The sequence below is a fragment of the Bubalus kerabau genome, chromosome 16 (assembly GCF_029407905.1).
Source record: "Bubalus kerabau isolate K-KA32 ecotype Philippines breed swamp buffalo chromosome 16, PCC_UOA_SB_1v2, whole genome shotgun sequence".
Lineage (NCBI taxonomy): Eukaryota > Metazoa > Chordata > Mammalia > Artiodactyla > Bovidae > Bubalus > Bubalus kerabau.
Genome location: NC_073639.1, coordinates 39,251,415 through 39,373,363, shown reverse-complemented (window position 1 = coordinate 39,373,363; position 121,949 = coordinate 39,251,415). Strand labels below are relative to the sequence as shown.

General features: G+C 36.8%; 2 protein-coding genes, 1 non-coding gene and 1 pseudogene across 8 annotated transcripts; 3 read left to right on the top strand and 1 right to left on the bottom strand.

The window, feature by feature from the left end:
• Nucleotides 1–399: 399 nt before the first annotated feature.
• On the top strand, nt 400–78,542 carry ADAD1 (adenosine deaminase domain containing 1). Of its 5 annotated transcripts, XM_055549883.1 has the most exons (13): nt 400–536; nt 922–1,101; nt 1,845–2,033; nt 4,399–4,566; nt 8,692–8,760; nt 12,569–12,694; nt 28,432–28,555; nt 30,197–30,367; nt 31,320–31,549; nt 34,884–35,121; nt 39,915–40,047; nt 51,322–51,427; nt 78,405–78,542. In XM_055549883.1, the coding sequence occupies exons 2-13, from the start codon at nt 930–932 to the stop codon at nt 78,410–78,412; spliced, it is 1,734 nt and encodes a 577-aa protein (XP_055405858.1). In that variant the 5' UTR covers nt 400–536; nt 922–929; the 3' UTR covers nt 78,413–78,542. The 5 variants fall into 5 exon arrangements, with proteins under 5 accessions (XP_055405858.1, XP_055405857.1, XP_055405856.1 ...); XM_055549882.1 differs by lacking the exon at nt 78,405–78,542 and having other exon boundaries at nt 51,322–51,731; XM_055549881.1 differs by lacking the exons at nt 51,322–51,427; nt 78,405–78,542 and adding an exon at nt 40,728–40,916.
• On the top strand, nt 44,595–44,666 carry TRNAW-CCA (transfer RNA tryptophan (anticodon CCA)). The gene has a single exon. It is a non-coding gene; the product is annotated as a tRNA-Trp (tRNA).
• Nucleotides 47,342–47,455, top strand: LOC129630473 (uncharacterized; annotated as a pseudogene).
• IL2 (interleukin 2) lies at nt 78,019–82,538 on the bottom strand. 2 transcript variants are annotated; one of them, XM_055549887.1, is made up of 5 exons: nt 82,382–82,528; nt 82,233–82,289; nt 81,163–81,165; nt 79,360–79,506; nt 78,033–78,143 (listed from the first exon to the last, which is right to left on the bottom strand). In XM_055549887.1, exons 1-5 carry the CDS (start codon nt 82,526–82,528, stop codon nt 78,033–78,035), a joined length of 465 nt encoding a protein of 154 aa, XP_055405862.1. The 2 variants fall into 2 exon arrangements, with proteins under 2 accessions (XP_055405861.1, XP_055405862.1); XM_055549886.1 differs by lacking the exon at nt 81,163–81,165 and having other exon boundaries at nt 78,019–78,143; nt 82,227–82,289; nt 82,382–82,538.
• Nucleotides 82,539–121,949: the final 39,411 nt, after the last annotated feature.

Sequence of the window (121,949 nt, the reverse complement as noted above, 5' to 3'; positions counted from 1 at the left end):
GTCGGGATGGAAGGAGTACCAGGCAGGTGTGCGTGGAGCGCATCAGGCAGGAGAGTGAAGGGGCTGAACTGTGTGATCTTATCTGCCTTTCCCAGCAGACAAGGAGGCCATGGGCCCAGCTACCTACACACGGAAAACCTGTAGTACCTCAACGAGGCCTTGAACATGCGCAATGCGCGACGCCCAACATCATTGCGTCACTTGGCATCGCAAATCTTGGAGCTCGGCAGGCACGCGCTGGCTCAGGCGCGGGGGCGGAAGCGTGGGCCGAAAGGACGGTTGGTGATTGGATGAGGCCTGCGTGGGGCGTCCACCCGGTCCTGCGGTGACTCCACGAGGCGGCTTTTGAAAGACGCCCTTCTGGCCGCGTGGCTCTCGAGCCAAGCCGTCTGAAGTGAGAGGTTGAGGCCGGGAGAAAGAAGCAACGGCGTCGTCGGCGGCCGGCCGGCGAGCCCCCGGCCTGCGACCTGGCCTGCGGCTCGGTCAGAGTAGCCCGCCAGCGGAGTCCGGCCAGCCGGGCAAGAAGGACAATACTGGTGGGTGGGAGTTAGGCTGGGGCTCAGGAGTCCGCCAACCGGGTGGCCACTGGAGGGGTCTCAAATTTTTGTTTTCTTTTCCTTTTTTTTTTTTCCTGACCCCTGAGAAAGGCTTTTCACCAAAAACCACGTCGTCCCTCCTTTCCTCCTTGTAGAAGTGCTTTGGGGAGGGGTTTGGGAGACAGATCTGTCACCATAAAACTGGTCACAAAGCAGTCATGACATGGGAGCGCTTGTCATGGGACTGTGTGTCTGTGTGTGTGTGTGTGTGTAAAGGCCATGTATGGGAATGTATGGGAATGTGGTTGTTTTTATTTCAGAGTAAGTATTTTTAGTTTACATAGTACTTTTTAAATTTTCTGCTATTTTTCTTAACGATTTGTAGGTGAGAAAATGTCTGGAAACAATGACTGGTTTCAGAGTTCTCGGGTCCCTAGCTTTGCCCAGATGCTGAAAAAGAACTTGCCAGTTCAGCCATCAGCCCAGACGGTAACTACACCCACAGGATATTCCTCGGAAAGTTACAGCCTGTCAAACATGGCATCCAAGGTTACGCAAGTGACGGGTACAAACTCTTTTACATTTGTAATAATGCCTAAGTTCTATAAGATTCTGGGATGTCCAGTCAGTTTTGATGAGCTTCCAGTTTCACTGTTTCCAGAATATATATCCATTTACCTGTGGCCATGTCCCAACTGAAACTTGGATTTGACTCCCAGCCCAGTAGAAATGCTTCCCCTGGCTGTTCACTTAATTGTTCTTTACCACTTGAGCACAAGACCACTTCCAATGTGTCTTGCCTTTTTGAATTGAGTCTGTGTTTATGCCTTTCAGGAAAGAACTGGATTTATAAGGGGTTATATTCCACATATCACTTACTGTAGTGTTAAGTGTAAAGCCAGGACACACACAGTAAAAATTCAGTTTAATTCAACTTAAAAGGTAAAAATAGTGAATCGAAAGCAGACTCTAGGTTCTGGTACCAAATCTAACTACATTCTAGGCCTCAGTGACCTCATGTGTAAAAATGACTTAGCCTCTGAAGACCTTGACGTCACTGAAATCCTATGATTCTTTGATATCACTTTATACTTTGACAACAGCACTTTGCACAATAGCCTTAGTACTTCAGAAGGTATATACATAACAGGTTAAACTTTTTTAGTAGTAGAAACATTTTTGATGAAAAACACATGTGACTGTGTGCGTAGACTTGTCTTCCATTTTAGGGAAGGGTTTAGTGCTTTTGCTTGTCTTACTACTCTATTTAATTTAACCAAATTGACAAGCATAAACATTTATTTTTAGGTAATTTTCCAGAACCATTGCTTTCCAAAGGTCTTTCATCTATTTCAAATCCTGTCCTTCCACCGAAAAAAATACCTAAAGAATTTATAATGAAATACAAACGTGGAGAGATAAATCCTGTATCAGCCTTGCACCAGTTTGCACAAATGCAGCGGGTTCAGCTTGACCTGAAGGAAACAGTGACAACAGGCAAGTAAAAAGTTGTATCTGGTTGTTACAATACTAGAAAATATTTTCCTATTAAAAGGAGAGTATATATGTGGCACTAAATTAAATTATTTCCTTTATTCACCTAATGTTGGGGTTGGATAATTACTAGTATGTTTTGACAGGATACTTCATAAATGTTTATATTCAAAGTTTAGCATTTTGAAACTCTAAATTTACTCATACAAAAATTTTACAATCGCTGAATTTTAATTTTTTGTGTATGGCTAGTTAAACGGAAATCTCATCAGCCTTGTAGATTATTTTCAAGTGTAACTAGGTACTCCTTATAGCATAAACATGCTTTTGTAGGGATGTTAAATATTTGGACTGATTATTTTTATGAGTATTCTGTGATGATGATGCCTGACAAGAATTACAGTCAAATTTGGCTTCTGAAATATAAAAGTTAGAAGGGAAAATAGCACTTAGGTGACTGATTCTCTCTGTGAAGACTTGCCCGTGACTTAATTTCTCCATTCTCTCTTAAACTGCCCCCTGCTCTTAAGAGGCATTGATAGGCTAAAAGCATGTGAAGCAAAGGAGCACAATCTTTAAAAATCTTCATATGTGTGCATATGTGTGTGTACACACACACACATTATCAAGTAGTTTCCTTTCTTTAATTTTCTATTACTGATACTGTTACCAATAGGGATCTTAGAGCTACTATATGTAGTAGATTGTCATAGTGAAGCCAAATTTCTAGTCATTGATTTGGGTGAAACAGCAGTACATTAACAGGTGACAAAAAAAAGGTAGAGTTTTCCTAGTCCTGTCACTGTAGGTTGGATAACTGGATGTGTTCAATACTGTAGACTGAATTTTTCTGTAATTAGTTAGCTTTCTGCCATTCTGTTGGTCAACTCTTAATTGAACTAAGCAAAACTCAAAAACACAACCCAGTGATTGTTCATAGTGTTCATTTCATGTGCATAGTACTGTCGAATTACCTAATTCTGTAGATTTGATAGAAAAAACACAGTATCAGTATTTTTAAACCAGCTAGGTAGTGTGGATTTAGATGAAGGTAAAGTTTGAGAACCTGGGGCAGAAACAAGATGAAGCTTAAAGTCTCATCTCTCTGATACAGGATACTTAGTAACAAATTTGATGCATAGTATCTCAAACATAAGAATCATCTGGGCCACTTGTTAAAAATATGAGTCGCAGGTTTACTCAATTTGGATTGGAACTCAGGTGATCATGAAGGAAGAAATTTGGGAAACTGAGATCATAGATGTTGGGAGGAAAGCAGTTTATCCTGATACAGTCTGGAGTTGCTTATAAAATCTTGTTGTACATTTTAAAAACCTAGCAGTTATTGGAGTATGTGAGAAAATAATAATAAAGAGGCTTATGTGGAGTGACAGTGTACCTCGCCATTTGTAACCAAAGTAAAGACTTAAGTTTCTTAAAGGCCTCCTGTACTTCCCTGGTGGCTCAGACTGTAAAGAATCTGCCTGCAAGGCAGGAGACCCGGTTTGATCCCTGGGTTGGGAAGATTGCCTGGAGAAGGGCATGGCAACCCACTCCAGTATCCTTGTCTAGAGATTTTCATGGACAGAGGAGCCTTGCTTGGTGCAGACCATGGGGTCACAAAGAGTCAGATATGACTGAGCAACTAACACTATTAGGAAGGCTATAGTCTGAATACCAAAAAGTAAAATTAGAGGATTCCATTTTATTTTTCATCAGGAAAATATGAAAACTAGGTAAATGTAATTGTGTAAAGATACTTTTTCTGGGAATTTTGGATGATTGAACAGTTTCGTTCTTTAGAATATCTTTTTTATTATTGTTTGTTTTGGTTTCCCATGTAAATCCCCACTATGCACCCTAAAGCTGTGATGGATTTGGATTGTTTCTGTGACTCTGATAGAAACATAGGATTTCTTCAAAGGAATTCCTTCTGTTCTGGAGCTTATAAGAGTATCAGGGCACTCAGAGGACAGGAAAAATTCAACTTCATCGGTACTGAGGTTTGAAAGGAGACGTGTTGCCAGATGCTCCACATTTTCCCTTTCATTGATCATTAGATAGACATTTGAATGCCTACCACTGCCAGGCATTATACAAGACACTGTCACTCTGTGTGTGACATGTGCTCTAAAGTTGGCCCTATTGTTGATGCTGAATCTGAAGCCACACTAGCTGCTTGAAGTTTTCCTCAGAACAAGTTTAGGGGTCCACTCAGCTATACTTAAAACCTGTATTGGCCCTACAGAAAAACTGTCAAGCTGAGATTGTTTTATGAAGTTGTACTGGAATGTTTTCCTATTTAACAGACATCTTTTGTAAGATCATTCTGTGAAGTATTACAACTTATTCTGAGTTACTTTTCAAGGTAATGTTATGGGACCATATTTTGCTTTCTGTGCTGTGGTGGATGGTATTCAATACAAGACTGGACTGGGACAAAACAAAAAGGAGTCTAGATCCAATGCAGCAAAATTAGCTCTTGATGAGCTTCTACAGCTGAATGAACCTGAACCAAGAATTTCAGAAACATCAGGTAAATATTTTTTATTATAAAGTAGTGTTGTAAAATGCTTCATTTTCCAGAAAGAGTCATCTGAAAGATTTACAGTAATGAAGTTACTTGCCAACTGCACGATAGAGGTAGCAGAATTTGAATTATTTCCTTCTTTTGCTGATCGCTGAGTTATTTGATAGTAGTTAAAATACTCTTGTATATTTTAGCACGAAAGATATAAACATGTTGCTGAACTGTCTAGTAACTTTGTTATGGGTTTGAGTACTGAAACTTAGTTTTTTCTTTAATTTATTGGATTCTTGTTATGCTCCTAAACTATACATTTAACATGGACAGGTTTTTATGCAATTTTTGTGACATTTGCTTGTGTTAAATTTGATAATGGTAGGATTGCTTGAGAAAATAAGGGCCTAAGGCAGTGGCACCCCACTCCAGTAGTCTTGCCTGGAAAATCCCATGGACAGGGGAACCTGGTAGGCTCCAGTCCATTGGGTCGCTAAGAGTCGGACGGGACTGAGCGACTTCACTTTCACTTCTCACTTTCATGCATTGGAGAAGGAAATGGCAACCCACTCCAGTGTTCTTGCCTGGAGAATCCCAGGGACAGGGGAGCCTGGTGGGCTGCCGTCTATGGGGTCGCACAGAGTCGGACACGACTGAAGCGACTTAGCAGCAGCAGCAAGGTAACATAGCAAGTGGGTTGAGAGTGTAAACTCCAGAAATAGATTGCTCCATATTGAGTATTGTCCCTGGACAGATAAGTTGTTTGCCTTCTAAGCCTTAGTTTCGTCATTTGAAAAATGGAGACAAAGATAGATACCTCCTATATCTGTCATTTTAGAATTCAATAAATAATGCATGCAGAGCCTTTAACCAGTGCTTGGTGAAGAGTAACATAATCAATTAACAGAGGTTATTAATCAATTTGAGGAATATATGTGTTAGCATAGTAAACAGTAACAGTTTTTTTCAGTATTCATTCATTTTGATTTTTTTTAATTTATTCATTTTGGTTTTGATTTCATTTAGATTACATTTTGTTTTCCCTATAAATGAGGCAACTTCAATAAAGAAAAACATTTAAATTTGATTTAAACAGTGACAGTTGACTATTTTTAAATTCAAATTATCACTTTGTTTTATGACTGGACTTTTTTTTTGTTTATAACTTGTTAATTGTAATATTTCTTTTGTAACACTTCCCTTAAGGTCATTTTGTTCTTTAAGTACAATCTGTATTTCATATGTTTTAATTTTTCTGTTTAAGTAAAACCATTATTTAATAATTAAAAGTGATCTATTTTGCCACGTCTCAAATTTGATGTGTATATTTCATTATTTTAAAAATAGTTTGTCATAGTTTGGATTAAATAACTACTCAGGAAGTATTTTGTTAATTTTCATATTTCTGCTCCCTATATTTCAGATTTATTAATTTTTTTAGGACTAGATGCGATTTTGCAGTCTTACATATATTGGCAGTTTATTAATGGAAAAATCTCTATATATAATTTTTTATAAGCTATCAACCCACTTAGGTATGTGCCCAGAAATATTTTCCCTATTTCTTTCCAACCATTGCATACATTCAAATCACTAAATCTGTGGTTTGAAGATCTGCTATGTTTCAGACAGTTTTCCCAGGAGCCACCTGCCAATACACAAGATGCAGGAAATGTGGATTCTATCCCTGGATCAGGAGGATTCCCTGAAGGAGGAAATGGTGACCCACTCCAGTGTTCTTGCCTGGAAAATTCCATGGGCAAAGGAGCCTGGTGGGCTACAGCCCATATGGGGGTGCAAAGAGGACATGACTGAGCACGCACACATGCATGAGTGTTCCAGGGGCTGTGATAAACACTGGGAATCTAGACTCAAATAAGACCCATCTTATACCCTCAAAGAATTAAAATACTTTGTTGAAATCAAGTTAAAACATATCTACAGAATTTCCCAATTTCTAATTTAATTACTAGAAAAGGATATTTACAATTGGTTTCTCATGAAAAATGCATTTCCTTAAAAGTTTTCAAAACGTTTATCTAGGGCTAGCAAATCTTTTGCCCTTTGGCTACAATTTTTAGTTTCTAAACATTTATATTTTCCTTTTTTGTGAACATTAAAGTAGCATTTTCCCATCTCCAGTGATAGCATTTTAATATTGAACATTGTTTTCTCAAAGAATGACAGAAATGCATTAATTATGACTAAACTTTCTTTCAGTTCAGTTCAGTCACTCAGTCATGTCCCAGTCTTTATGACCCCTGAACCACAGCACACCAGGCCTCCCTGTCCATCACCAGCTCCTGGAGTCTACCCAAACCCATGTCCATTGAGTTTTGAAAAAGTTTTGAAAAATTTTGAAAAATTTTTTTTGTTTGTTTCCTGTGCCTTTGACATCATGTCCAAGAAATCATTGCCAGATCCGGTGTCATGAAGCTTTTCCCATGTTTTCTTATAAGAATTTTATAGTTTTAGCTCTGATGTTTGAGTCTTTGATCCATATTGTGTTAATTTTTGTATAATAGTGTTATTTAAGGGATCTGACTTCATTTATTTGCATGTGAATATCTAGTTTTTCCAGCATCATTTTTAGAAAAGACTGTTCTTTCCCCTCATTAGACTTATTAGAAAAGACCCTGATGCTGGGAAAGATTGAAGGCAGGAGGAGGAGGAGATGACAGAGGATGAGATGGTTGGATGGCATCACCAGCTTGATGGACCTGAGTTTGAACAAGCTCTGGGAGTTGGTGATGAACAGGGAAGCCTGGCAGCTGCAGTCCATGGGGTCACAGAGTCAGAAACAACCGAGCAACTGAACTGAGCTGTCATTTCCCCTATTGAATGGTAGTGGTGCTCTTGTTGAGGATTATTTGAAGGCCTTTTAAAAAATTTATTTTTGCACTCTCTATTCTATTTCATTGGTCTATATGACATTACCACAGTTTTGATTACTGTCACTTTAGTATTAAGTTTTGAAATCAGGAAGTGTGAGTCCTTCAACTTTGTTCTTCTTTTTCAAGATTATTTTCCCTGTTTGTTTATGGTGTTTCAAAATGTAGACCAACTTGTACAGTCACATTTTCTTATTTATTGAAAGCATTTGTGCTTGATAAACAAGATTAATATCTTTAGTTTTCATTTCACCCACTGAACAGATGGGAAAAAATCCATCTTCCTCTGAGTTTTTAGAGTTCTGCTTATCTAAAGTTAAGAGTGTATATATCTAACTATAGTCAACATTTACTTAACTAATGTGAACCCCAAGATGACATTGTCAATCTTTCTTTGTTAATTTCTGTGTTTTCAACCAGTTTTTCATTTTACTCAAAGTGAGGTCCAGAGTAGCAGTTCTGTTTACTGCCTTTGTCTTTATGAATGATTCTTGAGAGATGCTAACTACTTTAGTTGAACCTTTGCTCCTGGACTTTTTTCATTTAAACTTTACTGATCTTTTTTGTCCCTTTGATTTAGTGTCCTGCTTTTTTCTTGTTTTTCCTGGATTCCCTAATTTGGAACCAAATTAGAAAGCTATTGCAAAGAATTGGGTAAAAAACTTAGAAAACTTTTTTTTCATGTCAATTACTTTTATTGTGCTACTGGCACAAAAGAATGAAATTGTTTCTGAATTATGTTTAGGTCTTTAAATTACTCATTTAACAAGTTCATTTAAATAAATAACTTAGAAAACTTTGAATGAAGTATTCCCCTACAAAATACTCTGGTAAAATAACATGATAATTTTTACTTACTAAATTAGATTTTTGATAGACTATTAAATACAAATATCTTACAAATCTTTTACCTGGTATTACTGTAAATATAAAATTGTTCATAAGCATTTAAACTAGGGTTTAATTTTAACCGATTTTCAGAATGTTGAATCTGTTACAAAGCAAGCTATATAGTAGCATAAGAATAGGGAACCAGAAATGTATAATTTGGTGTTTGTATAATTGATTTCAGTATAATAAACACATTTAGAAAGGCTGAGCTAATGGATAATTGATGGCCTAGAGTTGGCAGAAGTATATAGAAAAAACAATCATTCTTGGATTGTTGTTTTATTACAGAATAGTATTATACCTGTCCTTTTGAACATTTAAGTTTCATTTTTACCTTATGATTTTGTTTTATTTACAGGTCCTCCTCCTATCCCTGCAGAACCTATTGTTTCACCTGAACCAGTATATGTTTCAAAAGTACATTATGGTAGGAAAGCCCTTTATGATAATTTTTAAAAGAAGATTAACCCAATTAAAAATTATAACAGCATACAATTAAAATATGCAGAGGTATGAAAATGTGCATTAGTAATTTATTATTCAAACCTGTCACACTTCTACAAAGATGAGTATTTCCTTCCATACTCTGCTAAAAATTAGACAAATAATAAAATTGGAGAGGAACAATTGAAGAAGTGGCTTTTTTCCTATGAAGAGATGACTTATCAACATCATGTAACTGCTTTTTTGAAAATTCTGTGCTTTGGTGGGCTGGTCATTAATGAAATCCAGTGGCTTTCTGGTACTTGATGGTTGGGATAGTCATTTCAATCTGTTCACTTTCTTTTAATGGTAGTTGTTACTCAAGCTCAAGAAAACTGTAACTGCAATTAAAGTTACTAATTGTGTGACCTAGAACCACTTACTTCTCTCTGTACACCTTAATTTCTCTACCTGTAAAATGGCTACAATAATAACTGCCTCATAGGGTTATTGTGAGGTTTAAATTAATTTATGCATGTACAAAATCTTGATCAGTGCCTGGCCCACAGTAGGTGCTCACTAAATAGTAACTGCTATTATTTTATTGTAGTATTTATTCTATTCAACACTATATGGTGATTGTTGTATACTTTTCCCATTAGATTGTTAATCTCCTGAAAGGCAGGAAATTATCCTTAATTTCTACATTGCCTACATAGTAGTAACACTTCAGACTTTAAAATTTAGAGTATTTGCAGAACTAAAATGAAGAAGGGCATTTCTTTCTTTGTCCTTTCCAGGTCTGAGGATTAGGATTTGAAAACACTTTTCAGGCTTGGTTTTCCATGGTCTTTCTGAGACAGAAAAAGGCTCTGTACATTTGTGTGCTTGTTTCAAGTAAAAGGACTAGACCAGGGGAAATAGGCACATTCAAAAGGCAAAATCAACCAATAGTTAAATATATTCAGTCAAATATTGTCACTTGATCTAATGATCATAGGAATTGATGAACAGAAGGACAGTGAGTGATCATTTCAACAGGAATGATCTCTTAATATTGAAAGGGGCTCTAGTCTTTTCACCTTCAATGGACATTTTTAATGAATAGTAGAAAGAATCTTAGGTTGATGATGGGCAGATAATACAGATTACTGGTACCCTGAGTATGTGGTTAACAATGTGTTTACAAAAATACATGAGTAGAGTCAGGTTTGGTAGGCTCAGGTAAGGAGTTAAAAAATTAAAAATTAACAGTTCTCTGTTAGGAAAGGGAGGGACAAATATCATTCTTCAGGCTTATGTGTAAACACAGGAGTTGAATATTATCACTTTGAAGAACAGATTTGAGATACATAAATATCTCCTGAACAGCTCCTTTTGGGCCAGTTTTGGAAGGTATCATTTTTTCACAGCCTGTCTACTTTGCCATATTTTTACTGGACTATATCTTCACTTAATATAACCATATTTTGGTTCTGAAGATAGATTCAGGTTCCTTATGATACTAAGGATCACTTGAAATTAGCAGCTGGAAATCAAGGAAATGGTGTTAACATCATATATGTAATGCTTTATCTCATCCTTCATGTCCAGTGATTTGTGAGAACATTTTATTTCCTCAGCAAGCAGCACACATGTATAGGAAAAATGGTATTGCTCCTTATTCATATGCATGCTAATAAGAGATCCATTCAGTAGCAAAGATTTGTTTATATTCACAGGATTCATTATTTCCTTCAACAGCCAGTTAAGATCAAGAGCTTTATCAGCATGTTGTTAACTTCTAAATGTTCTTCATAATATTTAGGTGCAACCTTTTTTATATGCAGCGAAACATTGTCCTGCCATACACATAATTCTTACTCTGTCAGTATTAATTGCAGTGTATTTTTCTGTTCTGTGTCATTGCACAAAATAATTGCTAACTATATAGTCAAAGTGAAAGTCACTGAGTCTTGTCCGACTCTTTGCGACCCCATGAACTATGCAGTCTGTGGAATTCTCCAGGCCAGAATACTGGAGTGGGTAGCCTTTCCCTTCTCCAGGGTTTCTTCCCCACACAGGGATCAAACCCAGGTCTCTTGCATTGCAGGCAGATTCTGTACCAGCTGAGCCACAAGGGAAGCCCAACCATATAGGATGTGATGAAGCAAATTACATTCATTCTTTGGAACCATTAAGAAGGAGGGTAGCATTAATGTCTACCTTTGAATGATGCCCAAGACCAGTTGCAGAGTGGATTTTAGCATGCCCAGTTTTTATTTTTTAAAGTAGTATATGTTTTTATTTGTTTATATTTTTGTTCATCAAAGTATCCATCCTGATAATAGTGGTTGCATTTGGAGAGGAAGACTTCTGAATGTACACCTTTTATATTGCTGTTGGAGTGAAAAAAAGGTTTCATTTTAAAATATCATTAAATGAGTATGCTTCTCCTGTATCATAAGATTTTGGTGATAAGCAGAGCCAAGTTGCTGAATACTTCTCATTCATATTTTTACTATACACTATACATTTTTACCAACACCAAAAACTAATTTTTATGCCACACAATGGTTTTGCAAATTTAAATGAAATATATGCTAGCAGGCAATTGTAATAATTTACACCTTCACACATTGTGGTTAGATAAAAGAATATAACCAGTAGTTCATTCTTCTTTCCCTCAGAATTTCATTTTATGATTTTATTTATGAAGTTCTTTAACTCTTTTTGATGTGACTTTACCTGTTTTTGCTAAGAAAGCATTGACAATATTAACAAACAAAAATTCAAGTTTGACAAATATAAATAAAAACTTGTAAATGGCCTGAGATTAGTTGTATTAACTAAGGCTAATAATGTTAAAATTTTTTATCATTTGTTTGCCTTTTTAATATATTTATTAAGCAGGTAAGAAAAGAATTTCTATGAAAGTAGATTTCTATGTTTCACATATGTGCAATGCATGAGAGCAAAATTGTGTCATTACTTTTTTCCTCTGAAGATATCATGGACTGCAGACCATTTGATAAGACTACTTAGCAGCCATCATGGAACATCAGGAACTTTCAGTGGCTTAGTAAACAAGTAAACTTTGAGAAATACTCTATTAGGTGATTCTGCAACCTCTCATTCTCTAGAATAATGATTCTTCCCTGGGGATACACAAGCATATATACACAAAGCAATAGGTGGCCAAGGTCCTATCTCAGAACCTCAAAACTTTCATATTTTTTAAAAAGTCCATGGGTAAGTTTTGATATATATTCTTGGTTATAACTATTCTGTAGTAATCCTAATTACTTTAAGCTACCTTTATCTCCTTTCAAAGTCTGGGTTTTTTCTCTTTTTTTGTAGGAACATGGAACAATAGCAAGAGTTTAAGTATTTAGTGCTTTTTAGTGGTTCTCAGTGGGGCAAATACTAAGGAGTATATTTTGATTATCACAGTGATTAGGGAAGACTATTGGTTTTCACTGAGATCGTGCTCGTCAGGCAATGTGGGACAGTCCCTTATAACAGAGAATTGTCTTGTGTCCTGTATGACTTTTCAATATTTTATCAAATACAAATCAGTAATCTTATAATTTGTAATACTTGCGCTTCTTTTTTTAAACAAAAATCTATCCAACAGCTCAATAACTTCCAACAGCTCAATAACTTCTATACTTTTAGAATGGAATGCTTTAAAATCTCAGTCATGACATAAATTATAAATTTGCTTACATACCTCTGAAAATTAACTCATTTAGTTGAAAGGTTATTCTGGCCTCTGGAATAAAGCACAGTATTCTTCAAATTCATGTTGCATTTGATTTTTTTTTTTCTAGAAGGGAGACATATTCAGTTTGCAAAGATTTCACAGATTGTTAAAGAAACATTTAGTCAACTAATTTCTAGTCAATCAGACTATCTGAAATGTAGCAACTCATTAGCTGCTTTTATAATTGAAAGAGGTAAGTGTGAGTATTTGCTATGTGTTTATAGAAAAACTATTAAGTAACTTAATGATACTGCAGTAGTATTTAATTAACTTTCTTTGCCCGTATTGATAGTGGTGCTGCATTAATTTGAAATAGCCTTTTCTAGTAGGTGTGGGTTGTTAAAATATACGGAACAGGAACCAATAGAGAACTGCAGAATGGTAAAATACTTAACATTTTAATCAGTAACTATGTTGGAATCACTACCGACTTGAAATCTAACCTCATTATAACAAACATTGAGGACTCTATAAAAATGAACATTTTCTTCACTATCAAGTAATAAAAGATTAAAAAATGAAAAATCATGAATCTCTGGTTTTTCCTGTAATTATTATAATGTGATTTCAATTACATTTTATCTTTTATCCTTTAATGTTCTATATTGATATTAAAAGCATTTGAATTTTATATTCATCTCTGAATAAGACACTGTAGATGATAAAAAAAAAATTTCATATTTGGTTCCTATTCTTAAGGATTTTTTTTAACCTAGATAGGAAGAGAAGATATATATGATTATTCAAGGGTCAACTTAGTTTGAAATCATGGAGCATACCTCCATGCTTTTTTTTTTCTCTCTAGAGATTGCTTTGGTTATTTGGGTGTTTTTATGTTTCCATACAGATTTTACAGTTTGTTCCTGTTCTGTGAAAAATGCTCTTGGTATTTTAATAGGGATTGCACTAAACCTGCAGATTGCCTTGGACAGTAGTATGGTCATTTAAAAAAAATGATTTATTTATTTTAATTGGAGGCTAAAGTAATTACTTTACAATATTGTGGTGTTTTTTGCCATACACTGACATGAATCAGCTCTGGGTGTACATGTGTCACCACGTCCTGAACCCCCCTCCCACTTCCCTCCGCATCCCATCCCTCTGGGTTGTACCAGTGCACCGGCTTAGAGTGCCCTGCTTCATGCATCAAACTTGGTTTGGTCGTCTGTTTCACATATGGTAATATACATGTTTCAGTGCTGTTCTCTCAAGTCATCCCACCCTCACCTTCTCACATAGAGCCCAAAGTTTGTCCTTTACATCTGTGTCTCTTTTGCTGTCTTGCATATAGGGTCGTCATTACCATCTTAATTTCTTCCAGTCTTTGAGCATGGTGTATCTTTCCATTTGTTTGTTGTCATCTTCAGTTCCTTGTCAGTATGATACAGTTTTCTAAGTACAAGTCTTTCCCAAAACTCCTTGGTTAGATTTATTCCTATGTATTTTATTCATTCTGATATAATTTTAAGTGGTATTGCTTTCTTAATTTGTCTTTTTTGATAGTTCATTATTAGTATATAGAAATGCAGAAATTTTCTGTATATTAGTTTCATATCATATAACTTTACTGAATTCATGTATTAGTTGTAATAGTTTTTTGGTGGAGTCTTTAAGAATTTCTGTATATAGTATATCATGGGTGGCAGTTTTACTTCTTTCCATTCAAATTGTATTTCTTTTATTTATTTTTTAATCTGATTACCATGGCTTGGACTTCCAATACTATGTTGAATAAAAGTAGTGAGGGTGAATATCTTTGTCTTAATCCTCTTAAGAGGACATTGCTTTCAGCTTTTCACCATTGAGTATGATGTTGGCTGTGATTTGTCGTATATGGCCTTTATTATGTTGAGGTATGTTCTATCTCTACCCACTTTGTTGAGAGTTTTTTGTTTTTAATCATAAAAGCATGTTAAATTTTGCTGAAAGCTTTTTCTTCATCTATTGAGATAATGTACTTTTTAGTTTTCAGTTGTTTATATGGTGTGTCACATTGATTGATTTGTGGATATTAAACCATCCTAGCATGCCTTGAATAAATCTCACTTGATTATGGTATATGATCTTTCTGTTAATGTATTGTTGAATTTGGTTTGCTAATAATTTGCTGAAGATTTTTTTGCATATGTGTTCTTCAAGCATATTGATCTGTAATTTTTTTTTTTGTGGTATCTTTCTATGGTTTTGGTATCAGCATAATGCTGGCCTTGTAAAGTGAGTTTGAAAGTGACCTTTCCTCTTTAATTTTTTGGAATAGTTTAAGAAGGATGGGTATTAACTCTTCTCTAAATGTTTGGTAGAAGTCACCTGTGAAGCCATCTAGTTCTGGACTTTTGTTTGTTGGGAGTTTTTATATTACTGATTCAATTTCATTACTGGTGATTAATCTGTTCATATTTTCTGTTTCTGCCTGGTGGGTCTTTGGAGATTGTATGTTTCTAGGTATTTATTACTGCTTGTCCATTTTATTGGCAAATTATGGTTCATAGTAATCTCTCATATTTCTTTATATTTCTGTGGCATCAGTTGTAATTTAACCTTTTTCATTTCTGATTTTATTTATGTGGCTTGTCTTTTTTTTTTATGTATCTGGCTAAAGGTTATAAATTTTGTTTCTTTTCAAAGAACCAACTGTTTTTTCCATTGATCTTTTTTGTTTTCTTCAGTCTCTATTTTATTCATTTCCATTGTTATCTTTATGATTTTTACTAACCTTTGTTGTTCCGTCGCTCAGTCATGTCTGACTCTCTGCAGCCCCATGGACTGCAATATGCCAGGCTTCCCTGTTCTTCACAATCTCCTGGAATTTGCTCAAAATTCTAACTTTAGTTTTTGTTTCTTCTTATATTCTAGTTCCTTTAGATATAAGGTTGGATGACTTGTTTGAAAATTTTCTTCTTTCCTGAAGTAGACTTATTTATTTTATTTTGGCTGTGCTGCATCTTCATTGCTGCACTGGCTTTTTCTCTAGTTGCTGTGAGAAGGGGCTACTCTCTAGTTTGACCGTGTGGTCTCAGTAGTTGCAGTGCACCAGCTTAATTGCTCCCTGGCATGTGAGACCTTCCCAGTCAGTCAGTCAGTCAGTTCAGTCACTCAGTCGTGTCCAACTCTTTGCCAGACCAGGGGTCAAACCCTTGTTCTCTGCATTGGCAGGCAGATTCTTAACCACCGGACCACCTGGGAAGTCCCTAGACTTGTTTTAATTTCAGTCTTAGATCTGCTTTTGCTACATCCCATAGATTTTGGGTCATTGTATTTGCATTTTCATTTGTGTCTAGATATTTTTTTTAATTTCCTCTTTGATTTCTTCAGTGATCCATTGATTGTTTAGTACCGTGTTGTTTAAAATACATGTGTTTGTGTTTATGTTTCTTTTCTTGTAATTGATTTCCACATTCATAGCATTGTGGTCAGAAAAGATGCTTTATATTAATATGATTTCAGTCTTCTTAAATTTATTGAGACTTATTTTGTGTCATAGCATGTGATCTGTCCTGGAGACTGTTTCACATACACTTGAAAAGAATGTATATTCTGCTATTTTGATGAAATGTTCCATATATGTTCAATTCTGTCTGGTCTGGTGTGTCATCTAAGACCAGTGTTTTCAAATTAATTTTATGTCTGGATGGTCTGGCTATTGATGTGAATGGGGTGTAGCCCCCTACTATTGTATTATTGTCAATTTCTCCCATTATGTTTATTAATACATTCTTTATGTATCTGGATTCTCCTATGTTGAATGCTTTACATTTACACTCGCTATGTGTTCTTTTCAGATTGACCCTTTATCATTGTATAGTGCTCTTTTTTATCTTTTTACTGTCTTTTTCTTCCATTTGCATGAAAAATCTTTGTCCCTTTCACTTTCAACCTGTATGTTTTTGTAGATCTGAAGTGAGTCTCTTGCAGGCAGTAATGTGTATCTTGTTTTCTATTCATTCAGCTACTTCATGTCTTTTTTATTGGAGCTTTTAGTCCATTTACATTTGAAGTAATTACTGACAGGTTAATACTTATTGACATTTTGTTACTTGTTTTCAGCTTATTTTTATAGTTCTCTTTTGTTCCTTTTTTCTTTTGCTGTCTTTTGTGATTTGATGACCATCTGTAGTAGTTGAGTTTGGATTCCTTTCTCTTTTTTGTGTGCATCTCTATTATAGATTTTTGGTTTATGCCTACCATGAGGTTCATATATTAATATAACTATATACATGAGTGATTATTTTACGTTGATGATCTCAAACTGAGAAGGACAGGGTTATAGAAAGTCCACATAAATAGGAGGTAAAAAGAAAAATGAATGGTATCTTCTGAACATAGGGTTTCAAATCTCAAATGGGGTACAGCAAAAAGTTATTCTGTTGCCTTTATTCATAAAAGGCAAAAATTTAGACAAAGTATAATGTAAAACATCTGCCTTTTAAATTGAGATATTACTGAAGTATTTTTAAAACTTTGCTTCTTAGGAGACTCTCAAACTTTTTTTTAAACTTTTTATTTTGCACTGTAGTATAGCCAATTGACAATGTTGTGATAGTTTCAGGTGAACAGTGAAGGGACTCAGCCGTGCATGTACATGTATCCATTCTCCCCCAAACCCCCTCCCGTCCAGGCTGCCATATAAAATTGAGCAGAGTTTCATGTCCTATACAATAGGTCCTTGTTGGTTGTCCATTTTAAATATAACGTGTGTACCTGACCATCCCCACCTCCCTAACTGTCCCTTCCCTTCAGCAACCATAGTTTGCTTTCTAAGTCTGTGAGCCTCTCTCTGTTTTGTAAGTAAGTTCATTTGTGGAAGACTCTCAAACTCTTATTTGAAGGTGTGGAATTATTGATATTTTTCCATATTTTTGGTCAATGTTTTTGCTAACTTTAAAATGATAAAATAGAATTTTTCATTGAATTATAGGCCTAATTCACTCACTTAACCTAATCTCTTTTTATATTAATACCTGGCATTTATTGGGTTGGCCAAAAAGTGCCTTTCGTTTTTAAGTAAGAGACAGATTTTTTATTTTCACCAAGAATGTTGATGATGTTGTTTAGTCACTAAGCAATGTCTGACTCTTTGTGACCCCATGGACCGTAGCACACCAAGCTCCTCTGTTCTCTACTATTTCATGGAGTTTGCCCAGATTCATGTCAGTTGAGTTGGTGATGCTCTCTAACCATATCAAACTCTGCCACCCCCTTCTCCACCTGTTCTCAGTTTTTCCCAGGTCCAGGGTCTTTTGCAGTGAGTCAACTCTTAGCATCAGGTGACCAGTGTATTAGAGCTTCAGGAACAGTCCTTCCAATGAATATCCAGGGTTGATTTCCTTTAGGATTGACTGGTTTGATCTCCTTGCAGTCTAAGGGACTCTGAAGACTCTTTTCCAGCATCACAATTCAAAAGGATCAATTCTTTGGAGCTCAGCCTTCTTTATGGTCCAGCTCTCACATCCATACATGACTACTGGGAAAACCGTAGTTTTGGCTATACATACCTTTGTCAGCAATGTGATGTTTCTGCTTTGTAATATACTGTCTAGGTTTGTCATAGCTTTCCTTCCAAGGAGCAGGTGTCTTTTAATTTTATGGCTGCAGTCACCATCAACAGTAATTTTGGAGCCCAAGAAAATAAAATCTGTCACTGTTCCCACTTTTTATCCCATCTATTTGCCATGAAATGATGGGACCAGATGCTATGATCTTGGTTTTTTGAATGTTAAGTTTTAAGCCAGGTTTTTCACTCTCCTCTTTTACTTTCATCAAGAGGCTCTTTAGTTGCTCTTCACTTTCTGCCATTACACTGGTAACATCTGCATATCTGAGGTTATTGATATTTGTACCAGAAGTCTTGATTCCAGCTTGCAAATCATCTAGCCTGGCAATCCACATAATGTACTCTGAATATAAGTTAAATAAACAGGGTGACAATATACAGCCTTGTCGTACTCCTTTCCCAACTTTGAACCACTCCATTGGTTCCATGGAACAAACCAGTCTGTTTTCCATGTCCAGTTATAACTGTTGCTTCCTGACCCACATACAGGTTTTTTTAGGAGACAGGTGTAAGGTGATTTGGTATTCCATGGACATCAGACCCTGCCTGGGCTACAGTCCATGAGATAGCAAAAAGTCAGATGTAACTGAGAGACTAACACACAAGGTGGTCTGGTATTTACAGCTATTTAAGAATTTTTCAGTTTGTTGTGATCAACAGTCAAAGGCTTTAGCATAGTCAATGAAGCAGAAGTAGATGATTTTCTGGAACTTGCTTGCTTTCTCCATGATCCAATGAATTTTAGCAGTTTGATCTCTGGCTCTGCTGCCTCTTTGAAACCTGGCTCATGCATCTGGAAGTTCTCAGTTTACACACTGCTAAAGCCTCGCTTGAAGGATTTTGAGCAATAACCTTGCTAGCATGTGAAGTAACCACAGTAGTATGGTAGTTTGAACATTCTTTGGCATTGACCTTCTTTAGTATTAGAATGAAAACTGACCTTTTCCAGTCCTGTGGCCACTGCTGAGTTTTCCAAATTTGCTGACAGTAATTACTGAGTGCAGCACTTTAACAGCATCATCTTTTAGGATTTGAAATAGCTCAGTTGGAATTCTGTCACCTCCATAGCTTTGTAATAATGCTTCCTATGGCCCACTTGACTTCACAATCCAGGATATCTGAATCTAGGTAAGTGACCACATCATCATGGTTATCTGGATCATTAAGACCTTTTTTGTATAGTAGTTCTATATTCTTGCCACCTCTTCTTAATCTATTTTAGGTCCTTACCATTTCTGTCATTTATTATGCCAATTCTTACATGAAATGTTCCCTTGCTATCTGCAGTTTTCTTGAAGAGATCTCTATAGTCTTTCCCATTCTATTGTTTTCCTGTTTCTTTGCATTGTTTATGTAAGAAGGCCTTCTCTCTCCTTACTATTCTCTGAAACTCTGCATTCAGTTGAGTTTGTCTTTCCCTTTCTCCCTTGACTTTGATTTGTCCTCTTTCCTCAGCTGTTTATAAAGTCTCCTCAGACAACCACTTTGCCTTCTTGCATTTCTTTATATTGAGGATGGTTTTGGCGACTGTCTACTGTACAGTGTTGTGAACCTTCATTCTGTAGCTCTTTAGGCATTCTATCTACCAGATCTGATCTCTTGAATCTATTCATCACCTCTACTGTATAATCATAAGGGATTTTATTTAGGTTGTACCTAAATGGCCTAGAGGTTTTCCCTAGTTTCTTCAGTGTAAGCTTAAATTTTGCATTAAGATGCTTATGATCTAAGCCTCAGTCAGCTCTTGTTTTTACTGACTGTATAGAGCTTCTCCATCTTTGGCTACAAAGAATATAATCAATCTGATTTTGGTATTGACCATCTGGTGATGTCCATGTGTAGAGTCATCTCTTGTGTTGTTGTTAGAGGGTGTTTGCTATGACCAGTACATTCTCTGTCTCAGAGAAGGCAATGGCACCCCACTCCAGGACTTTTGCCTAGAAAATCCCATGGACGGAGGACCCTGGTAGGCTGCAGCCCATGGGGTTGCTAGAGTTGGACACAACTAAGCAACTTCACTTTGACTTTTCACTTTCATGCATTGGAGAAGGAAATGGCAACCCACTCCAGTGTTCTTGCCTGGAGAATCCCAGGGACGGGGGAGCCTGGTGGGCTGCCGTCTATGTGGTCGCACAGAGTCGGACACGACTGAAGTGACTTAGCAGTAGCATCAGTAGCAGTACATTCTCTTGACATAATTCATCAGCCTTTGCCCTGCTTCATTTTGTTCTCCAAGGCCAAACTTGCCTGTTACTCCAGGTATTTCTTGACTTCCTAATTTGCACTCCAGTCCCCTATCATGACATCTTTTATGGATATTGGTTCTAGAAGGTGTTGTAGGTCTTCATAGAACTGGTCAGCTTCAACTTCTTTGGCATCAGTGGTCAGGGCATAGACTTGGATTACTGGATGTTGAATGGTTTGCCTTGGAAACAAACAGAGATCATTCTGTCGTTTTTGAGCTCACACCCAAGTAATGCATTTCAGACTCTTTTGTTGACTGTGAGGACTGCTCTGTGTCTTCTAAGGGATTCTCTCCCATAGTAGTAGATATAATGGTCATATGAATTAAGTTCTCCCATTCCCGTCCATTTTAGTTCACTGATTCTTAAGATGTCAGTGTTCAATCTTGCCGTCTCCTACCTGACCATGTCCAATTTTCCTCGATTCATGGACATAACATTCCAGATTCCTATACAATGTTGTTCTTGACAGCTTCAGACTTTACTTTGACCACCAGACACACAGCTGATCTGCTTTGGCCCACCTGCTTCATTCTTACTAGTTGTTCAGTCCCTCAGTCATGTTCAACATTTTGCGACCCAAAGAACTGCAGCATGCCAGGCTTCCATGTCCCTTCACCATCTCCCAGACCTTGTTCAAACTCATGTTCATTGAGTCAGTGATGCCATCCAACCATCTTGTCCTCTGTCATCCCCTTCTCCTGCCTTCAGTCTTTCCCAGCATCAGGGTATTTTCCAGTGAGTCAGCTCTTCACAACAGGTGGCCAAAGTACTGGAGCTTCAGCATCAGTCCTTCCAGTTCAGGGTTGATTTCCTTTAGGGTTGACTGGTTTGATCTCCTTGCAGTCCAAGGGACTCTCAAGACTTCTCAAACATCACAGTTCAAAAGCATCAATTCTTTGACTCTCAGCCTTCTTTATGGTCCAACTCTCACATCCATACATGACTACTGGAAAAACCATAGCTTTGACTATACATTCCTTTGTCAGCAAAGTAATGTCTATGCTTTTTAATACACTGTCCAGGCTTTTGATAGCTTTGATCCAAGGAGTGAGCATCTTTTAATTTCATGGCTTCAGTCACCGCAGTGATTTTGGAGCCAAAGAAGATAAAAGTTTGTCACTGTTTTCATTGTTTCTCCATCTGTTTGCCATAGGTGATGAAACTTGATGCCATGATATTAATTTTTTGAATGTTGAGTTTTTTTGTTTTTTTTTTGTAGTGATAAAATTTTATTATTTACTGTATATAAATTATATTTCTGAACTCCCATATTCATTTCTCTGAAGTAATAGGGTAAACCAAGTCAGAGGTTCCTGGCTGCATAGCAGAATCACTTGGGAAGCTTTTAAAAGCACTGATATTCAGAAAAAAAGTACTAATATTTGGTTTACATGCCCAAAAATTGTCATTTTAATTTCCTCGGTTTGGGGCTTAAGCACTGTCATTTTCTTCAGAAACTTTTTAACTATTTCTTTTTTTTTTTTAATTTATTTTATTTTTAAACTTTACATAATTGTATTAGTTTTGCCAAATAACAAAATGAATCCGCCACAGGTATACATGTGTTCCCCATCCTGAACCCTCCTCCCTCCTCCCTCCCCATTCCATCCCTCTGGGTTGTCCCAGTGCACCAGCCCCAAGCATCCAGTATCGTGCATTGAACCTGGACTGGCAACTCATTTCATACATGATACTTTACATGTTTCAATGCCATTCTCCCAAATCTTCCCACCCTCTCCCTCTCTCACAGAGTCCATAAGACTGTTCTATACATCAGTGTCTCTTTTGCTGTCTCGTACACAGGGTTATTGTTACCATCTTTCTAAATTCCATATATATGCGTTAGTATACTGTATTGGTGTTTTTCTTTCTGGCTTACTTCACTCTGTATAATAGGCTCCAGTTTCATCCACCTCATTAGAACTGATTCAAATGTATTCTTTTTAATGGCTGAGTAATACTCCATTGTGTATATGTACCACCGCTTTCTTATCCATTCATCTCCTGATGGACATCTAGGTTGCTTCCATGTCCTGGCTATTATAAACAGTGCTGCGATGAACATTGGGGTACACGTGTCTCTTTCCCTTCTGGTTTCCTCAGTATGTATGCCCAGCAGTGGGATTGCTGGATCATAAGGCAGTTCTATTCCCAGTTTTTTAAAGAATTCCACACTGTTCTCCATAGTGGCTGTACTAGTTTGCATTCCCACCAACAGTGTAAGAGGGTTCCCTTTTCTCCACACCCTCTCCAGCATTTATTGCTTGTAGACTTTTGGATCGCAGCCATTCTGACTGGTGTGAAATGGTACCTCATAGTGGTTTTGATTTGCATTTCTCTGATAATGAGTGATGTTGAGCATCTTTTCATGTGTTTGTTAGCCATCTGGATGTCTTCTTTGGAGAAATGTCTATTTAGTTCTTTGGCCCATTTTTTGATTGGGTCATTTATTTTTCTGGAGTTGAGCTGTAGGAGTTGCTTGTATATTCTCGAGATTAGTTGTTTGTCAGTTGCTTCATTTGCTATTATCTTCTCCCATTCTGAAGGCTGTCTTTTCACCTTGCTAATAGTTTCCTTTGATGTGCAGAAGCTTTTAAGGTTAATTAGGTCCCATTTGTTTATTTTTGCTTTTATTTCCAATATTCTGGGAGGTGGGTCATAGAGGATCCTGCTGTGATGTATGTCAGACAGTGTTTTGCCTATGTTCTCCTCTAGGAGTTTTATAGTTTCTGGTCTTACGTTTAGATCTTTAATCCATTTTGAGTTTATTTTTGTGTATGGTGTTAGAAAGTGTTCTAGTTTCATTCTTTTACAAGTGGTTGACCAGATTTCCCAGCACCACTTGTTAAAGAGATTGTCTTTAATCCATTGTATATTCTTGCCTCCTTTGTCAAAGATAAGGTGTCCATATGTGCGTGGATTTATCTCTGGGCTTTCTATTTTGTTCCATTGATCTATATTTCTGTCTTTGTGCCAGTACCATACTGTCTTGATAACTGTGGCTTTGTAGTAGAGCCTGAAGTCAGGTAGGTTGATTCCTCCAGTTCCATTCTTCTTTCTCAAGATCAATTTGGCTATTCGAGGTTTTTTGTATTTCCATACAAATTGTGAAATTATTTGTTCTAGCTCTGTGAAGAATGCTGTTGGAAGCTTGATAGGGATTGCATTGAATCTATAAATTGCTTTGGGTAGTATACTCATTTTCACTATATTGATTCTTCCAATCCATGAGCGTGGTATATTTCTCCATCTGTTAGTGTCCTCTTTGATTTCTTTCACCAGTGTTTTATAGTTTTCTATATATAGGTCTTTAGTTTCTTTAGGTAGATATATTCCTAAGTATTTTATTCTTTCCGTTGCAATGGTGAATGGAATTGTTTCCTTAATTTCTCTTTCTGTTTTCTCATTATTAGTGTATAGGAATGCAAGGGATTTCTGGGTGTTGATTTTTTTTTTTTAATATACCTCAATTTATCTTTTTTTTTTTAATTTTATTTTATTTTTAAACTTTACATAACTGTATTAGATTTGCCAAATATCAAAATGAATCCGCCACAGGTATACATGTCTGGGTGTTGATTTTATATCCTGCAACTTTACTATAGTCATTGATTAGTTCTAGTAATTTTCTGGTGGAGTCTTTAGGGTTTTCTATGTAGAGGATCATGTCATCTGCAAACAGTGAGAGCTTTACTTCTTCTTTTCCAATTTGGAGTCCTTTTATTTCTTTTTCTGCTCTGATTGCTGTGGCCAAAACTTCCAAAACTATGTTGAATAGTAATGGTGAAAGTGGGCACCCTTGTCTTGTTCCTGACTTGAGAGGAAATGCTTTCAATTTTTCACCATTGAGGATAATGTTTGCTGTGGGTTTGTCATATATAGCTTTGATTATGTTGAGGTATGTTCCTTCTATTCCTTCTTTCTGGAGAGTTTTTATCATAAATGGATGTTGAATTTTGTCAAAGGCTTTCTCTGCATCTATTGAGATAATCATATGGTTTTTATTTTTCAATTTGTTAATGTGGTGTATTACATTGATTGATTTGCGGATATTGAAGAATCCTTGCATCCCTGGGATAAAGCCCACTTGGTCATGGTGTATGATCTTTTTAATGTGTTGTTGGATTCTGATTGCTAGAATTTTGTTAAGGATTTTTGCATCTATGTTCATCAGTGATATTGGCCTGTAGTTTTCTTTTTTTGTGGGATCTTTGTCAGGTTTTGGTATTAGGGTGATGGTGGCCTCATAGAATGAGTTTGGAAGTTTACCATCCTCTGCGATTTTCTGGAAGAGTTTGAGCAGGATAGGTGTTAGCTCTTCTCTAAATTTTTGGTAGAATTCAGCTGTGAAGCCGTCTGGACCTGGGCTTTTGTTTGCTGGAAGATTTTTGATTACAGTTTCAATTTCCGTGCTTGTGATGGGTCTGTTAAGATTTTCTATTTCTTCCTGATCGAGTTTTGGAAAGTTGTACTTTTCTAAGAATTTGTCCATTTCTTCCACGTTGTCCATTTTATTGGCATATAATTGTTGATAGTAGTCTCTTATGATCCTTTGTATTTCTGTGTTGTCTGTTGTGATCTCTCCATTTTCATTTCTAATTTTATTGATTTGAGTTTTCTCCCTTTGTTTCTTGATGAGTCTGGCTAATGGTTTGTCAATTTTATTTATCCTTTCAAAAAAACAGCTTTTGGTTTTGTTGATTTTTGCTATGATCTCTTTTGTTTCTTTTGCATTTATTTCTGCTCTAAGTTTTAAGATTTCTTTCCTTCTACTAACCCTGGGGTTCTTCATTTCCTCCTTTTCTAGTTGCTTTAGTTGTAGAGTTAGGTTATTTATTTGACTTTTTTCTTGTTTCTTGAGGTGTGCCTGTATTGCTATGAACTTTCCCCTTAGGACTGCTTTTACCGTGTCCCACAGGTTTTGGGTTGTTGTGTTTTCATTTTCATTCGTTTCTATACAAATTTTGATTTCTTTTTTGATTTCTTCTGTGATTTGTTGGTTATTCAGCAGCGTGTTGTTCAGCCTCCATATGTTGGAATTTTTAATAGTTTTTCTCCTGTAATTGAGATCTAATCTTACTGCATTGTGGTCAGAAAAGATGCTTGGAATGATTTCTATTTTTTTGAATTTACCAAGGCTAGCTTTATGGCCCAGGATGTGATCTATCCTGGAGAAGGTTCCATGTGCAAAAAAAAAAAGGTGAAATTCATTGTTTGGGGATGAAATGTCATATAGATATCAATTAGGTCTAACTGGTCTATTGTATCATTTAAAGTTTGTGTTTCCTTGTTAATTTTCTGTTTAGTTGATCTATCCATAGGTGTGAGTGGGGTATTAAAGTCTCCTACTATTATTGTGTTATTGTTAATTTCTCCTTTCATACTTGTTAGCATTTGTCTTACATACTGCGGTGCTCCTGTGTTGGGTGCATATATATTTATAATTGTTATATCTTCTTCTTGGATTGATCCTTTGATCATTATGTAGTGACCATCTTTGTCTCTTTTCACAGCCTTTGTTTTAAAGTCTATTTTATCTGATATGAGTATTGCTACTCCTGCTTTCTTTTGGTCCCTATTTGCATGGAAAATCTTTTTCCAGCCCTTCACTTTCAATCTGTATGTGTCCCCTGTTTTGAGGTGGGTCTCTTGTAGACAACATATGTAGGGGTCTTGTTTTTGTATCCATTCAGCCAGTCTTTGTCTTTTGGTTGGGGCATTCAACCCATTTACGTTTACGGTAATTACTGATAAGTATGATCCTGTTGCCATTTACTTTATTGTTTTGGGTTCGAATTTATACACCGTTTTTGTGTTTCCTGTCTAGAGAATATCCTTTAGTATTTGTTGGAGAGCTGGTTTGGTGGTGCAGAATTCTCTCAGCTTTTGCTAGTCTGAAAAGCTTTTGATTTCTCCATCATACTTGAATGAGATCCTGGCTGGGTACAATAATCTGGGCTGTAGGTTATTTTCTTTCATCATTTTAAGTATGTCTTGCCATTCCCCCCTGGCTTGGAGAGTTTCTATGGAAAGATCAGCTGTTATCCTTATGGGTATTCCCTTGTGTGTTATTTGTTGTTTTTCCCTTGCTGCTTTTAATATTTGTTCTTTGTGTTTGATCTTTGTTAATTTGATTAATATGTGTCTTGGGTGTTTCGCCTTGGGTTTATCCTGTTTGGGACTCTCTGTGTTTCTTGGACTTGGGTGATTATTTCCTTCCCTGAATGTTGAGTTTTAACCCAGCTTTTTTTCTCTTCTCTTTCACCTTCATCAAGGAGCTCTTTAGCTCCTCTTCACTTTCTGCCATAAAGACGGTGTCATCTGCGTATCTGAGGTTATTAATATTTTTCCCCGCAGTCTTGATTCCAGCTTGTGCTTCATCTAGCCTGGAATTTCACATGATGTACTCTGCATAGAAGTTAAGTAAGCAGGGTGACAACATACAACCTAGACACACTCCTTTCCCAATTTGGAACCACTCTGTTGTTCCATGTACTGTTCTACCTGTTGCTTCTTGACCTGCATACAGGTTTCTCAGGATTGCCCTTCACTCTTGCCCAGTAGCATATTTGACACCTTCCAACCTGTGGTGGGGGGCTCATTTTCCAGTGTCATATCTTTTTATCTTTCCATACTATCAATGGGGTTCTCCTGACAAGAATACAAGAGTGAATTGCCATTTCTTTTTCCAATGGATCCTGTTTTTTCAGAACTCTTCACTATGACCCATCCGTTTTTGGTGGCCCTGCATGGCATGGCTCATAGCTTCAGAGTTACACAAGCCCCTTTGCCACAATAAGGCTGTAATCCATGAAGGGCACTGAGAACTTTATTGAGGAACCTATTCATCATTTTGCTATACTACCTTCAGCCATTTTTCAGGCAATTTTATAATTCCATCTTCCCAAAGCTTTTTTTTCTTTTTGAGCAAAGAACTATTCCAGGTGCTGTATACAGTCTTCCAAGGAATTGAAATTTTTTCCATTAAGAGAATTGAAGTTGCAGTATCTCATAAATACAGTGGGTGAATCAAAACTTCCCAGCCAAGCTGTTACAGTTTTTTCCTGGTTGTCAAATAAACATGTGATCTAGCATCATCCTGATGGAAGATAATGCATTTTTCTGTTTACTAATTCTGGATGCTTTTCATCAAGTGATACTTTCAGTTGGTCTAGTTGGGAGCAGTAGTGTTGGAATTGTTTGGTTTTCTGGAAGGAACTCAGAATAGAGGAGTCCCATCATGTTCATAAAATCACCTTCTTTCAGTGAAGACTGGCCTTTGGTGGGGTTGGTCATGGTTCACTTCACTTGCCGCATGATTTCTTCTGTTCTACATTATTGTACGGTGTCTACTTTTCATTGCCCATCACAATTTGTTTTAAAAATGGAATGTTTTCATTATGTTTAAGTAGAGAATCACATGTGGAAATACTGTCAGGAAGATTTTCTTCTCTTAATTTATGCTGACCCAAACATCAGAATGATGACCATAACCAAGCTGGTGCAAATGATTTTCAACACTAGATCTCGATATTTTGAATATGTTGGCTATTTCCCATGTGACATAATGTTGATTTTTCTCAGTTAATGTCTGATTTGATCACTATCATCTTCAACTGGTCTACTTGACCATGGAGAATTGTCCAGCAAAAAATCTTCAGCATGAAACTTTGCAAACCACTTTTGACTTCCTCGATCAGCCACAGCACCTTCTCCATATATGGGAGAAATAATTTTTTACATTTCAGTTGTGTTTTTATCTTTCTTGAAACAATAAAACATAATATGCCAAAAATGTTGGTGTTTTTCTTCCATCTTCAGTATTAAAGTGGCTACACAAAGATTTACCAATTTGGATAAATTTTTTTAAATGCATGCTGATAGGATAGGTGTCACAATACAATCCTAACAGTTGTGTCAAATGAAATTAAAGGCAACTAAGTACTGCTAGTGCCACCTTACAGGAAAAAAAAAAAAAAAAACGAACAAACTTTTTGGCCAATCCAGTAAATAGATGCTTAAATAACAGTTTGTTGAATATAAATATAAAAAGATGGTAAAGTAGAGGTGGAGGTTGAACATAGAGAAGGAGGAGGTCAAAATAATCTGCTTCTGTTAACCTTTTCTTTTCAGCTGGACAGCACGAAGTTGTAGCTATAGGCACAGGTGAATACAATTACAGTCAGTGCATTAAGCCAAATGGAAGAGTGTTGCATGATACTCATGCTGTTGTTACAGCAAGGAGATCTCTCCTTAGGTAAGGTAACAAATACATTTAATGCCATCAAATATTAATGCTCTTATATTAATATTAGCCTAAAGTAATCACATAGGCATGTTATTATTTACAAGTGGAGTTTTACTCATCACTAAGCCAAGGATACGGTATTGTCTTACTTACCTAAGCCGTCTTATATTTTCATGTTACTTTTAGAAATATTAACTGCACTGTTTAGTCTGTGAATTTTAGTGTCTTCTATTATCACGACCTTATGAACTAAATTTTAAAAGCCATGCAACCTGTTTTTAAAGATAAAATATGTCTTCATTACTGATTAATGTAATCTGAGAGTATAGCATTAGATCTGGACCAAGTAGGCTTAGTAATACTTCACCCCTGAATTAGCCATACTTATCCAAAGGCAGAAATCAATGAGTTTCCACTCATGAAGTCTGTACAAAGTCTACCATATGGTAGAATATCAGTAAAGTATTTTTTTAGACCGGCAGATCTCAGAGAGAAGGGGGGCTGAGATAAGCATGCCTAGTTTCTTTTTTCAAATTTATCATTAACTGCTCCTTATAAAAGGAAGGAGTATCTGATAATGGAGAAAGAAACCAGGAATTTTACTCTTTGGAGTTTCTTTTCTGTGAAACCACAAAAAGTGGGAAATAAGCATTATTTCCTGTAGTATTCAGCTTTTGTTCTCTTACGTCACTGAATTTACTTTTCAGAAAACCTTTCTTAATGGAATTTTTCAAACACAGGTGAGACTCAGAAAATTAATACCTTCATTCAGTTATCAGCATTCTGATACAAGTATCCAATGTTCATATCCAATTATTAGTGTATCCTGCTATATTAGGATTTTGTTCTTATTTAATTATGCATTCTCACTTTTTGTTGGTGGTGATTTCTTTAAAATGTAAAAAACATTTAGGCATACTGTCCTTTCTGAAAATCTTAAGTATGTATCTCTAATAATAAGAAAAAGAATCCTATAGTCTTAAAAGGAAAGCTATTGGGAAGTCCAAGAAAGTAATACAGCTCACTGAAAACTACCTCTTTTGTGTTTATTTCTAGCCATCCTTGGCACTGTCAGATATACTGATGATTAATTTTTATTACATATTTCTGATGATAGGATTAAAATTATTTTTTTTTTTTGAGTAAGCAAAATAGTATTTGTCCCCTTGAGTTGTCTTTCAGGGAATCTGTTTCACTTCTAAATTCAGTTTATGGGCTTCATTATGTTATTCCTATACTCTTAAATTTTTGTCTTCAGAACCACTACGTAACAGGAACCATAATTGTTTGTCTATGTGTTTGGGGAAGATAAAATAGAAATAATGCAGAAAATTGATACTCCTAGGAGGCTGGGAGCAGAGATGTCTTGAGAAAAAGGAGGAATCAATAGAGAAATGGGTCTTTTGCAAGAAATGATAGTTGAGTACTTTTGAGTGGAGTGGTAGTCGAGGAATGATGCTTTAAGGCAGGTCACAGGGTAAACTGGGCTGTAGCTGAAGACTTCTCAAGGGACTTACATCTTCATTAAGTAAGACTAAGATTATTTTATAATAAAACTTGATTTATAGGAACATTGCTCATGACATGAATATAATGTTTAAGATACTTCATTTTTAAACATTCTTACTCAATAAAGCTCTTTTATTTTAGATACTTTTATAGACAACTTCTACTCTACTATAGCAAAAATCCTGCTATGATGGAAAAATCAATATTTTGTACAGAACCAGCTTCTGATCTACTCACCCTCAAGCAGAATATCAACATTTACCTCTATATGAACCAGTTGCCTAAAGGATCAGCCCAGATTAAGTCACAATTGTAAGTATATAGAAGCTGTTAAAAGCAACTAGGATGACCATTTATACATTCTGAATCCATATATCAAAAGAACAAGTAAATTCAAATCCATCCATATTTTCCTTCCAGCCTTCAGAGGTTATTTGTAGGCTGCAAGAGACCACAAATTCATTCTCCCTCCCCTGCACTGTCTTACCTATTACTATTACTTAAATAGTCCACATACTTCACTACTTTCTTTTACATGCTGTTGAAAATCTACTCCTTTCTGGTTGTAAGACTTTTTATAAACTTTAGGAAGTATGGATTATATACTCTTCACATACTAACACAGGAGTTAAGGAATGCAGTCTATTCTATAGTCAGAACTTTATTGTCTTGATGAATGGGTAGCATCAGTAGCATGATATTTGAACAACACAGACACAAAAAGAAAGTAAAATTTACTTTAAGTCTGACCATCTAGAAATAATCATGGTTTATAGTTTGTTTAAAAGCCTTCCAGTAACACCTTTGAAAACAAGGGTGAGTGTTCCTGTAGAGAAACCTCAAGAAAAATAATTTTAGATTTTTACTGTTTTTTTATATTTTATTGGAAGTCAATCTTAAATATAAATTGTCGGTTTTCTTTTTTCATTCTCTAGTTTTGTCATTATTAAAAAATTTTCATTTGGAGAAAGGAAATAACTCAAAAATTATGATGGGGCAATAATCAGATTTTTATTTGATTTTAAGGGACATAAAAATGGCAATAATATGAAATTTATCCTTGTGGGAGCTCTAAATAGGGTTAATTTCCACTTGGTTTTAATCTTGTGGAACAAAGTCATCCCATCCTGGCTTGCTTTGGGTTTGCCTCTATTTCTGTTACTGAAATTAAGTGTAACTGGCAAGTTACAATTCTTAGGTATATGCAGATTTTACTTTGTTGGCTTTGATTTTTAAAGGAAGAAACTTTCTTTTCTTTCTCTAGGCGTCTTAATCCACGTTCTATATCTGCATTTGAAGCCAATGAAGAACTAAGTCTCCATGTGGCTGTTGAAGGCAAAATTTATCTGACTGTCTACTGTCCTGCAGATGTTGTTAATAGAATAAGCAGTATGTCCTCAAGTGACAAGTTGACAAGATGGGAAGTGCTTGGTGTACAGGGAGCATTGCTCAGTCACTTTATACAGCCAGTTTATATCAATAGTATTCTTGTTGGTGAGTGAGATTTCAGTACCTCTTGGCCTCTTTCACTAAGTAATTACACTTTATTTATCAGTGTAAAATCAAATTTTGCATGCATGAAGCTTTACTTAAGGTAAAATTCAGATCCATTATTGTTGAGGTTTTCATTTCATGGTAACTTGTAATCACACTTAGTATAATATGACTTTTATGATCTTGTGAGAAGTCTAAGAATATTTTAAGTTAGGCAATTATATGTATTCTGGCTTGAACATATGCTTTTGTTTGCACAATATCCAATGTTTCTCTTTCTTTTAGAAGAAGGTGCTTTTTTGAACTTCTCAGGTAAGCTTATATTTAGTTATTCCTGAAATAAAAAATATTAAATGCCCATTTTGGTTCTTTGCTACTTTTATACTTTTAAAAATATATTTGGTTATGAATTGGATTCTTCTGGTTTGTGAAGTAAGTAGGAAGTAAACAGAATACAAAATAAATGACATGAACTGATAATTAACTTCTTCCTTTGGTATTTATATTTGAATGGGTTTTCAGGTATTATCTCCTCAACAGACATTTTGGACACTCAGTTTTGTAGTTTTCGCAAAGCCCTGAGAGTTACAAAGCTTTAATTACCCTTGGGAAACAATTTAAATTCCATTACTTGACTCTTCTTTGTTTACTGTTAATTTTTGGTAATGATTGTTCACATAAAAACTTTAGCTCATAATTTGTTTCTTGTTTCCTTTCTAAAGATGGTTTATGTTTATACTTTTTTAAAATTTTACACCAATGAGATAATACAGTTCACACTTTTCTGCATCCTACTCTTTACATTTAATAATGTATCTTGGAAATTTTTCCCTATGAAGACTTTTTTCATTATTATTCATAACTCTCTTATGGTATTTCTTTGTATAAACATACTATAATTTATTTAACCAGTTGTGGATTGATAGAACTTTAGATTGTTTCTAATCTTTTGCAGCTACCAAATGCTACAGTGAACCTTGACCTTTTCATGTTTGTCATTGACACAAAAGTAAAATATATGTAAATGTAAAATGAATTCCTAGAAGTAGAATTGCAGGTCAGAAATACATGAATTTCCAGTTTTGAAAATTATTGCCAAGTTACTCTCCAAATTATATTCTCACTAGCAATATATGAGAGTACCTCTTTGAAGTTACTTCTTTTTTTTCCAAATATATATTCTTATAGATGATTTATTTCTTAAATTTAAATTGGATACCAGAATTATTCTGTTTTCTTTAGCCAAAAAATTCTCTCAGACACTTCAATTTTTTCTCAATCTTCTTAAGAAAGGCTATTTTCTTGATAAATGTCTACAGAATGTCTAATAAATGTCTATACATTCTCTAGAGTCACAACTTTGAAATGCAAGGCTTTGACTCTTGTGAAGAAAGATATTTTACAGTCTGTCATTTGTATAACATAACTTCAAAATATTTTAGTCTCTTAAAAGGATGGACTCAAATAGATTATTTTGAAATTATGTAGTATTTAGTGGTTTGGACTGGGGCTTAACAATTAGATCTCATAATTTGACTACCATCTTGTACATGAGAATGGGAACACCAGGAAGCAATAAAAATACTATAATACTTTGTAAAATTTCTCCTGATCTCTCTTCTTTGCGTCTTTATGGGACATATCTAGAGTTAATTAACTGGTGTTCTGTCTGAGAAAGCCGAAACAGATTTTAATGTTTGTTTAAAATGCAGATTTCTCAGCCTCTTAAGATCTCTACTCTCTCTCTGGGGGATAGCCCCAGGAATATACATTTTAAAAGGGCACCACCAGTGATTCTGATATAGATGATATGAATGGCTCATTGAGAAATACTTGCTGTATTTAAAAGTGTGATATGTACAGTTAAATGAATCTTAAGAGTTATTGAACTTAAGCTTCTCATTATTATATAAATTCTTTTTATGCCATTTCTGATTATCTAACTCTAGTTTAAAAGGATCCAGTAATGTGGGATTTAATGACAATCTGTTCCATTAATTGGGTGCTCCAATTGATTTTAAAAATTACTCTTTAGGATTGAAATTTGCTTCCCTTTCACTTTGAACTAAATGACAATACAGATTAAATCTCGATTATTTGATGATAATGACCTTGTCCCTTTTTCTCTTGTCTTATGAAATCTTTTGCAGTTCTTTATTTTGATTCTTAAAAATGTAAGTTTTTTTTATCAATAATAGATCCGTTACAGGTGGAAAGAGAATTATATTTGAAGACTTCATTTTACTTTCAAAAAGTTTTCAGAGACTAATTTCATACTTTAGATGTTTTCAGATACTCATTTTGTCTGTGGTAATATTCTTTCCTTTTTTAAGAAAAAAATCTTAAGCTTGCTTTTTTAAAAGGCACTATTATTTTAATAGAAAATAAAAAGACCATATATATGTGTTAGTTAGTTTACTGTAACCCTGTATGAGAGACAGCAAAAGAGACACAGATATATAGAACAGTCTTTTGGACTCTGTGGGGGGGGGGGGGATGATTTGGGAGAATGGCATTGAAACATGTATAATATCATATAAGAAACAAATCGCCAGTCCAGGTTCGATGCAGGATACAGGATGCTTGGGGCTGGTGCACTCTGGGATGATCCAGAGGGATGATACGGGGAGGGAGGTGGGAGGGGGGTTCAGGACGGGGAGCACGTGTACACCTGTGGCAGATTCATGTTGATGTATAGCAAAACCAGTACAATATTGTAAAGTCAAAAAAAAAAAAAAGACAAGATGCTTTTTCCTTTATGTATTTTCCTACCTAGCCATCACTTGTGTTACATATGATTTGTTTTCTCCAGATGTTCTGTAATATGTAGGTGATAGTGTCAAAATGTAATGCCTTAGACTAAATACAGTGTTTCAGATATGGTATGAGCACTGTATAGTTCTGTAATAATGCTGTATTCTTTGATTTAGACACTGTTTTTATTAATGCAGCTTCAGTTTCTATGGGCATACCTCAAAGATAGTGTGGGTTCAGTTCCAGACCACCACAATAAAATGAATATCACAATAAAGTGAGTCACACGAATATTTTGGTTTCCCAGTTTATATAAAAGTTGTGTTTAAACTATACTGTAGTCTGTTAAGTATACCGTAATTAAAAAACTGCTTTATTGCTAAAAAAAAAAAAAAAGGCTAAACGTCATCTGACAACATGGGTTGCCAGACTTTTGATATGTATCTCTGAAGTGCAGTAAAGCAAAGTGTAATAAAGTGAGGTATGCCTGCATTACATACTTCAGCATCTGTTTCTGTTGACTTATATTTGTTTTGTTTGAGTATGTATTGTTTTTTTTGTTTTTTTTTTTGCTTTCTAGGTGATGGGAATTGCAGTGATACTAGAGGCTTAGAAATTGCTATAAAGCAACGTGTTGATGATGCGCTCACTTCCAAACTTCCAATGTTTTACTTGGTCAACAGACCTCATATTAGTTTAGTACCTTCTGCATATCCATTTCAAACAAACTTGGAATATAAATTCCTGAGTCTGAATTGGGCACAAGGGGACATTTCTTTGGAGATTGTGGATGGCCTAAGTGGAAAGATCACGGAAAGGTTAGCATTACTAATTTCTTCAAATATCACATATTACTTAAGTGAAAGAATGTATTTTAGTACAATTTATAAAAACTATTTTAACATTTTTGAATACAGTTTTTTGAATTCTGAATAATGATTAAAATAGTTATTGGGTGTGACAATTGATGCTTTTGAACCGTGGTGTTGGAGAAGACTCTTGAGAGTCCCTTGGACTGCAAGGAGATCCAACCAGTCCATTCTAAAGGAGATCAGCCCTGGGATTTCTTTGGAAGGAATGATGCTAAAGCTGAAACTCCAGTACTTTGGCCACCTCATGCGAAGAGTTGACTCATTGGAAAAGACTCTGATGCTGGGAGGGATTGGGGGCAAGAGGAGAAGGGGACAACAGAGGATGAGATGGCTAGATGGCATCACTGACTCGATGGACGTGAGTCTGAGTGAACTCTGGGAGTTGATAATGGACAGGGAGGCCTGGTGTACTGCAATTCATGGGGTCGCAAAGAGTCGGACACGACTGAGCGACTGATCTGATCTGATCTGATGTTGCAGCTGCTGCTGCTAAGTGGCTTCAGTCATGTCAGACTCTGTGCGACCCCATAGACGACAGCCCACCAGTCTCCCCCGTCCCTGGGATTCTCCAGGCAAGAACACTGGAGTGGGTTACCATTTCCTTCTCCAGTGCATGAAAGTGAAAAGTGAAAGTGAAGCCGCTCAGTTGTGTCTGACTCTGTGCGACCCCATGGACTGTAGCCCACCAGGCTCCTCCATCCATGGGATTTTTTCCATGCAAGAGTACTGGAGTGGGGTGCCATTGCCTTCTCCATGTTGCAGACATTATACTAATTTTAAAGCTTTTTTTTCCTAATGAGAAGACAGGCCTAGAGAGGTTATGTAACTTATTGAAGTTACTTAGTAAGTGGTGGAACCAGCATTTGAAGTCAGTTTCCAGAACTTTTATTTCTCTAGTGATCATTATCATTAGAATTATGTAATGTATTTGTTTTAAAAATTGGCTTTTCCCACTGAATCTGAATATCTGAATTTAGGGCTCAGAAATCTGTATTTTTGACAACTTTCCCAAATATTATTTATGTACACTTGAGTGTGAGAACTATTGTACAGTCCTATACTGATTTCTTGGAAAAACCCTGTTTTCCTGGTTTTTGGTTTTTGTTTTTTCTTTTTACAGATAAAGAGACTGAGATTCAAGCTAGGTTAAATATCTTTCTTAAAATCACCCAGCTATTAAGTTAAACAGCTAGGATTCTGATCTGGGTATTTTATTTCTAAAGCCTTTGTTCTTCTCCATAATACATTATGCCTTTTACATATACCTTTGTAATATCCCTAACATTGATTATCAAGTAAAACTAAAATCCTTCTTTTATGTGAACATACATTTATAATGGACTAATGAATAATGTTAAAAGTTTAAGTGCCTAAATTTGCTTTCTTTGTGAGAAACGGATTTAAATTAAGATCCCATACAAATGTTTCTTCAGTCAAGTATGAACTATTGACTATTTTAACTAGTATAAATTATACTGTTTATGCTTTGAATCAGCATAAAGAAGTGTATCTCTGTTAATAACATACAAACAAAGCAGATCTTCTATGAAAGACACTGAAAACAGTTTACTGAAAACATACTTTTAAAACAAAATTGAAATTAATGTAAAATGAGCTTAACTCATTTTTTATAGCCAAATGCTTGCTAGGTGATTGCAAACACAGAGAAAACAGATATGATCTAGTTATTCAACCCCAAAGTATTACATAAGGCAAAAAGCACTTTAGCAATATAATCCACAAGGAAGAACAGTTCTGAGTAATTGTGCAACAAATAACATGACGTGTCAACATTCATAAAGTAGAAATTACAATAAGATGATAAATAGAAATATACTATTATTTAGTGGAGGCAATAATTCACCTCTTTCAGTTAGTGGTAGATTGAATAGACAGAATAATAAGAATATATCAGTCAATATTATAGATTTGATTAATCTATAATTAATCTATTAATCTTTAAAATTCTACACCATAAAAATATAAAATATACATGCTTTTCAGGAACCTGCAGAACATTAACAAAAATTGACCATACGTTAGGCCACAAAGAATGTCTCAAATTCTGAAAAGTATAAGTGATGTAGACAGTATTCTCTGATTGTGATGCAATAAAAGTGTAAATCACATAAAGTCAGAATACTTAGAAACTCCTTTCATTGGGCAAAAGAAGTTCTCTAACTTTTGACTCAGAGAGGGAATATAAAATGAAACCATAACATATTTAGAAAACAGGATGTTTAATACATTGCATTTCAGAACTTTAAGTTATATAGCTAAAGCAAAGCTGAATGGAAAAGCCAGTTATTTGGATGTTTATATCAACAAATAAAATAGAGTGAAAATTTTTATAATACTAGAAATGTAAAATAGAGAACAGATGAAGTTAAAAATGATCATAAAAACTGATTCTGTGGGAGGGAAAAAAGCACTGTCTAATCTCATATAAAATAATGATGAAGGAGTTATCACAGAGAAAATTTAAAGAAATTATAGGAAACTTCACTGATCACCATGCAAATATATTTGAAAATATGGGTGAAATGCATACATTTCGAGGAAAAGTTATTTCTAAAATTGGTACACAAGAGGAGAAAATCTTACATTATTTTCTTGAGAAAGCTACCAAGAAGATGCCCTACCTCTTTTTCAAAGAAAGCAACATTCTGAGGTGGTTCAGAGGAATGTTATAAACCTTTAAATAGCAGAAACTTCCAATGCTATCTGAAAAGATGGAAAAGATTCAAATGCTTTTCTGAGGCATCATTGATCGTGTATGCATGCTCAGTCATATCTGACTCTTTGTGACCCCATGAAATGTAACCCACCAGGCTCCTATCCATGGTGTTTTTCAGGCAAGAATACTGGACTGGGTTGCCATTTCCTTCTCTAGGGGATCTTATTGACCCAGGGATTGAACCCACATCTCCTGCATCTCTCGCATTGTCAGGCAGATTCTTTACTGCTGAGCCACCTGGGAAGCCCTATATCATTGGTGCTTAAGCTTGATGGAAGATTTCACGCCCACCCCCAAAAGTTATAGACCAAACTCACTTTTATATCCAAGCAAAATTGCTAAATAAAATATTAGGAAACAGAACCTTAAAATAATATATTTTATGCAGTACTAAGTGGAAATTTTTCTAGAACTGTAAAGAAAATAACATAATAAAAATACCAAATTAGAAACTCTTATTAATAAATTTGTTATATTAATTGATGTAGGGGAAAACACCATATTTCATCTTTATAAATTCCAAGAAGACATACAGTATAGCTCTACAACTATTCTTGATAAAAGATACCCAATAAGAAAGTAATAGAGATTTTTGTTAAGAATAAAATGTATCTCTTATTTGTCCAAAAGTGTCATCATGATTCATGATGAAATCTCAGAGTCATTTCTACTAGCATCCAAAATAGGACATTATTGTTTACTGTTATTGTTGTTATTTAAGATGTTGTTTAATGCATTTAACAAAAGAAAGGAGAGACACATAATATTGGAAAGGAGGAGGTAAAATGACTGTTTCCATTTGATATCATTTTATACCTGAAAAATCCAAGAGAATCATCTGAAAAAACACCACAAAAAAACGTATCATGGTGGAAAATTAATATATAGAGATTAGTACATTTTGTTAACAAGAGTGTGTGTTAACTATTGCTGCATATACTATTGTTTTAGAGGCTTAAAACACCAACCACTTTTTACTGCTCCCAAGTCCTTAGGTCAGCTGAGCTAGATTTGGTCAAGCTCTCCCATGTGTGTGGGGTCAGCTGTAGGTCAACTGTAAGGCAGCTTAGCTGATCTTAGAGGGACAGCTGGGCTCTCATCTTCTAGTGGATCAATCTCAGCAGGTTCATATGGTAGAGGAAGGAGTGCCAAGGCATAGAAACAAACTGCTTGCAGCCCAGGCTTGCAACTGGCACAGAGTATTTTATTGACCAAAACAAGTTACAAGGCCAGTCCAAATTCAAGGGGAGGAAGAATAAGCTGTAGTTGTTGATGGAAGAATCTGAAAAATTATATTGTAAAGAGCATACAAACAAGAATAAAGGATTTTGGCAGTTTTTGCAGTCTATCACAAAAACAACTAATGAGAATATATAATGAAGGGAAAGAGTTACAGAAGCAATAAAGCTATAATATGTGAACCTATTTTTATTAGAAACATAGAAAAATATATATTTACATGTGTACACATATGCACATATATATATATGAAGGGTGATGGAGTACATATATTTTACTTTTTTAAGGAGTCAAATTGTACATTAAAATGTATAATTTCATGAGTTTACATATACACACACACATATATATTTGTGTATGTATATATACACACCTGTGTAACCATTACCCCAGTCAAAATTCAGGATGCTTTCTTCATCTCAAAAAAGATTTCTATTCCCTCATTTAGTCAATCCCTGGTAGAACCACTATCTTAATTTGTATCACTATAGATTAATTTTGCCTCAAACAGTAGAAATGTTCCAAATATCCATCTTTTGCTTTAATTCTTAATGTAATATTCTGATAACATACACTAATTTTATAAAAGAAATTAGCTTCAGAAAACAGTTAATATTCAGAATAATTTTATATAGAAAATTTCACTATCTTCTCTGTGCATAATTGAGATAAATATACATTTTGTATTGATTTTAATCCCTGTAAGTGCTAACATAAATCATTAAATAATGATTAATGATTGTTTCATTCTTTTCTACTTTAGTTCCCCATTTAAAAGTGGTGTGTCAATGGCAAGTCGGCTTTGTAAGGCTGCAATGTTAAGTCGATTTAACCTGCTTGCCAAAGAAGCTAAAAAAGAAGATATACTTGAAGCTAGTACATATCATGCAGCTAAGGTAAGTCTTTAAAAGAGTGAAATTGATCATTGAAATAAAAATTTTAAGAAAATAGTACTGTGGTAATTTGATGATGATACATAGCAAAATAATGGTTAAATAATTCTGATATTGCCATGTAGTGGTAAAATTAGATTTTAAATGGATATGTTGGAAATTGGATATGTGAATAAGTTTTACCACTTTTAGTAGCTTCCTCAGTATGGTATGTACCAACCTTGCAATATTGCTAAAAACCTGCTGGTTATACCCAGAAAAACAAAAAGGTAATAAAATCTCTTTTGTGTATGATATTAACTATTTTAACTATAGTATTTAAGTATTCTAAAATAATGAATTACTATATTCATATAAATTACTTTGCTTATCTTCCTAAGTTGTGAAACACCTTTGAGTTTGTGATTTGGGGTTAAGTGATATATAGAGACCCTTTTATATCTTTAAAAATACACTTTTTTAGTATTACAAACATAATGCATATTTGAGTAGAGATCTTGGAAATCTTTCTTAAATGCAGATGGGAAATATAGCTTGTAATCCTACCTACTATTCCAGTATGATACTCCTAATCTTATAAGCATGTTATTTCATTTTCTTGTCATCTATTTATATTTTTTGTGTATGTGTGCATGTGTACACTAAGTCACTTCGGTTGTGTCTGACTTTTTGTGACCTCATAGACTATAACCCAACAGGCTCTGCTGTTCATGGGATTTCCCAGGCAAGAATACTGGAGTGGGTTGCCATTTCCTTCTCCAGGCAATCTTCCCAACCCAGGGATTGAAGTCACATCTTCTGCTTGGCAGGCAGATTCTTTACCTCTGAGCCACCTGGGAAGCTATGCTCATACTTGATGTGCTTTTTAGTTAACTCTTTTTATTCAGTATACTATGAACCGAGCCATGTCATAATATGAAATATCCATGTTTTCAAGTTATGAAATACATATTGTTTTTGATAATTTCCTTTTCAGTAACAATATAGTATTGTATGAAAGTCTTAATTTCATCAATATCTTAATTTAATCAATATCTTAATTTCATCAGTATCTTAATGCTCAAACTGTATAATGCTCAAACCTGTAAAGCAATGAATATTAATGGTAGTTAGTTTGTATATACACACATTTTTAAGTATAAAAGCTTACCCTAGACAATTTCTGACTTTGGCTGCATAAAAAGGTTTCAAGTCATCTCTGTAAAAAAAACAGAGATTATCTCTGTGATAAAATTGGACAAATCAGTCAAGATAAAAACCCTTTTCACAACTCTGGAAATTGACTAAAGGCAGAAAACACATTGGAAATTGTATATTCTTGTAAAACTTAGAACTCTGGGAACTAACAGCCGGAATTTGTGAAACCTTTGCCCAAAGGTGTTCCTGTTCTCTCTCCTCTCTCTCTGCTAGTTTGAATGGCAAGAACTATAGTTTTATGAGATTGAAAATGCCACCAAAAGTAGTAGATTTTCTGGACTTGATTTTGGGCAAGAGGGTGAGCATTCGTCACTTTTTCAAGTAAATGTGCCAAACCTGGTAGGGAGAAAAATGGCAAAAATCAATAACTGATTCAAGGTTGCAGTCCTAGTTGGAGCAAGTGGTATACAAAAGAGTAACTTAACAGGTAGATATTGGAAATGAAAGAGCCATGGAAGAGTTGAAAGAAATTCTCTATATATCCTTGGTTGACCAAGAAATTACACTCAGGTGCAAGTGAGACTCAAGAGAACCCAGAAAAGAGTTAAAAGTGTGAAATAGAACTGCCTGCAACATTAAATACACTGTACCACCCATCCCTCCCCAAATTACTTGATCAGAAGAAGGTAGACGTCTTATAAGTTTAAGGTGTTGAGTGTAATGCCTGCTGAAATCATTTGCTTATCACTAAGCTTTGCAGTTTATCACAATAGAACTGGACATGGAACAACAGACTGGTTCCAAAGAGGAAAAGGAGTACGTCAAGGCTGTATATTGTCACCCTGTTTATTTAACTTAAATGCAGAGTACATCATGAGAAACGCTGGGCTGGAGGAAGCACAAGCTGGAATCAAGATTGCTGAGAGAAATATCAATAACCTTAGATATGCAGATGACACCACCCTTATGGCAAAAAGTGAAGAACTAAAGAGCCTCTTGATGAAAGTGAAAGAGGAGAGAGAAAAAGTTTGCTTAAAGCTCAACCTTCAGAAAACTAAGATCATGGCATCTGGTCCCATCACTTCATGGGAAATAGATGGGGAAACAGTGGAAACAATGTCTGACTTTTTTTTTTCTGGGCTCCAAATCACTGCAGATGGTGATTGCAGCCATGAAATTAAAAGATGCTTACTCCTTGGAAGAAAAGTTATGATCAACCTAGATAGCATATTAAAAAGCAGAGACATTACTTTGCCAACAAAGGTCCATCTAGTCAAGGCTATGGTTTTTCCAGTGGTTATGTATAGATGTGAGAGTTGGATTATAAAGAAAGCTGAGCGCCGAAGAATTGATGCTTTTGAACTGCGTTGTTGGAGAAGACTCTTGAGAGTCCCTTGGACTGCAAGGAGAGCCAACCAGTCCATCCTAAAGGAGATCAGTCCTGGGTGTTCATTGGAAGGACTGATGCTGAAGCTGAAACACCAATACTTTGGTCACCTGATGCGAAGAGCTGACTCATTTGAAAAGACCCTGATGCTGGGAAAGATTGAGGGCAGGAGGAGAAGGGGACGACAGAGGGTGAGATGGTTGGATGGCATCACTGACTCGATGGACATGGCTTTGGATGGGCTCTGGGAGTTGGTGATGGACAGGGAGGCCTGGCGTGCTGTGATTCATGGGGTCGCAAAGAGTCGGACACGACTGGGCGACTGAACTGAACTGAAGCTTTGCAGATACATGGTAACTACTAGGAAACCAGGCTAAAACAGAAACTGGAAAGAGACAGTACACACCATAGGTGAAAACAGAGCTTACGATTTCAACATGCAAAAAACAAAAACAAAACCTTGTAGAAAAATAGAATCCAGAGTTTCTATATTATCCAAAAAGTCTCTTTCACCCAAAAATTTTGAGATATGTAAAAACAGGAAAGTAAAATAAAATCTATACTTAGGAAGAGTAACATTCAAAAGAAACTGGTTCTGAGAGGATTCCAATTTTGAACACAGCAAAGTCTTCAAAGCAACTGTTATAAATATGTTAAAGTTATTAAAGAAAAGTGTAACAATGTTTCAGTAAACAGGTAATTTCAGCAGAGAAATAGAAGCTCAAAAAACAGAAAAGGCAAAAATCAAAAAACTCAAAACTCCTAAAAAAAACCCAGATGAATATTCCAGGACTGAAACAATAAATAACAAGTGAAATGAATAATTCTCTAGATGGACTCAACAGTACATGTGAGATTGCAGAAAAATATCAATGGGCTTTGAAGATAGATCAAAATAATTTTAAAGGACAGATGAAGCCAATAAAAGACAATTTTACAGAGCTTCAGAGATTTGTGGAACAATATTAAGTCTACCAACTTATGTTTACTAGAAATTCTAGAGAAAAAGTGAAAAGGATCAACAAAATATTTGAAGAAATTACTGAAAAAATTCCCATATTTGATGAAAAACATTAGCAGGCCCAAGATGCTCAAAAAAATCCCAAGAAAGAAAAAAAAAAAAGATTCACATCTACATACATCACAGGCAAGCTGACTAAGATCAGGACAAAGAGAAAATCTTGAGTTTTTGTGTATTACCAGGATTATGTCAGTATCAATCTGAAGTAAACTATGGTAAGAAAAAGAAGCATATTGTAATTCCTAAAGTAGTCATGAAAACAATAACTTGAAAGCTATTGCTAAAATATCAGCAGAGGAATTAAAATACTGTCCTAAAAAATGCATTTTTAAAAAGACTAGAAGGCAGTAAAGCAGCAAAGAAATAAAAGACCCAGGACTTGGAAAATAAGTAGTGAAATGGCAGACATAAATCCACTTATCAATAATTATTAAAACATTAAATTTGAATATTCTAAAATCTCAAAAATGACAGAATAATCTCAGTTTCTTTCTAAGGCAAACCACTCGCTATCACAGTAATCCAAGTCTATGCCCCAACCACTAATGCCGAAGAAGCTGAATGTTTCTATGAACGCCTACAAGACCTTCTAGAACTAACACCAAGAAAAGATGTCCTTTTCATCATAGGGGATGAAAATGCAAAAGTAGGAACTCAGGAGATACCTGGAGTGACAGACATGTTTGGCCTTGGAGTACAAAATGAAGCAGGGCAAACACTAACAGTTTTGCCAAGAGAATGCACTGGTCATAGAAAACACCCTCTTATAATAACACAAGAGATGACTACCCATGTGGTCAATACTGAAATCAGATTGATTATATTCTTTGGAGCCAAAGATGGAGAAGCTCCATACAGTCAGCAAAAACAGGACCTAGAACTGACTGTGGCTCAGATTGTGAGCTCCTTATTGCAAAATTCAGACTCAAATTGAAAAAAGTAGGGAAAACCACTCAGTTATTAGGTATGACCTAAATCAAATACCTTTTGATTATACAACAGGCTTCCCTGGTGGCTCAGAGGTTAAAGCATCTGCCTCCAGTGCGGGAGACCCAGGTTCGATCCCTGGGTAGGGAAGATCCCCTGTAGAAGGAAATGGCACCCCACTCCAGTATTCCTGCCTGGAGAATCCCAAGGTTGGTGGAGCCTGGTAGGCTACAGTCCACAGGGTCGCAAAGAGTCAGACACGACTGAGTGACTTCACTTTCACTTATGATTATACAGTGGAAGTGATGATTAAATCTGATAGAGTGCCTAAAGAACTATGGATGGATGTTTGTAACATTGTACAGGAGGCAGTGACCAAAACCATCCCAAAGGAAAAGAACTGCAAGAAAGCAAAGTTATCTGAGGAGGCTTAACAAACAGCTGAGGAAAGAAGACAAGCAAAAGGCAAGGGAGAAAGGGAACGATATACCCAGCTGAGTGCAGAGTTCCAGAGAATAGCAGAGAGAGATAAGAAAGGCTTCTTCAGTGAACAATGCAAAAAAAAAAAATAGAGGAAAACAATAGAATTTGAAAGACTAGAGATCTCTTCAAGAAAATTTTCGAGATACTAAGGGAACATTTTGTGCAAGGATGGACACAATAAAGGACAGAAACAGGAAAGACCTAACAGAAGCAGAAGAGATTAAGAAGAGGTGGGAAAAATACACAGAAGAACTATACGAAAAAGGTCTTAATGACCCAGAAAACCATGATAGTGTGGTCATTCTCCGAGGGCCAGACATTCTAGAGTGTGAATTCAGGGGGGTCTTAGAAAGCATTATGATGAACAAAGCTAGTGGAGGTGATGGAATTCCAGCTGAACTATTTGAAATCGTAAAATATGATGATGTTAAAGAAAAAGTAAAAGAATTCCAGAAAAACACCACTTCTGCCTCATTGATTACATTGATTACACTAAAGCCTTTGACCGGGTGGATCACAACAAACTGTGGAAAATTCTTAAAGAGATGACAATACCAGACCATCTTACCTGCCTCCTGAGAAACCTGTATGCAGGTCAAGAAACAACAGTTAGGACTGGACATGGAACAATGGGTTGGTTCAAAATTGGGAAAGGAATAGGTCAAGGCTGTATATTGCCACCCTGCTTATTTAACTGATATGCAGAATACATCATGAGAAATGCAGGGCTGGATGACTCACCACCTGGAATTAAGATTGCTGAGATATAACTGCATATCAACAACCTCAGATATGCAGATGATACCAGTCTAATGGCAGAAAGTGAAAAGGAACTAAAGAGCCTCCTGATGTGGATGAAATAGAGTAAAAAAGCTAGCTTAAAACTCAGCATTCAAAAAGCTAAGATCATGGCATTCGGTCCCATCACTTCATGGCAAATAGATGGGGAAACAGTGGAAACAGTGACAGGCTTTATTTTCTTGGGCTCCAAAATCACTGCAGATGGTGACTGCAGCCATGAAATTAAAAGACACTTGCTCCTTAGAAGAAAGGACAAACCTATACAGCATTATTACAAAGCAGAGACATCACTTTGCCGACAAAGTTATATATAGTCAAAGCTGTGGTTTTTCCAGTAGTCATGTATGGATGTGAGAGCTGGATCATAAATAAGGCTGAGCACTGAAGAATTGATGCTTTTAAACTGTGGTATTAGAAACTCTTGAGAGTCTCTTGGATTGCAAGGAAATCAAACCAGTCAGTCCTGAAGGAAATCAACCCTGAATATTCATTAGAAAGACTGATGCTGAGGCTGAAGCTACAATCCCTTGGCCATCTGATGTGAAGAGCTGACTCATTGGAAAAGACCCTGATGCTGGGAAAGATGGAGGGCAGGAGGAGAAGGGGGTGCCAGAGGATGAGATTGTTGGATGGCATCACGGACTCGATGGACGTGAATTTGAGCAAGCTCCATGAGATATTGAAGGACAGGGAAGTCTGGCAATGCTGCAGTTCATGGGGTTGTAAAGAACTGAATACAATTTAGGCACTGAACAACAACAAAATGCCCTAGAAAAGACAGAGATTGTCATATTGGGCAAAATGCAAAATCCAGGTATATGGTCTCTGCAAGAGACACATTTAAAAAATACAAGTAGATTGAAAATATAGGATGAAAAAAAAGACATACCATGCAAACAATAGCAATAAATTAGCTGGAGTCTGTATATTAATGTCAAACACACATCAAGTTAAGAAATAATATGAGAAACAAAGAGTAACATTTTAGTGGTAATACACTACTGTTGTTCCAGATGTTGTTAGTATACAACAGGTAAGTATTGCTATGTGGGTATAACAGTGGAACCTCAAAATGTATAAGCAAAACCTGTAGCATTTAAAGGTTAAAAGGACAGTTCTACAGTTATAGTTGGAGGTTTTAATTAATATTCTTATCTTAGTAATTGATAGTACAACTAGAGAGAAAATCAGTAAGAATATAGAAGGCTTGGAATACTGCAGTCCAACCAAACCAAACACTATTTTCTGCACAACAGCAGAATATACCTTCTTTTCAAATACACATGGAGCATTCTCCACTACAGACCATGTAGGCCGTAAAGCAAGTCCCAATAAGTTTAAAAGTGTTGAAATCATAAAACGTATGCTGTAACTACTGTACAGTTAAATTAGAAATCAACAAGGATAAAAATTAAAATTTAGAGAATATAAGAAGTATTTAGAAATACATAGCCTTAAGTGCTTATATTAGGAAGAGAACCATAAAAATCAGTTATTTAAGCTTCCACCTAAAGAAGTTAGAAGAAGAGTGTATTTTAAGAGTGCTTGCTTTGGCAGCACATATACTAAAATTGAAACGATACAGAGAAGACTAACAACATACATGGCCCCTGTGCAAGGATGACATGCAAATTCATGAAGTGTTAAGTATTTTAAAAAGAGATGAAATAATAATAGGATAGGTTGGAAATTAGGTAAAACAGAAAAGGAAAACATACAGAAAAATCAGTGAACTCAAAAGTTGGTTCATTGAGAAAAATCAGCACAGTTGATAATCCTTTAGACTGAGAAATAAGAGCACAAATGATCAAAATCTTGAAGGAAAGAAGGGTCATCACTGAAGAGCCCAAAGAGCTAAAAAAAAATTATAAGGAAATATTACAAACAACTTTTGTCAACAAATTAGACAAGTTAAATGAAATGAGCACATTCCTAGAAAGACAAATTACAAAACTTAACTAAGAGAACATATAAATTGAACTAATATAAAGAGATTAAATTATTAATTAAAATTCTTTAAAGAAAAGTGAAAGTGCAGTTATGAATTCACTTGTGAATTTTATCAAATGTAAAAGCAAAAATTAACATAAATCATACAAAAAATATTAAAGAAGCAGCGAGTGCTTCCCAACTCATTTTATAAGGCAGTATTAAAAACCCTGATACCAGAAGTGGGCAGAAACATTATAAGAAGTGAAAACTATAAATCAGAATCTCTTAGGAACATAAATGTAAAAATTCTTTATAAGATATTGACAAACCAAATCCAGCAACATACAGAAAGGATTATATACAAAGGAGGTTTATTCCAGGAATGCAAGGGTGATTTAACACCAGAAAATCATTTGATATATTACGTGAATATTTTTAAGTTCAAAACCTGTTTGTTTATCTCAATAGACGTACATAATGCATTTGACAAAATTTAACACCTATTCACAGTAGAAACACTGAATAAATAAGAAATAGAACTTCCTCTACTAGATAAAGGGCATCAGTGAAAATCTGCAGTTTACATGACAGTGCTGAAGGCTGAATACTCTTTCCCTTTGCTCTCACCACTTCTAGTCAACATTGATCTGTAGGTTCTAGCCAATGCAGTAAGGCAAGAGAAAGAAAGAAAAGGCATCCAAACTGGAAAGGAAGTAGAAAAACTGTCCTTATTCCTAAATAATCTTGTATATAAAATATCCTATGGAATCGACCAAAAACAAACAGCTATATCATGTGTGAATTTAACACGCAGTATAAGAACAACATGGAAGAATAAATTGTATATCTATATGTTAAGAATGAACATTCTAAAATTAGACTGGAAAAAATAGTTTTATCCGTAACAGTGTGTAAAAAAATTAGGAATAAATTTAACAAAAGAACTTTAAGACCTGTACATGAAAAATAATGAAACATTGCTGAGAGAAACTTGTAAAGACCTAAATAAATGGAGAAATGTACCATTTCATAGATTGGAAAACTCTATTTTTAGAATGTCAGTTCTCTCCTAAATAATCTGTTGATTCAAGGCAAGCTCTTATCAAAATCTCAGTAAGCTTTTGTATAGAAGTTGACAAGCTGATTATAGAATTTATATATAAACCCAAAGGACATAGAACCAAAAAATTTTTTAAAAAGGAAGCAAAATCATAGAGTTACCCTACCTAGTTTCCACAATTTAACATAAAGCCACAGTAATCAAGAAAATGTATTGATTTAGAAATAGACATAAAGATCAATAAACAGAGTAAGAGACCAGAGATAAACCCACACACTTACAATCAATTGATTTTGTGCAAAAGTGTCAAGGGAATTTAGTGGGAGAGAGGACAGTCTTTTCAACAAATGGTAATAGAACGGTTGAGTATTTGAGAACAAATTAACCTAGACTTATATCAGTTATACAAAAACCTCAAAATGGATCATAGAACTAAGAGAGCTAAAAACTATACAACTTGCAAAGAAAATGTGGGAAAATATTTTATTTTCTTGGGCTCTAAAATTACTCCAAAATGACTGCAACCATGAACTTAAAAGTCACTTGCTCCATGGAAGGCAAGCTATGACAAACCTAGACAGTGTGTTAAAAAGCAGAGATGTCACTTTGCCAACAGAGGTCCATATAGTCAAAGGTATGGTTTATACATGTATAAACAATGTACAAACTACATGTACATGTAGTAGTCATGTACAGCTAGGAGAGTTGGACCATAAAGAAGGGTAGGCATCGAAGAATTAATGCTTTTGAATTGTGGTGCTGGAGAAGACTTTTGAAAGTCCCTTGGAGAGCAAGATCAAAACAGTCAATCCTAAAGGAAATCAACCCTGAATATTCATTAGATGGGCTGATGCTGAAGCTCCAAAACTTTGGCCACCTGATGTGAAGAACCAACTCATTGGAAAAGACTCTGATGCTGGGAAAGATTCACAGCAAAAGGAGAAGGGAGCAGCAGAGGATGAAATGGTTAGATGGCATCACTGACTCAATGGACATAAGTTTGGACAAACTTTGGAAGGTAGTAAAGGACAGAGGAGCCTGGCGTGCTGCTGTCCATGGGGTTGCAAAGAGTCGGACACAACTTAGCAACTGAACAACAACAACAACAAAATTTGTCTTCCTGCGTTAGGCAAATTTTTCTTAGATATGGCATCAAACATATAATCCATAAAAGAAAAAATGGATGGAGTCCAGAATTTAAAACTTGCATTTCAAAAGTCATCATTAAGAAAATGAAAACGTAAGCCACAGAATGGAACAAAATACTTAAAATCATACATTTGACAAAGGTCTTGGATCTAGAATAAAGAACTCTTACAAATCATCAAGTGGACAAACCACTCAACTTTTCCAAGTGGTAAAGAATATATGTGAATGGCTAATACACATATAAAGGTGTTCATCCTGATTAGTCATTAGAGAAATGCAAAACCAAACCACAGTGAGATACCACTTCACACCTACTAAAATCCAAAAGTCTGGCTGTACTGCATGTTGTTGCGGAGAAACTAGAAACCTCTTTCACTGCTGATGGGAATGTAAAAGGTTTTAAAATACTTTGGAAAACAGTTTGGCAGTTTGTTTTGTATACTTTGCATGTGATCCAGCACTCCCACTGATATTTATAGGAGAAGCAAAAACTTATATCCACCAAAGACTGGTACATAAATGTTTACAGCATCATTATTTATAGTAGCCAAGCCCTGGAAACAACACAAATGTTCATCAGCTGGTGACTGCATAAGCAATGTGATATATCAATTTGATGGAATACCAATCAGCAATAAAGAACAAACTGATACATCAGACAACAGGAATGAATCCGAAAATGGTATGATAATTTAAAGAAACCTGACACAGAAGAGTACATGCTATGTTAATCACTTTCTATGAAATTTCTACGAAAAGCAAAATTCTGGAGACAGAAAGTAGATTCATGATTGCCTGAGACTGGGGCTTAGAAGTACAGATTGACTGTATATGAGCACAGTGGAACTTTTTACATGTAATGAAATTATTTTAAAACTGGACTGTGATGGTTGCACACCTATATCAATTTCATAAAAATACATCAAACTGAACACTTACCAATGGGTGAATTTACCAGTGGGTGAATTTATGGTATACAAATTTTACCTAAATAAAGCTGGTTTTTCTTTTTTAAAGTTTATCAGTATGTTTATTTAAAAAGTAAAAGGAAATAAGCCAAAATATTCTAGTTATCTATAGTTTGGGAATTATAAGCGAGTTTTTTTTACTTCTTTGTATATTCTTTTTCAAGTTTTCTGTAATGAGTATCATTACTCTTTTAATTGCAAATATTAAAAAAGAAGGAAAATTATCTCTTAGGAGTGTTGAGAAGGAGAATTTTTAGTTTCAGAAACAATACTGAAGAAAATGGAAATTCAGAAAGATTTTTCATAATGTTTATAATGTCAAACTAAAGAAAGATGATTAAGGCTAATTAATTTCTTTTCATAAGCCAAATTCTGCCTATATTCTGTAATTTACTATTTTTTCTTTCTGTAGCGTATGTCTGGATCCTATCAAGAAGCTAAAACTTTGTTGAAATCCTACTTACAGCAACATGGCTATGGCTCCTGGATTGTGAAATCTCCCTGTATAGAGCAATTTAGTATGTGAATTAAGCAATCCATTGTCATATTAAAAATCTTTTTTGTGTGTGCTTTGACTACTAAATATTGGTGGTTTTCAGCTTTCAAAATCAGTCTTGCTATAGCAGTGTTCAGAGATTGCTAAAAATTGGTAAATATTTATGTCAATTTACGTTGAAACATTTGAACTTTTTTTTAATAATTACCTGCTTCATTATGTAGCTATTTTGTATTTTTTATAGACATTACAAAGCCATTACCATTTTGTAATTTAAAAGAAAATTTCTTTTAATTTTTGTACTTTAAAGTCACTTGTTCAGCAAAGATATTCACTGTGTCCTGGTGTCTCACTCAAAAATTTTTTTAATTAAAAATTGGAATCCAAGAATACAAATAATAATTCTTACTCATTTGTTGATTAAAGCAACAGACACTTGAATGTCTAATATTTGCCAATAATCATAGTAAAAAATAGTAATTAAAACATCATTTCTCATGTCAGAGAAATTTATGAAATCAAATTGAACATAAAAATTCAGAGAAATGTTAACCATGTTAGGGAGTACTTTGATAAATTATTCTGATTAGTAAAGGATTATTATAAATGTTTTAAGATTACCTATTTTCAGGTCTTCTGTAAGATCCATTCAAATGTTATTCTTTATAATTTAGATTAGTAAGAATTTCTAATAATAGGTCAATAAAATATTGTTTAGCTTTATATTTGTATTTGTTTATATAGCTAGATTAAAAGAGAAAGTTTAGTTACTCTTGGTTAGGATATATATCTTTAGTGAAATTGAGTTTGTTTTCTTAAAATCTCTTCCTTAGATTAAATCACAGATGGATTAAACATTGACTCTCAAGACTTTGTTCCCCTTAGCTTGGATCTTTATCAAACTACTAGGTCTCACTCCAACTCTAGCCAAGATGAACTATTATAATTTCTGATAAGATTAATGTAGGGCTTCTTGTTGTTTTTTAGTTTTGGGGTTTGTTTTTTGTCTATTCTAAAAGTATAATAGAGCTTAGTTGATGAACATTGAAGTCATCCTGGATGGAAAGACATACATGTCTTTCAGTAGACTGGATTCTGTATTTATTAATAGATTGAATCACGTGAAATTGCCATTTCAGGGGAGAGGGTAGGTAAAAAACGATCAAATATGAGCAATTTCATGTCAGCATACATATACTATTATTAATAATAAGTTTAATTTCCATCAAATAGATGATATTTAGTGTTTTTTTCTGAATTGATATTTCCTTATTAAGTCTTCTCAGTTTCTTGTCTTGGTTGATTCCTTCCACAGCTAATTTACAGCCTTAATTTCTATTACTTTAACCTCTCTTTGATAGTAAATTTCCTGTGAATATACAGTATGTTTCATCTTTTCTTGGCTCTTCACATCTGTGGATATTTTGCTTTTGTCTAAATTAGGAAAAGCACAAAATGGGTAACATTTGCCTAAATAGTGAAAGATCATGTTAGACAATTTATTTCCTCAAGAAAAATGTTTAATTTTAAGGGTTAGGTAAAACATATACCCAGCTATTTTACAGACAGGATCCAGTAAGGACTACTGATTTCTTCAACAAGTTGTCACTGAGTGTCTCTGTACATTATGTCTACTTAATTTATATATGGTATTTTGAAGTGGAGAAAGATTGTATCTCAAGAGGGATAAGCTAGATAAAGAATAAAGGAGATGACGTTTAGTAGAAGGCAGTCATTTAGCAGAAAGGGTAGGATACAGATGTGAAACCCAACATTGGCTATTATGACTCTGACAGTTGTAGATTATTTAATCTTTTGTAGCTCAGGTTTTTTTCTTTGCAAGGATGAAATTGGTTCTAGTGGTTGTTATTCTTTGTTCAGGGATGGAAGCTTGACAGGGCTTCAGGGTTCATCAAAAGTGGAAATGCTTATTGTTTTTTCTCTGTAATATGTATTGGGTTGTACAAAATGTTTTGTTTGAAGAAAAGCAAGCTTCTTTTCTAACATAAATCATAAGTAACATTTAGTTTATAAGCATTCTGAGCACAGTATTTAATTTATAAGCACAATAAAATATTTGTGGCAGATATTTGTCAAAGATTTATATTGAAAAGTTGATAATTATGAAATACATTTATGCAGCAGGATCAGGGTTAAGCTATTCTTCAATACAGAAAGAAAATTTTCTGTAAAATTCATTTGTTTTAAATGTTCAGTTGGGAAAAGTAAAGCTAGACTTCTAAACCTCTACTTCTAAAGTTGCTCAAAACCCATTAAACTAATTGCATCTAAGTTAAGGTCCTCTTTTTAGCTCTAAGGTTCTGTTATCTGAGGCAAACATTGAAGGATGGGTAAAATTTAGAAGGCTGAAATTAAAGAGAGTGCATTCCACTTGGAAATGATAAAGCGAAGATTAGAAGGATAATGTTAACAGTGTTTGAGTCTAGAATTTAGAACACAGGATGGAAGATGTTGAGAGATGAATCTAGAAGATGTTCTCAGTTTGGTAGGCAGAGGGAGTTCATGAAAGATTTCTTATAGGGAAGTGACCTACACTGAAACACAATTTCACAATGTCTTCTTTGCTTATTATGGAAATTTTCAGAGATACAAAAATAGAAAGTAGCACCCATCACACCAGCTTATTAAAGCATGGCAATCTCATTCCATATATACCTCCCAAAGATAGATTATATTAGAATAGATATCAGACATTCATCTGTAAATACTTTGATATGTATCTGTAAACTATGAACACTTTTTAATACAAAATTCAATTAGTATACCTTAAAAATTAATAGTAATTCTCCATCTCATAAATGTTGTATATATTTTTGGAATCAGAATCAAAATTACCTCCATGTATTGGAATTTAAATTTTTGTTAAATATCTACTAATCTACAGATTTCTTCTCATTATTTTTTTCTTTTAACTTAGTTCTTGAAAAAACTGGGTCCTTTGCAGAGTTTCTCACAATCTTATTTTTGCTGCTTTTATCTCCTTGGTATCGTTTAACATTTGTCTGTCCTCTGTATTTCCAGAAAACAGTAAATTCAGGTTTAATTTTTTAGCAAAAATACTTCACAGGCAGTATTGTGTGCTTTCTGTTAGAAAGCTTTCTGGGTTGTCTATCTTTTGTGATGTAGCCATCATTGATGAGTCTTGTCTAAATCCATTATTAGGGATTGCGGATTATACTCAAATTGTCTCATTACCTGGAATGCTTTGACTTTAAAAATGTCCACTTCTCAGTTATTTAATTACTGAGGTATAGTTGGTACAGAAAAGAATGGATTATTTCTCTTTCTTTATGTTTTTTGAATAGTTCTCTGTCATCCTTTAAAGTTGACCAAACAGTGCTTTTTAGTATCATTATGAATTTAAACATGTCTCCTAGTCTATCCACAGTGTTGTAAATAGCATTTTCATTCTTTTTTTATTGCTGAGTAGCATTTGATTTTTTACTGCTGAGCAGTACTCAGATTGCCTGGCACCCCACTCCAGTACTCTTGCCTGGAAAATCCCATGGATGGAGGGGCCTGGTAGGCTGCAGTCCATGGGGTCGCTAAGAGTCAGATACGACTGAGCGACTTCACTTTCACTTTTCACTTTCATGCATTGGAGAAGGAAATGGCAACCCACTCCAGTGTTCTTGCCTGGAGAATCCCAGAGACGGGGGAGCCTGGTGAGCTGCTGTCTATGGGGTCACACAGAGTTGGACACGACTGAAGTGACTTAGCAGCAGCAGCAAATTGCCAACATCTGTTGGAGCTTAGAAAAAAGCAAGAGAATTCCAGAAAAACACCCACTCTTGCTTTATTGACTATGCTAAAGCCTTTGACTGTGTGGGTCACAACAAACTGGAAAATTCTTAAACAGATGGGAATACCAGACTACCTTATCTGCCTCCTGGGAAACCTGTATGCAGGTCAAGAAGCAACAGTTAGAACTGGACATGGAATAATGGACTGGTTCCTAAATGGGAAAGGAGTACAATAAGGCTGTATATTGTCACCCTTCTTAATTAACTTATATACAGAATACATCATGAGAAATGCTGGACTGGATGAAACAAGTTGGACTCAAGATTGCCAGGAGAATCAAGATTGCTGGGAGAAATATCAATAACCTCAGATATGTAGATGACACTACCTTTATGGCAGAAAGCAAAGAGAAACTGAAGAGCTTCTTGATGAAAGTGAAAGAGAATGAAAAAGCTGGCTTAAAACTCAACATTCAAAAAACGAAGATCATGGCATCCAGTCCATCACTTCATGGCAAATAGATCAGGAAACAATGGAAACAGTGGCAGACTTGATGTTCTTGGGCTCCAGAATCACTGCAGATGGTGACTACAGCCATGATATTAAAGGACACTTGCTCCTTGGAAGAAGAGCTATGACAAACAGCATATTAAAAAGCAGAGACATTGTTGCTGACAAAGGTCCATCTAGTCAAAGCTATGGTTTTTCCAGTAGTCATGCATGGATGTGAGAGTTGGACCATAAAGAAAACAGCACCGAAGAGTCAATCCTTTTGAACTGTGGTGCTGAAGAAAACTCTTCCACAGTCCCTTAGACTGCAAGGAGATCAAACCAGCCAATCCTAAAGGAAATCAGTCATGAATATTCATTGGAAGGACTGGTGCTGAAGCTGAAACTCCAGTACTTTGGCCACCTGATGCAAAGAACTGACTCCTTAGAAAAGACCCTGATGGCTGGGAAGGACTGAAGGAAGGAGAAGGGGACAACAGAGGATGAGATGGTTGGAGAGCATCACCAATTCAATGAACATGAGTTTGAGCAAACTCCAGGAGTTGCTGATGGACAGGGAAGCCTGGCGTGCTGCAGTCCATAGGGTCACAAAGAATCAGACACGATTGTGTGACTAAACTGAACTGATTCTTTTGGGGCTTCTCTGGTGGCTCATATGGTAAAGAATCTGCCTGCATTGCAGGAGACTGGGTTCGATTCCTGGGTCAGGAAGATCTCCTGGAAATAGGAATGGCTACCCACTCCAGTATTGTTGCCTGGAGAATTTCATGGATGGAGAAGCCTAGTGATGGGGGTTACAAAGAGTATTCTACTTGTGCATGTGTATACACATCACATCTTTTTTATCCATTCATCTGTCGATTGACATTTAGGTTGGTTCCATATCTTGACAATTATATATAATGCTGCTATGAATACTGGGGTACATGCCTCCATACTCTTTTCCCAGTGGCTGCACCAGTTTGCATTCCTACCAATGGTATATGGGAGTTCCCTTTTCTCCACATCCTAACCACTGTTTGTTATTTGTGTGCTTTTTAAAAAATATTTATTTATTTGGCTACACTGGGTCTCCATTGCTCTGTGAGGGCTTTCTCCAGTTGTGACAAGCAAGGCCTACTCTTTGCTGTAGTGCACGGGCTTCTCCTTATGATGGCTTCTCTTGTTGTGGAACATGAGCCCTAGGGTGCATGGGCTTCAGTGTCTATCCCACAGCATGTGGGATAGTCCCAGATGGAACCTGTGTCCCCTGCACTGGCAGGTGGATTCTTAACCACTGGACCACCAGGGAAAGTCTCTATTTGTGTGGTTTTTGGCGATAGCCATTTTGACAGGTGTGGAGTGATAGCACATTGTGGTTTTGATTTGCATTTCTCAAATGGCTAGCAATGTTGAGCAACTTTTCATATGCCTATTGGCCATCTGTATATCTTCTTTGGAGAAATACCTATTCAGGTCTTCTGCCCATTTTTTGATCAGGTTGTTGTTTTGATGTTGAGTTGTAAAGAGTTTATTTATTTTGCATATTAACCTCTGTGGGTCATACTATTTGCAAATATTTTCCCCCATTCATCAATGTCTTATAGTTTGCCACATACAGGTCTTTGTCCTCCTTAGGTAGGTTTATTCCTTGGTATTTTACTCTTTTTGATATGATAAGTGGTATTTTTTCCTTAGCTTCTGTTTCTTGTTTGTGTGTAGAAATATAACCAATTTCTGTATATTAATTTTGTATCCTGCAACTTGATCAAATTCATTGATGAGCTCTAGTTGTTTTCTAATGGCGTCTTTAGGATTTTTGATGTACTATATAGTATCATGTTATCTGCAGACAGTGACAGTTTTACTTCTGCCTTTCTAATTTGGGTAATTTTTATTTCTTTTCTGATTATTGTGGCTAGGATTTCTGATACTATATTGAATAAATGTGGCAGGAATGGGCATGCATGTCTTGTTCCTAATCTTAGAGGAAACGCTTTCAGCTTTACACCCTTGATAGTGATGTTGGCTATCAGTTTGTTTTATATGGGATTTATTATGTTGAAGTATGTGCCTTTTATAACCATTTTGTTGAGAAAACTTATAAATGTGTGCTGAGCTTTGTCATAAGAGATTTTTGCAGTATTGAGATAGATGATCATATGATTTTTATTCTTCATTTTACTAATATAGTGCATCACATTGTTTGATTTGTCGTTATTGAACCATCTTTGCATCCCTGGTAAAATTCTGTTTGATCAAGGTGGTATGATCTTTCTAAAGTGCTTATGGATTCAGTTGGCTAATATTTTGCTGAGAATCTATGTTTATCAGTGATATTGGCCTATAATTTTCTTTTATTGTAATATCTTTGATTTTGGTATCAGGGTGATACTGATCTCATAGAAAGAGTTAGCAAGTGTTCCTTCCTCTCCTGTTTTTTGAAATAGTTTGAGAAGGATAGGTGTTAACCCCTCTCTGAATATTTGGTAGAAGTTAACTGAAGCCGTCTGGGCCTGGGCTTTTACTTATTGGAGTTTTTAAATTGCTGATTCAGTTTCAGTATGGTAATTATTCTATTCATATTTTGTATTTCTTCCTGGTTCAGTTCTGGAAGATTGTAACTTTCTAAGAAATTTCCCATTTCTTATAGATTGTCCATTTTGTTAGCATTTGGTTATTCCTGGTAGTCTTTTATGATCTTTTGTATTTCTAAGGTATTGGTTGTAACCTTCCCTTTTTTATTTATGATTTTATTGATTTGGGTTCTCTCCCCCTTTTTTCTTGGTAAGTCTGGCTAAGGGTTTATCAATTTTATTTATCTTTTCAAAGCACCAGCTTTTAGTTTCATTGATCTTTTATTTTCTAGTCTCTGTTTTTATTTGTGCTCTGAACTCTGTGACTTCTTCCCTTCTACTGATTTTGTGTTTTATTTGTTTTTTTTCTTCTTTTCCTTTAAGTTTAAAGTTATGTTGTTTATTTGAGATTTTTGTTGTTCTCTGAGGTAAGCTTGTATCACTAAACTTCCCTCTTACAACTGTTTAAGCTGTGTCCCATGAGTTTTGGATCATCATGTTTTTGTTTTCATTTGTTTCTAGGTATTTTTTAATTTCCTCTTTGATTTCTTCAATGATCCATTGGTCATTTAGTAGCATATTGTTTATCCTCCATGTCTTTTGTGTTTTTTTCAGGTTTTTTTTTCACTTGTAGTTGATTTCTAGTTTCATAGCATTATAGTCAGAAAAGATGCTTGATATGATGTCAATTTTCTTAAATTTACCTATGCTGCTTTTGCAGCTTAGTATGTGATCTCTCCTGGAGAATGTTCCATATGCACTTTAAATTTGTATTCTGTTGCTTTTGGATGGAATGTTCTGTTTATATCTAATGTTCATTTGGTCTGATGTGTCATTTAAGGACAGAGTTTACTTATTGATTTTCTGTCTGGATGATCTGTCCATTGATGTAAGTGGGGTGCTGAAGTCTCCTACTATTACTCTGTTCCTGTCGATTTTTTTTCCCTTGTACTTGTTCTTATTTGCTTTATGTATTTAGGTGCTCCTATGTTGAGTGCATATATATTTACAGTTATATCATCTTCTTGGATTGATCCTTTGATCATTATGTAGTGTCCTTCTTTGTCTCTTGTAATAGTCTTTATTGTAAAGTCAGTTTTGTCTGATATAAGTATTGCCACCCTGTATTATTCCCTAAGTATTTTTTTAATTATCATTTGCATAGAATAATACCTTTTTACATTGCCTCACTCTCAGTCCGTCTGTGTCTTTAGATCAGAAGTGAGTCTTTTATAAGCAATATATAAATGGGTCATGTTTTTTTTTTATCTGTTCAGCCACTCTTTTCTGGGGTGTGTGTGGGATACTTAGCAGCATGTGGGATCTTAATCCCCTGATCAATGATTGAACCTATGCCACCTGCATTGGAAGTACAGAATCTCAACCACAGGACAAGGGAAGTCCCAGCCACTCTGTGTCTTGATTGAGCATTTAGTCTATTTACATTTAAGGTAATTATTTCCCTGGTGACTCAGGTGGTAAAGAATCTGCCTGCAATGCAGGAGACCCAGGTTCAATCCCTGGGTCAGGAAGATCCCCTGGAGAAGGGAGCAACTACCTACTCTAGTATTCTTACCTGGAGAACTTCATGGACAGAGGAGCCAGCCAGCCAGTTATGGCTGGCTACAGTCCGTGGAGTCACAGAGTCAGACAAGACTGAGAAACTAGCACTTCACTTCATGCCATTATTTTAGTTGTTTGTGGTCTTTTTTTTTTCTTTTTTTTTTTTTTTTTTTTTCATTCTCGTGATTTGATGGCTATCTTTAGTGTTATTTTTGAATTCCTTTTCCTTTTTGTGTGTGTATCTATTACAGATTTTTGGTTTATGATTACCATGAAGTTTTTATATAGAAGTTTTATGTACATGTATATGATGGCTTTAAGTTGCTGGTCTCTTAATTTTAAATGCACTTTTTTAGCCCTGCATTTGTACTCACCTCCCGTTATGATTACTATATTTATATCATATTTTACTTCTGAAATACATGTGTATCCTTTAGCTGCTTATTGTGGATGTATATGATTTTACTGTTTTTGTCTTTTAACCTGTCTACTAGCTTTGTGTGTGTGATTTCCTAGATTTACTGTATGTTTGCCTTTACTGATGAGTTTTATTGTTTCTTAATGTTCATGCTTCTAGCTCTCCTTTTCCTTTTCACTTAGAGAAATACCTTTACCAATTCTTGTAAAGCTGGTTTGGTGGTAGTGAATTCTTTTACCTCTTTCTTATCTGTTAAACTTTTGATATCTCCATTACATGTGGGTAAGAGCTTTGCCAGGTAAAGTTTTCTTGGTTGTAGGTTCTGTCCTTTTATCACTAAGTATATTGTGCCAGTCCCTTCCAACCTACAGGGTTTCTGCTAAAATGTCAGCTGATAGCCTTATACAAGTTCCCTTATATGTTATTTGTTGCTTTTCCCTTGATGCTTTTAATCTTTATTTTTTGTCATTTTAATGACAGAATATGTCTTGGTGTGTTCACCTTTGGGTTATTCCTGTGTGGGGTGGGACACCATGCTTTCTGGACTTGAATGTCTGTTTCCTTTCCCAGATTAGTGAGTTTTCGACTATTATGTCTTTATATATATGTTCTCAGCTTTGTTCTCTCTTTTTTCTTCTTTCGTGACCCCTGTAATGTGAATATTAGTGTGCTTGATGTTGTCCCAGAGGTCTCTTAAGATGTCCTTATTTTTTTCCTTCTATTTTCTTTTTTCTGTTCAATATCAAATGATCCGTGATTTCTTACTGCTGTCTTCTAGCTTGCTGATCTGTTCCTCTGTATCATTAATCAACTATTGATTCTTTCTAGTGTATTTTTCATTTCAGTTGTTATGTTATTCTCTTTTTGATGGTTCTTTATATTTTCTAACTCTAAAAACTTGTAACTTCTTGTTCTACATATCCATTCTTCTCCCAAGTTCTTTGATCATCTTTATGATCACTACCCTGAGTTAGGTTGCCTAACTCCACTTCACTTAGTTCTTCTTCTAGGGCTTTATCTTGTTCCTTCATCTGGAACATCTTCCTCTGTCACCACATTTTGCCTACATTTTTATTTTATACAAATAAGAACTTATGTATCTGTTAGGTTAGTTATGTTTCCTGACTTTGGAGAAGTTGCCTCCTATGCATCCCAGCAGCACACCACCTCTGATCATCTGAACTGTCTTCCCTCTGAGGGCTGCAGGGCCCTTCTGTTGTGGTGGGCTGACTATGTGGGTAGTCTTGTGGGCTTAATTGGTCACTAGCCCAGTTGATTGCCAGGTCAGGCCTTGTACACAGGCTGCTGGCTTCTGGTTGGTGGGGCTGGGTCACATGGTGGCTGACTCCAGAACCCCAGGGGGCCTTGGGGCTAGTGCTGGCTCCCTGGTGGGCAGAGACAGGGTCCAGAAAACTCCAAAGCTGTTGCCTGCCCACTAGTGGGTGAAACCACATTCTGAAGTTAGTGAAGGACTACTGACATGCAAAGCTAGGTCCTGGAGTCTGGTTGCAGGACCTAGGAGTCCCTGGACCCAGGAGACCCAGGACCTAGGTATTAGATTGTTGTTGGGGTGACTGGTTCCTGACTCAGTTTGGTAAGGGGTCCGGGGTGTTCCAAAACTTGTGCTGGCCTATTAGTGGGCAGGGCTGTTGCCTAGATGGTGTTTTTGGGCAGAGTCTGGCCTGCTGAGTCCAGAAGACTTGAGTCCACAGGCTGTGGGATTGTGGTTTTATTGTGTCTAATGTCTACCCCTGAGTAGATGAGGCTGGCCTAGAAGCTAGAGCAGGCTTCCTGGGAGCAGAACTGGGGCCCAGGAGATTTGGGGGCTGGTGCCAACCCACTAGTAGGAGGAGCTGTGTTTGGGGCTTGTGTGCTGGTCCATGACCAGAGACTGCTGTGGGCTCTTTGGGTCTTAAGGCAGCCTGTTTAGTGCTAGGTAGAGCTGTATCCCTCCCCACTTAGCAGCTAGCCCTGAAGCGTGCCAGCACTGGTACCTACAAGATATTGGGCCAGGGCAGGGCTGGGTTCTGGGGCTAATATGCTAGAGAGATGATTCCACAATGGCACCTGTCAGCACCAGTATCCCACTTGGTAGAAGGCACTCTTAGGCTTGCCTGTTGCCAGCATCTGTGTCCCCAGTGTGAGCCATACATGTCTCCTGCATCTCTGCAGACTCTCCAAGAGCAGCAGGTAGGTCTGACCCAGGCTTCTGTCAAATTGCTGCTTTTGTCCTGGGCCCCAGAGTGTGTGAGATTTCCTGTGTGCTGTAAGAGTGAAATCTGTTTTCCCCAGTCCTCTTGTACTCTTGAAACTCAAGCCAAATCCTCTAGGGGCTCGTCTTCCTGGTGCAGGATTGCTGGGTCAGGGTGTTTGATGTGAGTCTCAGACCTCCCACTCCTGTGGGAGAACCTGTGCAACAATCTGGATTCCCCACCTGGGGCATTGGACTTGACTCTATTGAAAATCCTCCCCTCCTACTCATCTTGTTCCTTCTGTATGTCTTAAGTTGTAGAAGATCTTTTCTGGTAGGTTCCAGTCTTTTTCATCAGTGATTGCTGTGTAAATAGTTATGATTTTGGTGTGCTCATGAGAGGAATTGACCTCAGGTCCAGTGACAGCTGAAGCCTGGACAGTTGACTCTGTCCTTAGTCAGCCCATTATTTACTCTCATGTTCAGTAACACCAGTTTTTTATCTGTGCCATGGTATGAAAAAGTTAAAAAGCAGTATTCTAAACATTTTAATTTAAAAAGTGTATTGATCATATATTAAGTAATTGCCTATTAAGGTAGAACAGACATTTAATTATATGTTACAGAAACTTACAATTTTTTAGTTGGGAAGTATTTTTAGATAATTATATTTCATTTTGCACATGAGGTAAAGTGAGCATTATTTTAAGAAAACCTTAGATGAAATTTGTGAAAAATAATTTTAGGATAATATGTACATGTAATAGGTAATAAATACTTTAAAAATATTGATGGGGACTGGATATGAATGTTGTCCAGCTTCACTTCATAATAACAGTTAATGAAGGATCACTGTGACTTTCAAATGCAAGTTTATTTTCTTTGAGAATGAGCTGAAATTGATGGTTCCTAGATAAGATGACTATTCTTTGATGTGAGAAAGGAGAAAGAATATTGTTAAGTAAACAGGAAGCATGAGAATTTCCTCTTTAGAAATCTTTTGACCCTGATACCATACTATAAATTAAGTTGATTTAAAGTACACGTTTCTACTCTGTCACTTCTTGTGTTATAATGTATGTCAAAAATATTTTTGTTTAGCTTAATAGTTTTAGTAGTACCAAAAGAACGTCCTGACTACCAGAACAGTATTTGTTTCTACAAATAACATGCATGTTTCTGTTGATAAAAATTCTCCTGAGCCTGAAATCCCTTTCTTTATGGTATTTTAAATCGGGATTATTTTCTAAGCTATAATTTATATTGTTACATGATGGTAGAGCTTAAAAAGATGTACTATTTCTAGAAAGTTGATATTGCCATTTAAGATCTTTGAATTACTTTGAGTAGTAATTTAAATTGCACTGCATATATTAATTTGTAATGTTAGTTTTGATCATCCAAGAAGCCTTTTTTAATACATCCCAGTAAATGGGAGTATACCAAGATTGGGTGTCCCAAAGTGGGAGATCTCAGGGCATAGAATCTAGGCTGATTGTAATCCAAAGCCTCAAACAGCAGCAGTTAAAGTATACAAATATATATAGTTTTGTGGGACCCTAAGCCCTACTGACCCCCCAAGGTCCAGACAATCTGGAGATGTCCCCTGGGCAGCATTAATAAAAATCAGGGCTCCAGACGAGTATATAAGCTCCTTTCTAGGGAGATACCGTTGAACTGTAGCAGGGCTGTGGGAGAGTACAAAGGTGAATTTCTCTGACCTTCATTTCCTGAGAGCACCTTCATATCCTGTTGATCAGTGGTCCCCATCCTTTTTGGCACTAGGAACTGGTTTCATGAAAGACATTTTTTCCATGGATGGTGGTGGTGGGGTGAGGGATGTTTCAGGCAGTAAGCAGATAGTTGAGGCAATAATGTGAGTTCAATTCAGTTCAATTCAGTCATTCAGTCATGTCCTACTCTTTGCGACCCTATGGACTGCAGCACGCCAGTCCTCCCTGTCCATCACCAATTCCTAGAGCTTACCCAAACTCATGTCCATTGAGTTGGTGATGCCATCCAACCATCTCATCCTCTGCCGTCCCCTTCTCCTCCTGCCTTCAATCTTTCCCAGCGACAGGGTCTTTTCAAATGAGGCAGCTCTTCGCATCAGGTGACCAAAGTATTGGAGTTTCAGCTTCAACAGCAGTCCTTCCAGTAATGTGAATGATGGGGAGCAAAAGATGAAGCTTCAATCTCCCACCACTCACCTTCTGCTATGCAACCCAGTTCCTAACAGGCTGCAGCAGGTGTGGCGGAAGCAGGTGTTGGGGACTCCTGCTAGAAGTGTGCCAAACCCAAAGCCTATACCTAAGGCCAAAAGTCCAGGACTAGCAAGTAGGCATCTTTCACAGGAAGTCTGGGGCTATATTTCAGTCTTCTTTCTGTGTAGTGCCTCGGGAGTGGGCTGCCATGAATTGTCTCTCCAATGTTACAGTCCTGTGGTACCCAAGAATGCAAGCCTGCCTCCAATCTCACCCCACTCCCACATTCAGACAATCAAGGGTGGCAGCTGCAAAAACCAGAGCATTAGAGAAGGTTATGAGCTCCCTTTTCTAAGATATGAGTGAGTTGAATTGAGGCAGAGGGAGAGCATGAAGATTGCATCCATTGGCGTTCCCTGAGAACACCTCTGTAGATCCCTATAAGTGTGTCAAACCAGAAGCCTTCTCCTGAGACCAGAGTTCATGGACAAGGGAATGGGCCTCTTTGTCAGAAAGACTGAGTATTTATTTCAGTCTGAAACATGTCCAGTGCCCTGTGTGATAGATGCCTAGTCTCTAGAGATAGGTGGTCAAAGGGTATCCCCTGTGTGGGAGCCATGAAAATTGGGTCACCAGATATAAAAATCCCAGGGCAGCAGGTGTGTATGGAATCTCCCCTCCAGGAGATACTGGCATTCTGAAGCACAGCAGAGGGAGGGTGAGTGGTGTCCTCTGGCTTTAGCAAATCAGAATGGAAGCAGGAAAATGGTTCCCACCAGCCTCTGTTCCTGGAAAAGTATCTTAACAGGGCCCTCCCCCTCAGACCAGTGCTTTAAAATTAGGACATGAATCTCATTTATGTAGAGTCTAGGCACTTTGCAAAGGACTGCTTCTGCACTGGGCCTTGGAGTAGGTGAATCTGTACAGAAGCCCACATTTTGCCACAACTCGAGTCTCATGGGTACAAGCACCATTGTTTTCAAATGTTTGAAGGTCTGTTTCAGGTATTCGAAGAACTCAAAACCCTGGTGCTGGTCTTAAAAGTTGCAGCATCCAGTATGGGGTATGAACCCTCTGCTGCTCAGTGAGAAGCTTCAGGTTTTTTAGTTCCCTCCTGGTTGTTGATCACCTCACAATAGATGGAAGCTGTGGTAAAATTATGTCTTCATTTTTCCTACCCACTTTGATGTGACATCCCTCTCATTTACCTAATGTGAAGGGCAAAATCGTTTTGCTGATTTTTAGTTTTGTTTCCAGAGGAAATTTTTCTGTTATAGCTGTAGATTAGGACTGTCCATGGGAGAAGGTAAGTTCAGGAATTTCCTGCATTGCCATCTTGAAGATGCATTTCTCCATCTTTTTTCAAATTCTTCCTGTCAGTGCACAAATTGTGGGAATCAGTTTCTCCACATTCTGTCAATACTTATTATTTTCCCTTTTTTCGGACATAATACTTACGGATTTTAAAAATATGTATGTATCCAGTTAGTCTAGTAGCATTTATTGAAGACTATTCTTTCCCCACTGAGTTAAGTTGTACATTTGATATAACCTTATATGCTGCTGCCAAGTGGCTTCAGTCATGTCCGACTCTGTGAGACCCCATGGACTGCAGCCTACCAGGCTTCTCTGTCCATGGGATTCTCCAGGCAAGAACACTGGAGTGGGTTGCCATTTTCTTCTCCAATGCATGAAAGTGGAAAGTGAAAGTGAAGTCACTCAGTCATGTCTGACTCTTAGCGACCCCATGGACTGCAGCCTACCAGGCTCCTCCATCCATGGGATTTTCCAGGCAACAGTACTGGAGTGGGGTGCCACTGCCTTCTCCCATAACCTTATATATGTTGGTATTATTCTTTTCTGCTGCTCTGTCCAACTATGCTTAATTATTATGAGCTTTTTAATGTCTTGTTATTTGGTAATACAAGCCCTCCAGCTTTGGTTTTCTTCAAGAATGTCTTGGCTATTTTACACTCTTTGTATTTCCATATAAATTTAAGCTTTACATTTTTGGTTTCATACCATCCCCTCCACCACAAACATATTGCATTAACTCTGAAGATAAAATTAGGAAGAATTAATAGTCTTAAATTCATGAACACGGTAGATCCTTTCATTTATCTAAGTCTTAATTTCTCATATTTCTTTTCAAGATATATATATATTATAACATTTATTCTCAGTCATTTGATATTGTTTGGTGCTATTGCAAATGGCACTGTTTTAAAATATTCTCTGATTCTGGCATATAACACTACAGTTGACATTTTTGTATACTAAGCTCGTTACTAGTAATCTTACTATGTTCGCCCATTAATTCTAATATATGTAGTTTCAGATCCTTTTGGACATTCTATTTTTACAATCACATCTATGAAAAATGCTAATTTTACTTCTTCTTCTCTTTTACTTCTCTTCCTTGTCTTACTACATGTATTAGAACCTCCACCATACCATTTGGAGAAGGCAGTGGCAATCCACTCCAGTACTCTTGCCTGGAAAATCCCATGGACGGAGGAGCCTAGTAGGCTGCAGTCCATGGGGTCGCACAGAGTCAGACACAACTGAAGTGACTTAGCAGCAGCAGCAGCCACTATACCATTGAATAGAAATAGTAATGGGCACCCTTGTCTTAGTCCTAAACTTAGGAGGAAAGTGGTCCATTTTTCATCATTAACATATTGTCTCTAGTTTTGTGATAAAGGTATTCAGTTAAGGAAATTATCTTCTTAGTTTTCTGAGCACTGTTATTTTTATTTTGATTTCCTTAACTGATTTTTATGCATCAATTGCATTGATTCATGTAATCTATATGAATTTCTCTTTTTTTCTGTATGTGATGAATTATATATTTTTTTAAAAAATATCAAATCAACTTTATATTCCTGGCATAAATCCAATGTAGTCACATATATTACCTTTTATATATAATATTTATTTTTGTTAATGTTTTGTTAAAGGTTTTTGCATTTGTGTTTAGCAGAGTTATTGGCTTCTGTTTGCTGTTTCTTAAAATATTCCAGTAGTCATGTATGGATGTGAGAGTTGGACTACAAAGAAAGCTGAGCACCAAAGAATTGATGCTTTTGAGCTGTGGTGTTGGAGAAGACTCTTGAGAGTCCCTTGGACTGCAAGGAGATCCAACCAGTCCATCCTAAAGGAAGTCAGTCCTGAGTATTCATTGGAAGGACTGATGCTGAAGCTTAAACCAATACTTTGGCCACCTGATGTGAAGAACTGACTCATTTGAAAAGACCCTGATGCTGGGAAAGGTTGAAGGTGGGAGGAGAAGGAGATGACAGAGGATGAGATGGTTGGATGGCCTCACAGACTCAATGGACATGAATTTGAGTAAACTCCAGGAGTTGGTGATGGACAAGGACGCCTGGTGTGCTGCAGTTGATGGGGTCACAAAGAGTTGGACATGACTGAGAGACTGAAATTGAACTGAACTGAAAATGTTAGCTTGGTGTCAAGATTTGCTGGCTTAATAGAGTGATTTTTGAAGTAATTTTAGAAAAGACCCCAATGCTGGGAAAGATTGAAGGCAGGAAGAGAAGGGGACAACAGAGGATGAGATGGTTGGATGGAATCACCAACTCGATGGACAGGAGTTTGAGCAGACTCTGGGAGATGGTAAAGGACAGGGAGCACTGGTGTGCTGCAGTCCATGGGGTTGCGAAGAGTCAGATAGGACTGACCGACTGAACAACAACAACAACAAAAATAGAGTGATTTTTGAAGCGTCCCTTCTTTTTCTATACTTTCACATTGCTTATATAATATTGTTAGTATTTTTTTTTAATATATAAAAGAATGTAACAGAAAGGCTGTTTAGGCCTGGAGTTTCTTTATGAGAATGTTTTAAATTACAGACTCAATTTCCATTGTTTTGTACCATCTTTACAGGAATGTTTAAATTATAGATTCAATTTCCATTGCTTTGGACCATTACTTCTTCAAAATATGTTTCCGTCCTCTTTTTCTGGTACTTCTATTTACATATATGTTAAATCACTTGATATTATCCAGTGAATCATTGAGTTTACTTTTTTCTTTGTTCTTTGTTCTGATAGTTTATCTAGGATAATGTGTTTAAGTTCATTGAACTTCTTCAGTGTCTAATTTCTTGTTAAGTCTACCTGGTGAATTTTTAAATTTCATGTTTTTTTTCAGTTCTAACATTTCTGTTTTAGGACTTTGGTTCATTTTTGAAGGTTTTTTTTAAATAGTTTTCATTTTTATAGTTTCCGCTTCTGTTGGATTCCCTATTTGTCCCCTCATTGTGTTCAACTTGAGTTTTAAATCTTGAACATATTTATAATAGCTAATTCCATCACCTCTGTCATTTTTTTTTTTTTCTGCTTCTATTGAGCTATTTTTCTCTTGGTTATAGGTCACGTTTTCCTTCAGTATTGCTTTATGCTGGATATTATTGAAGCTGCATTGTTGACTTTCTGTGTTTTGTTGGCTTATTTTAGACAATGTTTAATTTTGTTTTGGAATGGAATTAATTTATTTGTGAATAACCTTTCAAGGCTTGCTTTTAAGCCTTCTAGAAATTAGTCCAACTTCTAAGGTACTTTCTAGGGCTTCTACGAAATTCCCAAGTTGTTCAACAAGTTTCTCTAGTCTGGCTTGTTGGAAATGGAGCTTATTCTAATTCTATGGAAGTTTCAGTGCTTGTTTAGGTCAGTTTTTCAGTATACATTCTTTGCTTGTTAGCTTCTCTTTGTCTAGTCTTGTGGACTCTCACTACTAAAATAGACACAGCTTAGTATTCAACAAAATAATGAACAAATGAGTGAATGAATTTTCTATACATACTTCTGTAGCACCTTCTCTGTACCACTATCTTATATTTCCAGTATGTTGTGCCACAGATTTCACTTGCTTCAGTAACCTTGAAATTCTCTGATTCTTGAGCTCCATGAGGCTGCTATGATCTGTGTAAGGCTCAACTTTATGTCTGGTTTCTTAGGCATCACATTTTCTGCTGCTTGTTCTTTGATGCTCTACTTTAATAGTTATTTATAAGAGAAAGATTAGTCTGGTACTAATTGCTCTGTCAAGACTGGAAGCAGAAGTCTTCTATACGTTTTGAAACCGTGGAGTTACCTGATGAATCAGATTTAGAATTACTAAATCTTCTTGTGGAATGAAGTCTTGTATCATTATGAAATTCTTCTCTTTATCTCTGATTATAAATCTTGTTTAATGTCCCCTTCTTAAAATTAATAAAGCTAGCTCTATATTTCAGGGGATTTTTAAATTTGTTTTTGAGTAGTGTTTGCATTATATATCCTTATCATCCTTATACATTTAACCTTTTTTTGTCTTTTTATTTGAAGTATTTTTTTTAATAAACTGTATATTTGGGATTGGTTTATTTTAAACCAATCTGTATATTTAGGATTGGTTTGTTTTAAACTGGTAGTCAATAGATGTTTGTTAAAATGATTACTTTTATATCTTTTTAAAAAATGTAATAGGATCAACTTTTTTTACATTATTTTTCATATTCTTTTCCATTATGGTTTATCACAGGATATTGAATATAGGTCCCTGTGCTACACAGTAGGACTTTGTTATCCATTCTATATATATAATAGTTTGCATCTCTAACTCCAAACTTCCAATACATTTGTTAGGATTGGTTTTTATTTTAAATTGTAATCTTTTTTTTTTTTAATCGGAGATTTTAGTTTATTTATATTTAATAAGATTATTGATAGAATTTTATTTAAATCTTTTTTCTTGCTATTTGTTTTCTATTTGTCTCATTTATTCTTTGTTCCTATAGTTTCCCTTAATTCCTTTTTTCTTATCTTTTTAAGGTATATTTTTAATATTATACTTTCTCCTTTATTACTTTTTAGTATACTGTTCTTCTAGAGGTTACCATATATTTTAGTATACAAACTTGACTTACTACAGTCTACCTAAACTTCATTCTTTTAGCACCTCCCAAATAATACAAGTTTTTAATATAACATTTTAATGCCATTATTTTATCTTTTGCCCTTAGTTATTTTGTTGTCAAATATTTCACTTGTGCATGTGTTAAAATGCCACTCCAGTGTTCTTGCCTGGAGAATCCCAGGGACGGGGGAGCCTGGTGGGCTGCCGTCTAGGTGGTCGCACAGAGTCGGACACGACCTTTGTCGGCAAAGCTTTTTAATATGCTAAGTTTGTCATAACTTTTCTTCCAAGGAGCAGGTGTCTTAAATTCATGGCTGCAGTCACCATCTGCAGTGATTTTGGATCCCAAGAATATAAAGTCTATGACTCTTTTCCCCATCTATTTGCCATTAAGTGATGGGACCAGATGCCATGATCTTAGTTTTCTGAGTGTTGAGTATTAAGCCAGATTTTTCACACTCCTCTTTTAATTTCATCAAAAGGCTCTTTAGTATCTCTTTGCTTTTTGTCATAAGGGTGGTATCATCTGCATATCAGGTTATTGATATTTTTCCCAGCAATCTTGATTGCAGCTTGTGCTTCATATGACAGTCCAGCATTTCCCATGATGTACTCTGCATATAAGTTAAATAAGCAGGGTGACAGTATACAGCCTTGATGTACTCCTTTGCCAGTTTGGAATTAGTCCATTGTTTCATATCCAGTTCTAACAGTTGCTTCTTGACCTGCATACAGATTTCTCAGGAGGCAGGTAAGGTGGTCTGGTATTCCCATCTCTTTAAGAATTTTCCACAGTTTGTTGTGATCCACACAAGTCAGGACTTTGGCATAGTCAGTAAAGCAAAAGTAGATATTTTTCTGAAATTCTATTGCTTTTTACATGATACAACAAATGTTGGCAATTTGATATCTGGTTCCTCTGCCTCTTCTAAATCCAGCTTGAACATATGGAAGTTTTCAGTTCACAAACTGTTGAAGCCTAGCTTGGAGAATTTTGAGCATTACTTTGCTAACCTGTGAGATGAGTACAATTGTGCAGTAGTTTGAACATTCTTTAGCATTCATTGCCTTTCTTTGGGATTGAAATGACAACTGACCTTTTCCAGTCCTGTGGCCACTGCTGACTTTTCCAAATTTGTTTGCATATTCAGTGCAGGACTTTCAGAGCATCATCTTTTAGGATTTGAAATAGCTCAGCTGGATTTCCTTCACCTCCACTAACTTTGTTCGTAGTGATGCTTCCCAGGGTCCACTTGACTTCATACTCCAGAATGTCTGGCTTCAGGTGAGTGATCTCACTATCATGATTATCTGGATCATTAAGATAATTTTTGTATAATTCTTCTGTGTATTCTTGCCACCTCTTCTTAGTATCTTCTGCTTCTGCAGGTCCATACTGTTTCTGTCCTTTATTGTGCCCATCTTTGCATGAAATACTCCCTTGGTATCTCTGATTTTCTTGAAGAGATCTCTAGTCTTTCCCATTCTATTGTTTTCCTCTATTTCTTTCCTTTGATCACTGAGGAAGGCTTTCTTATCTCTCCTTATTATTCTTTGGAACTCTGTTTTCTGATGGGTATATCTTTCCTTTCTCCTTTGCCTTTTGCGTTTTTTCTTTTTTGAGTTATTTGTAAGACCTCCTTGGACAATCATTTTTCCTTTTTCCATTTCTTTTTCTTGGGGATAGTTTTGAGCACCACCTCTTCTACAGTGTCCCGAACCTCCATCCATAGTTCTTCAGGCACTCTGTCTATCAGATCTAATCCCTTGAATCTATTTGTCACTTCCACTGTTTAATCATAAGGGATGATATAGGTCATACCTGAATGTTTTAGTGGTTTTCCCTACTTTCTTCAATTTAAGCCTGAATTTTGCAATAAGGAGTCAAGATCTGAGCCACAGTTAGCTCCCAATCTTGTTTTGCTGACTTTGTAGAGCTTCTCCATTTTTGGCTGCAAAGAATATAATCAGTCTGATTTCGGTATTGACCATCTGGTGATATCCATGTGTATAGTCATTTCTTGTGTTGTTGGAAGAGAGTGTTTGCTATGACCAGTGTGTTCTCTTGGTACAACTCTGTTAGCCTTCGCCTTGCTTCATTTTGTACTCCAAGGCCAAACTTGCCTGTTACTTCAGTTATCCCTTGACTTCCTACTTATGCATTCCAGTCGCCTATGATGAAAATGACATCTTTTTTTGGTGTTAGTTCTAGAAGGCCTTGTTCACTTCAGTTGCTCAGTCATGTCCGACCCTTTGTGACCCGTGGACTGCAGCACACCAGGCTTCCCTGTCCATCACCAACTCCCAGAGCCTACTCAAACTCATGTCCATCAAGTCCAGGATGCCGTCCAACTATCTCATCCTCTGTCGTCTCCTTCTCCTCCTGCTATCAATCGTTCCCAGCATCAAGGTCTTTTCCAATGAGTCAGTTCTTCGCATCAGGTGGCCAAAGTATTGGAGTTTCAGCTTCAGCATCAGTCCTTCCAATGAATATTCAGGACTGATTTCCTTTAGGATGGACTGGTTGGATCTCCTTGCAGTCCAAGGGACTCTCAAGAGTCTTCTCCAACAGCACAGTTCAAAAGCATCAATTCTTCGGTGCTCATCTTTCTTTATAGTCCAACTCTCACAGCCGTACATGACTACTGGAAAAGCCACAGCTTTGACTAGATGGACCGTTGTCGGCAAAGTAATGTCTCTGCATTTTAATATGTCTAGGTTGGTCATGGCTTTTCTTCCAAGAAGGTCTTGTAGGTCATCATAAAAGCATTCAACTTCAGCTTGTTTGGCATCAGTGGTTGGGGCATAGACTTGGATTACTGTGATATTGAATGGTTTGCCTTGCAAACAAACAGAAATCATTCTGTCATATTTGAGATTGCACCCAAACACTGCATTTCAGACTCTTGCATTGACTATGAGAGCTACTCCATTTCTTCTAAGGGATTCTTGCCCACAGTAGTATATATAATGATCATCTGAATTAAATTTGCCCATTCCAGTCCATTTTAGTTCACTGATTCCTAAAATGTTGATGTTCACTCTTGCCATCTGCTGTTTGGCCACTTCCAATTTACTGTGATTTATGGACCTAACAGTCCAGATTCCAATGCACTATTGTTCTTTACAGCATCAGACTTTACCTCCATCACCAGTCACTTCCACAGCTACGTGTCGTTTTTGCTTTGGCTCTGTCTCTTCATTCTTTCTGGAGCTATTTCTTCATTCTTCTCCAGTAGTATATTGAGCACCTACCGACCTGGGGAGTTCATCTTTCAGTGTCATATCTTTTTGCCTTGCCATACTGTTCATAGGGTTCTCAAGGCAAGAATACTGAAGTTATTTGCCATTCCCTTCTCCAGTGGACCACATTTTTGTCAGAACTCTCCACCATGACCCGTCCATCTTGGGTGGCCCTACACAGCATGGCTCATAGTTTCATTAAGTTAGACAAGGCTGTGATCCATGTGATCAGTTTCGTTAGTTTTCTCTGATTGTGGTTTTCATTCTGTCTGCCCTCTGATGCATAAGGGTAAGAGGCTTGTGGAAGCTCCCTGATGGGAGGAATCTGGGTCTTGTGCTAATGGACAGGACCATGCTCAGTAAATTTTTAATCCAATTTTTTGTTGATGGGGTGAAGCCAAACTACGGGATCACCTTCAAAAAGATTTATGCTAGCACTGTTGTATTCAGTGCCTCTGACCCCGTGGCAGGCCACTACTGATCCACACCTCTGCTCACAGGCAAGTCTGGCTCAGTCTCTTGTGAGGTCACCACTCCTTTCTCCTGGGCCCTGGTGTGCACAAGGTTTCATTTTCGCCCTCCAAAATCTGTTTCCCCAGTTGCGTGGAAGTTCTGTAATCAAATTCCACTGGCCTCCAAAGTCAAATTCCCTGGGGTTTTTCAGTCCCTTTGCTGGATCCCCAGGTTGGGAAATCTATTGTGGCTCCTAGAACTTTCTTAACAGTGCGAGAACTTCTTTGGTATAATTGTTCTCCAGTCTGTAGGTCATCTGCTCAGTGGCTCTATGGTGGGGTTAATGGCAACCTCCTCCAAGGGGACTTAGGCCACATGGCATTCCTTCCAGGTCTGCTGCAGCCAGAGAGCCCCTGTCCCTGCAGCAGGCCACTGGTGGCTGACCCATGCCACCACAGGAGACACTCAAACACTCAAAGGCAGGTCTGGCTCAGCCTTTGTGGGATGAATGAGTCCTGGTGTGCACAAGGTTTTGTTTGAGCCCTCCGAGCATCTCTGGCGGGTATGGGGTTTTCATTCTAAACATGATTTTTCACCTCTTACAATCCTGTTGGGGCTTCTCCTTTGCCCTTGGACATGGGGTACCTTTTTTTGGTGGGGTCCAACATTTTCCTGTTGATGGTTGTTCAGGAGCGAGTTGCAATTTTGGAGTTCTCACGGGAGAAGGTGAGTGCATGTCCTTCTCCACTGTCAGTGTCCTAGAATTCTTTACCTAGTGGTAAACTCCAAATTCTCTATTCTGTGAAATCCAAGTCTTTGGTATTCTTGCATTTTGGGGATCGGTACAATTTTCCACTGACCAGTACAATTGGGAAGTGGAAGTTAAGTGCTGCCCCACTGAGCTTCCAGGGTTCCAAATAGTGTTACCTATTATGTAGCAGCTGCCTTTGTTGTATAGTGGGAAATTGATTTCCTCTTGTCATCAAATCAGTTACTCTGCTAGTCCAATATGTACCTGTTGGTTCAACTGCGTGAAAAGCCCCTAAATGTCCAAAAGGTAGTCTCAGCTCCCATTTAATCAGTTTTCTGATAAAATTTAATATTCCTGCCCTTTTAAGCAGTAGGACCATAAAATCAACTAAGCTAAGATTTCATTAATGGGAGGTAAATAAAATTTTTTTCACATGAGTCATTTAGTATAATAATGAGATGGACTGCTTTTACTTGTACTTTTTTATTCCTAGACCTATGTTCTCTGGCTCTGGGGGAGACTGTAAAATATATTGGCTGCTAATTTAACACTAATAGAGCATTCTTCATTTGATCCTCACAATATTGTTTCCAAGTAGATGTCCTAACTGAATCTTCAACAAGGCATTTCTCTGTCTAACCAAGCCAGCTGCTTCTGAATAATAGAGCCTGTAGAGAGAGCAGTGAAATCCATGGGCTTGATCCTATTGCCACACTTCTTTTGCCATACTATATGATTTGGTTGGAGGCAGTGTTGTGATGGATAAGACATTTTGTAAATCTAACGGTGGTGCTGTAGAACACTTGAGGCAAAAAAGAAAGAAAATCTGTGTTTGAAACATCAATCTGTCCTTTTGAGGACAAAATACTGTTCATGCTATGGTAGGAGAGGTCCAGTATAATCAATCTCAACTGATTCTTTTAGGGAATGGTGCTATACTGAAAACTCAGCATTGACTTTGCTTTGGGGAGCTTGAGTACTCACAGTGGCAGTAGCCAGGTTAGCATTTCTAAGTGAACAACCATGTTATTGAGCTCTTTTTTTATTTCCATACTTGTTACCATAGAATTTTGTTTGTGGACCTATTGAATAAGCACTGGATTGGCCAAGGAAAAAAACTGGCTGACATCCTCAGAAAGGGTCATCTTGTCCACCTGAATAATGAAAGCCTTCATTAATATCTTCAGATCCTCTGCCCATTCAAAGAGAGCCATTACATACCTCTTCTCCAGAACTTCTTGTCACTAATTTTACATTTTTTCTTCATATACCCAGTCATCTGGCAGTCTCATTCATCACTTTCCACAAGTCAGTCTATTCTAGATCCAAACTTCTGTCCATTTCTCCTTAAACATGAAACGGGCAACCAAGTTTGAATAGGGTTATTCTCCTGGGATCATCCATTCTGGCTGACACCAGCATCCAGTACAGATCTGTTTGTGAACCATGCTCTTTTCTCTCTTGTAGAACTCCCCCAAGAAGCCACAGGAGTGGGCTAAGGGAGAGGGGTTAAACCAGGTACTGTGAGAATCTAAACTGCCTCTTTATGAAGTTGACTTGTCCCTCTTGGATCTCTTTAGGCCTACTCACTTGCATTTTATAGTGAAATGCTGCTGTGCTGCCCAGTGTTAAATATTTCAGTCCATCAGTTAATAACTAGTTCATGATGGGCAGTTCAGGTTGCAGAATCATTTGGTGTCCTGTGGTCAGACATTGGTCTCTACCAGGATTTTGCTTTTAAATGGGGAATTATATGCAGAGTAGAGTGTGGTCTCTCTAAAAACTATAGAACTGTGTGGTCATTATCTTTCAGGGACTTTCTAGAGGCTTTTAACAACACCTCTATCACAAACACTTTGAATACCACTGGGTCTTCTGGGTCATATATCTCATGTGGCTGAGGAACTTGAATTGAGGCCTGGACCTGCAATATAGCCCTTTCTTGCTGGGGGCTTTACTGAAAACTGACAGCCTTATAGAGTTACCCTTCAAAAATGGGTCAGTATAGTGTATATAGCACACTTTCAGATTCCAGAGGCCCACCAAGCTGTGTACTTCTTTGCAGTTGGCCTTTCAAGACACAGAATCTTGTCCTCTACTTTAAAGGAAACTCCTAACGTTCAAGACACTACTGGACCCTTAGAAACTTCATTTTTGTGCCACATCCCTGAACTTGTTGCCCTTCTTCTACCCCACATTTGCCTTATTCGTGTACTACTCCTACTTGTTTCTTGTCAGCAAATCCAGTTAACATAACAGCACCAAAGTCATTGACCAGCATGGTATTCTTTGAAATAGTAAGATGATCAAGTACTCTCCAGACTAATGAGGACAGAGAGCAGTAAAACTGATAGATCCCTGGGATGAGACAGTTAAGATATTCTGTTGCCCATGTAATTTAAATGCAAATGGCAGTAGCTAGAGACTGTCAGTCAACTGTGCTCCCTGGAATAGTGCTATGGAGATGTGCTAGGAGGCTTTGTGATCCCTTTGAGCCCTCCGGAGAAGGACTCAAGCTAGTATTTCACCAGGCTAAGTCCCCATTCTGACTGATGACTCACATTGGAGTTTCAGAATTACAGGATCCTTTAGGGTCATTATCTAATAACTTCCCAGAATATCTCAATAATTCTCATTCTTTACTGAATAGGCTTCCACATGAATATCTCTTCCAAAATTGCTTGGGGAAATTTTTACAGTATATACCTGTGGCCATATTACAGGACTTTCCTTATTCTGTGCTATTCCCAGAATGACAAATAATCTGAGTTTGTTTTTATTCATCAACTTTATTAAATAATTTTAGTCAATGACCTGCATAGACATTATATTTAAAAAGTCAATATAAAAATAAATACTTTAGGATAAATAATTTAACTGAATTTTTTAGAGCCCGTAGGGCTTACAAAAAGAATCTTAAAAGATCCATATTTATCATCTTAAGACTAATAGTTACAAAAGGTAGGAAAACATACATCAAAAAATAAATATAAATTTTAAATATTTAAATAAATAGAAAGCCTGATAGTTTAAAATGAGAGGCACTTAGTTATCAAGTCATTGTTGAGTAGATGCTTTGACAAAAGGTAATCCATTTGTTCAGAAATTCTACAGCCTTTACTGTCGCATCATCATATTCACATGTGAATCCTGTTTCAGATCCCTATAAAAGAAAACATTTTAATTTTTAGTTCAAAGTAGTTTACCTTATATACAATTATTTTCAGTTCAAGTCTTATAGAGTTATGGCCTTTATTTTCAAGTATATTAAACATATTAACATTTACATTTTCTTCAAATGACCAAAATTATGTGCCTAAATTAGTGTATGTTGTAATATCCAGATAGTGACATACAAGCTGTAATTTAACTTGTGCTTTTTATTTAGGATGTCTATTAATTAATGAATTTTGTACTTTGACAGATGGATGAGGAAAGAGAGCCATGAATCTCTCACATCGCCCAAGTTCCTTGTATATTTCATGCTTCCTATGTGTTTAAAATTCTTAAGGTCCTGAAAGTGAGTATTACCTCTAAATAAAAAGTTAATTATCTGGTCCATTGGCCATTTTACTGGTTGCCATTTTTTTAAACAAATCTCTTAGTTCTTCTACCAAATGATAGGAAAACCCCATTTAAAAAGTATTTTGGGTAATCAGAATTAGCTATTCTGGAAGATGATCTGAAAAAATTTAAAAATATAGTAGGTCCTAAAAATATAGTAGGTCCCCTACATCCAAATGAGTTCTGTTCCAAGAGCAGGTTTGTAAGTTGAATTTTGTTTGTAAGTCCTACAGAGTTAGCCTAGGTACCCAACTTAACACAGTCAGCTATATACTGCTGCTTTTATACTTGCTTCTAGACATCCTGGGCTTGAAACAAAGATACCCACTACTACTGTACTCTATACAGTACTACACAATAAAGTACACAAAGCACAATCACTTGTAGAGGATGCAGGAAAGTGACAATGTATGCCAGACACGTGCACTAACTTTTATGATTGGACATGTGAATGCACATTCACATCTTTGAAAGTCCACAACTTAAAAATTCATATGTAGAGGACTTACTGTATATAATGACACCTGTCTCCTTTCTTTGAAATTCAATTCAGTATCTTCTCCCAATCCCAGTTTTGTGTTAATGTGAGGGGTGACAAAGTGCATTGGTAGGGGCTTGTCCCTGAGTGGATGGTAGATAGAAGCCCTCTAGCTTACACTTCCAATATCCACAATTTGTCACCTAACATAAAAATGACTTATATTCATAATGGACTTTAAATGCATGAGTACTTCACAAATACAAAATGTTACACAATGTTAAAATGCCCTTCCATTTATTTTATTTCCAGGAGAACAAATATAGTAATATTTTACCTGTAGTTCCAAAACTATTCTCTTGATATTGTCCATTGAATCCTTGATCTCTCTGGGGTTCAGGTTTTTGCTTGGAGCTAAATTTAGCACTTCCTCTAGAAGTTTGAGTTCTTCTAGTAAACACTTAAGATGCTTCAATTCTGTAGCCTTGAATAGTAGTAAAAGTAATTATCAGATCAATTTTCCCTGACTAAAGGTCAGAATCACAAATTAATATCAAAATTTATTTTATTAATAGAGACAGTATATAGTTTGTACCAATTCTGTTTCTCAGCATTACTATAAAGATGGATCAATATAGTTTACGTTATAAGACTGGAAAAATTAGAGTTTAGCTGCCCATAGTTAGCATTAACTGTTAGTTAACAAATAACAAGTCATTAATTTCAGCTTAATTTGGCTTTGCAAAAAAGGCAACATTTCTGCACCCAAATGCAAATTACCAGTATAGGTTGAATTCTTTTCCAGTCTGCTTAGAAGTTATTAGAGCCAAGAGTAGTCATAATTTGGAAGTATAGGTTCACATTCTATGATTCTAATATTTTAATAATGTAAGAGTTATGAATCATAGAATGTTAGGGACAGAGGGAGCTCTTGGATGCAATCTGTCACAATCGCAACATTTTATAGATTAGTTAATTGTGACTACTTACTAATGGCTTGATATAGCAAGGCCCATAAAACTACATCTTAATTTTTTACTTTTCTATAAAAATTATAGTAAGATGCATTGTTAAACATAACATCTCAATCAAATAAAAGCTTAAAGTATTTGAAGGATTTTTGGATAGGCTCCCTGATTTAGACATGTACACACACAAGTACACACATATACATACTCATATATATAATGATAATATTTCATATTTCTATGGTATATTATAATTTCAAAGTGTTTTGTCCTAAATAAGTCCATTTAAGTCTCACAGCCACCTTTTGACATACATAATACACTGTGTTATCACCATGTTACAAATAAGGAAACTAAATCTCAGAATTTAAGTGTCTTCCCCAAGGCCACATGACCAGGTGGTGTGTATGTGTGTGTGTACTCAGTTACATCTGACTCTTTGCGATGCTATGGACCATAGCCCACCAGGCTCCCCTGCCCGTGGGATTATCCAGGAGCCAGAACTAGATGTCAGTTCTTTTTCTTTATAGCATTATCATAACAACTTTTGAATTAAATGTTTTTGTACCTCTCTAAATTCTTTTGCAAACATGGAATAGTTGTAAAATGGAGAAATGAATGGAGTTTATCACATTACTTTTAGTTTCAGATAGATTTTGTGTTGTCATTTAGAAACTGTTAAATTTCAAAGAATTCTGCCACCCTGCACATAATCTGTTACCTCACTTTTAGAGAGAGAGGTAGGAATACACCACGTACATCTTATGACATTTTCATCTAATGCCCTTTCAACTTGCTACTAAAAATTAACAAGTTTAAGGCTTAAGTTTTTGACATGAACTTGGAGCTCTTTCCCTCAAAATAGTCTAGTGTCTTTATGCTAGTGGAAGTAAGAGTTATGTGACTCTGATTAGAGTCATAATAGAGGAGCATCTCTATTTCCTTTTCATCTTTTAAAAGGGCAGTTTGAAAAAAAGGGTGAAGAAAGTGAAAGTGTTAGTCGCTCAGTCATGTCTCTTTGCAACCCCATGGACCTTAGCCCCTCAGGCCCCAGTGTCCATGGGATTCTCCAGGCAAGAATAACTGGAGTGGGTTGCCATGCCCTTATCCAAGGGATCTTCCTGACCTAGGGATTGAACCTAGATCTCCTGCATTGCAGGCAGATTCTTTACCTTCTGAGCCATCAGGGAAGTCTCAAAGGGTAGTCTGATATCTAATTTCCTCAAAGTTGAAAGAGGGTGATCAATGGAAATTCACCCATGACCCTTAAAACACACTTTTCTTATGGGCTATTCACCCAAGGACAAGCTCTTTCCAGGATCAGAGTCTTGGCCATTACCTTTGACTGGCATAACAACTAGGAAACTTGACACACCTAGTATATCTCTAGGAGCTTGGATGATGCTTATCTGTCTGAATCCCCAGACAACCAAATAGAACTTTTAGTCTTGGAATATAAGTCATATAGCATCAGAAGTGTCTAGGTTTATTGACATAAAAGATGTGTAAGTCCCAGTTTTTACTCTATACTCTCCAGGAAGAATTTTGTCCTTATTATTACTTCTAATTGTTACTGCTTATATGGCATTTCTCGTATGCCAGGCACTATTTTGAGTACTTTACATTTATTCCTTAATTCTCACAAAAGTGTATGAAGTATATACAATTATCATTTACATAAGAGACTGTGTCAACAAAGAGAATAGGTAACTTGCTCAAGGTTACAAAAGCTTGGACATGGCAGAGCTGAGATTTCAGGTTAAATAATCTGCCCTAGGATCTGTGCTATGGATTAGTGCTATACTGCCTCTTGAAGGAAGATCCTTAAGAATCCTTCCTAAAACAATAAAGGATTTTTTCAGATGGGCCCTCTGAAATCAGTTTTGCTAATTTGAATGGTAAAGTGATATGCTCAAGTATCTCCAGAGTTTTATATTTTTAAATAAAAAAGTAAGTCAACACAATCTTTTTAAATATCATCCCAGCAATAAAGTGAGAATATTATTCCTTTTTTCCCATTTCCTCTACCCCAAAATATACGTAAGTATATATTTTTAAAAAACTGCAAAGCCATTTTTCAGAAGCCCATTATCAAACTTGAGATTCTTTTTAAAAAGATACTGAAGTTACTATTTCTTCTCCTCAGATGAGGTGCTACTAATCCACTTAGTGTGTAAATTTTCACATTACTTTCAGTTTTATTAAAATTAAATTGAACATAGAAAGTTGTACTTACGTTAACCTTGGGCACGTAAAAGTTAAATGTATGCATCCTGGAGAGCTTGAGGTTCTCAGGATTCTGAGAAAGCATAACAGATTGTTATTTAAAAAGCAGATTCCAGTTAGAAAAATTAAATGTAATAATTTGAGTAAGACAGAAAATAAACTTACTTTAACTTTCTCCAAAAGCAACTGTAAATCCAGCAGCAATGACTTCACTTCTTTCATTGTGTTCCCCGTAGAGCTTGAAGTAGGTGCACCGTTTGCAACGAGTGCAAGAGTTAGTGCAATGCAAGACAAGAGTTGTATCTTGTACATTGTGGCAGGAGTTGAGGTTACTGTGAGTAGTGATTAGAGAGGCAGATAGGAAGTTCTAGAACAAGAGAAGCAATTTATACTTTTAATTCTGGAAAAATATGATGGGGGTGTCAAAATGTTTTACATATTACACATACTTTCAAAGATTCTACCTGTGTGGCAAAAAGCATTACCTTTATTTTTCCTCTTCTGATGACTCTTTGGAATTTCTTTAAACCCCCATAAACTGACTGAATGGATGTAGGTGAAATCCCTCTTGGTTACATTAGCCCACACTTAGGTGGCAGTTCTAATTCATACAACTAACGCCTTCTGTATGAAACAGTTTTTCCTCCCTCTTTCTTTAAGGGGGTGGGGATACAAAAATGGCTCATGAAAAATTTCTCTTTGTCATAAAACTGTGCGGAACATGTGGAGCACCATGTTGTGGTGGACAAGAACAAGAGTAAATAGTTGAAAAGAATAAATTTTTAGATTTGTTGATTAAACAGGAAGAATATTGGTTTCCTGTTCCAGGATGGCTTTACCTTTTTATCTCCACAATGACTGAGCTAATGCATACAATGTGATAGATTACTTCTTACACAATCAGCTAGAGAGGTACTAAAATTAGAATACATAAAATACTGAGTTTGGGGCACTGTTTTATGCTGTTTTAATTTTAATGTGTTTCTTGTGTCTGTTTACATCTCTTAATGTCTGTTGTACTTTTTTTTAATAGTGTGGTGTTTAACAAATACTCAGAAAAGGATTTGCATACAAGAGTACTACTACTGCTAGCTGTGTGTGGGGGTAGGGTATTAGTCATTTTTTTTACAAATTTGTTTTTGCTCCTTTATTATTTTTTATGGGCATTAAGGGAATATAATGACAGTTGGAATGTTGCCAGAATCAAGGATGATTTTTTCTTCCTCTCAGTCTCTCAGGGGCCATTTGAGCTATAAAAGTCTTTCTCCCTCTTCATGCCCATTTCATTTCTTTCTATTTGTTGAATGATTACTTGTATTTCTTTAAATATAAGGAAGAAAATTAGCATAACAATAGGAATCCCCAGGCTTGTTTATAGGAAGCTTACTAACTGGAATTTATGGATACCATTTGTATATTTTTTAGGAGAAAGATAATATGGCTAGCTTGAGGTGTACCAGTACTGGCCTAGTTATTGTGGCTGGGAGTGAGAAAGACAGGGTAATAAGCAGTCCAAAAGGCCATGATGAGCCATGGAATGTGTATGCGTGTATGTGTGTGTGTCCTGTGGATTGAGAGCAATTCTCAGAATAGGGGTATTTGGGCTCAGTTACTCCAACATATGGTGACTGCAACAGATGGTGACTGCAGCCATGAAATTAAAAGATGCTTACTCCTGGAAAGATAAGTTATGACCAACCTAGATAGCATATTGAAAAGCAGAGACATTACTTTGCCAACAAAGGTCCGTCTAGTCAAGGCTATGGTTTTCCCTGTGGTCATGTATGGATGTGAGAGTTGGACTGTGAAGAAGGCTGAGCGCCGAAGAATTGATGCTTTTGAACTGTGGTGTTGGAGAAGACTCTTGAGAGGCCCTTGGACTGCAAGGAGATCCAACCAGTCCATTCTGAAGGAGATCAGCCCTGGGTGTTCTTTGGAAGGAATGATGCTAAAGCTGAAACTCCAGTACTTTGGCCACCTCATGCGAAGAGTTGACTCATTGGAAAAGACTGATGCTGGGAGGGATTGGGGGCAGGAGGAGCAGGGGACGACAGAGGATGAGATGGCTGGATGGCATCACTGACTCGATGGACGTGAGTTTGAGTGAACTCTGGGAGTTGGTGATGGACAGGGAGGCCTGACATGCTGTGATTCATGGCGTCACGAAGAGTTGGACACGACTGAGCGACTGAACTGAACTGAACTGACTCCAACATAACTCTTACAATACAGACGCCAGAACTCTAGCAATAAAAGTTACTAAGAGGGGTATTCATTACAATTCTTGGAGCACCTTTATGAAAAAATAAAGTACTACAAAAAAACTTGTGACTAACAAATACTCAGAAATGAGTTTACATTCAAGGGGTCAATGCTAGTTTTATAGTAGACTTTATATATGCCATGTATAGGGCTTCTCTGATGGCTCAGCGGTGAAGAATCCACCTTTAGTGCAGGAGATGCAGGTTCAATCCATGGGTCAGGAAGACTCCCAGGAGCAGGAAATGTCAAGCTACTCCAATATTCTTGCCTGAAAAATTCCATGGACAGAGGAGCCTGGTGGGGTACATTCCATGGGGGTCACAAAGAGTCAGATGTGACTGAACATGAAAGCGTTCAAAGAGTGCCATGTATAAACCAATCCATAAGTTTCTAGTTTTTATGTTTTCACTCCTTAATAAATTTAGATTTAGCCTCTAAAGCACCTGTGACACTGAGTGTAACAATAATAGTTATAAAATAATACCAGATCAGTATTTTTTAGTCATTAGATCAGGTAGGATACTTGGGATTATGTTCATTAGCACTCAGTACAGTGCACTAACTGCCTGAATGATGGTATAGATATATACTTCTAATTTAAACTGGGAAAATTTGAGGAAATACTTTTCCAAGCCATGTCTTACAACTTCCCCATTTTTACTACCTTATTTATTTTTTTCTATTCTGTAGACAGATATTTCTCTAACTCCTATATACTGTCAGGTATATAGAAAGAAAAAAAGTATGCACAGACACATGATTTCGTTTAAGCCTTACCTGTGAAGTGATGGTACCATTTTGTAGATTAGAAAATTGAACGTCAGAGAAGTTAAATAATTTGTTCTAAGTTATTTAGCCCTTACTTCCAGTTTGAGACAGAACAAGGATTTGAAATCAGAATATTCTTACTCCAGACTCCACACTCTTATCATTTATATTCTTTCTCAAAGGAAACATGTGCAGTAGAAAATTCATAGGTAGACAAGTATAATGCCAGGTAAAAGGTGATTACTGCCTTCAGAAAGGTGGATATAAACAATTTTGAAGAAGAAACATGACTTTAAACTGAATTTTGACAACATGGTTAAAATGTAGATATGTAAATTTAAGATTAAGTTGAGGGTAGGTAGGCAGGAAAGGTTATACATTCTGTGAGCATAATTTTTACTTTTTTTTGTTGGTCACACCACAGGGCATGTGGCCTCTTAGTTCCCTGATACTGGAATAAACCAGTGCCTCCCTTACTGGAAGTACAGAGTCTTAACCACTGGACAACCAGGGAAGTCCAGGTTATACATTCTAAGGAACACAGTGGTACTTAAAAAGAACAGAGAAAAATGGTTCAGTACTTTTTAGATATGCATTAGACAATATTCTGAAGAATATGAAACATCTTCCTAAAATGTAAAAACAAGCATTACAGTTCCTAAAGAGGAAAAAAAGTAAAGAAAAAGCCAGATTATAGGCAAATAACTTTTTCTTTTAGAAAAGATTAGAGACAAATGATCATGCTCTTTTCCTTATTTTATTTTATTTTATTTTTTTTTACTAAAAACTGCGTAATGTCTCTCTGTAGCTTTCAAATCAAAACCACAAATTTAGCATTAGTTCTAAGGGAAAGGCTATTTGGTAATCTGTGTGTCAACTCTGTTATACTTGTTTCACTTCTTTAAAGACTTTGAGTGTCTCTTCCAGCATCATCAGCTCAGGCTTTTACCCTTCCAGAGTGGAAGGATTCACACCCACACTTTTTTTCTGTGTGGGGGCTTTTCCAGCAAGGCCTTTGATGTTCTCAGAGTCTTGATATTTGTATTTCTCCGGCTATTTCCATTAGAGAATAGGTCAGTGTATGGCTGAATTGACAGGACCCTGTAGAAAATTGAATTCCTAAGCCCCTGCCTTGTCCTTATTATTGTGTAACAAAGCATCATTATAGAAGCTTGGGGAGAAAGCTACAGCAAACATACACTGTGGCAAACTTTCACTTTTTAACATGTCTGACACATCAGCTGGTTTCTCTGGCTATAGCAGTAATAGAATCAGTAGTAGACTGCTAACTGCCACGTGTCACATTCCCTATTTCCCCTGTGAAAACTAAATTTCACTATCAATAAGCAGCTATTTTAGTTGCTTAACGTTGTTTGTGAGTCTGTCTCAGAGTCAGGAGTAACCCAGGTCCCTAAAGCTGTCTTCCAAAGAGGTTGGTCACTCAGTTGCATAATTGTCCAGCCATGACTTTCAAGAACTCTGTCTCGTGCAAGAATTTCTTCTTTCTGAGCCTTTTTCACAGCTTTGTAAAACTTTAATTTGGTCTGGAGCTTGATGCCTGTATTAATGTATGTCTTGTTGGTTTCTCTAAAGGTCTCTTGACTTTTCAAGATATAGTTCTCTCCCTTTAGACTATATTGTTGGCTAAGCTCCATACCATCTAGAGAGATTTTTTTACTAGGAACTCTGTTTCCTATGAAAATCCAGATTTCCTCAGGCATAGGATGGTGACCATTCTTTGTCTTTACTAGACCTATGGTCCTCCATAATGTGATACCACTTCTGTAAATATGTCTGTGAATCACAATTAAGTCTTATTTGCATGGGGTCTTCCGAGTGGTAAATTTTAATGGTGTTCACAACCTTTTGGATGAATTATTTCTTGGATACTTTTATTTTTGCAAAGTATTTTAAAATTGATTATTTTATTGAGTCGCATTCTGCTGATAAGAAATTTAACATTTGTAGAGGTTGACTTAGGAGAAGGCAATGGCACCCCACTCCAGTACTCTTGCCTGGCAAATCCCAAGGACAGAGGAGCCTGGTGGGCTGCAGTCCATGGGGTTGCTAAGAGTTGGACATGACTGAGCGACTTCACTTTCACTTTTCACTTTCATGCATTGGAGAAGGAAATGGCAACCCACTCCAGTGTTCTTGCCTGGAGAATCCCAGGGATGGGGGAGCCTGGTGGGCTGCCGTCTTTGGGGTCGCACAGAGTCAGATATGACTGAAGTGACTTAGCAGCAGCAGCAGAGGTTGATTTGCCCAAGACCACATTCCTAAATTAGTGGTGAAGTTAGAGCAAAAGTCAAGGCTTCCTTGTCTCTAATTTCATGCATTTCCCATGTTAAGCAGTGATGCCAAATTCTAGGTCCATTATGCTGCATAGAAAAAGCTGAATTGTGCCCATTTTCCATCTCACTTATTCTCTCAGTAATAGCTGATGAATCAAGTGAGGCATCATCCACTATCCACCTTCATTTAAGCAACACCTTGTCTAAGCAGCTTTAGGATTTCTAAGAATTTAGAGCAGCTGAATTCATATAGTAGCTATAAAAGCTGGGTTTTGCTCACATCTTTTAATCTCTTTCTGGGGTCTTTTAAAAGCACTAGAGCATTTGATATTTCCTAACACTTCTCCCATGTTTAAAGTAAGAAAATGATTGTGTCCAATGTGGATTTAAGCTGCATTGTCCTTTTAGGAGTGCAGTATCCAAGGTTGATATGAAGATATTACACACAAGGCAATTGCATTTGTCAACTAAGAGACAGCTCACACTTAAATGCGATGAGAATAGGAGTATCTTCAAAACCTTTTCTGGAAATTTCCTTTTTGTGTAAATATCCAACCCCTATGACAAATCACACACCACCTGACCTGCCTCTTGAGAAATTTGTATGCAGGTCAGGAAGCAACAGTTAGAACTGGACATGGAACAACAGACTGGTTCCAAATAGGAAAGGGAGTACGTCAAGGCTGTATATTGTCACCCTGCTTATTTAACTTCTATGCAGAGTACATCATAAGAAACACTGGACTGGAAGAAACACAAGCTGGAATCAAGATTGCCGGGAGAAATCTCAATAACCTCAGATATGCAGATGACACCACCCTTATGGCAGAAAGGGAAGAACTAAAAAGCCTGAAGAGGAACTAAAAAGCCTCTTGATGAAAGTGAAAGTGGAGAGTGAAAAAGTTGGCTTAAAGCTCAACATTCAGAAAACGAAGATCATGGTATCCAGTCCCATCACTTCATGGGAAATAGATGGGGAAACAGTGGAAACAGTGTCAGACTTTATTTTTCTGGGCTCCAAAATCACTGCAGATGGTGACTGCAGCCATGAAATTAAAAGATGCTTACTCCTTGGAAGAAAAGTTATGACCAACCTAGATAGCATATTCAAAAGCAGAGACATTACTTTGCAAACAAAGATCCGTCTAGTCAAGGCTATGGTTTTTCCTGTGGTCATGTATGGATGTGAGAGTTGGACTGTGAAGAAGGCTGAGCACCGAAGAATTGATGCTTTTGAACTGTGGTGTTGGAGAAGACTCTTGAGAGGCCCTTGGACTGCAAGGAGATCCAACCAGTCCATTCTAAAGGAGATCAGCCCTGGGATTTCTTTGGAAGGAATGATGCTAAAGCTGAAACTCCAATACTTTGTCCACCTCATGCGAAGAGTTGACTCATTGGAAAAGACTCTGATGCTGGGAGGGATTGGGGGCAGGAGGAGAAGGGGACGACAGAGGATGAGATGGCTGGATGGCATCACTGACTCGATGGACGTGATTCTGAGTGAACTCCGGGAGTTGGTGATGGACAGGGAGGCCTGGCGTGCTGCGATTCATGGGGTCGCAAAGAGTCGGACACGACTGAGAGACTGAACTGAACTGAACTGATGACAAATCACACAACAATGACTAGAGTTAGAACATGACAGTCTTCTGATGGTAATGGTAATAGATCTGTAAAGCACTTCAAATTCATAAAAGTACTTTCATATCCATTTATCTCATTTCACAGCATAAAAAAAAAGGAAAGAAATTTTCTGGCTGTATGTATTTCATGAAGACCTTTATTCTCTTCATACATTAAGAATTAAGCCTTGCAACTTATAAATAAATACTAGCTTTCTCCTCTGTGGAAATAAATGCCTTCATTAAAATCATTGTAAAAATAAAGTTATTATTTATGTTTAAGTTCTCTACTAACCATTGGTTCTGTCCTCTTCTACAGAAGCTTCGGATGCATCATTAACAGTCCATTGTTCCATGATTCCTAATGTTGAAAGATAAACTGAGGCATGCCAAAACTTTTTAAACTTTATTTGAGCAAAAGTCAATCTGAATCAGGCATCATCCAATCTAGCAGACAGAAGGGAACTCTGGGGAGCTGTACAAAATGAAAGACTTTTACAGCTAAGAAGGGAATGGGAACAAGGAAGTTATACTAGACAAAAAAGTGGATTGGTTTTTGCAAGGTTACTTTCCTTTAGGAAATTTCAGGAATGTATCAAGCAGATTACCTAACTAATGCTGATTAGGCAGTTCCCAGTTAGAGTTTCTGAGAGAACCAAAACTGTAATTAAGTCTTGGTTTACTGATGTGGGGCTTAGCATAAGTGATTCCATTTTGGCCTGTTGTTTTTAACACTAGTATATTTTTTAAAGATTGTAGCCTGATTTTTTGTTTAAAAATTATAACATTATATAATTATAAAATAATTCATATTATAGAAAGTTTGGAAGAAAAAAAGTGAAAAAATTTAAAATCAACTATAATCTTACTGGGTAGACATAACTGTTGTTATCACATGCAGTATTTATGTCCATCCAGTCTGTTTTCTTGGTATGGTTTTACATGCTTTTCTCTTAGTCATGTGTTATAAACATCTCACATATTAAGTATTCTTTAATAGTTGCATAGAATTCTGTTGTGTGACTGGAATTATTGGAATTTACATTAATTATGTTCACAATTATGAATAGTGCTGTAATTCACTAAACTATTTTGCATGTAAATATTTGTGCAAATTTCTGGTTTTCCTTTTAGGATAAAACCCTAGAATTGGAATTACTGGATCAAAGAGTTTTAAGGCTTTTGATACTTATTCAAAAAGTTCTTAACAACTTAGCACTCCTTATCAGTGGTATAAGCCTATATTTCTGTACCAATTACATAGTTTCCATATGATCAAATAAGGGTGGAGCAAGAGGGAGAAAGCAGAGATGGTAAAATGTATGCTGATTGCTGGTTATACTAATATATTCAGTTCCATATTTGGAATTGGGAATCAAGTAGACCTGAGTGCCAGTCCTCTTTATCACTCACTGGATGTGTGACCTTGAGCAAATTTCTTATCCTCCATAAGCCTATTGTTTCATTTCTAAAATGACAGTATGGACCTAAGTGGAGTTTTGTGTGAATGACCAATAAAATAGTACATGAAAGCACAAAACACTAATCTAATAACTTTGGATGGCTGAGTAATCCCATGACCTGTTTCTGATATGCTGCTCCCTCTCTGTTTTCTAAGCTATTTTTGTTTAATGATGGCATTTGCTTTGCAAGCTGTTTTGATATCATCCAGGTTTACCTATTTGCCTAATATGAAGGTTGAAAAAGAAATAGGTGGAGATTTTTTTACCATGTCAGCATTGCTCAGGTTAAACTTAGATAAAGTCTAACTAAACCAAATAATTCTTAATCATTCTATAAGGTTACTAGAGGTAAAATATAATGGAGATATTATCCCATAATATATGTCAGTCCCATCTAAGGAAATCTCTCTCCATTGTAGAGGAGGAACAGTCATTTTCCCTTTATACTTCTATGTGCTCTGCTGAGACCCTTCCCCCCACATACACAGACCATACCCCCCCACCACCTCCAGAATAAAAGACAGATTACTAGGAGAAAAAATAAATAATTTTAGGTACATACATATGTACCTACAGGAGCCGTGTAAAGATTTGAGCCTCAAAAGGCAGCCAGATGGTTGAGGCTTAGATACCATCCTAAGCTAAGAAATAGGATAGGGGTCTGGGGCTTCGAGATCTGGGGCTTCAAAGAGGGGAAAGGTGTTTCTTGGGAAAGTGAGAAGAGGAAATGTTTGGTAAGCAAAGGTTGCTCTGCCATGCAGATACATCTCTCGAGTTAAAAAATTATCTTTGTTATGTAATTGCTTTCTTCCTGGTACAGACTCCTCTGGAAAGTAAATGTTCCCTGTAAGTACAGATTTCTCTTATAAAAGGGTAACTTTTACACTGTTTTCAGAAATGTTCCTGTGTCTGCAGTTTCTCAAAATAATCAACTAGAAATAATTCTTACAGCCAAAGAAGCATATTTTGGGGTGGCATATTCTGCTGTGCTTCACCATCAAAATTGACCTATCCTGATCTGAGTTGAAGAACAATCTCATTCCTCTGAAACAACCAAAACTCTGAACATTGACTAATAACCGCCGATGTGCTGAATTATTAACAGTGTCTGCTTGGAGTGCTGTTTTGAGAATAAGTCTGTCCTCAGTGAAGTGCACATGGGTATATGAAGTGCACTGAAGTATATTCAGTCTGCAGTGGGCTCTGGGATGTGGAATAACAGCCTGCACGCCAAGTTTTTAACATTTCTGCTCTATGCTCATGCTTTCTTTAGGCCAAGTTCCAGCAAACTTTGTTATTTGTTTTCAAGAGCAGGATAGATTAGAAGCAATTGTAGGAACTGGGCTGCCTGCAGAATAAATGATTGCCAGTGGTTAAAAGTATTTTAAAAGTGAAGGCGATATGGGGACCAAAGGAAAGCACATTCTTCTGAAACTTTAGTATGTGCTCCAGTAACCCCATGCACGCTAGTAACCATTTATAATAGCAGAATATAATGACTAATATTCACAGTGATGACCTACCTCTTCAAAAAACATTGAAATTATGCTTTGCCTTATTAAAATCTGCTTTGTTTAGGAAGTCAATTTATATGTAATATTTTTATGGAAGATTCTAATACAAATGTTTAAGATAAAAAATCTGATATTTTAGCTAAAGCAAATGAGATCATGTCTTCACATGTCAGCAGACCAAGTCAAAAATAATTTTTTTTATTTAAATTTATTATTTTAATTAGAGGCTAATTACTTAACAATATTGTATTGGTTTTGCCATACAACAACATGAATCCGCCACGGGTGTACACATGTTCCCAATCCTGAAGACAGCAATACTAGAGAAGAGGAGGGAGTCAAACAAATCAACACTCTACTGGGCCTCTCTCATGCAAATCATAGAGAATGGAAGGAGGATCCAGGCTCTTTAAGATGTAACCTTCTGTTGCAGGGAACAGCAGGAAAGCTTCCATACTACCTCACAGTTACTCAGCTTTTTATGCTGGTAGAGCTTCTAGAAGTAGATAGGTGGCTGATTTTAGTCAAACTTGCCTCATATAATTTTTTTAAATGTATGATTATATGCTTTATTCTTAATTCTCTACCTCTGACAATATTAGGCAAATAATTCTGGACTACTCACTGGATGATATTGGGATTCTTGTAGAATTCATTTCACCTCTTAGGCCAAACTTGTCTATAGATTAACCCACATATATTTCTGTGTGTGTACTTGTATGTGCGTATACATATAGATATATCTGTAGTTAATTCCTATTTTTTTGTGAATTTGGACAAATATCCATAGAATTATCCATAGAATGTATTAAGGAACTTACACTGCCAAATCTCTTTCATTTGATTTCATTTTAATTTGATTTCATAAATTGTGAGCCAGAATTATCACCATTTTGTTGCTGTTGTCCAGTTGCTAAGTTGTGTCCAACTCTTTGCAGCCCCATGGACTGCAGCACGCCAGGCTTCCCTGTCCTTCACTATCTCCCAAAGTTTACTCAAATTCATTGAGTTGGTGATGCTCTCTAACCATCTCCTCTGCCGCCCTCTTCTTCTTTTGCCTTTGATCTTTCCCAGCATCAGGGTCTTTTTCCAGTGAGTCGGCTCTTACCATCAATAGATGAGGTTATTTTAACCTAGGAGGAAAATCTTGTAAGTTTGTTGACAGTCATTAAGCTTCTAACCATACTGAAGGTACACAGTCATTGAAAATATTTATATTAATAACACTTTTCTTATGCAGAACTAACATGGAAAATTGAGATTCCTCCCTCGTCTCACCTTTTACATGTTTCTCACATTGTAAGTCAGCAATATAGGACAGTTCTTACAAAACCATTGGGCTAATATTAAAATGTGGAGTGTACCAAAAACCTAGTTATTTCTAGCACCCCTTTCATTCCTAAGCAGAGGGAGTCCTTGGTGCAACCCATGGACCATCTGGAAGGCACCCTAGATGTGGGTATAATGGGCATCTTTAAAGTTGTTTTATTCTGAGTTTGGGTATGTTTGAGGGGAAGCAACACTGAGAAGAATACTCAGAGGTGAATCCTCGCTCAGGTAAGATGCAGGTACAGTTTCTAAAAGAATAGTTGAAGATTGGCTGCTTCATAGACCAGATTGATGGTGAAATGTTTTCAATATAGCAGCTGGTAACATAATAATGCTTAAGAATTTGACTTCTGTAAGTGAGGAATCATTTGATGTAGAACTACCTATAAAATGATAAAAGGCAGCATAAAAGTACAAAAAAGTATTCTTGAGGTGAGGCAAAAGTTAACATGTTTTCTGTGTTGAATATCCAAAAAAACAGTAATTTTATTATACATCACATTGTAGGTAGACTATATAATCCAAGATAATTACACTCTTTGCTCCATTCTATGTTGGCTGTGGTGGTTAAAATTTCAGCTATGAGGAATATTTTTATGTGGCTATAATATCACTGAAAGTTCTATTTACCTGCTCATTTACCACTTAGAAGAATAAATAAAATGAAATCCTAGTATCCCTTAGATTTCAAGATACTAATTCATTGTTCTCTACATTAACGTAGGTTAAGGGGGAATGGAACAAAAAGAATTTGATTAAGCATTAGGGATGATTTAAGTTTGAATTATATGGTACTGTTTCCTAGGGAATATAAATTCAGGTGCCATGTGACAGTAGTGAGGGTAGGACCACATGAGGGTCTCAAGGCCTGGGTAACAGGTCATCTTTCTCCTGAAAGGAGAAAGAACAAACAATCTATTGCAGGCTCATCTCAATCCAGTCCTATCTATATTTGAAAAAATGAAGTTGCACTTTTACTGTCTCAGGAGCAGCTATGAGACACTGGATTACTTTGGAACCTCCTGAATACCTTATTTTCTTCTGATACAAAGGCGTTTTTAAAGGTTACCCTGTTATTTCTGTTGTAGAGAATGCTAATTTCCTACTAATATCTGTTCCCTCTTGCTTCGAGAGTGAGGTTCTGAGTTTTAACTGGATACAGTACTGCTCCCTGGTAAAAATCACATTCCCTGGTTTTTCTTTGCAATGAGGTGTGGCCTTGCAGATACAATAACGAGTTCTAGTGACTCTCAGACATAAAGACAGGGTACCACACTGTAGGAATATAAGAGCTGAGAGCTAAGATACCAATACTTTCATGAAATTACCAAATCAACTCTGCCAAGTTCCTGAATTGCTTTTTGTGAGAGCAAAGTAAACATATCTGCTTAAGATACTTTTATTTTGGGTTTCTGATTATATGTCCCTAACAGTACTATATGAGTTCATTAGGCTTTGTTCTTTCTTAAACAATCCTATTTGGTTATTTTGACTGCAAAATATTCAAGGTACATGATTAAACATCATTATGGGCTATGAGGTACAAAAATAAGTTGCCATCCCTAGGCTACAGAATCTTATATTTTAGTAGGTAAATGCATGGAGACAGTAAATGCATGGAGATGGGTAGCTGGTTAATTGCTAACTGTCAAATTTGCTGGCTTCTACTGGTCATGTATGGATGTGAGAGTTGGACTGTGAAGAAAGCTGAGCACCGAAGAATTGATGCTTTTGAACTGTGGTGTTGGAGAAGACTCTTGAGAGGCCCTTGGACTGCAAGGAGATCCAACCAGTCCATCCTAAAGGAGATCGGTCCTGGGTGTTCTTTGGAAGGACTGATGCTGAAGCTGAAACTCCAATACTTTGTCCACCTCATGTGAAGAGTTGACTCATTGGAAAAGACCCTGATGCTGGGAGGGATTGGTGGCAGGATGAGAAGGGGACAGAAGAGGATGGGATGGCTGGATGGCATCACCAACTCAATGGACATGAGTTTGAGTGAACTCCAGGAGTTGGTGATGGACAGGGAGGCCTGGCGTGCTGTGATTCATGGGGTCGCAAAGAGTTGGACACAACTGAGTGACTGAACTGAACTGGTGTAAAAATAGACATGAGATCAATGGACTAGAATTGAGAATTCAGAAATGTACTTTTAATTTTAGTCAATTGATTTTTGACAGGGATGCTAAGATAATTCAATGGAGGAAGAATAATCTTTTCAACAGCTGGTGCTGGGACAACTGAATATCTATATTTGAAAAAATGAAGTTGCACTTTTACTTCACACCATATACAAACATTAACTCAAAATAGACATGAAACTAAATTTTAGACCTAAAATTATGAAACTAATTGAATAAAATATTCTTTGAATTAGATAATGATTTCTTAGCTATGTCTCTAAAAGAAAAATTAACAAAAATAATAAATTATACCTCACCAAAATTTAAAACATTTGTGCTTCAAAGGACACCGTAAAGAAAGTGAAAAAATGATCAACAGAATGGGAGAAAATATTTGCAAATCATATATCCATATAAATTGTTGTTTATATCTAGAATGTGTAAAGAACTCTTGCAACTCTTGCAAAGGACAAATAACCCAGACTTAAAGTGGCCAAATAATTTGATATTTCTCCAAAACAAGATGTATACATGCCACATAAAAAGATGCTCAATATCATTAATCCTTGGGGAAAAGCAAACAAAAACCATTATGAGATTCCTTTGCATACCAGTTGGTATAACTGAAATAAAGACTCTATAATGTGTTTGCAAGGATATGAAGAAATTGGAACAATGATGTGTTGCTAGTGAAAATGAGAAATAATGGTCCAGGTGATTTGTAAAACAGTTTGACAGTTCCTCAAAATATTAAACCTAGAGTACCTTCAGTTAAGTTCAGTCACTCAATTGTGTCTGACTTTTTGTGACCCCATGGACTGCAGCATGCCTGCCCATCACCAACTCCCAGAGCTTGCTCAGACTCATGTCCATCGAGTCCATGATGCCATCCAACCATCTCATCCTCTATCATCCCCTTCTCCTCCTGCTTTCAATCTTTCCCAGCATCAAGGTTTTTTCCAATGAGTCAGTTCTTCTCATCAGGTGGCCAAAGTATTGGCGTTTCAGCTTCAGCATTAGTCCTTCCAAAGAATATTCAGGATTGATTTCCTTTAGGATGGACTGGTTGGATCTCCTTGCAGTCCAAGGGACTCGCAAGAGTCTTCTCCAACACCACAGTTCAAAAGCATCAGTTCTTTAGCACTCAGCTTTTTTATGGTCCAACTCTCACATCTGTACATAACTACTGGAAAAACTATAGCTTTGACCAGACAGACCTTTGTCAGCAAAGTAATAACTCTGCCTTTTAATATGCTGTCTAGGTTGGTCATAACTTTTCTTCCAAGGAGCAAGTGTCTTTTGATTTCATGGCTGCAGTCACCGTCTGCAGTGATTTTGGAGCCCAGAAAAATAAAGTCTGTCACTGTTTCCACTGTTTCCCCATCTATTTGCCATGAAGTGATGGGACTGGATGCCATGATCTTAGTTTCTGAATGTTGAGCTTTAAGCCAACTTTTTCACTCTCCTCTTTCACTTTCATCAAGGGGCTCTTTAGTTCTTCACTTTCTGCCATTAGGGTGGTGTCATCTGCATATCTGAGGTTATTGATATTTCTCCTGGCAATCTTGATTCCAGCTTGTGCTTCATCCAGCCCAGGCATTTTGCCTGATGTATTCTGCATGTAATTTAAGTAAGCAGGGTGATGATATACAGCCTTGACGTACTCTTTTTCCAATTTTGAACCAGTCTGTTGTTCCATGTTTTCTTCTAACCGTTACTTCTTGACCTGCATACAGGTTTCTCAAGAGGCAGGTAAGGTGGTCTGGTATTCCCATCTGTTTCCAAATTTTCCACAGTTTATTGTGATCCACACAGTCAAAGGCTTTGGCATAGTCAATAAAGCAGATGGAGAAGGAAATGGAAACCCACTCCAGTATTCTTGCCTGGAGAATCTCAAGTACAGAGGAAGCTGGCAGGCTACAGACCATGGGGTCGCAAGGGTCGGACACGACTTAACAACTAAACCACCACAACCAACCAACCACATAAAGTAGAAGTAGATGATTTTCTGGAACTCTCTTGCTTTTTCAATGATCCAGCAGATGTTGGCAATTTGATCTCTAGTTCCTCTGCCTTTTCTGAATGCAGCTTGAATACCTGGAAGTTCACAGTTCATGAACTGTTGAAGCCTAGCTTGGAGAATTTTGAGCATTACTTTGCTAGCATGTGAGATGAGTACAATTGTGCAGTAGTTTGAACATTCTTTGGCATTGGAATGAAAACACCTTTTCCAGTCCGTGGCCACTGCTGAGTTTTTTAAATTTGCTGGCATATTGAGTGCAACACTTTCACAGCATCATCTTTTAGGATTGAAATAGCTCAACTGGTATTCCATTACCTCCACTAGCTTTGTTCATAGTGATGCTTCCTAAGACCCACTTGACTTTACATTCCAGGATGCTTGGTTCTAGGTGAAGAATCAAACCATCATGGTTATCTGGGTCATGAAGATCTTTTTTGTATAGTTCTTCTGTGTATTCTTGCCACCTGTTCTTAATATCTTCTGCTTATGTTAGGTCTGTACCATTTCTATTCTTTATTGTGCCTATCTTTGCATGAAATTTTCCCTTGGTGTCTCTTAATTTTCTTGAAGAGATCTCTAGTCATTCCCATTCTATTGTTTTCCTCTGTTTCTTTTGCAGAGTTCACTTAGGAAGGCTTTCTTATCTCTCCTTGCTATTCTTTGGAACTCTGCATTCAGATGGGTCTATCTTTCCTTTTCTTCTTTGCCTTTAGCTAGCTTTCCTTTTCTGCTTTCTCTTAGAGTACCTTATGACCCAACAATTCTACTAGGTATATACTCAAGAAAAATATATCTACATAAAAACTTGTACACAAACGTTCATAGCAGCATTAATCAAAATAGCCAAAAAGTGAAAACAACCTAAATGCCGATCATCTGGTGAATGGATAAATCAGAAGTGGTATGCCCATACAATGGAACATTTTTTGGTGATAAATATTGAAGTATTGATACATTATACAACATGATGAAACTTGAAAATGTTAATCCTAATTTCAAGCAACGGGTCACAAAAAGCCATATGTTGTATGATTCCATTTAAATGAAATGTCCAGAAAAAGCAAATCCATCATGTCAGAAAGTAGATTAGTTATTTCTAGAGACTGGAATAAGGTAGAATAGGGAGTGACTGCTAAGGGGTATGATATTTCTTCTTTAAGGTGATGAAAATGTTCTAAAATTAGATAGTGGTGATGTCTGTACTACTTTGTGAACATACTAAAAGCCACTGAAATGTATATTTATGGTATGTAAAGTGTCTCAAAGCTGTTAATTTTTTTTTTTTTTTTTTGCCAGCTTTACAATTGTGGTTAAACATACATGGTATGCTTTTGGTTTGTGGCTAAACTGAAATAGTATCAAGTGAAGCTACATTTGTCTCTAAGAATTGCATGTTTAACAATATTTTTAAAACCTTTATTATTACAATTAAGAAAAATGAACTGGGTTAAAATTTTAATTGTCTTTATTGTTACATAAAGATGCCACATGACATTCAATTATAATCTAATTAAGTCCCAAACATTATAGAAGTGGTAATGCTTTCTCTTTGAGTGGTATTTGAAAATGGCATCATCCAACACAGTATTATATTTGAATGCTTGAAAAATGTATTTTAAGATTAATTACTGTACCAACAAATACTATAGAAATGTGGCAATGGTTGCAGAAAAGATGATTCCATGGTTTTCCCTCCCACTTGCTAATGGTTCCACGTAGTATGACTGCTCAAAATAACAACAAAAAACTGTGCAGTCATCTTGGTTTTCTTTCTCTTATACTCCATATTCAGTCTGTCAAAAATCCTGTTGGTTCTATCCTCAGAATTCATCCTTGGTCCACCACTTACAATCACAGCTCTCTCAACCACTCACTATCATCTTTTGTTTAAGTATTTCAGTAATTCAAACAGATGTCCCTTCTTTTGATTTTTGCCCCACCGCAAGCCTCTTTTTACACAAGAGACAAAGTGGTCCTTCTAAAATCTGCATCAGATTACATCATCATGACCAGAACCTTCTAGGGAAAGTATTATAAATGCCAAACTTATTAATTGGTTTACAAGACCGCCCTAATATCATCTTCCACTCTTCTCTCCTGCCTAGAGTTGCATTGTTCTCCTTACTATCCCCTGAACAAAATGGCCTGTGACAACTTCAGAGCCACTGCAGTGGCCCTTCCTTCTGCGTGAAATGTTCTCTACCCCAATATCCTCTTGACTTCCCTCACCTTCTTCAATTCTTTTCTCATATGTCTTCCTCTCCGAGAGACCTCTGGTCATCTTATTAACATTGATCTCCCAGAAACTATCTCCCTTCCCTGCTTTTCCCCCTTCTATAGCTTATTATCACTTTATAGTACATCACATTATTTTCTTACTTAATCATTAAGTGTGTTTTTCCACTGTAATATACACTCTGTGAAGGCAGGGATTTTTGTTTGTTTTGCCTGTTACTACCCACTATGGCCTATAACGGTGTCTGACACATAGTTGTCACTCAATAAATATGTATAGTAAGCCATTCTGAGAAAGTAGGAATTTTTCTGCATATATTGGAAAGATATTGATAGATTTTATATTTGCATTTTATAAAGATTCCTCTAGTAGTAGTATGGAGGAAAATTTGGAGGAGCTAAACAAATAAAACAGAAAAGACTTTATCGCATATCAAACACTTTTGCAGAAACACTCTATAGGGAGCCTGAACATAGCTTAGGAAGACAAAATATAATTTCCTTGGGAAATGCCTTGATTATTTAAATAAAAGTCTGCATTTTTTTTGACGATTTGTGAGCATGAGGTACAGTATCAGGCTTGTAAATTTACCGTGTGCTATTTGTTATTGAGAGATTTAAAATGAAGCAATGCTGTGCTATAATATGGAATAAGCTTGAGTGTTGAAAGTTTGTTAGGAAAAGTTGGAGTAGAGAGAAAATGTGGATTACTAAAGTGCTGACACAGAAATATTTTATCATGGATAAACAAGGAAATTATTGTTTTTCTCATGAAGGCCAAAAAAAAAAACAAAACCAAAACAACTCTCAGTAGATATTGTGTAATATTCTGGATGGAAAGAGTTACTACATCTCAAATGAGTGCCTGAATTCTAAGGGAGCAGAAGAAGGTGTCCTCTGAAGAGAGTTTTGAGAGCATCAAATACAAAAGCGAAGCTTCTCCTTCATTGATTTACAATATGTGGAGTCAAGTGCATGTCCCATGTTTTTCTTTTGATGTTTATGTGTTGTCTGAAATGATGAAAAGTTGGACTTTCCATGGAACTCCGCCATCCTGATTTTACTCTTTCTGGTTAAAATTGCATGCTTTTATGGTTTTCTCATTGCGATTATGCCACATGTTTTGAGAAAAATGTGATGTGTTTATACTCAGGTAGATAAAGTTTTTGTTTCACAATTACCATAACCAATTAGTGTGACATGGAGTTTATTCCCTAACTTTGTACTTTATGTACTTTATGTTAATCTACATCTTGCTAATTTTCTGGCCAAAAAGAACTGAAAGAACTGTGGTCTTAGCTAACTGAGTGAGAGACTCTTGTTTCTGCCCTGCTGAGCAAATAGTCTAAAGAAAATTTCTCAATTAGTCATCTCAGTTGTGAGCTTTCTTCTTGGGCTTATTTTTTCATGCTTTTTCTTTCTTTCTTTCTTTCTTTTTTTTTATTTTTCCCGTTACACCATGCAGCTTGTGAGATTTAGTTTCCCAACCAGAGAGGGAACCCATACCACCTGCAGCGGAAGTGCAAAATCTTAACCACTGGACCACCAGGGGAGTCCCATACACGTGTTCATTTTTCAATTTATGTTTACAATTTAAATAGTATTGAAAATATTTTTAATTTCCTGAAACACTAATTCCAGAGTAGATAAGACTGAATTCATGGATAAAGGGAAATAATGTTTATTAATTGAAGGTTGTATTAAGTAAGATTGCCAAGAGATACCTGTTTTCAAATTGCTCAAGTTACATGGACTAAAGTATTTAGTCACACACAAGAGTGATTAGCTTCAGAGAGAAATCTCATTTACTACTTTCCCATTTCTTTGTAATAGTGTGTTTCCATATTGAAATGTTGTCTCCATTTCATCAAAACAGAGGCAAACCAGTCTTTTATACTCTGCTTTCATTCATAATGTCTGCAGTCTTTATAGCATTTTAGCAAGAAAATCTAAAATCTTTTACATTCCCTCAAATATCCATCCCCTAACCATTCTACTGGATTTCAGTAGTTTGGCCATGTATATTGGACTTAAAATTTCTAGTCAAGTTGTAAACAAGTCAGTAACTACACAGAGTAGGTAAAACATTAAATGTATTGCATTAAGTCAGTGGAAACTGTTTAAACTCTTCCTTTATCAAAATTTACTATTCAATTTAAATTATCTAAATTATACTTCTTTTATTTCTCCAGATAAGAAACAGGAAGGCCTGGGGAGGTGGGGTGGGGGTTGGGGAGGACTTGGCATTAGTAGACTTAGGAGTAAACGCAATTCTCCTTACTGACGTGTTCATCTTCAGAACGATTCATGTTCTAAGAAAAAGCAACTCTCCCAATTTTGTCAGATCTCAGATAGAAAAACAAAAATAAAACCACAAACCCATGTCGTATAAGAGATATTTAGATATTTCATGAGTTAACAATCATAGAAATAGCTATCATTTTTTAATTCTGTCTGCAGAAACCTTCCATAACTAGGGGTATTATGACCAGACACTTAATTAAACTAGGCATTTTATGACCAGACCCTTTATTAAATTGGAAAATTTGTTTTACAGTTTATAGTTGACTCTGTTAAAGAAATAGTTCAACCATATCTGAACCTAATTTCAAAGAATACAAATGCTAGGCATTACTAACTTATTTTTTATAGCTTTATTGAGGCATAATTGATATACAAAAAAATGGATGTATTTAGTGTATACAATTTGATGAGTTTAGATATAGGCATACTTATGAAACAATCATCACAATCAAGGTAACAAACATACCCTTCTTTTGGTGGTAATAACATTTAACTACCCTGTTAACAAAATTTTAAGCACACAATTTATTATTGTTAACAGTAGGCACTGTGTTGTACAACAAATCTCTAGAACTTAACTAACTTGCACAAATTAAACTTTATACCCATTGAACAGCTCCCCATTTCCCCCTCGCTCCAGCCCCTGGCAACAACCATTCTACTGTTCCTGTGAGTTTAACTATTTCAGATGCCTCGTATAAGTGGAATAATACAGTATTTGTCCCTCTGTAACTGGGTTATTTCACTTAGCATAATATCCTCCAGATTCATCAATGCTATTGCATATGGCAGGTTTTCCTTCTTTTTAAGGCTATATAATACTCCTCTGTGTGTATATACCACACTTTATTTATCTATTCATTTGTTGATGGATATTTAGGTTTCTTTTTGTATCTCAGTTATTCTAAATAATGCTGCAGTGAACATGAGAATGGAGATATTTTTCCAAGATCCTAATTTCAGTTCTTTTGCATGTACCCAGAAATGGAATTACTGGATGATATGATAGTTTATTTTCAATTTTTTGAGGAACCACCATACTGTTTTCTATAGCAAATACGCCATTTTTTTTCATCAATAGTGCACAAGGGTTTCAATTTCTACACATTCTTACCAACATTTATTATCTTTTGTTGGTTTCTTTTTAAATAACAATCCTAACAGGTGTGAGGTGATATCTAATTGTGATTTTAATTTGCAGTTCTCTAATAGTGATTTGAGATTCTTTTTACATATATGTTGGCCATCTGTATGGTCTTCTCTGAAGAAATGTCTATTCAAGTTTTTTTGCTTGTGTTTTAATTGGGTTATTTATTTTATTTTACTATTGAATTATAGGAGTTCCTTACATGTTTTGGATACTAACCTCTTATCAGAGATATGGTTTAAAGGTATTTTCTCTAATGCTATAGGTTGCCTTTCATTCTGCTGATTGTTCTTTTCTCTGAAAAAGCTTTTTAGCTTTAGCGTGGTCTCACTTGTCAATTTTTGCTTTTGTTACCTGTGCTTATTGGTGTCACATCAAGAAGCTTTCTCTCCAAGTTTTCTTCTAGGAGTTTTACAGTTTCAGGTCTTACATTTCAGTCTTTAATCCATATTGAGTTGATTTTTGCATATGGTTTAAGATAAAGGTCCAGTTTCATTCTTTTGTATGTGAGTTTTCAGTTTTCTGTACATAATTTGTTGATGAGATTATTCTTCTCCATTGTATATTATTGGCACCTTTTAACTTTGCTGAAAAATAATTGACTGTGTTTGCATGGGTTTATTTCTGAGCTTTCTGTTCTGTTCCATTGGTTTATATGTCTATCTTTATACCAATATCATACTGTTTTAATTACTGTAGCTATATAATATATTTTGAAATCAGGAAGTGTGATGGCTCCAGCTTTGTTCTTCTTTCTCAAGATTGCTTTGACTATTCAGGGACTTTTATGGTTCCAAATGAATTTTAAGATTTTTTTTTTCTGTTTATATAAAAATACCAGTGGGATTTAGATGGGGATAACATTGAATCTATAGTATCATTTTGAGTAGTATGAACATTAAATAATATTAAGTCTTCTAGTCCATGAAAATAGTATGCCTTTTCATTTATTTGTCTTTATTTTACCAGTGTTCTATTTATTTTGCCAGTTTTCAGTTTGCACGTCTTTTCATCTCTGTAGTTTATCTCTAAGTATGTTGTTCTTTACAATGCTGTTGTTAATGGGATTGTTTTCTTACTTTCTCTTTCAAATAGCTCACTAATAGTGTATAGAAATGGAACTGATTTTTGTAGGCTGATTTTGTATCCTGCAAATTTCATGAATTCTTTAGTTCTAACAGTTATTTTGTAGAGTGTTTCAGTTCAGTTTAGTTCAGTTCAGTCACTCAGTCGTGTCCGACTCTTTGTGACCCCATGAATCGCAGCACGCCAGGCCTCCCTGTCCATCACCAACTCCCGGAGTTCACTCAGACTCAACGTCCATCGAGTCAGTGATGCCATCCAGCCATCTCATCCTCTGTCGTCCCCTTCTCCTCCTGCCTCCAATCCCTCCCAGCATCAGGGTCTTTTCCAATGAGTCTACTCTTCACATGAGGTGGCCAAAGTACTGGAGTTTCAGCTTTAGCATCATTCCCTCCAAAGAAATCCCAGGGCTGATCTCCTTCAGAATGGACTGGTTGGATCTCCTTGCTGTCCAAGGAACTCTCAAGAGTCTTCTCCAACACCACAGTTCAAAAGCATCAATTCTTTGGCACTCAGCCTTCTTCACAGTCCAACTCTCACATCCATACAGTGTTTAGGTGACTCTAAATAGTGACATATTATTTCATCTGCAAAAAGAGATAATTTTACTTCTTCATTTCCCATGTAGATGATTTTTTTTTTCTTGACTAATTGCTCTGGCTAGAACTTTTAGTACTATGTTGTATAGAAGTGGCAAAAGTGGGCATCCTTGTTAGTGATTTCAGAGTAGATTTTGGTTTTTTAATGTTGAATATGATATTAACTATGGGCTTATCTTATATGCTGTTAATTGCTCAGTTGTGTCCGACTCTTTGTGACCCCATGACCCCAGGTTCCTCTTTCCATGGGATTTTCCAGGCAAGAATACTGGAGTGGGTAGCCATTTCCTTCTCCAGGGGATCTTCCCAACCCAGGGATCGAACCTGGGTCTCACACATCATAGGCAGATTCTTTACCTTCTGAACCACCAGGGAAGACCTTTCTTATATGGTCTTTATTATGTTAAGGTAAGTTTCTTCATTGTTTCTTTAAATAAGCCTTTTAAAAAAAAAATTTTTTTTTGACCACACTACACAGCATGTGGGATCTTAGTTTCCTGACCAGGCATTGAACCTGAACCCTCTACATTGGAAGCATGTAATCTTAATCACTGGACTGCCAGGGAAGTCCCTAAATACGATTTTTGTGCCTTTTTGTTTCTCTTCTCCTTCTTATATTCTATAATGTGCATATTGGTTTATTTGATAATGTCCTATAAGTCCTTTAGGCTTTCTTCACTCTTTTCCGTTATCTTTTCTTTTTTTGTTTTGTTTTTTTTGTGTGTGTGTGTGAACAATTTCAAATGACTTGTCTTCAAGTTCACTGATTCTTCTGCCTGATCAAGTCTGATATTGAAGCTCTCTATTGAATTTTTTTCAGTGTAATTATCAAATTCTTGAGCTCCAGAATTTCTGTTTGGTTCTTTTTTATGGTCTGTTGTTGTTGTTGTTTCATTTTTTACCATTGTTGATATTCTCATTTTTTCATATATTGTTTCTAGGTATCATTTATTTGTATATCTGTATTCTTTTTAAAGATGATTTTGAATTATTAATACATAGATCTCCATTTCTTTAAGGTTGGTTGCTGGAGATATATTTTGTTCCTTTGATTTTGTCATAGTTCCTGAATCTTTGTGTTCCTTGTCGCTTTGCACTGGGTCTGCACATTTGAAGAAAACAGCCACCTTTCCCAGTCTTTCCTGGTTAGCTTCAATAAGGAAAGATCTTCATCAGTCATTCTGCCTAGAGTTTCTGGGAGATTCTCAAACTTTTTCTGTGAATGTGCATACTCCACTCCTCTCCCTCCTTCCTGAGGGAAAAATCACTGGTGGTGTTCTGATTTGTCTGCTTTTGACCTATGAAGCTCGAAATCATTGGACTCTCAACAAACCTAGATTGTAAACCATGGACAGAAAAGGTCTCTCTTATATTCTTCTTTCTCTGCCATTAGATGGGCCACCTTTAGTCCCTACTTCTTTCTTTCTTCTAGAGTTTTACTAAAGCAGCAAGAAGCAGCTGATCCAATCTAACATGCCTAAGTTTTCCTGTCATTTTCCTGGATACTCTTAACTTTAGTAGGCGTATGTCTGCCCTCAAGGTGAAAGAGTTTTACCAACTTTTTTCCAAGCAAGGTTGTCAAACCTCTGAATGAGGAACAATAGCAGAGTGCCCATTGCCATTTGTCCCATGTTCTCTATTTAACTTCCACATCACATTTTAGAGTCTGAGACTTGTAGCACTTTAGTGCCATGTACCAAATTCTATATTAGATAGGATACCTCCAGCTTTAAGTAACAAAAGCTCTACTTTGAACTGGTCTGAATACCAAGGACATTTATTTCATTTATTAGGAAGTCTAAAAATGTGGTAGACTCCAGAGCCAACTGATTTAGCCCCTTAGGTCATCAAGGATCCATATTCTATGCTGCGACAGTGTTGGCTTCTTGCTGAGACTAGTTCCTCTCATGAACATAATATAGCTGCCAATAGCAACTAGAATAATATACTTCCTTATTTATATGCAGCAGGAGAGTGAAACTAGTTCCTTTTTCCAGAAACTCAAGTCAGTCCTTGTTCTAAATTGTCTTAGGCCTGCCCACCCCCCCAATTAATCCATTCCAAGGACAGTAGTCTTATTGTGATTGGCTTTCACTGACCTGAGATAAAATGGATGACGGAGCATTAGCTTCAATATCCTCTATAGCCAAACATTTTCCAATGTGTTTTCATAAGCAAATGAAGGTCCTGATTTCCAAATACCTCTTCTCTCAATGCTAGCCAAGTTTCTCCCTGTGCTCTTCTACACCTGAGATCTTAGAGTGAAGACTCTATTGCATGTTTGAGTAGTTACTGGCGGAAAAGTTAACAAAGCTTTGTATTATCTCTCTTTTGGCTTAAGTTACTGTCAACAACCATCACTTTAATAAGTAAAGCTAGCTAGACTCCCTGAATGTTTTAGGAAAGCTTCAAGGTTGAAAGTAGCATAACCCCAAAGTAGTGGCTTAAACAAACAGGGTATTATTTGTGTCGTATAAGAAGTCTGGCCATATGTCCTTGAGTGTGCTGGCACAGTAGCTTGACAATGTCAAGGTCAATGTCTGATTATCAGCCTTTTTTATATATTTCTATGACCTCATGATGACAAAACGGTTACTGCATTCCAGATACCGCGTTTATATTTTAATCAGGAAGAGGCAAATGTGATCTTACTTACATTTTATCAAGCAAAACTAATGACCCATGACCACTCCTAATTGGTAGGTGAATGTGGAAAAGGGGTCTGGCTAAGCCAACCACAATGTCTGCTGCACCCTGACCACTGAATAAAGTATGTCAGCATATACAGTTTAGTACAGATATACTTTCTTCCAAAAGCTAGAAATAAGTTAAAAACTGGTGATAGTTATAAGGATCTAAAAATGCCCAGTCCAGCTGCCCTATCCTGTCAGAACACTTCACGCAGTCTACCTGTGGTAGCTCTCCTGGACTTGGGAGAATGTATGCTATCCATGGCCCCCTGCTACCTTACAGTTTTTAGCTCAACTTCAGAGTTCCCGTTACAGGAGTCCAATTGACTGGGAAACTGAATCACAGTTAATGCTGCAGGAAACTATGGTGGACCTTGTTTCTTGTTACCCCACAAGTACCCTGCATGTTTTGTTCTTATAACTCCTCCCAGTGTACATGTGAGGAATAAGGGATTCCTTGAGCTTCCCTTTCCACCTCTACCTCTCAAAGTGGTCTTTATTCTTAGGATTGGCAAATTGACAGCAGAGAGGACTTTGCCTCCTTGCCTGAAACTCAGGAACTCTCCTCTTCTTTGCTTCAACTCTTCTCTCTTGTTATCTCTATATCTCACTGGACAGTGTATGTGAAGAAGCTGCAGTAGAGGGGAAAGGTACTACAGCAAAGGGGACTTCATTTTGGCCTTCATTAAGTCCTGCTTTGTTCCCACAGCATCTTGGAGATGGATGCAGAATAGGGCAAGACTGGAAGGCCTACTTCCCATGCCTCACCTCCTAGCCCTACTCTGAACAGAGGAAAGATTGAAACCCTTCTGATGACTCATAAATAGCCAAGCCCCCTGGAATGCCAGAGCTACTTGGAACCAAGGCAACAAATAAGAGGTAATTGTCTTTAGTTGCCTTCAGTTCTTATTCTCTTCTTTGTCAGAATGGAGCATCACTGTCCACCACTAGGACTTTCCTTCTGATCATGCTTTGTAATCTTGTCATGGAATTCCATCTCTGCTTGCTACCACCACATGTACACACTGTGGTTCTGTTCTAAGGCAGAGAAGTAGAAATTTATTCTAGATTTCTGAATTTAGGGAACTGGCTAAAGGTTTTTCACCGTTGGAGCTTGAGAGAAAATGGTACGTATTTTCATTTTTTGTGGAAACTGGACATTCATAGAGAGAAGTGATATGCAAATAGAAAGTCAACATCAGAGATCCTCACACAACTCTTATGAACAGAGACAGCTTCCAAGACAATGAGGATTATGTGGAAGGAAGTGTCCAGAGCCAAAGAAGCTGAGTGGTGACAGACAGCCTTTTACGCATATCCAGGACTCCCTGTGCCCTTCTGCAAACCTCAGGTTTTGGCCAAGAGATGTAAGTTTAAAATAGGCATGGATTGTTCGAAATTCTTACAAGGTTGTTTATCTCAATCCAGTGCTGAGCATATATCTGTTTGCTACTCAGAAGCAGCCCTGTTTTCTGGATCCTTCAACAGCTATCAATGTCCTGACAGTCTCTCAGAACTGTCTCGTAAAAGAGATAAAATCAGGTGTCCTTGATTTTAAAACAGATTCCTGATTCCCTGAATAGATTATCTCAGGAATGAGTCTTAAAGATGCTGCAAAGGGGAAAGGAAATCTTGAAAATCATTTATTTTGCTATCTCTGGAAATAGCCCGACCCAGATCTTCTCACACAAATGCACCTCTGAATCCCATATATCCAGCAGTAGAGTCCAGAACTTTTGTTTTTAAAGTGACGTGTTTTTTCTCCTGATTAGAAACTACTGTGTGTTCATTGTAGAAATTTTGAAAAACATAAAAAGTACAAAGAAAACAAAAATTATCTGCAGTCCCATATGTCCACTGATTGTCACCCATAACAATGTGATGCATTCTTTCCAATTTCCCATTACTTTCTCTCTCAATTTATGTGTTCGTGCCCTTTACAAAATTGGGATGATAACCATGACATGATTTTGTATTCTGCTTTTTTCATCCAACTGTATATTATTACTATTTTCTCAGGCAAGTAAACATTTTTTTTAATATCTTTTTAAATGATGTTATAATATCTCATCAAATGACTGTAAAAATATTTGATTATTCTCTTGATAATAATCCATACCTTTTCTGAACAAATTTTAGTGATATTTAAAGCATTTAAATAGCAAGTATATTAAAATAAAATCAATTGAAACTTAAGCATATGAAATGGTAAGTGTAATCTGCTAAATGCTATAAAGCAGATAAAGAATTATAAGGCCAATTCTCTAATCTCAGTGAGATTTTAGGTTTTATTATGGTATGATTTTTTAAAAAATTGAGTACAATGTAGCTTAATACTTAAAAACATATAGCTTATAATTTAAAATAATTAGTACTTACAGTTAATAATTTTAAAATACTGTTTATTTTACATTCACTCTACTTTTCAAAACTCTACATGGCAACTTACTGTAAAACAGCTAAAATAAAAGTGAATATTTTTATATCACAAGTAGAGGAAGAAGATAGGAACCAAGGCGTAAAGGAAGGTAAAGGAAAAAAGGAGAAAGAGACCAATGAAATCAGAAAACCTAATCTAAGAATAATTACTGCATGGACTGGGAGGCACCTAGCTTTTATTATCTAAAAAGTTCATTTCTTCAGTTATTCATTTGTTTTTTCAGTCCACAAATACTTATTGAACACTTCCCATGTGTCAAGCATTGAGTTAGGGGCTGGGAACAACGATGAACAAAATAGACTTGTTCTCATAGAACCTATGTTTCACAAAAAGAAACAGAATTTCTCCTAGCTCCTAATGATTGTATCCTCAGTGGAAAATTCAAAGACCTTGCATGTTTCTTCATCTCATATAGGTCCTCAGAAGAAGCAATGAACACTAAGGTAGCTCAAAATAGTCAACATAAAGTTTGAAAAATATAGTCTATCAATAGAGGATTTGAAATAGAAATAATAAAGCTTGGAGAATCTAGAATATGAATGTTGATCACATTCTTCATGCAATTTCTTATGTATATTAATTATCCTAGATAGCCTTCTGATAATATAGTTGACTTTTTAAATATTTCGTTTTTAGTTATCTAAGAAATCTGAACACATTACTAACATTTTGAAAAAGAAGAAAAATAAAACTCTCTTTAAGGGTTTGACCTCACTTAATCATTAGTAATATTATATCTCTTTCTCGTCTTATAGATTGCCATATTTTACATACTTGTAATCATACACTACATAAAATTGTCCTTGAATCTTTTTTCACTAATCATTATATTGTAAGCATTACATTAATCAGGGCTCTCAAGATAAACAGAATATATATATTCTGTATATGTGTAAATATATATTTTATATATATATATATATATATATATATATATATATATAGAGAGAGAGAGAGAGAGAGAGAGTAAATAAAAGAGAGGGATATTGAGAATTGAGAGTGAGAATGGGCTCATCAAGTTATTGAGGCTGAGAAGTTCCAGGAATTGGCAGCCAGCAAGCTGAAGACCAAGAAGTATCAATGTTTTAGTCCAGGTTCTAAGGCTGGAAAAGACCAGTGTTCTACTCAAGCAGTCAAGCAGAAGGCAAGAAGTAGGCAGAGACTTGAGTAGCCCTAGCTAGGCCTCTGTAGAGAAGGCAATGGCACCCCACTCCAGTACTCTTGCCTGGAAAATCCCATGGACGGAGGAGCCTGGTAGGCTGCAGACTATGGGGTTGCGAAGAGCCGGACATGACTGAGCGACTTCACTTTCACTTTTCCCTTTCATGCATTGGAGAAGGAAATGGTAACCCACTCCAGTGTTCTTGCCTGGAGAATCCCAGGGACTGGGGAGCCTGGTGGGCCACCGTCTATGGGGTCACACAGAGTCGGACACGACTGAAGCGACTTAGTAGCAGCAGCAGCAGCAGCTAGGCCTCTGAGTCATCCTGTGGAATGTATGTGTTAGTCGCTCAGCCATGTCTGACTCTTTGTGACACCATAGATGGTAGCCCACCAGGCTCCTCTGTCCATAAATTCTCCAGGCAAGAATACTGGATTGGGTTGCCTTTCCCTTCTCCAAGGGATCTTCCTGACCGAGGGATCGAACCCTGGTCTCCTGCATTGCAGGCAGATTCTTTAACTTCTGACCTACCATTTTGTAGTCATTTTGGATTACAGTATTTTAATCGTTTCCTAGTTTTTTCCCACTTCTGATTAACACCATGATGGACATATTCATGATAGGAATATTTCCATATTTTAAGCCATTTCTTTGGAAAAGCTCCCCCATATGCATTTCTTTTTGTTTAGGGGTTGGGATGTGTGTTAAATAAGCAGGGTGACAATGTACATCTTTGACATACTCCTTTCCTGATTTGGAACCAGTCTGTTCTTCCATGTCAGTACTAACTGTTGCTTCTTGACATGCATACAGATTTCTCAGGAGGCAAGTGAGGTAGTCTGGTATTCCCATTTGTTGAACAATTTTCCAGTTTCTTACGATCCACACAGTCAAAGGCTTTGGCATAGTCAATAAAGCAGAAATAGATGTTTTCCTGGAACTCTCTTGCTTTTTCGATGATCCAGCAAATGTTGGCAATTTGATCTCTGGTTCCTCTGCCTTTTCTAAATCCAGCTTGAACATATGGAAGTTCATGGTCCATGTACCGTAAGCAGTCAGTACCTATCTATTTAATGAATCCTAGATGCATTTCAGTCAGCTGAGAGTTTATTGTCCTGCACCTTACATATACAGAGCTGGAGATTTGGAGAGAAAAAGTAGCTTGTGCATTGACACACACTGAGTGAATGTAGGGTAACCAGAGTTAGCAAAAAAAAAAAAAAAAAAAATACAGTGTGACCAGTTAAAATTGTATTTCACACAAACAACAAGTGCTTATTGGTTCCAAAATTGCATGGGATTGACTTACACAGACAGCTCAAAGTAAGTGACATTTGACTTTGAACTATGTGATCTCAAAGTCCACCTCTTTCTACTCCACAAGTAATGAGAGTGAACACCACTCCTATACTGAAAGCTTTGTTGGTGATTATACCAGCACCAACCTCTTGCCCTGTTAATAAAAGTTTTTGTTTTATTTTATGTTGTTTTGTTTTTAAATTCCTGCTTTAATGGAAAAGTAATTTCGTTGGTCTTAGATGCAGACTAGCAGCCACTGGATTCTAAAAGTTTTATTAGAGTCTTTCCAGGATGTCTTCTCCAAATATAAGGTACACTAAAAGAACGTGTACATTCTGCAGTATCAGGGAAATGAGTTAAAGGATTCTCCTCGGTCGAACTGCTCCCCACCCACTTCTGTGGTATTTTGAGCCACTCAGGAGCTGTGGCCCCTATCAGATGTTTATGTACGTCAAAGGTGATGCTTTATAGTTTATGAGTTTCCTCAGAGATGCTCTGCATTGTTCTGGAAACAAGATAACAGTGTGGTTCTGGCAATTTTCCTGAGCGATCTTTAGGGCTGTCCTGTGTGGTTAATTTGATCTGTGGAGCTGCTGCGTTATGGTAATTTTGAAACACGAGGTTTGCTTATCTGTCTGTCTATCCTGGGTGACAACGTTTAAACATTGGTTCAAAGGGCAGTACTAGGCTTTTCTTGAGGGACCTAGAAAGGCTCCTGTGCGCTCTGTCTGTCTGCCTGTCTATTTGTATGTATGTATGTATCTAATAGACACATGTAAGTCTTTTACTAGAGCATTAAGAGTGATTATCTTCTGAACAGTAAATTTTTGTTTTTCCTTTATATCAATTTTTTAAATTTCTGACATAAGCAATATTATCTTTATGATAACAATGACAATAAAGACTATTTTCTTTTGGAGAGAACCGTTTCAGCCTTCCCTAACCAAGACCATTGGTTAGTCCTCATATCTGATACTCTTCAGTTTCTTCTTCTTATTCTCCACTCATGAAAGAAAAAGAAAAATAAGATAAAGATAGAGAATCTTCTAAAAGATTATTCAATAAAAAATTTTTTAAAAATCAAACAGCTCTTTAAAAAGGAAAATGTAATATTGGTCAAAATTATCACAAAGAGATAGGTAAATTCTCTGGTTTAATATAAATAGTTCAGTTCAGTTCAGTTCAGTCGCTCAGTCGTGTCTGACTCTTTGCGACCCCATGAATCGCAACATGCCAGGCCTCCCTGTCCATCACCAACTCCCAGAGTTCACTCAGACTCACGTCCATCGAGTCAGGGATGCCATCCAGCCATCTCATCCTCTGTCGTCCCCTTCTCCTCCTGCTGCCAATCCCTCCCAGCATCAGAGTCTTTTCCAATGAGTCAACTCTTCCCATGAGGTGGCCAAAGTACTGGAGTTTCAGCTTTAGCATCATTCCTTCCAAGGAAATCCCAAGGCTGATCTCCTTCAGAATGGATTGGTTGGATCTCCTTGCAGTCCAAGGGACTCTCAAGAGTCTTCTCCAACACCACAGTTCAAAAGCATCAATTCTTCAGCACTCAGCCTTCTTCACAGTCCAACTCTCACATCCATACATGACCACTGGAAAAACCATAGCCTTGACTAGATGGACCTTTATTGGCAAGGTAATGTCTCTGCTTTTGAATATGCTATCTAGGTTGGTCATAACTTTCCTTCCAAGGAGTAAGCGTCTTTTAATTTCATGGCTGCAGTCACCATCCACAGTGATTTTGGAGCCCAAAAAAACAAAGTCTGACACTGTTTCCACTGTTTCCCCATCTATTTCCCATGAAGTGATGGGACTGGATGCCATGATCTTCGTTTTCTGAATGTTGAGCTTTAAGCCAACTTTTTCACTCTCCACTTTCACTTTCATCAAGAGGCTTTTTAGTTCCTCTTTACTTTCTGCCATAAGGGTGGTGTCATCTGCATATCTGAGGTTATTGATATTTCTCCCGGCAATCTTGATTCCAGCTTGTGAAAACATGTAAATTCAGGATTTGAAGTGCAGGCTCTTTTCAAACATATATTTCCAGAAGTTTATATTTCCATGTGGTTAAAAAAAAAAAAAATGAGAGCAGAGAGCACCTGCTGGAACCTTGAGCCTCAATCATGAATACATATTACCATGGACAAGACAAAACTGTCATCTTCCAGTTCCTAATGGTTGGTTTTTACCCAACAATATAGGCCCATTTTCAGATTGATTTTTCTTCTCTGCCTCCCCCAAGCAGCTGCTCTCATTTATAAGGATTCCTGTTAAATTGCTTTTGAAACATTTTTAGCTGTAGAAAGCAAATGGAATGCAGAAGGCCTGGCAGGTTACCATGGAATGAATTTTCGTGCTTCAACTATATTTTAGGCTTTGTGCCCCTAGCACAGACTGGGGTACAAGCAGAGTTACAGGAACAGTCACAGAACTGTATCTCTCTTGCTGCATTTCTTTTTCTTTTAAGTTTGAGGATAATTGCTTTATAGTGTTGTGTTGGTTTCTGCCATACGACACAAATCAGTCATAGCCATATACCTATCCAGTTCAGTTCAGTTCAGTCGTGTCTGAGTCTTTGCGACCCCATGAATCGCAGCACGCCAGGCCTCCCTGTCCATCACCAACTCCCAGAGTTCACTCAAACTCACGTCCATCGAGTCGGTGATGCCATCCAGCCATCTCATCCTCTGTCATCCAGCCATCTCGTCCTCTGTCATCCCCTTCTCCTCCTGCCCCCAGTCCCTCCCAGCATCAGAGTCTTTTCCAATGAGTCAACTCTTCCCATGAGGTGGACAAAGTACTGGAGTTTCAGCTTTAGCATCATTCCTTCCAAAGAACACCCAGGGCTGATCTCCTTCAGAATGGACTGGTTGGATCTCCTTGCAGTCCAAGGGACTCTCAAGAGTCTTCTCCAACACCACAGTTCAAAAGCATCAATTCTTTGGCACTCAGCTTTCTTCACAGTCCAACTCTCACATCCATACATGACTACTTGAAAAACCATATATATCTATATATATAGTTGTTTATAGTTGTTGTTCAGTCACTCAGTTGTGTCCAATTCTTTGTGACCCCATGGACTGCAGCATGCCAGGCTTCCTTGTCCTTCACCAGCTCCCAGAGCTTGCTCAAACTCATGTCCGTTGACTTGGTGATGCCATCAAACCATCTCATCCTTTGTCGTCCCCTTCTCCTCCTGCCTTCAATTTTTTCCAGCATCAGGGTCTTTTCTAATGAATCAGCTCTTGGTATAAGTGGCCAAAGTATTGGAGCGTCATCATCAGTCCTTCCAATGAATATTTAGGATTGATTTCCTTTAAAATTGACTGGTATGATCTCCTAGATGTCCAAGGGACTCTCAAGAGTCCTCTCCAACACCAGAGTTCAAAAGCATCAATTCTTTGGCGCTTCAGCCTTCTTCATGGTTCATCTCACTCATCCATACATGACAACTGGAAAAATCATAGCTTTGACTATATGGACTTTTCCAAAACTCTAATTTGCCCAATGCTGATCTTCTCTTCTCTTCTCAGTCTTCTCACATGATTTTCCTCTGGAAAGCACTGCCTTGAGTTTCTTAAGGTCTACAAAGTTTAGTGAAATAGCTCTTTTAGTTTTTATTCACACTTTATTTCGGCCCTTTCTACCTTGGACACAGAGTTGCATCCATGGGAGCTGGACTGAAGGACAATCTGAGTAGTAAACACCATGATCCACTGCCTCTCTTGACTTTCTTCCCTCCCCATTACCCACTGTGATCCTTTGTTCTTGGGCCAGCATTGAGGATGTAGACTCTTGTGTGTGTCTGGATGAGTTTTTCTTTACCAGAAGGCTCTTCAGTTCTTTAGGCAAATATGCCTATTGTGGGTCACCCTGCCAGCCTTTTAAACATGCTCAGGCATACCTGGATTTCAAGATGAATATGGCATAGAGTTCCAAACCCACCTTGCTTCCCATGAATTTGGATTTGGGGTTTCTGATATTGCTTACTGGGATAGAAATGTAAGAACTCTAGCCAGAACTTAAAGCTGACAATATGTCCTTGGTGTAGGTGGAGACAGTGGGTCTTCTTTTTCAGGATAGTCATTTAAGTGATCCCAAATTATTAGGCAAACAAAAGGTACACATGCACCCATTGCCCCAGGAGAAGAGTGAAGCAGAATCTTAATGTAAGACATCTCTCAAGACCTCTTGGTGTGCATGGCTGGTTGCTGGAGAAAAGGTAGATAAGTTTGCATAGATGCCAAGCAACCCCCTGGGAAAGAAAAGGAGGCAGAAAACCTTTTAAATAGCAATTCATTAGAAACTTTTTGATGGATTGGGATGGCTCTGATTGAGATTTTCCTGCAGTTTGAAAGGATAATGGACTAGAGGAGATGAGGAGCCTGGTCTGATGGATTCATGGGTTAGGGAGGAGCTCTGCCTCACATGGCTAAGGCTGGAAGTCCTCCCTGGGACTCCCTCTGATCTAGAGGTCAGCCTTTGGAATAAGACTGTCAACATGTGGACTGCTGGCTCTCTCTTTAAAGCCCGATGTGGCAGTACCTCAGTCTCAGCATGGTCTGGGATAGCAGGAGCATCAGTTCACAAGGAGATAATGTCCTTTGGCGTATGGGGGACCCACGGCAGCAACCAAAGCGAAAGCCTCTTCCAGTGAGTGCTTGGAATCAAAACTGACTTTTTGAACTCAGTAGGCACCTGACATTTTTGGCAGTTCTTGTCAGTTGTGGGTCAAGGAAGTGAGAAGGGCTCAAGATTGAGGTTCTGGACTTGTTAATAACTTGTAGATGGGGCTAAAACAATTAACCGCTAAAATTAGCACTATGACTACTTTTATGCCTATAAACGGATAATGCCAGTCATATGGGTAATACAAGCAGAAAGAAAAGCCTCACTCACCTGCTGTTAGTTTTAAGATTATTATCCACTGCAATTTAGGGCTCCGATGAGGTTGCATATTTATGCTTTTTAAAAGTAGAAGTTAATATGATCATTTGCTCTACCCTGCTAATCTCGTTAATAAGCTAGATCCATTCCCACAGGTCTTTGGAATTAATCCCAATCATGTCCTCTTTGGCTGGTGTCACTCAAGTTCTTGCCCTGTGATTCTTGGCTCTTTGATTTGAGTCCGTCGCTAGACCTCAACTCTCCTTGTCTGCCTGGCCCTCTTGGACTGTTCTGGGCTAAACTGTCTAGACTGACAGAGATGCACTCTTTCCAGCCAAGCCTTTAACAGACAAATGCCCAACTTGCCCCTGCCCTCATTTCCTGCCGCTGAGCTGCCTCCTTGTGAGTGCTGGAGGATAAGCTGCAGCACTTGCCAAACAGGCCAAAGAGTTCACTCCGGTGCCCTGTATCTCTGTGCCAAGTGCTAGTCTTTTTGAGCTATTTCACACTCTGCTGCTTCACCTGTGGAATGTGAGGATTCAACTAGAAGGTCCCACTGTGCATTTTAAGAAACAAACATTATTTTTTGTGCTGGTGATATTTGTATTGAGAAACACATACAGAAACAAAAAATATTTACTTCAAATGAAATGTGAATTTTTGCCTTGGAGTATTCATAGTACATTCATAGCTCTCAGTTTTGACAGGATCATGATGATACAGAATTTTTTAAAAGCTAAACCCTTCAAAAATGAAGTTTAAAAAAAAAATGTATTTTCCCTCCTCATGAGGGAAAGATGGAGGTTGATTAGAAAGTTGATATAATGGAAAGAAATGCTGAAATCCTGGTATTAATTTTACCTTAAAAATCTGGAGTTTTTATTCACATCAACTTGATAATATAAGCAAAAGCAATGGAGAAATTTGCCCAAGACCTGGTCTTCCCACCTTATTCAAATTACTGTCTTTATTACTTTCCATATCTTAACAAGGGAAAAACTGAAAGTAAGGGAGGTGTGTGCACCACAATGACTGCACTCATACCTTCCATCACTGAAAATGAGAATGAGCAAGCAATTTGTTTTTCCACATTCAGAATCATATTCAAAAAAAAAAAAACCTCAATTTTTAATGGCATTAAGATTAGAAGCAATCAACAAAGGCAAGGAAATTCACTGTGGAGGAAATGAAATTCCACCTTAAATCACAAACCCAAGAAAACATAGTCTACTGGTTTGATCATATCAGGAATCCCCTGCCCAAACTCAAAAACAATCTCTTTTCCCTGTAACAGATCTTTTTAGTCATGCCAAAAGGTATATCTCATGCACGCAATCATGAAGATATTCTTTTGAATCAAATTCTTAAGAAGCTCATTAAGTTAGGACCACTTGTATGTTTCTTTGAGATGCTTTTGACAAGAATTATAAACTACAAAAACTTTCTAAGTTTCAAACCTGAAAAGATTGTGTTTTATTTTTCTTTGGGTGGCAGGGGAGTGGGAAGGAGGCTAGTAAGTAAAGACAGGTCTACTTTTTATCTTTAGTGAAATCTCGATGAGTAAACTGAAAGGAAGATTGGGTTGGGGTTTATGCAAACTCAGTTTCTTCCTCTCTACCTCTCTACTCTGCTCTGCCTGCAGAGAGATTTACCTTTGTATCTCTCTATTCCTGCTCTTCACTCTCAGAACACTGCTAGTCTGTCCTGGGCAGTTCTAGTATTTCTAGTATGAACTTGTTCTGGAATGGACAAATTCAACATTTCTTAGGATCAGCCTATAAAAGCAGAGTCTCTAAACAAAAATATAACAAGATTTAGTGTTCCTTCAAACCAATGTGAACATGAATCATTTGATGCTCTGTGGCCATAAATGTCAAGAAATATTTATTAGATACCCATTTATATAACTGAATGAAATAAAATGTACAGTGAATACCATGGGCACAGTCCTGACCCTAAAAGGGACAGTTGATAACAATGATAGTAAGAGCAACTGCCACTTAGCAGGGACTTACCATGCGCCAGGCATTTATAGTCTCATTTAATCCCTGTGTGCATGCTAAAGTGCATCAGTCATGTCCAACTCTTTGTGACCCTATGGACCATAGCCCAGCAGGCTCCTCATCTATGGGACTTTCCAGGCGAGAATACTGGAGTGAATTGCTTTATCCTCCTCCAGGGATTTAATCCCTACAGCTGCTGTAATAATTAGATGCTATTATGACTCTTTATGGAGAAAGAAGCTAAGGATAAGAGACATTAAGCAATTTGTCCAAGGTTGTATGACATACACTGTTCTCATCTCTGAAGAACACACTACTGTGTTCACCTTGAGCCGAAGTGAAGGTTGAGCTTGTAGGACTGGAGATAGCCCCTTCTCCACCTGGGTGCTGGATTATAAATACATAGGTGCATAGGCTCTTGGGATGGAGAGGAAAGTAGAGAAAAGAACAGTGTTTCTTCTCCGCATGGTCTGATACTGGTCTCCTGGCATGACTCCCTAGAGAGCAATAAGCAGCAAGAGGATACTAAAGGAACCAGAATATATCTATATAGGGTTTTTTGTGTGTGAGTGAGGGAGGAGGAAGTTTATAAAAGAAATATATTCTAATTAAAAATTTGAACAATGGAAAATGTATAAAATAATCTTACGAAAAGATTACTGTTGATAGTTTATGTATATTCTTCTAGATTTTTTCCCCACATATTAAAAATGCCCTCAATGAGATGATAACCATTTTATATTTCCACCATCAGCGTAAGAGAGTGCCTATCTTCCCATACTTTTGCCAGTACTAGATATTATTAATCTTTTTAACATGTTCCAGTGTAATGGGAGAAAATTCTTCTTATTTTTATTTAAGTTTCATTGTTACTAAGATTCAACATCTTTTCTTATGTTTATTTAGCTACTTGCCTTTTCCTTCTGTGAATTGCTAATTCTATCTTCTTTTTCTATTAAGAATTTAATGATTTTCTTATTGATTTTGATGATTCCTTGTATGTTAGGGATAGTTTAGCATTTGTCTGCTATACATATTGCAAATTTTGTTTCCTAATTTGTCTTTGTCCTCATTTTCTTCTTCTCCCTCTCCTCTTCCTCCTTCCTCTCCACCATGCCTGTCTCTCTCCTTTCCCAATATAGGTGTTTTAAATTTTTATGTCAAAAGTTTTTTATGACCTTTGAACTTCACATATTTATTAGAAAGGCTTTTCGTGCTTCCAAGAGCATGCAAGTATCAATTCATGCTTTCTTCTAGTAACTTTATTTGATCTAACTTTAATTCACTCAAATTTAGTTAGGAATCCATGTTTTCAGGTAAAATAATTTGCTTTAAAATGTGTATACTTTTAAAGCGAGCCAGAACAACCTCTGTGGTCAGGCTTGGTTGTGGACTGCCATTTTGTGGCTTCTAGTTACAAAGATTTCACATAAGAAATTAAACAAGAACAGACTCTGTTACATTGTTGATAGGTAAAAGGAGTATATACAGCTTGTAATTAAATGCAGGGAAAACTGTATAACTACCTGTTTGAAGGTAATAGCCTTCAAGCTCCATCTCCTGAGGAAGATTACATAACTGAGATTCTCTTCCAGATTCTGCATCTGCAAGATGGAGAAGTAATAGGTTTCAGGGAGCATTAATTGTGTTCTGTCCTCGTATGGGCTCTGGCATGGGTTAAGTCACTATGAGGGGTTTTAGGGAATTACAAATATGATCTCTACCACTCCCATAGTCATCTTTGTGGCATATTCTAAGCTTGTTTCAGAAAGAACTTACTAAAGTGGAGGTTCAGTTAAAGTCAAGTAGTGCTTATGGGTCCCCAGTTTGTATGTGATTTAGTGAGGGACGCTTTTGAAGATATGGAAAAAGCATTAGAAATGGCTCTCAGGGAGTCTTCAACTTGGTTAGAAAAATTAGATTTGCATTCAGAAAACAAATAAAAACACAAATAAGGATTCTATAAATGGTACCAAATTGATACAGGTATGTTTTAAATCATGAATGTAAAGTTGTAGAGGTGATGAAATTGAAGGCCTTGAAGAATGTGTAGGATTTGTGTGTACCAAGAAAAGGGCATTCCAGGCCTGGAGAACAGCATGAACTAAGACATAGACATGGGATTGCATGTGTCATTGTGCTTTTTTGCAGATGGTAGAGGAGAGAGAGAGGAGGTGTGATGGGACAGAGAGGAAGGGTCCAGGCCAAATATGCTGCAGCAGACACACCGAACTTGATAACCACAGAAGATTGCCATTATGGACTGAGTATTTTGGATGGAGAGGCACAACAGTGTATGCTAGTGCAAAGTTTGGTCACAAGGGCTGATCAGTAACTGGGAATTATAGGCTTTCACACGGAAGCTGAAGTTGTAGCTGTGGATGAAAGTATAAAGTTAGTAATAGCATTTACTGTCATTAACATAACCAATAATACGTCACTAACATAAAACATGATTTCAAGAATTTTTTTACATT

Coding starts and splice junctions, on each gene's coding strand:
- ADAD1 (XM_055549881.1), top strand. CDS start 930: ATGTCTGGAAACAATGACTGGTTTCAGAGTTCTCGGGTCCCTAGCTTT. Junction 8,761..12,568: donor TGTTTCAAAAGTACATTATG/GTAGGAAAGCCC, acceptor TTTTTTTTCTAG/AAGGGAGACATATTCAGTTT. Junction 40,048..40,727: donor GTACATATCATGCAGCTAAG/GTAAGTCTTTAA, acceptor GTGACCTCATAG/ACTATAACCCAACAGGCTCT.
- IL2 (XM_055549886.1), bottom strand. CDS start 82,528: ATGTACAAGATACAACTCTTGTCTTGCATTGCACTAACTCTTGCACTC. Junction 82,290..82,381: donor TGCTTTTGGAGAAAGTTAAA/GTAAGTTTATTT, acceptor ATGCTTTCTCAG/AATCCTGAGAACCTCAAGCT. Junction 78,144..79,359: donor GAATAGTTTTGGAACTACAG/GTAAAATATTAC, acceptor TTTCTTTTATAG/GGATCTGAAACAGGATTCAC.